The sequence below is a fragment of the Lagenorhynchus albirostris genome, chromosome 9, assembly GCF_949774975.1.
Source record: "Lagenorhynchus albirostris chromosome 9, mLagAlb1.1, whole genome shotgun sequence".
Lineage (NCBI taxonomy): Eukaryota > Metazoa > Chordata > Mammalia > Artiodactyla > Delphinidae > Lagenorhynchus > Lagenorhynchus albirostris.
This window is the reverse complement of record NC_083103.1, coordinates 9,665,158-9,787,236: the sequence shown is the minus strand read 5'-3', so window position 1 is coordinate 9,787,236 and position 122,079 is coordinate 9,665,158. Positions and strand designations below refer to the sequence as shown.

General features: G+C 57.4%; 1 protein-coding gene across 11 annotated transcripts; it reads left to right on the top strand.

Annotated features, from left to right (window-relative positions):
• The first annotated feature begins 58,174 nt into the window (after positions 1-58,174).
• DAGLA (diacylglycerol lipase alpha) lies at positions 58,175-120,129 on the top strand. Of its 11 annotated transcripts, none has more exons than XM_060158990.1 (22): positions 87,229-87,367; positions 88,124-88,275; positions 89,024-92,610; positions 93,714-93,852; positions 94,258-94,469; positions 95,842-95,943; positions 97,057-97,195; positions 101,007-101,094; positions 102,990-103,124; positions 103,726-103,803; positions 105,641-105,765; positions 109,410-109,563; positions 110,150-110,233; positions 110,348-110,425; positions 110,899-110,979; positions 111,828-111,970; positions 112,291-112,359; positions 112,694-112,766; positions 113,975-114,171; positions 114,986-115,115; positions 115,630-115,817; positions 117,254-120,129. In XM_060158990.1, the coding sequence occupies exons 4-22, from the start codon at positions 93,758-93,760 to the stop codon at positions 118,203-118,205; spliced, it is 3,123 nt and encodes a 1,040-aa protein (XP_060014973.1). In that variant the 5' UTR covers positions 87,229-87,367; positions 88,124-88,275; positions 89,024-92,610; positions 93,714-93,757; the 3' UTR covers positions 118,206-120,129. The 11 variants fall into 11 exon arrangements, with proteins under 11 accessions (XP_060014977.1, XP_060014971.1, XP_060014979.1 ...); XM_060158993.1 differs by having other exon boundaries at positions 88,124-89,199; positions 91,494-92,610; XM_060158991.1 differs by having other exon boundaries at positions 88,124-89,199; positions 91,068-92,610.
• The last annotated feature ends 1,950 nt before the right edge of the window (positions 120,130-122,079 follow it).

Here is a 122,079-nt window from a genome sequence, read left to right as displayed (position 1 = left end):
CAACTGAGGCTCAGAGCGGAAAAGTGACTGGCAGATCAGGGGGCATGTGGCAAATGGTCAGCCTCTTGGGAGTCCTCCGTCTGTTCAGGCAGGGATAGGAATTTGGGAAACTCATCCAATGGGAGAGAATGATCTCCCTTTCTTTATTAGAGGAGTGGGAAAGAGCCAGATAATCGGGGGGCTAGCCCGACTACTGAGAGTTTCCAGAATAAACCATGCCTCCTTTACACTCCAGACTCTGTCTGGGATGTTCCCTCTTCCTGGAACCCTTCCCTCCACCTGGCTAACTCCTACTGATCCTTTGAGTCATAGTTTAGATGTTGCCTCCTCCAGGGAGCCTTCCCTGGTTTTCCTAGGATCGAGTAGCCCTGATATGTGCTCCCGCTTCTCCCTGGGCTCTTCTCCACTAGAGCTCTAATCACCTGCTATGTAGTTGTGTTTCTCCTCAGCGGACTAAGCGTCAGGCTGTGCCTTATTAGCCTCTAATATCCATATCCCATTACCCAGCATGGAGCAGGCTCCACAGTTTGCCCCAAGAGCTCTCTGTTGAATAACTGAATGACTGAATGAACATCTGTAGAGATCAACCATGTCCCAGGCCTGTGCAAGGTGTCCAGGTGTTGATAAGACCCAACCCCAGCCCCATGGCATGGAGCACCCACCTGCACAGTGGTCCAGGACACTGTCCAGAGTGAGCCTGGACAGGGCATGCTGGCGGCTCAGAAAAGGGAAGGGCAGCATTGGAGAAGGGATCCTAGGAGGCTCTGCCTGGAAGAGATGCAAGGGTCCCGGAATGACAAATAGTTTGGGTCGGGGGTTATGGCTGAGAGTGGGGAGCTGGCTTAGGGACCCAAGAGTAGGTGGCTTTGTCCCAAGCTTGGGACCGCACCCAGGAGTGGCCCGGTGAAAAGGCTGCTGGACAGAGAAGCCGGGTCACATTATGGAAAGCCATTTCCAGACCAGAAAGGGCAAGCCTTGTGCTCAAGGTAACACAGCTGGGCAGTGGCCCCCAGCCAGGGTTCTGCACCATCTACCACCCTGCCCCCCGACCTCCTGGCTCTGGGCAAACAAGCCGCCCCAGGTCCCGGGGATGCAGCACCAGAGGGAGGTGACAACAAAAGCTTATCAAACAGCATGTAGGAGGCAGCCGCAGATTTCAGCAGCTAAGTAAGCTGTGTCTAATGTTCACTTAGCAGAGCGCGAGCCTCTGAAATGTCAGTGCTCGCGGTCTGACCCTACAGCAGCCAAGACTGTTGAAGCTGGGGAAATGGAGTCACTCAGCGTTCCTAGAGCTCCGGGCCCGGGCTGCAGTGGAGGTAGCAGAGTTTTCAGACGCCAGACCGTCCTGGCAGCCTTAGCTGGCTGCTCCCCGGGGAGTGAAGAAGCATCTTTCTCGGTCCTGGGGAAGCCCTTCAGGAGCACGGAGTCAGAGCTGCCGTTTACAGATGGGCAGATGGAGGAGGCTGGTGGGAACACACCGCGGAGTGACTTCAGAGACTGGTTTCACCCAGGAGCCTCTGCTGCTGCTGAGTGCCCTGGGGCCCCTCCCGCAAGGGGCGGAGGAGAGAGGTCCTGGGCTCTTCCAGCCCCCACCCCCCAGGACCATAGAAATGAGGCCGTGCATGGACCACATCGGGGTCAACCTCACCTCTGAGCCCACACACAGGGTCTTGGGGTCTGCCTCTGGCCCGTCTTCCTGGGCAATCTCAGGCAAATCCCTAGCCTTCCTGGGCCTCAGTTTCCACATCTGTCAAGGGACTGGAAAACACTCCCCAAGATTTCGTTTTTCTACAGTATCTTTCAAATGATGAGCAAGGCGGCCACCCCACATCCTCCCTTACCCTGCTCTGCTTTTCCTGTTCCCCAAAGCCTGGGGCCTTGTTTCGTTCACTACAATATTCCCAGCGCTGCAGCTATACCTGTCACATAGTAGGTGCTCAAAAAATTTAACTTCCCAGCAGGCATGTCCCTTCCTGATTACCTGCCCCCTCCCAGCCCCCAGGTTCTGTTTAATCCCCTCCTGGGTGGGGCTGCTTTGCAGACCACTGTGCACAGGTTGATATGCAAATCTGGAGGCCTCCCCTGTTTCTATTCCACCCTCTCCTTTCCATAGTGGGTGCGTGGGTGCCAGCCATGGCTTCTTTTAGATCCCCCCGGCAAGGCTAGGACGGGTGCCAGGGCCCGGGTGGTACAGCCAGTGCTCTGTGGAGTTGTTTACAGTCTGCCCATGACTCACCCACAACAGCCCATAGAGGCTCTGCCCGGGCTGGGCCCAGGCTTGGCGAAGTGAGGCAGACGTGGTCCGAAAAGCCCGCTGGGATCCTGGAACCAGGGAGCAGTGCGCAAAAGGACTCCTGGAATAGCCGCGGCCAGGAGAGTTGGCACGGGGACTAGAGGGGCCAAGGAGGGGCCAGGCTGGACCAGGACTGAGAACCTGTTCTGACTCAAGCCCGCCGATTCTCCAATGCCAGTCCTTTATCAGGGCCTCGCTCTGGGTGCCCTGGGCTGGGAATGGGGGCCTGGAGATGAATCACCCAGGTCTTGGCCTTCGGGAACTTGCAGGGTGATCTAGAAGGTAGTAGGCATTACTGGCTGTAACGGAGGTAGCGTGCGGGGGTGACGTGGAGATGCCAATGAGGTTGTCATTCATTTGGTGGGCTGAGGCCACACCGAGGAAGGGCTTTCCTGGCAAAAGGACCAGCACTTGCAAAGACACAGAGACGGAGCTCAAATGACAGAGAGCGGTTAGAAGCTGGCCCTGTCCTCCTGTACTGTGACCTTGAGCCACTCCCTTCCCTCTTGGGTTGTTTCATCTGTCAAAGTGGAGGAGGTGTTGCTTGGGTAGGCACTTAGGGGTTGTCCTAAGAGTGTTCCATGGGCCTCTCCTGCTCTGGCGGGGACTCTGTGGGAGCAAGAGGGGGTTGAGTCGCTGATAGAGCAGGGATCTGGGCGACAGTGTGGTCCTGGTGGCTGGGCAGACAGGACAAACAGGGCTGTGTGTTTAGACAAGGAGGGGAGCTGGGAGTAGGACACTGCCAGCCAATTAGACTGTCTCTCTAGGCCCAGTGTTTGCTGATGGAATAAGGGAGACGGGTGTGTCAACAGTGGGGAATGAAGCGGCCCTGAACTACACACACACATGGGCTGTCACTGGACAGGGTACCACCCAGGGCGGCGGCTGGTGGGAGCCCGGGAAGCCTGATACACCCACGGAGCCCTTTAGGCCCGTTAGTGGAGGTGCTCAGAGAATGGGGCGCAGGCTGGGTCTCCAGCCCTCTTCTCTGGCTCAGCCCGAGAAAGGGGCCGGGGAGCGGGGAGCGAGGCCATCACCCTCTGGGAGGCGAGAGAGCCCTGAGTCTCCTTCTCACTCCGCTGGGGAAGTCCCACCACCTGGGTCTAGTATTGACTCTGCCTCCAATATGATGGGTGACTCCGGTCAGTCCCTCCCTTCTCTCAACTTCAGTTTTATTCTCCGAAAAGGAGAGGCAGGGAGAGAAGTACATATTCAATTTTCCGACGGGAGCCTATCTTTGCTTCGGTCAGAGCAGTTCTGCTTTAAGCAGTTTGCTGAGGATTCCCTCCTATACCGAACAGTTGCCGTGCGTCCCCTCAAGTGCCAGGCGGGTATGAAGTCTAATGGGACAGCCTCACTGAGTTCCCACTTGAGAAGGGGAGCCCCTGCTCCCGGAGCCTGCGCTGGACCACGTGTGGCTCTATGGCTCGGTGAGGGGGCTCCAGGGTCACACAAGTCGTGGTTCACACCCCAGAGCTGCCACGTGCTAGCTGTGTGAACTTCTGGGGCCCTTTGCGCCTCAGGCCCCTCACCTGTGGATGAGAGCACCCCACCTGTGAGAGCACCCGGTGTAAAGCCTTCAAAGGGTTCAGGGTGGGCGCTCCACAAGCCTCAGTTGCTGTTGTTACTCCTGAGGGTCCTGATGGCTCCTCCCAATTCTGGGAAGGGGCCGCTGTGGAGAACAAGTCGTGGGATCCAGGCAGGAGGGCACTGAGGGGGTTGAGGACCCCAAAGTTGGGGAGCAGCCTGGGGTTGGGCGGAGCTAACAGGTGCCTCTGCCCTCCTCTGTCTCCACTGCACCCCATCCACACCCCAAAGGAGTCAGCAGTTCAGTATCCTCTACTGGACCCCAACACACACAGGAGCCCCAGGAAAAACATGTCAGGAAAGCTCCTTCACACAGTGGGTCCAGTTGGCTGGAGAAGCCGGGAGGGAGCTGGACAGCCATTCCATCGTGCAGATGGAGACCCTGAGGTTCACGTGTCAGGGAAACGAGTCATTGAATGTCCATCAGGGGCCACAGACAGACCCCAGCCTCCTGAGCCCCCAGCCTGGACCCCTGGCCCATTTGTGGGGAACAGAGTGAGGCTCAGAGGCCCCAGCACCAGGCCAGGAGAACCTGCGCTCCACCCTGCCTTTCCAGGGCACAGGCACCTGGCACGCCCTCTGCGGAGCCTACTCCCCAGGGGGACGGATGGTGCTGGGCCTGCTGAGAACGGGCTGTCTCGGAGCCCAGCTGTTGCACACGTGTGAGGGGTAGAGGAAGGGTGGAAGGGGGGTTAGGGAGGCAGGGACCCTTGGCAGCCGGGGAGAGGTAAGGAGCGGCTTAGAGTTACTGCAGCCGGAGGACACGGAGCGTGCTTGCTCATCCCAGCAGCCGCCGGCGAAGGGCTGATGACCGCGACTGCCGCAGCTACGCCAGGCCCACCTCGCGTGCCCTCCCATCACCCTGACCCCGAGGCAGCCTCTGTGGCCTTCACACGCCTCATTAGAGCCTCCTGGGCGGGCCTGCCGGCCCTCTGCGCAGACATCACCCTCCCCCCATTTCTCTAGCCTTGCAGGGGGGACACTGGAGCCTGCCTTGGACACTGGTAGGTGGGCACAGGATCCCTGTCCAGGAAGCTGGTATAAAGTCCCCCCAAACACTTGGAACCGGGGCAAGGACAGGGTGTGGCAGGGCCAGTCCTCGCCTGTCTGCTCACCTTAACCAGGCATATGAAAACTGGGGGCCACGTAGATCTGGGTCAGGGACACGGCGGTCTGCAGTGAGGGCAGCTCCTCCTTTCCCACTGGGCTTCATGCCTTCCCATCTGCTTCCCCCCAGAGCAAGAAGAGAGAACCGACATGTCACGTAGCTCAGGGCTGAGTACCAGGGTGACAGTAATAACAAATAACAACTGAGACTCAGGGCTTACTGTGCTCTAGCAGGCCCTGCTCTGAGTGCTGGACATGTTTTAAGTCACTTTGTCTTCACAACAGCCCTAGGAGGTGTGTTACCACCATCCCCATTTTATAGATGAGATGACTTAGGCCCAGAGGGGCTAAGTAACTGACCCAAGGTCACACAGCTGGTGAGCAGTACAACTGGGCCTCAGTCCAAGGATTCTCTCTTTCAACTCCCATGTCCTGCTTGTCACTGCACCTGCCCCAGGGCCTCTCTTCCTGAGTTGGTGCCCCACTGGTGGCCTGATCGCCTCCTCTAGGAATCATCTTCTAGAAAGACACTTCTCATCGTGCCTGTCCCCCAGTCAGAAACCTCCCCTGGTGCCCCAATGCTTCTCTCCTGGCTTTCGAACTCCATCCTTCTTGACTAGCCTCCCAGCCTCCCTCCATTCCCCATGTTCATCCTCCTCACTGTCGAGACCAAGCTCACACCCCACACTTCGCGTCCACTTTCTGAACGGTCCCACCTCTAGATACTTTCGAGTGGGCTGTGCCCTCTTCCCGGAGTGCTCATTCCTGTAGGTTCTACCCGGCTCCAATGCCCCTGGCCTGTGCATCTGAGCTGACCCAGGACGTACAAGCCCCTCCAGAGGCATGACGGGAAGAGACAGTAATGGGGAGGCAGAAAAGAGATCAGGGGCTTTGGGGGCAGGTAAGTCACCATCTCTCTGAGCCTCAGTTTCTGCAAAATGGGAATATTCATCCCAGCTTTTCATGAGGTTTAATCACGATGTAGGTGAAAGTCCCGACACAGTAGGTCTATAACCACCTGTTGAGATAAGTGTACGGCAGTCCCTCCTCCATTTGTGGAGTCCAGCGAAGACCCTCTGGTGTTGGCGATGCTGGAAAAGCCATCACCTGAGGCCTTTGTCCCTAGGGAGCCACCTACCCTCAGTCCCTCTCTGCTCTGGTCCCACCACTAACAGACTGGGAAGGGGCTTCTCCGTACACAAGGCAGCCCCCAGTGACCAGTCCTGGTGGAGGGCCCACCCCCGATCTCTGAGAGCCCAGCACCAACCATCCCCCGCTCTGGGAGTGGGTGGGCGGCACCCTCCCTCCTCCACATTGCTGCCGCCTCAGAGTCAGAATCCAGGGAGACGGTCTCCTGGCAGCACAGCTTCTGCTGCTCGTCCTGCCTGGGTGTCTGTGATGCTGTCACGCCCGGGGGCCACAGGTGCTTGGGCATCAGGGCTGACTAGACCCTGGGAGTGGGCCAGGGGTCTGGGCAGGGGGGCTGGGGACAGGGCCAGCCCCAGGTGTGCACTTGCCAGGGGGCAGCTGACAGCGTGGCACAGCCCGCAGGGAGCGTGGGCAGGTGAGACAGCGGTCCTGGCTGCCCGGGGCCTGTTCCATGACGAGCGAAAGCACCTGGCACAGGGACACGGCAGGTGCTCGGTGAGGGAGAGGAGCCTTCCCTGATGGGATTCTGAACACTTCGGGCGCCAGCAGGGCCAGAATCCCCAGGGGAGGGTGTGAGCTTTTGATAATGGCTGTTGGGAAGATGTGGCATGTTCATTGTTTCTGCACGTGAGGGGCAGTAGCGGTGACCTCAACCCCAGGACCCTCTCGTACCTATCCCATCCACCCACTCGTACCTATCCCATCCACCCACTCCCCCCTCAGCACGCCCGCTCTGTACCAGCCTCAGCCAGATGTGGGCGGAATGTAATGAGGGCCGACCTGTCCTCTAGGGCTTTACACCAACTTTGGGGCCATGGCTGAGCAGGTGCCAACGTAGCTCCTTGGTCCCAACATTTTCCTGCCTTTGGGGTGGACTTGAGGTCACAGGCCTGGCCCACCCAACTCCTGGGGGTCCCACCTCACTGCCCAGACCCCTGGGCCCAGCTTCTGAGGTTCCCACCCCTGGAAACATGGAGCCAAAAGCACACCTAAGGCTCAGTCTCAGCAAGGAGAGTCTAATTTTTAAAGCGGATATCTAAAAAAAGACTACCAAAAAATTTTAAAAAATAATTTACCTTTGTATTTTGAATAGGTAATACATTCCCATGATTCAAAATTCAAAAGGACATACAGCTGATTTACTTCTTTGTACAGCAGAAACTAACACAACGTTGTAAAGCAACTACACCCTGATTAAAAAAAAATTCAAAAGGGACGTACAGCGGAAGGTCATTCCTCGACTCCGGCCCGGCCACCCAGGTCCCCTCTCCAGAAAGGAGCACTGTTGCCAGCTCCCGTGTGTTCTTCCAGAGATATTCTATTCCATGTATCAACCATCACCTTCATACCTGTTCTCATGTGCTCTGCTTTTAAAATGCATACACATCCTGCTCTGTACCTGGCTAACTTCCCTTAAAGCTATCTCTTGGTTATTGTCGTATGTCAGTTGGAAAACCGTTCCCCACTCTTGCTTTATGACTGCACATTACCTCATTGTATGGAGGGGCCACAAATTATTTCACTGATCTCCTACGGATGCACGTTTAGCTTGTTTCCAGTGTTGGGTAATTACATTAAATATTGTAATAAATAACCGTGTACGTACGCCACCTCAAATGTGTGCTAGTGAACCTACAGAGAAATTCCGAGTGGAACAGCTGAGTGGGACGTGGCTACGAGCAGCCATAAAGGAAAGGAGGGAGTGAAAGTCGCCCTCACCGGGGCTGCGTCAGGCTACCCTCCAGCCAGCCGTGTCTGCATTTGCCTGTTCTCCCATAGTTTTGCCAGCACAGTGTTTTATCAAACTCTGTGAGCTTTGCCAATCAGATATTTGAATAACGGTACGTCACTGTGGTTAGAAATTTTAAAACAGCGATTATGGGACTTCTCTGGTGGCGCAGTGGTTGAGAAACCGCCTGCCAGTGCAGGGGACACAGGTTCGAGCCCCGGTCTGGGAAGATCCCACGTGCTGAGGAGCAACTAAGCCTGTGTGCCACAACTACTGAGCCTGTGCCCTAGAGCCCACGAGCCACAACTACTGAGCCCCTGTGCCGCAACTACTGAAGCCCATGCGCCTAGAGCCTGTGTTCCACAGCAAGAGAAGCCACCGCGATAAGCCCGTGCACCGCAACGAAGAGCAGCCCCCACTCACCGCAACTAGAGGAAGCCCGCGCGCAGCAACGAAGACCCAGCGCGGCCAAAAATAAATTAATTAATTTATATAAATAAATAAATAAATAGAACAGCAAATATATCGGTGGCTGTTTACTGAGCAGGAAGGCACCGTGCCAAGCACGTGTTGCATGTGATGTTATGTTCATTTCTCACAAAGCACCGTTGGAAGCAGATAGCAGTTGTCCCATTTTATACAGGAGAAAACGGAAGCCCAGAGAGGTTAGGTATTTCCCTAAGGTCCCACAGCCTTGAAGAGGCAGAGGAGAGATTTGAACTCACATTGTCTGCCTGGAGCCCATGCTCCTTCCTCATTTCTGGCTGCCATCCAGTGCTGGGCTGCTGAAGATTCCCCAGGGTGAGGGCCACCCCCGCTCCTTGCCCTCCCCAGCCCCACTTGGGCTCTGGGCCCACCCGTGGATGTTCCTCCCCAGGAGTAGGTGATGGACAAGACCTGGTTCCCCACAGCCCTGGCTGGGGTGGGGCCTCCCTGAGAAGGACTCCCAGAGCCCCAGCGCTGCCCTCGAGGGCAGAGGCTCAGCAGGAGGTGGGCTCCGCTGGTCCTCAGCTCCAGGCAGGTCAGCATCCCCGGAGGGCAGAGCCAGTACCAGCTCCCGTGGCACCCACGGGGGTATGTTTCGCAGCAGCAACTTCTGCGGGCGGCTCCCCCAGGCCTCTGTCTTTCCAGAACCCTCCCCTCCTCCCCTCCCCAGGCAACCCACAGCCTCAGCGGCCTGTGCTCATTTGGCCCTGGGTCCCTCAGGCCTGGCTCCTCTGCTCCCTGAGTCCACGCCCTCTCTCTGGTACAACCGACAACCAGCTGGTGAATGTTTCTTGATCCTCCCCAGCAGGCCCAGAGGTGGGGGAGGGAAGGCACTGAGCCAGGGGTCAGGAGTCCACCTCACTGTGTGGCCGCCTCCCGGCCTCACCTCACCCACACCTCCTACAAGCAAGCGTCAAGTGCCTCCCTCACCTGCCCCCTCTTCCAGGCTGGCCTCAGTCCCAAGAAGGCTGAGGAGACTCCAGCTGCCCAGGAGGGGCGGTTCCCCTTATACCACCCAACAGGCGGCTCTGGGGAGACTGTGAGGCCTTCACTACTAAGGTCTTTTTCTCCTGCTCCCCCCTTTCAAGCCCCAAAGGCCCAAGAACAGCTCTGAACTCTGGGCCGACCCGTCCAGCACGGTGGGGCAGTGTCAATAGCATTAGAGGCTCTGATGGTCCAGTGGCTGAGTGTGATGTGACGTGACATGATGGACGGTGGAGAAGGGCTCCCTGGGGCAAGGGTGTGCATGTGTGTGTGCATGTGCGTATGTGCGTGAGGGCTGGGGAGAGAGAGACAAAGAGAAAGAGGGAGAGAGAAAGAGAGGGAGAATGAGTAAGTTTGCAAACGAAGATTGAGCCCTGAGAAGTGTTCTGCCTGGAAGCCTTCCGAGGAGGCTGTGGACAGCCTCCCAGGGGACTCAGAGTGACGGGTGTGTCATTCAGGCAAGGATGAGCTGTATCAAGCACCCACGGGGTGTCAAGCTCTGCACTGGTTGCGGCTGGGGCGGGTGGGAGCTGAAAGAGCAAAGAGAGAAGAAGGTCGCTTCAGCCCTTGGGGGTTCCAGACACACGGAGGAGTGGGCAGGGGGCCGACTTAGAAAGATCTCTGACCATCGCCCTTGGGTCACTGCCGAGTCCGAGGCTCAGAGAGGCTAGGTGAAGTTCTCGAGGTCACTCAGCAAGCCCGGCGCAGATCGGGTCCTGAACATAGGACTCCTGGCCCGGTGCTCACTGCAGAGCACTGCGTACCGCACAGCTGAGTGTGACACACGCACAGACTCTCGGTGCCTGGTGCAGGGTGAGGAGGACATCTTTTCAGGTCTTCTGGGCTAAGTGGCCAGGACTGGTGGGGCCGAGCAAAGCGTAGGAACCTGCTCCCTGCATGTCGGAGATGATGGAGACCCGGGTCTGAGTCCCAGCCCCACAATTCCGTGCGTGTGTGATCTCGCCAAGGGACTTTCTTCTCTGAACCTCAGTTTCCTCTCCTGGGACAGCAGGATGATAATCACAGGATATTAGCGAGTCTAAAGGAAAGGCCCTGGCCTGCAGCAAGGCTCAACGATGGTGCCCGGAAAGGTCAGTAAAGTCTCATGGAAGGGAACTGGCCCTGGACAGAATCTGAGGGAAGCCAGAGAAGCAGAAAGGAGGGCTGGTTGGGGTCCAGTTGCTCTTGTCTGGCCCCTAGGACCTCTCAGCTGTGGAGCCAGTAGAACTGGTGGTGGAAATCCCAGGCAGACAGCCAGGGTCCAGCAGGATGCGCCCCACCCCAGTAGCCAGAGCAGCCCTGCCCGGGCCCTGCTGAGGCCCCTCCCCTCCCCATACCCCAGGGCCCTCCTTGGGGAGGTGTCCTCAGCAGTGGGGAATCCCAGAGCTACCCGGTTCTGGGCACTGCCCAGGACATCTGCTGTGCCCGTGCTGCCCAGGCTGCTGGCTGGCATACAGACAGGCCGGCAGGCCGGCCAGCGGGCACTCGGGAGTGTAAATTCCACATTTGCATCGTGGATATTCCTGGCCCCAAGGGCTGACCTTTACAGCCGCTGCCTCGGTCCTCCTTCCCCTTCCAGGCCTCTGGGCTCAGCCTGGCTGGCTGTCCCTTGGATGCTGGAGTCTTATAGAACAGCGGGAGGGTCAGGGGGCAAGGGGGCCAGGGGCTGCTGGGCAGGGGGCCTGAGAGGTGGGCCTTGCCTCTTCACCCAAGCAGGGGGAGCCCCCTGTCCCCCGACTCAGCATCAGTTACCCAGTTACTCAACCCAGTCACCACCTGACTCACGGGCAGCTTGAGCCCCCAGATTAGCAGCGTCACTGAGACATCATTCGCCCCCAACTGGCATCTCCCCGAGGATTACCCCGTCTGTGCTGATTGACAGCAGTGCTGAGCACACTGTCAGCTTTTCTGGGCTCAGCAGTCAGGCCTGCCCTTCTGAGGGGCAGAAACCCTTCCCGGGCCCACCCCTACCCCTCCTGGCCCCAGAAGACTGTTGTCACGGGTGGCTCGGTCACCCAGCCGTCTGGGAAAATTCCCCAAGAAGCATGTAAATTAAAATCCATCTAAGGCCCTCCAGGAAGGTTCCTCTGCCCCGGCTCCTAGGAACATGGAGATGGGGATGCTGAGTCCTACCCCTGGGGGCTCGCGACCAAGAGACCCCATTTATTCATTTTTATTGTCCATCCCACTTACCTCTCTAGGACCAGGTGCTGGGGAGCTTTGATGAGTGTTATGGGTTGAACTGTGTCCCTGCAGAGGATACTTTGAAGTCCTTAACCCCCAGGACTTCAGAATATGACCTTATTTGGAAATAGGGTCATTGCACATGTAATCAAGTTAAGAGGAGGTAACACTGATGTAGGGTGGCCCTTAATTCAATATGACTGTTGGTGTCTTTATAAGAAGAGGGAAGATGGCCATGTGAAGACAGACACATGTGACAACAGAGGCAGGGATTGGAGAGATGCATCTGCATGCATAGGGACACCAGTATTGCTGGTAACACTGGAAGCTAGGAAAAGGCAAGAGGGGATTCCCCCCAACAGATTTCAAGGGCACCAGGGCCCTGCTGACACCTTGACTCCAGACTTCCGGCCTCCAGAACTGTGAGACAATACATTATTGTGGTTGTAAGGCACCCAGTTTGTGGTACTTTGTTACAGCAGCTCTGGGAAATGAATAAAAGTGTGACAGGGTCCTAAGCTACTGGAACTTACAGTATAGCAAGGGGAGTCGGGACTCATTAACAAACAGGTGTAGAATCAGACAGCATGCTCAACTAACAGTCGCTGACCTTTATGGAGTGTTAGCTACCTGCCTGGCATTGTTAAAAGACTTTTTAGATAACAATTTAAATCTCTGCACCAAAACTATGAAGTAGGTACTCTTAGGATGCCCATTTTACGGATGAAGAAACTGAGGGACAGAAAGTTTGGATAGCTTGCCTGAGGTCACACGGTTGGCATATTACAGAGAGAGGATTTGAACCCAGGCAGTCTGGCTCTGGATCCCGTGCACTTAACCCCCGCTCTCCATCTCCATGTAGGAAACAGGAGGAAAATCAAGAATATGGACTTTGGGGGTGGCGTTTAGAAAGACAAGCAAGGATCCTCTTAAATACAGATGGGACCATATCAGCTTCCTCTCGCTCAGACCTTCAATGGCTCCCCGTTCTCAAAGTCCGGGCTCTGCTATTAGCCCCTCATCCTCCCTTCCAGCTGCAGGCAGCCGAGCCATGTGGAGGCTAAGAGCACAGACTCAGGAGGGAGGCAGAGCTGAGCTTGAATCTCTGTTCTGCCGCTGACTAGCTGTGTGACGTCTGAGCCTCAGCCCCTTCACCTGTGAAATGGGAGCGCAAAGAGGACCCCATGGTGGTTGGCGGGTTTCACCCCCTCGCAGCAGCTACTGCATAAGTTGTCCCCACCCCCACCATGTGCCTCTATCTGCCCCTCACTGGGAGTTGCAGCAAAACGGACCCTGACAGGCTGGCGGTCCCGCATGCCTTTGTTCATACCGCCCCCTCTGCCTGGGATGCCTTTCATGCCCTCCTTTGCTTCCTCCAACTTGAAGCATCCTCTGCCCTGCCCTCTGCCCCCATTTGGGGTGGGGTGGCCCCCATTAGGGCCTCCCAGGGACGTCTCCCAAGGAACCTGGAGACCCAGCCACAAGAGAAGTACAGCACGTTAGCTCACTCTATCCCTGGGGCAGGGGTGTAACCTCGGTCTTGCCTCAGTTTACCCATCCTGACAGTGCTGTGGCGCCTGGCATCCTTGCTCTGCCCCTAGCCCCACTGTCTTCTCTCACATGTCTATCTGCCTACCAGCTGGCCCCCCATCACCGCCTCCCTCACTGGCTGCCCTGCTACCCCCTGCCTGCCAAGTGTCAACCTCAGCAGGGGGTGGAGGGGGGGGCCCTCTCTCCAGCTGACAGGCAGATTATATGGCTGTCTTACCCAGAAAACAGTGGGTGACAAGGGTAATTAACTGCCTGTCGGCTAGCCACCCCGAGCAGCCAGCCCTGCCTCTTGGGGATGGGGACAGTAGGGAAGGCCTCCTTCATCTCCCACTAGGGTCCATGTCTCTCCCCCTCCAGAACGATTCTGGGTGCCAGAGCCTTGGGGTCACCAGCTCCTGAGTCCTCTAATGGGGGCTTGTCAGTGAAGTCATATCATGTTGGCCGGGGGGACAGTGGAAAGAGCTCTGCCTGTGCACTTTGAGGGCCTGGGTTTCAGTACTCCCTTGCTTTGCTGTGTGACCTTTGGCAACTCACTTCCCCCTGTAAATCCTGGTGCCCTAATATACACATGGGGAAGGATGAGCTTCAAGCCCCCTCCATCATGTGACTTGTGGCAAACGCTGCTGACTGCCCACGTAATACCCATCCCCCCCGCCTTGCTAACCACACTCCAGTTTTTTTCGGGGTTGCCTTGTCCCCTATCCTCATGGATGGATCAGGGATTATCTGAGCTAATCATGTTCCCCGATTTCCCAGCTTCCCCTGAGTCTATGGCTGACCAATGAGGCATAAACAGAAGTTGATTGTGGGAATTTCAGGAGAGTATTTGTTTTTTTTTTTTAATAAGAGGCAGACTGGGCTGGTAGGGTTCCTTTTGATTCCAACCTCCCTTTTTCTTTTTCTGATATAAATAAATTTATTTATTTATTTATTTATGGCTGCATTGGGTCTTCGTTGCTGCGTGCAGGCTTTCTCTAGTTGTGGCAAGCAGGGGCTACTCTTAGTCGCAGTGCGCAGGATTCTCATCCCGGTGGCTTCTCTTGTGGAGCACGGGCTCTAGGCACGCGGACTTCAGTAGTTGTGGTTCACGGGCTCTAAAGCACAGGCTCAGTAGTTGTGGCGCACAGGCTTACTTGCTCTGCAGCGTGTGGGATCTTCCCGGACCAGGGCTCAAACCAGTGTCGCCTGCATTGGCAGGTGGTTTCTTAACTACTGCCACCAGGGATGTCCCAACCTCCCTTTTTCTTGCAAGGAACCTAGACATGATGCCTGGAGGTATGGCAGCCACTGTGGCACCATGAGTTTGAAAACCAACATCTAAGGATGGTAGAAGACATCATGAGGCCAGCCCTGGGCAGCTTACGTCTAGATTCCTTGTTATGTGAGAAGAGGAAGCCCTGAAATGTTTAAGCCACAGTTTTCAGGTTTTCTTTGACTTGTGCCCAAATGTGTTTCTCACAGATGCAGACTTAAATCTGTCTGTGGACGTCTCCACTGCTGTAGGCCACTGTAGGATATTTGGACCCTGTGCCTGGTGGCACTATTACATGCCTGTTGACTGACTGAGTGAATAGTAAGGATCAAGGTTATATAAGTTTATGATAATAATAATAATAATTGTCATATCATCATCATCATTACAATCCCACATACTGAGGACTTGCTATACCCTCTATATGAAGCATTATCTCATTTAATCCTTACAGCAACACTATGAAGTAGAACTGTAACTGTTCCCATTTTATAGATGAGGAAAACTGAGGTCAGAATGGGTCACACAGCTGGCAGGTGGTGAGGCTGGAGTTTGCCCTGGGTCTGTGAGCTCCAGTGCATGCTTTCTGTTCTCCTCACCTCACACCTTCAGGTTGAGGGAACCAGCTTGATCATTTTGTCTTTTGGCCAAAGAACAGTACGGGGAGAGAGGGTGGTCTTGCTAGACAGGGTGGCCTGGAGTTTCCCTGAATCTCAGCTGTCATGTGCAGTTGTGCTGAGCTTGGGGGGCTGAAGGCTGGAAGTCAGGGGAGCCTGAAAGAGGGGACCTGGGAGGGAGGGAGTCAGAGAGCTCACAGTGGACCAGGCAATGAGGAGTCTGTCCCCAGGGCCTCTGGCCTCAGCGACCCAGATCATGAGGGGACCACGAGGTGCCGCCCACCTGGCCCCAGGCCCCTCTGGGAGGAAACCACTTGTTCTCAGAGATATCACCACAGAGGAAGAGGCTATGGAGGAAACCGGGCCCTGCACCTCTCCTAGCACTTTAGGGTTGCGCTTCCTTGCTCAGCCAACTTGGCCAAGGCGCTGTTCTGGGAGGGAACCCTGAGCCAGGCAGCAGGTTCCTGCCCTCTAAGGGCTTATCCTCTAGGTAAGAGGAGCGGGGCCAGGGGAACGTGAGAGCCACTGCCAGAGAAGAGAGAGGAGAAGGAGTATTCCCGGGAGTGGGACCCGCATGGCAGAGGCCTGCTGGCTGGGCAGCGAGGGGCTTTCAGAACAGTAGCATGAGGGGCAGAGGAGAGAGAGGAGCCTGGGGGATAAGCAAGGGCCGGCCCTGGGCCTTGAAAAGCCACACTGTGCCACAAGGAGGTGTGGGGTGTGGAAGGGTGAGGGACAAGCCGGAAGGAGCAGGCATTGGGCTAGAATTTGAAGCATCCCTCAGGTCTCTATTGGCTTAGAGGTTCTGTGTCTCTGAGGCCATAGTTTAAAAAACCATGCAGAATGGGTACCAGCCGCATGGAAACATTCTTGAGAATGAACCCGCAGGAATGGGAGACCTAGGGAAGGTCTGCAATTTCCCTCAGTCCCACCCTCAGACTAGGGGTCGAGAGTCATTTTCTGGTTCTTCTTCATGTACTAACTCTGGGTTCCAGCAGTTCTTGTGAATTAATGCAATATCTACAACGATGCCCGTGGTGGCCAAGGAACATTTATCTTGTAATGTTTAAACAATTTCTATTACTCCTAAATCTATACATATAAATTTAGATGTAATGTGCATGGAGTGTGATACCATTTCTTTCCATTACCAGCTAGATGGGCATTGAACACTAGAATTGCTAAGAACATTATTTTTTCAAAAATGTTTCATAACATTTAATTAAGATTTCAAGAGATTAATAAAAATTCAGATTTGATTTATATGTTTTCTTAATTAGAATTTGTATTCTGCCTTTTGATTTCAATAAATACCTTTTTTGAAAAATATTGTTAAAATTTTACATTTACTATAATTTATCATTTTCGTGAGAACATATTTTATTTCTTTAGTCTTTTCAGATCACTCCTTTTAGTAGAAAGCAAGTTAGTATTTTTGGTGAAATGAAGGCATGAACATTTTTGTGGAATAAACCTATAATAATTTATGAATTATGTATGTCTTTATTTTATCACTTGTTCGAACAGAGCTGTTCTAGCAACAGAATACCCAAACATGCCAGCTTTCAAACATATATGAAACTTAGCTTTAACTTTTTTTTTTTTTTTTTTTTTTGCGGTACGCGGGTCTCTCACTGTTGTGGCCTCTCCCGTTGCAGAGCACAGGCTCCAGACGCGCAGGCTCAGCGGCCATGGCTCATGGGCCCAGCCGCTCTGCGGCATGTGGGATCTTCCCGGACCGGGGCACGAACCCGTATCCCCTGCATCGGCAGGCGGACTCTCAACCACTGCGCCACCAGGGAAGCCCTGAAACTTAGCTTTATACATAGTCTTCAATTTTGCCACTATGGAGGTATATTTGTCAAGGTGAGAGAAGGGAACATATTTTATTCGATAGCTTGTTTGCTTGATTTTTAAACATTCAGGCATATGGCATGTGTATCTCCATCTATGCTCTTGCAAATATTAGCGACAGATCTGGGTTGTTTTGTCGATATGTAATTCACATACCATCAAGTCCAACCTTTTCAAGTGTACAATTCAGTAGTTTTTAGTATATTCATAAAGCTGTTCATCTACAACCACCATCTTATTCTAGAACATCACCCCCCAAAGAAACCCTGCCCCCTTAGCAGTCACTTCCTATCCTCGCCTGACCCCGAGCCCCTGGAAATCACTCATCTACTTTCTGTTTCTATAAATTTGCCTATTCTGGGTTTTTCATATAAACGGAATCACGTGTGTGGGCTTTGTGTCTGGATCTTTCACTTGGTATAATGTCTTCAAGGATCATTCCTGTTGTACCGTGTGCCGGAATTTCACCCTTTTTAAAGGTTGAATAACATTCCATCACATGGATACACCATGCTGATATCCATTTATCGGCTGATAGGCACTTGGATTGTTTGCTCTTTTTTGTCTCTTATGAATAATGCAGCTGTGAACATTCGTGTACAATTTTTTTGTGGACATATGTTTTCAGTTCTCTTGGGTATGTACCTGTGAGTGGAATTGCAGGGTCCTATGGTAATCCATATTTAACTCTTCGAGGAATTGCCAAACCGTTTTCCGAAGAGCCTGCGTCATGTTTTTTCATTCCCACCAGCAGTGCACAGGGGTTCCGATTTCTTCGCATCCTCAGCAGCATTTGTTATTGTCTGACTTTTTGACTCTAGCCATCCTAGAGGGTGTGAAGTGGATCTCATTGTGGTTTCACTTTGCATTTCCGTGACGACGAATGGTGTCGAAAATCTTCCGTGTGCTTGTTAGCCATTTGCCGATCTTCTTTGGAGAAATGCTTCTTCAATTCCTTTGCCTGCTTTTGAACTGGGTGATTCAGGTCTGGTTTTAATAGTTGTAAAGATACAGCAACAATTATTGCCGACCCAACACAGAAGTCTGTGCTTCCTTCCTCACCAGCCTGTGCACGTCGGGGTGCACAGACTGCCTTTTTTTTTTTTTTCTTTTTTTTCTTTTTTGTGGCTGCCCACATAGCTTGCAGGATCTTAGTTCCCCGACCAGGGATTGAACCCGGGCTCTCAGCAGTGAAAACGTGGAGTCCTAACCACTGGACCACCAGGGAACTCCCCAGACTGCCTTTTAGTCTTTGCAGAGTCAGTTCCTACTGCCTAGAATTCCTTCCCTTCTTACCTTCTCAGCAAAGCCTTCTTTTTTTTTTTTTCGGTACGCGGGCCTCTAACTGTTGTGGCCTCTCCCGTTGCGGAGCACAGGCTCCGGACGCGCAGGCTCAGTGGCCGTGGCTCACGGGCCCAGCCACTCCACGGCATGTGGGATCTTCCCGGACCGGGGCACGAACCCGTGTCCCCTGCATCGGCAGGCGGACTCCCAACCACTGCGCCACCAGAGAAGCCCAGCAAAGCCTTCTTGGTAATCCTCTGCTTCACAGAGTGATAACTGACCACACTGTAGTGGACCAGCGTGGCCTGTAGCCCATGGCTAAGAGCTCAGGCTCTGGAGCCAGCCTGCCTGGTTCATACCTGGACCCCCAACTCTCAGCTGTGCAAACCTGGGCAGCTAACTTCTCAGTGTCCTCCTCTGGGAGATGAGATTGCAATGCCTTCCTTATGGCCCTGTCGGAAGGACTTGCCGAGAACATACACGGAAATGCTGCTGCATGTTGTGTGTGATCAGGACTTGGTGGATGTCCCCCTGGGCAGAGCACTGCCAACGACAAGAGGGTCACCACTACCAGGGCAGGACTTGCCGTCTACGGATGATATGAACCGGAGGAAGCCGTTGGGGTATCTGGCTGAAAATCTCCTGCCTGTGATCCCCCCCTGCAGGGTCCTGGGGCAGCAGCCCCAGCTTCCTGAGCCCTCGAGTCTGGAGCGAAGGCTGTGGGTCCCCCCACCTCTTCTGGCCCCAACCGTCCATCCACTCCTCCCCTCTGTGTCACCCACACCTCCTCCCTCCTTCCCGAGTGGCGTGTGAATGCTCAGGGGATGGGAGGGGCAGCTGGAAATCAACACAACGTCCCTATTCACCCTTGTTCCTTCTATATCCCAGCACCCAAATTCAGCCAGCAGAGCCTGGGCACTGGGGACCCGGCTCCTCCCCACCAAGCCCCCCACCCTCGGCAGAGGCAGGAAAATGAGCCCCAGGACAGGGTTTCTTACCCAGCACCTGCTCTCACCGCCCTGGGGGTGGGTCAGGGACGTTGCTAAGAGGCTGGCTGGGGGCACTGGGCTCCTAGAGGGATCCTTCCTGCCACAGCTGCCAGCTGGGCCCCCAAGTCATGACAGAGCAGAGTGCCACTTGCCCACCCCCTGCCCTTCTTAATGATGGGGATGCCTGGGAGGGAGGGTCGGAGACAGCGGCTGGAGTGTTAGGGACACAGGTTTGGAGATTAGACAGCCCTGGGTTCTCAGCTTCTACTCTCCACCTGACCACTGTGTGACATTGGGCAAGTCAGCAAACCTCTCTGGGCGTGTTTCCTCATCTGAGAAATGGGGACAATCATAGGATCTCCCAAGTAATGTAGTTGTGAAATTGAAATGAGATGATGCAAATAAAGCATGTAGCACCAAGTGGGTGCCCAACAGCCTGTTTCAAAGCCCACCCCCTCCAGGAAGCCTTCTCAGCTGGCTCCACCCCAGGTCCCCCCATGTTCCCCAGGGGCAGAGTGTGTCTGCTGCAGACCACGATCCCCTCCCAGGCTCCAAGACAAGTTCCACAACGGGAGGGCTTACTTGTCGCTTCTGTGAGCCGTGAAGGTTGCAGGACAGAGTTTCTGTGAACTACAAGTCACTGCTCTTTGGAAGAAATAGGCAAGGGGGAGCCAGCAGGTGGGACTATAAAAGTGAGTTGGGGTAGAAGGTTGGAGCTGGAGGGAGAGAGTCAGCCGAGGAAGGTGTGCCTGGCCCACTCTGTACCCCAGGGAGGTGACAGTGGCTTCACCCCGGAGCCGGGAGGCTGGGATGTCCTGGTCGGGGTGGCGGCCTCCAGGGTCGGTCAAGGCTGGGATCGACACCCCGTTTCTGGGTCTCTGGGCCTCAGTTCCTCATCTGCAGAATGGGACAGTAAACGCCAGCCTCCTAGAGGTGGGGAGAGGATGAAGTGGGGCAGGCGACTAGGCACCCACCCTGTGCCCCACATGGCTGGGCCCCCCAGCGGGGTGGGAAATCTGGATGGAACCTGAATCTCCTGTTTCACCTGAGGCAGGTGTGGCCCCTCTGGGCAGCTTCCCTGAGTACAGCTCTTTCTCTCTCACACACACACACGCATGCACGCACACACACACGCACACACAAACACTGCTTCTTGGCCACGCTGGAGCTCCTGAGCACCCTTCCTCAGGGGCACAGAGGGAGGCGTTGGGGCAGCCACCCCCCTACTGCCCTGGCTCCTGGTCTCCCCACATCGCCAGCGCCGGCTGTTATCCCAGCTCATGCGGTACTTATTGTCTCACTGATTCATTATCCTGTGTCAGCGGTGAGGAAACGGGGGCACAGAGGGGTTAAGGAATGTTCTGGAAGGACAGAACTTAGGTTCAGACCCAGGCAGTCTGGCCTCAGAGTCTGTGCTAGAAACTACTACACTCCTCCACCTCCCTGGATGGATGAGACCTTCTCCTCTGCTGGGATGGAATAATTAGACGGCTTTACAAAGTGAGAGGTGTCCTTTCAAGGTGTGTGCTAAGGTAGCACCTCAGGAGTTAAATTCTTCACCGGCAGTTCCCTTCACTGAGGAGTCTCATTGAGTTTGAGCTTCTCTCTTGCAATATATAATAGCAATAATCATAATAATAAACTAGCAGCTAATATTCTTCCAGCCCGTTTTATACACTGTGCGCCCATCCTAAAACTTGACAAGTGTGTTAACTCATTCAATCCTCATGACGGCCCAAAGAGGAAGGTATTGTGAATTTCCTCATTGTCTAGATGAGGAAACTGAGGCTCAGAGAGGATGAATCACTGGGCGAATCCCAGAGCTGCTGGTGGAGCCGGGATCAAACCCAGGTATTCCTTCATCCCAGCCCCTCTTAATCTCAGCCTCCTGCCTTCTCCTGCCATAGCTGGTGCAAAGAACCTCTCCCTTTCCCCCTGTCCGCCCCCGTGTTGGGACGCTGCATCCCGGCCACCAGGAGGGACCTTCCCCCAGCAGCCAGGATAACGAGGAATGGCCCAGGCAGTCCCCACCCACACCCCCGCGTGGGGAGGCAGGGTAGGCCTGGCCCTAGTGACAGCCCCAGGTCGTCCTGGCAGAGCCCCTGCTGGCCCACCCCGGCCTCCCGCTGCAGGCGTGGCCTGGCTGAAAGCTCTGGGAGCCTCACAAGCCACTACCGAGCGCAAACATAAGTCTCAGAGACAGAACAGCCTGAGCCGCGTGGCGAGGAGGAAAACATGATCTTCCCAGCTGCTTCCCTTTCTCAACAGGGCTCCTGCCTGGATCCAGTAAGCGGCATGACCATAAGAGCAGCGCCCAGGCCCTTAACAACTGCTGCCTCACTCACGTAAGGAGGCTATTCCCGTAAAGGGCTCCATTAACTCCTTAGCCGAGGGCTGTATTCTCCATCTCAGCTGAGGGGGAGAGGCCGCTGGGCCAGTCATCTCAGACGGAGCTGAATGCTAGAGGGGCTTCATTAAGTGGCAACTTACTATCATCATTATTCATCATTATCATTTCATCATGACAGAGATAAGACCACACAACCGTGTCTAGTGGGAAAGGGGTTAAAAGGACCCACCCAAGCATGCCCAGGGGGCTATAAGTAAAGTTTCTCTCATGTATTTACTCCTCCAACCGCGAGTGGCTCACGCCTCTGGTGCCTCTCTGAGCGTGTGACTCTCAGGCCAGAGGACGGGGTCCCTGAGTCACAGCATCCAGAAGAACAGGTAGTCTGGCTTTTTCTCGGGCTGTTGTAACTTATCTGCAATAAAAGCAGAGCGTTTCCAAGCGTCTTATTGGAACTACAGGGAAGGGAGACTCTGGAAAGGGTCCAGTGGATGAGGGTTGATACCTGGAATGGAATTGTACCGTGCCTGTTGTTACTGCTTAACAGCTATAAAAACCCCTGGGGTTTTCCTTTTTCGTTTTGTTTTGTTTACGGATTGATTGCAGTGGTAGAACAATTGGGTATAAGGGTTCTCAAGGTCCACTTCTGACCTGTGCGTTGTTTAGAATTACGTTCTGCCGAATGAGACAGAAAAGCTCAAAGAAACAGAGCGTCAAACAATTTAGAAGTCTCTTTTCTCCCAAGTAAACAACATTTGGACATATCTAGTCTAGGACTGATGTGGCGGCTTCACGAACATCAGAACCCAGACCACTTCCTTCTGGTTGCTTGTTGGGTCATCCTTAACACATGGTGTCTACCTCGTGATCCAAGGTGGCTGCTTCAGCTCCAGCAATCATATGAATATTCCAGCCAGTGGAAAGAAGAAAAGAGGCAGAAAGGGTGCAAACCTCTGTCTTTAAATAACATTTCTTACACCCCAGTGGTAGAGCTTATTCACGTGACCATAGCTAGCTATAAGGGAGGCTGGGAAATGTCTTTATCTCAAATGGTTATATGCGTAGCTAAAAATCAGGAGGACTATGGCAAAGAAGACAGGAGCACAGATTGGGGGGAGTAGTTAGCGGTCTCTAGCACACCATAACGTTCTTCCATTCCACTGGGGAAGGATGGCCATGTACTTTCCGGCACTGTGTTCCAGGCAGCCTGGGCTTGCCCTCAGCTTGTTCTCATGTGTTATTCTTGACTCCCCATCACAAAACCAGAGCTACTCTGAGAGCAAGATGCAGCTCCCAGAACATAGCCCTCACCCTAGCATCCAAGGCCCTTGGGCATTGGGTTTCCTCACCCGCCACAACCCCCTGCAGCCTTCGCCCAGCGACTCTGAGCCCCCAGCGGCTCCATTTTTTGCTTAACCAGATTGTTGCTTGAATTCCTCCTCCCAGGCCTCCTCTGCCAGGGCGACTCCTATTCAACCCCGAAGACTCACCACGGAAATGTTGCCTTGTCATTGCAGCCTCACTGGGCCCCTCTGGGGAGAATCAGAATCCCTCTCTCCTGCCCTCCCTTGGGCTTCCGGAGCCTTCCGTCATCCTCTATTTATAGCCTGTTCAAGTCAGGTGCCCCTGGACATGTTGCCGGGACGGAGGGAGGGGCCCCAGGCTGGGAGAGCAGGTTCTGTGACCTGCCTGGGGAAGGGCTGGGTGTTTCCAGGATGGCTCTTCTGGCCTGACAGCCCCCCTCATTCATCTGTCTATGGGGGAGACGGAGCTCCCACACCTGGAGCAGCCCCATCATGGTGCATGTGGGTGGTCGCGTGTCTCCCCAGCTTTGCCGCTTGTCCTGGGGGCTAGGCTGTGCTCATCTTCATCCCCCGGGGCCAGAGCCCAGCCCTGGGCCTGACACTGCCTCCACCACTGCTGCCCTGAGTAACGGGATGGGCATAGATGTCTCCATGCTGGGGAGGGGGCTGACTCAGGCCTGCTCTGGGGGAGGGTCCTGGCTGGGATGCCCTGACTGGGTGAGAGGGCAGGAGCTGGCTGTAACCTTGGGGAGGCTAGGAGGCTCTCTCCCCAGACACTCGGCTTCCTTCCTGCTTTTCCTGGCTGATACAGGCCACCCGCCCTGGGTGGTAGAGAAGCAACCACGCTTCAGAAAGCCAAACAGGGAGAGAAGGGCCCCGCAGCCCCACACTCTGCCACTGTCACCTCCCCTCACCCAGCCTAGCCCCTCCTGTCAGCTCTGCACCAGCTGACACTGGGTCCGTTGCTCAACACCCCTCCCCAGATGACCGACTTCTCAGCCCATCTCCGAAGGCCTCTCCCCACCCCAGTTCCCCAGTCAGCAGCGTCCTCGTTACTCCCATACGCTGACGAACCTGAATTCTAAGCCAGAGTGACCTGGGGCTCCTGAGCCCGACGCATTCTCCCTCCGCTCCCACCTCCCACTTGCACATCCACTTTCCGTTAAAGATGTCGACACCAGTGCCAAGGATATCCGCCAGCTGCCAGCTGAGTGCCTCCCCTGCCCTTTCACCAGCCTCCATGCCCGCCCCTGACTGCCCGGACCGAGGGACATTTTGGGGAAGGCTCAGCCCTTTTGTCACCACCAGGGCTCACAGGCCCAGCCGACAAGGACCTTCCTACCTGCCCTGGGACACCTGAAGGGCTGAGTCCAGTGCACGTGCCCAGAGCCTCCCCTGAACCAGGACTGGGCTCCGGCATTTAGAGCCAGACGAACCTGGCTGTATGGCCTCAAGCAAGTTACTAACCCTCTGAGCCTCTGACACTTGTAGCTGACCCCAATCTGGCGCATGGGGCTCCCAAGGGACCCAAGGAAGGAACCAATGGGCCCTGTGGGTTTGAGACCCCTCTCTTTTCTCCCTCAGCCTTGGAAGGAGCCTGCTCCGTAGGGGTTGGGTTGGGAGACGGAGGACCAGTGTGCCTTCTGACCTTGCCCCAGGAGCTGGCAGCCCAGCCCCCCCAGCTCAGAGCGCACCCATTGGGCAGGGTGGGTGAGGGGGGAGACCACACGAGCTGAAGAAGAAGGGGCTGGTGCCAAGCAGGAGGAGTGGTCTGGGGCGCCTCCTAGTGGACACCAAGGGAATGTCTACCTGGGCAGAGAACACTCACCGGGCTTCTAGTCCAGTGGGGTAATGAACGGCTCTCAGCTTGGAGTCGGGGTCCAGTACTGACCCATCACTGCCAGCTCTGGCAAAGGTCACCTCTCCTCAGGGAACCTCAACTTCTTCATCCCTCAAACGGAGCTGACGATAACGATATGACTCCTGGGACCACAGCGAGGCTTCAGCCGGGTGGCCCGGCCACTCCTCCTTGCACACAGCGATGTTTCTCAAGGTCCAGAGAGAGAGGAGCTTGACCGAGAGCCACAGCAAGCCGGTGGCCAAGCCGGGGTGAGGAGCTGGGGGCTCAGACTCCTGGTCCAGTGCTCTCTCCACTCCTGGGTGCTGTTCAATGTGACCTTGGACTCTCCAGGCCTGTTAATTCCTCCGTGTGGCTCTGGGCGTTTTCAGATGTTTTAGTGCTATTAGCATGGCTGTCCCAGGAACAAGCTTACGACCGTGTCCAATTAACCTTCCTGCCAACCATTATGGGATGTGATATCTTTTCCAGCGCTGGGAGGGATATCTCTGTTCCCATCTCCTTCCCAAAAGACGGAAGCCTCACGTGAGCCCGGAGGCAGCTGTCATGTCCCTCCAGCTGGTGCCGTGAGACCCCTGCTCAGCCAGGCCCCGGGGTGAGCCCTTGCTTCTGCTGCAGGAGAGAAACTGCATGTGTCTGTTGTGGGGTCAGAGGAGAGAGGCCTCCGCAGGGGGAGAAGGGAGATGTGGAAGGGGAGCCCCAGCCCCAGCCCCGGAGGACCAGTTTATTTGGTCTCTCATGAAAAGGGCCCTTCCTGAAACACACGCTCCTGAGCTCCTCTACGGTGGGGCTCGGGGTGACCCTGGGGCCACGGAGGGAACCGGAGGGGACCTGAGCCCAGCCTGACGCTGTGCTTGCACGGCAGGCTCCCTTTTTTTACTTGGGCTGTGTGCTTATCTGGGGTCGGCTGGAGACTCCCCACAGCCCACCCCCAGCTCCCTCATGCCGGCTCCATAATTCTGGGCCCCCAGAATCCCCTTTCATCCTGGGAAGGCCCTGGGTCCTCACTGAGAATCTGAAGGGGTTACGTTCATACACCTGTACGCGCTGTGGCACACCCAGCTTTTAAGAAACACCCACAGGTGGGGCTTCCCTGGTGGCGCAGTGGTTGAGAATCCGCCTGCCAATGCAGGGGACACGGGTTCGAGCCCTGGCCCGGGAAGGTCCCACATGCCGCGGAGCAACTAAGCCCGTGCGCCACAACTACTGAAGCCCACGCGCCTAGAGCCCGTGCTCCACAACGAGAGAAGCCACCGCAGTGAGAAGCCCGTGCACCGCAACGAAGAGTAGCCCCGGCTCGCGGCAACTAGAAAGCCCCCGTGCAGCAATGAAGACCCAACACAGCCAAAAATAAATTTATTAAAAAAAAAAAAAAAAAAACACCCACAGGTACACAGATGCACAGACAGGCAAAGACAGAGACTGCATGATCACATGACCCTGAAAAGACACACACACACACACACACACACACACACACACACACACAGCGTCCAAAGGATAGGGTCAGCCCCTTGGGAAGTGAACTGAGCTAGGGGTGTTAGTGGATGGTTGGGGCGCCGTGGCAGTTCCAAGCAAACAGAGCTGCGCCCCCTCCCAGGCAGAGCACCTTGCAGAGGGAGGCCGCCACGAGCGTGTGGAGCAGTGAGGACTCACTTAGGCCTGAGGCTGGTAAACGGATCCACGCTGGGCGTCTGACGGCTCCAGGAGGCCAGGTTGGAGCCAGCCCTGGAAGCTCTCCCCCACCGGGTCCCAGCTGAACGGACTTTCACCTTCTCCCTGCTCAGCCCCTCACAGACCTCTTCCCCCCTCATCTTTCACTGTTCTCCCAGCTCCCCCCTCCCCAATCCCCTTCCCTCAGGTCCTTCCCCTCCTGGCTTTTGTCTAGCTGGCCCTTTACCCCGGTCCTTGACAGACGCCAGCTTACCCTCCAAGGCCCAGCGCCGTGCCTCCTTCTCAGAAACTTTCCTGCCACCCCCTCCCTGAAGCAGGATTAATCCCTGCCTCCTGGTGCCCCAGGGCCCTTGCACAAACCTCTGCCATAGCTCCAAAAGCTTCCTGGTGTGATGCGCCATGAACACACCTGACTCCTTGACTCTGCTGAGAGGGCTGCACTTTTTTTGTATTTTGTACTAAGGGCAGCAGGAGGCCGTGCGACGGTTTTAACGGAGCTGTGTAGGATCGGATTTGTGATTTGGAAAGGTCACGGGGCAGCTCCCTGGCAGAAGGAGGCCGGGAGAGAAGGCCAAGGGGACTTCTCCTCATCATGGTGGGTGGCCGAGGCGGGGGCGGTGGGCAGATTCGGGGGACATTCAGGGTATAGCTTCCCTGCCACCAGGGGTCCCAAAGCCTGGCTGTGCACCCGATCCCTGGGGGAGAGTTTTAAAAATAGATTGCTAAGCTCTACCTCAGCTCTACCCAAATAGGGTCTCAGGAGTCAGGGACAGAATCAGTAATTTTTTTTTTTAATTGTGGTATAAAGCAAGCTACATAAATTTACCATCTTGGCCGTTTCTCAGGGTACCATTCGTTGTGTTAAGTAAATTCACGTTGTAGTGAAACAGATCTCCAGAACTTTTTTTATCTTACAGATCTGAAACTCAACATGCATTAAACAGCTCACACACACCACCACCACCCCGCCAGCCCCTGGTGACCACCATTCCTCTTTCTGTTTCTTTGAATTTGACTACGTTAGACGCCTCGTATAAGTAGAATCATGCAGTATTTGTCTTTTCGTGTCTCAGACTCTGTATTTTTTCGAATCCCCAAGTAGCTCTGATCCAGGTGGCGTGCAGCCCAGAGTTTGGAAACCCCTGCCCACGTTAACCAAGCTGAAAGGGGCCCTCTCCCTGTCTCTTTGCTCTTAGGAGCAAATTCAGATGCTCGTGACCTCTGACCTTCACGGGGTGTTCCCCTTGACCTCTGGGGAGAATTGTCTCTCAGACAGGGCCCTGTGGTCTACTAAAGTCAGACCAGATAGTAACTCAGTGACCCACATTATTATTAATTTTCATGACCTATGTTTATATAATGTTTTGGATCCTGGCTCCTCGAGTCTGGTCCCAAACCAGCAGTGACGGCATGCTTGGGGGCCGGTGAGAAATACAGGGTCTCAGGCCCAGCTTTAGGGTGTACAGAGTGGGTCGGCTGGGGGCTGGGGGAGGGAGGGGTAGTCGAGAGTCTGGGGAGGTGGCCCAGGCTGAAGTGGGCTTGGTTTGTCTCTCCCACCCCACGGCCACAGTCTTGAACTTGAATAAGTTCCCCACACCAGGCTTAGCCCCTCAGTCACCTGCCTCACGGTCAGCTCTCCAGGGCCTCGGCTACAAATTCCCGGGGCTTGGCCTCCGTGTGGGACATAATCTGTCTCCTTTGCAGCCCAGCTGTGGAATGATGCCCTGGGCCTCTTCCTTCCCCGGGCTGGCCTGACACTGACTCTTCCAGCAGGCCACCAGCTCTTGCGACCTCCCAGCAATCCCATCTGGTCTTCACAATGACCCTGAGAGGTCATGGTCGTAATAATGGCTTACTGAACACTTATTAAGCCCCAGACACTGGGAAAAGGGCTCAGGCCTCCCAGGACTCCATGAGGTTGCCACAGGGATTATCTCTACTTGGCAGACAAGGGAACCGAGGCTCAGAAAGGTGAAGTGACTTGTGCAAATTCCCATCACTCAGAACTGCTAGAGGTGGGGTTTGAATTCCCATCAGTGTGTCACGTCTGAGTTCTTAACAGGGATGTCTCTGTTCTTTCTGTCTTTTTACAGAAGGGGACTCTGAAATTCACTTCTGTAACTTGCCCAAGGTCATGTGGCTGGTAAGTGCCGGATCTGGGACTTGAACTCAGGACCGTGTACGCCCACACCCTGAATTCTTCACTGATGGGCCTGCTTTCTTCACCCCAGTAGCATCTCCGAGTGCTGGTATGTCCACCCCATTTCCAGCCGCATCAGACCCTTCCGCTTGGGTTGTCATGTCAATGATAACTGGCACTGGCGGACCAGGGTCCCTGGAGTCACAGCTGCAGCCCAGAATGCACGGGAGCTCAGCACTGCGAGGAGAAATGGAAAGTGACACTTCCTGGCCTCACGGCTCTGTGCCTGGGCGGGGGAGCAGATCGCGCACCTGGGCACAGGAGGTGGCAGAGCACAGCAGCTGTCAGAGAATCAGGAGGCGGAGGGAATGGAAACTGACAGCTCACCCCCCCCCCGGGCACCGCTGGGCACTCACCACAGCTGGGATGGAAGCTGGCGGGGCCGGGGCTGCAGAGCTCCTGCGATGGCCCCTGGCTACCCAGGCAGGAAGGGACAGGGGCTTTCAGCAGGCTCCCCATAAAAATGGCAGCAGGGCTAGGGGCTACAAGCATGGATTCGAACAGCAGGTGACCCCTCACAACTAGCTCTGCAACTGCAGGCAAGTTGCTTATCCTCTCAGTGCCTCATGTATCAAACGTGGGCGGTAATAGTGCCTGTGGCACCGCTAACAGCCTTAGGAGTATCAGCATATATAATATGCCTAGCAACCAGTGAACATCATGATCCAGGCCGACCAGGTAGAAGAGAGGCACTTTACACCTGGGTGCTGTGCGGGACAGATGAATTACAAATAGCAGAAGCAAGCAGTACCTGGCATACAGCAAGCTTTTTATCAGTAATAGGTATTATTATTAGGAGCAGGGCAGGCTACATAATTCGCAGAACCCAGTGCAAATGAACATGCGGGGCCTCTGTTAAAAAATGATTAAGAATTTCAGGATGGGTCTTCCCTGGTGGCGCAGTGGTTGAGAGTCCGCCTGCCGATGCAGGGGACATGAGTTCGTGCCCCGGTCCGGGAAGATCCCACATGCCGCGGAGCGGCTGGGCCCGTGAGCCATGGCCGCTGGGCCTGCGCGTCCGGAGCCTGTGCTCCGCAGCGGGAGAGGCCACGACAGTGAGAGGCCCGCGTACCGCAAAAAGAAAAGAAAAAAAAAAAAAAAGAATTTCAAGATGGTGACAGCAGACCATTAAACCAAGCTTGGGGCCCTGAGCCACTGCACAGGTTAGACACCCGTGAAGCTGGCCCTGATCAGGAGATAGGACACCCAGGTCCTTACAGTGGCTCAGCGGTCTTTCTTCGGGAAGGTCGTCCATCTGCTCAATGCTGGAGCTGGATGGGGGCTTCCCTGACTCTGCCTTCCATGGTCTTCGGATTATTCCAGGAGACCCCCTTGTGACCGGGAGCTCCTGACGGCCCCCCCTCATTTAGCCCAGGCCCAGATTCATTTGTCCTGCATGAGAGGAGGGCCTTGGGGCTGCCCTGGACTTTGAACCCTTCCTGACAGCCCCAGAGTCTTTGAGTGTTAGGGCCCTCTGAGATCATCCCTGTGCCCACCCCAAGACAGGCAGGCACCTGCCCAAGGACACACAGGGCCCAGTGGCAGGATGAGGACACGGCCTCTGACTGTCAGCCTGGGAGTTCTTTCTTGGGGAATCAGCTCAGATACAACGGGGGGTCCCAGGGCTGTGGTGGGAAAAGGGGGTGCCAGGGAAGGACATTCTTCCGTGGGGGAGGGGGCAGTTTCAGGATGGGGGAGTTTCTGTTCTCTTGGCTTCTCTGCAATGGCACAAACTCCTTTTGTAATACCAGGAAAAAAATAAAACATAAGTGAACTTGCAGATAAAGAAAAGCACAGCGTTCTCATAGGAACCAAGAAGACAAGCCCTTGATGCAAAGTATATTCAGAGGGAAGAAAATTAAAAAAAGAAAATAGAGAGACGGTTAGATTAGAGCAACTGATCTTCTTGTAACAGATCCTCAACGCTCACCCCCTCTGGTGTGAGGGGCTAAGATCTTGGCCAGTCTCTGAGATTCCAGATGGGGGCCCGTGGGGTGTGTGTGTGTGTGTGTGTGTGTGTGTGTGTGTGTGTGTGTGTGTGTGTGACTGTGAGTATATAGTGTGCTGTGTGTGTGAGTGACTGAGTGTGTGAGGTGAGGGACAGTCGGTCCCTCCAGAAGCCAGGCGTGAGGTGCAGGGGAGCTGAGGGAGGCAGATGGTCCCGGAAAGCACACAGGCTCTGGAGCCAGGCCTGGTAGAGCCAGAATCCAGACCCATCAATGACTCTGCCACTTCATTTCTCTGAGCTGCAGTTTCCTCATTTATAAAATGGGGAAAATGGCGTCCGCTTCACAGGCTGGCAGCTGTGGGGATGAAAGAAAACGAGGTGGCACAAAGAGTTAGCGCATAGTAGGTGTTCAACCACCATGAACAGCCCCCCCTCCCAACAGTGACCCCCCCTCTTACACTGACCTTGTGCTGGACAGTTTCAGAAGCTGATCCTCACCGTCATCTGTGATCTGACCCCAGGAGGGATCAAGGGGTACGGGTGGCATCCTGGAGGCCAGGGCATGGCAGCCCAAGCGGGTCGCCATCTAGCCTGGGCTCAGCGGGGCGGACCCTTCTCCCAAGTTAGCCAAGGCCAGCGGAACCCTTGGAGGGACCCTAGAGGAGCCATTGTGCGGAGCGTGGAGACCCCTAGTGGCCTCATGGGGGATTGCAGTCTCCTTGTGAAACCCACCAGGAATGTGGCAGCTCTGTCCAGGAGCTATCCTCTGTGGCAATATTTCTTGAGTCCCTATTAAGTGTCAAGGCTTGTGCTAGGTGCTGTGGAAGCAAAGAGGAGAGAAGCTCACCACCCCAGAGAAGCCCACCACCAGGAGAGCTGCAGAGGCTGCCTCCCCGCCTTGCACTCCCACATTCATCCACAAAGAAGAGAACGCGGGGGTCAGTCGGAGACCTGGGGCAAGACACCCCCTCTCCCACAAAGCACCTGGAATGAGCAATATTTTTAAATTATTATGATTATTAAACGTATAAAAGGGCAAATGCATTGGGTTAGGGGTTATGCTCCCTTGCTTTTCTCAGAGCACGCTGGAAACTTCTAGATACTTTCATAAAACAAGTGCTTACGCATGTGACATCCATCTGATCCCTGAGGAACAGATACTAGTAGCCTGTGGATGAGAAAACCGGCACTCAGGGAGGTTTAGGTAATTAAGCAAGAGTTGGGATTTGAACCCAGGTCTCCCTGGCTCCAGAGCCCATGCCCTTATGCAAGAGGTAATATGTCTGCCAAGTGAGGAAGCCTGTGACTTGTCAAGAAAATTGACTCACCTCTCTGGGTATCAGAGCCCTTCTCGGACAGGCCAGATGTTTCACTTTGTTTGTTCTGTTGTTGTTTTTCAAGCTCCCGTGGGCACCTGTTCCGAGTCCCGGCTGTACATGGGATTCACTGGATTTCCTTGGTCTCGGTGCTTCCAGGGCGTTGGGATTATAAAGCTTCCCAGGTGATTCTAAGGTGCAAGGAGGACTGGGGAGAGCCTTGCTGGCCACGACACAGAGACTAAACTTTATTCTGCTCGGTATTAAGCCTGTGCGTCTCCCTCCAGCTCCCTGTGCCCAGTTCTACTCAATTGCCTTTTATTATTTATTTATTAGAGAAAATTCCTCCTTCTAAAGTGTACAGTTCACTGGGTTTGAGTATGTTCACAAGGTTGTGCAAGCATTCCACATCAGATTGCAGGAAGTTTTCATCACTCGAAAGAGAAACCCTGTACCTATCAGCCATCCCTCCCCATCCGCTCTCCGTGGCAATCACTAATCTACCTTCTGTCTCTACAGATTTGCCTCTTCTGGACATTTGATGTAAATGGAATCATACAGTACGTGGCTTTATGTATTCAGCTTCTTTCATTTACCTTTATAGCTTCAAGGTTCATCCTCGTTGTAATGTGTACCAGTTCCTTTTTATTGCTGAATAACACTCTATCGTATGGCTAGATCACATTTTAAAAATCCATTCATCAGTTAAGAGATGGTTTTAGGCTCTGATGTTCTCTTGGCCAGGACAGGTGACTTGATTTACCCAGGTGGAGGGGCCAAGAGAGGAAAAAGGGAGCCAGGACACTGCCTCTCATGCCTGCATGAAGGAACACCCAGAGGGGCAGAGACGTGAAAATCAACCCTCAGAAGCTCCAAAGGGGGCACAGTGGGACAAAACCTGAGCAGCCGTGAGAGGTGGGTCATACCTGGTCCCCCACTTCCTTCCACAAAGATAACCAAGGACCCAGGCAAAGCTGTATCCACAAAGCTGCATCATTGCCACATAGCTGAACAGTGAAAAACAGAAATCACCTGGGTGTCCAACAATAGGGAACTTGTTCAGTAAGCGGTGCTACTTCTATCCAAGGGGATACCATGCAGTCAAAAATGATGCAGTTATCAACTCACTTTTATTATAGTGCCAAACCCTCCTTGTGCATTTCACATGTGCTGACCCACTCAGTCCTCAGGGCAACCCCATAAGGTAGGTGCTCTTAGGATCCCTGTTTTAAATGAGGAGATGGAAGTAGAGAACAGTTAGGTAACTTGCCCAATGCTGTGGAGCTAGAAAGCGGTAGGGCTAAGATTTGAACCAGGGTCCACTTGCTTAATATCTCAGCTCTACCACCTCTCCGAGGGTAGAAAAAAATATTTACCAACAAGAGAAACTGTTTACAAAATATTGGTTCAGTGAATAAATCAGATTATGGAATAGGATGCAGGATACGAAGCAAGACTTGAAGGAAATATACCAGACTGTGGATAGGAGTGATCTCTGCACAGCTGGAGCAAATATAATTTTTGCTTTCTGCTTTGTGTTTGTATTTTCCCAGTTGCACACAAGGAGCATGTTTTCGTTTTTAGGAAGAAAAGTATTTTATTTGATTCACTTAAAAAAATAAACAACTTTCATATATTCCTGGTGGGAATTCAATATGGCGCATTCCCTACGAAAGGCAACTTTGTAGCATTTATCAAAGTTGCAAATGCATTTGCCCTTTGACTCAGCAATCCTGAATCTGCAAATTATCCTATAGGTAGAGCTGTTCATGGATGACGTATGAGGCTACTCCCTACACCATTGCTTATTATATAGCAAAAGATTGGAAACAAATTAAACATGCACTGTATAGGGGATTGGTTAAGTAATCTTTGAAAGGAATACTATACAGCTGTAAAAAAGAATGAGGATGCTTTCTATACTGCTAGGGAAAGGGCACTGGGATATTTTTTACTGAAAAGGGCAACATTCAGAACAGTGTATTCATAACTTCTGTGTGAAAGGAAGGAAGGGAGAAAATATATTTTGTGTCCACTTGTACTTTATCATAATGATGCTGAAAGGCAAGGTGACAACGAGAATATTTACAGCTAGTACACAACAGATTACAGCTGGCCTTATAACCACTGCAGAAGGGGAACCCAAGAAACTAAAGAAGTAGCTGCCCTTAGAGACGGGAAAGTGGGGTGCACAGGACAGGGGTGGGGACAAGCCTGACTTCTCAGACTCTGCCCTTTTATACTGTTTTAATTTTTGAACCGTGGAACTGTATTACCTGGTCAAAAAATAATAATTTCAAAAACACCACACACAAAATAGTGGCTTTCAGTCCCTGTTACCCCCACCCCTGGGACATGAGGAAGGGGAGAGGGCTCGTTGGATTGCATGAGCAATGTCTATCAGGACATCCCCTGTTGTACTGGCCCAGGCACGTAGAGGACGGCATACGTAAGGGTCAGGGGTGTTGCTCCTGTCCTCAAAGACCTCCACAGGCTTCCTGGTGGGAGCAAAGGCCTTGGGGCTTTCTCGGCTGCCTCAGCCTGGCACAGTGCCTGGCACACAGTAGGCTCTTAGTAAGCATACGTCTAATTAATTGCTCCGCCGCTGGCCGGATTATTTCACCCTTTGGGTGTAGGTAAGCCTCTTACCTACACAGATCTGCCCCCGTGGCTTAAGCCATGGAGTTGCTGGTACGCGGGGCCATATTACTTTAATCAGATAATCAGATTACTCTTTCCCCTTGCATCCGGCAGAGACCAGGGCATTACTGAACGGGAAATGAAAGCATAAAGCGTCCATCCCATTGGGCAGATGTTTATCAAGTACCTGCCATGCACGGGCCCCAGGCCTAGGATCTGCAATACAACATGCCCTTGGACTTCCTCTCCCAGGGCAGCCGTTCTCTGTGCACCCCCTTGCAGCTAATGTCTATGCAGCACTCACACACAGCATCTCTCTTGGTCCTCCCCCTAGCCCTGCATGAGAAGCGCTTTCATTATTCAGTGCCTGCAGGTGCAAGTGACACAAACCAGACTCGAACTCACTTAAGCAAGAAGAGATTCTTTTTTTAAAATAAATTTATTTATTTTATTTTTGGCTGTGTTGGGTCTTCGTTGCTGCGCATGGGCTTTCTGTAGTTGCAGTGAGCGGGGGCTACTCTTCGTTGCGGTGTGAGGGCTTCTCATTGCAGTGGCTTCTCTTGTTGCGGAGCACAGGCTCTAGGCGCACGGGCTTCAGTAGTTGTGGCTCGCAGGCTCTAGAGAGCAGGCTCAGTAGTTGTAGCGCACAGGCTTAGTTGCTCCGTGGCATGTGGGCTCTTCCTGGACCAGGGCTCGAACCCGTGTCCCCTGCATTGGCAGGTGGATTCTTAACTACTGCACCACCAGGGAAGCCCAAGAGGAGATTCTTATTGGCTTGTACAACTGAAGGTTGTACAAGGTTTCAGGTATGGTGAGATCAAGGCTCTGGCTGTTTCTGTTTTCTTCTTCTGTATCCCCTTTGTCCTGAGGCCGGCTTCCCTCATAGCAGCGAGATGTCATTGGTAGCAGGGGGCGGTATGTTTCCCTGTTCATGTTCATCAGAAGAGAGCTCTCTCTCAAGAATAAGGAAGATTCTTTCCCCAAAGCCTTGAGTAAACCTAACCTCACATCTCATTAGCACACATTGGCTTAGACTTTCCCACCCCATAATCCCGTGGTTCTCAACCCTGGGGCTGCACATCACAATTACACAGGGAGTTTTTGAAAAAATATCTGGTGCCCAAGCCCTTCTACCCTGGTCCTATCCAACCAGAAATTTTGTAGGTGGGGCCCAGGCATCAGCATTTTACGAAAGCTCCCCAGGTGTTTCTTTTCTTTCTTTTTTAAAAAAATATTTATTGGGCTTCCCTGGTGGCGCAGTGGTTAAGAGTCCGCCTGCCGATGCAAGGGACACAGGTTCATGCCCCGGTCCGGGAAGATCCCACATGCCGCGGAGCGGCTGGGCCCATGAGCCATGGCCGCTGAGCCTGCGCGTCCGGAGGCTATGCTCCGCAACGGGAGAGGCCACAACAGTGAGAGGCCCGCGTACCACAAAAAAAACAAAAACAAAACAAAACAAAAAAAATATTTATTTAGGCTGTGCCAGGTCTTCGTTGCGGCATGGAGGATCTTTAGTTGAGGCCTGCAGACTGTCAGTTGCGGCATGCATGTGAGATCTAGTTCCCCGACCAGGGATCGAACCCGGGCCCCCTGCATGGGGAGCACAGAGTCTTACCCACTGGATCAGCAGGGAAGTCCCTTCCTAGGTGTTTCTAATGCACAATGAGGGCCTCAGGATTAGGCTTGGGGAATTGTCTCCCAAGGAAGTCATCTGTCCAGTGACAGAGAGCCTGGCCTGACTGAATCAGAAAACTTCACACCTGTGGCCCATTGCTGGCCCCCGCCGCCTGTCATACCAGCGATTAATAATTTTAATAAATCCTATAATTTTCTTGTGAATAGCGTAATTATATTGCTTAGCAATTTGTGTGTGTACTAAAAGCATTAATTTGTTCAATGTAAACATCTAAAGTGTGCCACGATTATCGTAAGCCCTGTTAGCATGTCTTGGTTTTTTAATAAGCTGGGAGCTTCCAGAACTGGATGTAGCCCAGGCCTCTACGCTTCTGGGAGATTCCCAGCCTGATGTCGGCCCCAGGCTGAGTCACACAGCCCCAAACCCTTCCCTTTTTTGCGAGTTTAAAATTTTGATCCCAATTCTTCATTGCTCTGTAGTGGTTTTGGCAATACCCCTTCACAGGGGCCTTGTGGTGGGTGAGGTGCCCTCCCCGCTCTTGACCGTGAGCTCGATCACGTGACTTGCTTTGACTGGTGGGGGATGGGGTGAACCGAGGCTTGAAACGTGCTTTCCTGGCCGAGCTTGCTCCCTACCCTTGCACATCTGTCAGAGCCCCTGGAAAACCACATCCCAGATGCGTGGCCCCTTCAGTCTGGGCTGTGGATGAGACATGCATCTGAGCTGAGCTGGACCTGCTGCCTGGAGCAGAGCCACATAGCCAAGCCCAACCCTGCTGCAGACCCATGAGTGTGAGAAGTCACGATTGTCCTTTTAAGCCACTGAGTCTGGGCGTGTCTTGTTATACATCACGATTGCCGCATTCATCGCCTGATACAGCTTCTCAGACTGTGCAGTGGACAGACATATCAGCCCCAAGCCCTTTTGGCCCCAGAGGACATTAGGGACCAAGCATGGTGACAAGGAGAGTCTGAACAGAAAGCATTTCTCTTCTGCGTCCCAGTGATAGCATCCAATGCTTATGAAGGTTGTGGCCAAGGCTTAGTCTAAGTGTAGTGATTACAAGCATAGGTTAATTTGGAGCCAGTTTGCCTGGGTTTAAAGCCCAGCTCCACCACTTACATGCTGTGTGACCTTGAACAGGTCACTTAGCTTCTCTGGGCCTCAGGTACCTCATCTGTCAAATGAGGATGTTAATAAGAATACCTACCTCTGCTGTGAAGATTAAACAAATTAATTTGTGTAAGATGCGTAAAGCAGCGCCTGACACATAGTAAACAGTAAACAGTGTGAGCTCCTATCACTAAGCGCTCTCCGTGCGTGCGTTTAATTCCCTCCACAAAACAACCAGAGGATCTTATCACTGTTTTGTGGATAAAGGAACTGAGGTTAAGAGAGGTCAAATAACTTGTCCAAGGTTATATAACATGTGAGTCACTGAGCCAAGGTATGAAAACAATTCCATCTGATTCCAAAACATTTTTTTATCTCTGTATCCCCACACTTAGTGCGAACTTGGTGCCTGTCAGGAAACGATGCACGTTGATGAATGAATGAACAGCCATGGCTGGTGGGCAGCAGGCTGGACTGTGACCGGAGCTCCTTATCCAGTGCTCTCTTTACTTCTCCCAGTTTTTAACTGGGCTGGGCCTCGTTGATGAGTGGGAACCTCCCTCCAGGATGGAGGTGGGGGATGGGATGCCATGGAAGCTGCCCCAAGTTGGGAGGCCAGGTTCCACATTCCAGTCCTGGCTCTGCCCAGTCCAGCTGTGTGTCCCAAGGCCAGAGGCTTTGCAGACTCTCTGAGACTCGGTTTACTCTCCGCTTAAAGCAGGATCCTGCGGGAAGGAGAGCCAGGGAGCAGCAGGGCAGCCAACGCCAAGGCCTCCGCTCTGTCCTCTGCTGCCTGCAGAAAGGCTCTGTCCTCCGAGGGAAACCCGAGCCCTGCTGGGCTGGCACGTTGTGGGGTCCAGACGGCTGTGTCCCCTTTACCCGCAGCCCAGAGTGAAGGCCTGCGCCTCCAAAAAGCAAGGACAGGCATGGGCCCTTCTCAGGGTAGCAACGTGCCCTGGGCTGGACCCATAGGCTGAGCCCAGAGGGCTCAAGGGCCAGATACACCGAGGTGTGTCCTAATGGAAAAGGGCAGGCCGAGTCCTGTGTCCTGGTGTAGGGGAGAGAAAGGACCCGGAGGCAGAGCCCGGGGCTCATGTCCCAGCTCTGGTCTCTTAGCCACATGGAGCCTCAGTCTCCTCGGAATGGGAATCATAATTCCTGCATCTCAGGGTTGTGCCGAAGCTACAAAGGGAGTTCCTGGAGGGAGAAGGCCCTCTGTAAACTGTAAGGGCATCTGCTCCAGGAGGCTGCTTTCTGGATCTCAGTTTCTATGTCTTAAATGAGAGCAGGGAGCTCAAAGGAGGCTTCTAGCTGGGAAGACCCTCGGCCCAGCCCTCTAAGATATGGCGACCATAAGTCAGCATCCCTTATGAGATATTAGGCGGCTTCCGGTGTGATGCATTGCAAAGGAGACCATCACCAACCACCCTCCAGGCGTCCTCATCCAAAACGTCTCATAACTGGAGTCCAACAATTTTCCTGACAGTACAGGAGACAAAGGGATGAACTTAACAAGGCAAGAGGGAAACAGGGAAACAAATCCTGAAGGTGGAGCATTTGGCAAGACAACCGGTCTAGTCCTCACAAATCATTGTCATAAGAAAAGGACCTGCCAAACCCAAAGAGACCTAAGTGCAGCCAACCAGAGGGTCCTGGTAGCACCCTAGTTTACACAAATCAGCTTAAAGGACGTTTGGAGGACAATGCGGGAATTTGAATATGTGCTGTGCCCTAGACAAGATAAAAATGTATTGGTGGAGAGGTCGAGATTGTTAATTTAAAAAAAAAGCAGATTACAATGCAGCGAGGACATTTTGAGCTTGTCTTAATAAAAATATAGGGACTGCCCTGGTGGGGCAGTGGTTAAGAATCCGCCTGCCAATGCAGGGGACACGGGTTCGAGCCCTGGTCCGGGAAGATCCCACATGCCACGGAGCTACTAAGCTAAGCCCGTGTGCCATAAACAACTGAGCCTGCGCTCTAGAGCCTGCGAGCCACAACTACTGAAGCCTGCGCACCTGTAGCCCGTGCTCCGCAACAAGAGAAGCCACCGCAATGAAGAGTAGCCCCTGCTCGCCGAAACTAGAGAAAGCCACACACAGCAACGAAGAACCAATGCAGCCAAAAATAAATAAATAAAATTTAAAAATATATATGTATATATGTTCATAAAAAGAGATCTGGGAAGACAGACAAGAAGGTGTTTACAGCGATCCTTCCCAGATGGTAGGAATGGAGTGGTTTGTTTTATTTTTGCTTATCTGCATGTTCCAACTTTCTACAATGCACATATACAGCTTTGATGATAATCAGAGGTTATTTTCTTTTATTTATTTATTTGCCGAGTCGTGCAGCATGTGGGATCTTAGTTCCCCAACCAGGGATCAAACCCAAGCCCCCTGCACTGGAAGCATGAAGTCTTAACCACTGGACCACCAGGGAAGTCCCTCAAAGGTTATTTTAAATTAGAGAAGTTCTCTACACAGTCCCCTCTGGCCTCAGCCTCCTCTCCGAGCTCCTGCCCCGTCTGGGACCTGCTATCCACATCAATCAGGCACTGGTGTCTCCCTCCCTCCCTCCCATCGTGTTTCCCCCATGGAGGAGTGTCCGTTGAATTACAGTAACATTCCAGCCTCTCCCATGAAGCTCACTCCCTCTTTCTCCCCTGCAGAGAAGTGACTTATCTGATGGTCAAGTTTCAGAGGAGCTCTTGGGCACACCCAGCCCAGCCCCTTCTCTTTTGGAGCCTTTACTGCATCCCCACTTGGGCCAGGGACTGGGTAGTTTTGGCGGGTGAATGTCAAATTCAAGGGTGGGATTGTAGGAAGCCCCCTTGGTCACCGATCTGAAGTCTCAGCCAGAGGGAAATATTTTGATCTCTGTCTGGGTGGCTGCTGTGTGTTTCTCTCAGTGGGTTCCAGGCTTGGATGGGAAAGAGGAGAGTTCTTTGCTGAATTCTCTAAAACCCGCATCTTGCTCTCCGTCCCCCAGTGGCCACTGCGCCCCTTCTCAACTCCAGGCCTCAGAGGAAACCCATCTTCTACCAGTGGAACTTCAGGACTGAGTTTCTATCGAAGAGGAGAATAAGGCATCCCTGGGTGTGAAACCGTGCACCTCAGATTGGGACCAGAACCCACGTGTCGGGCCCCTAACCCAGCCTAAACCCAGATTGGGACTCGAACCCAAGCAGCCAGGACTCGAACCTGGCCCAAACCCATGGTCTTCCAACTGAGATCACAGGCCTGCTTTCAGGACTTAATGAAGCTCAGGTTCTTGATGGCAGGAAGAATTCAGTGAGAGAAAGTGATAGGGAAGAAGTGGATTTATTTAGAGAGAAACACACTCCACAGACAGAGTGGGCCATCTCAGAAGGTGGGAGTGGCCCCAGGGTATGGGGTGGTCAGTTTTTAATAGGGCTGGGTAATTTCCTAGGCTAATGAGTGGGAGGAGTATTCCAGCTATTTGGGGAAGGGGCGGGGATTTCCGGGGATTGGGCCACCGCCCACTTTTTTTTTTCTTTTTTTTTTTGGCGCTACGCGGGCCTCTCACTGTTGTGGCCTCTGCCGTTGTGGAGCACAGGCTCCGGACACGCAGGCTCAGCGGCCACGGCTCACGGGCCCAGCCGCTCCGCGGCATGTGGGATCTTCCCGGACCGGGGCATGAACCCGCGTCCCCTGCATCGGCAGGCGGACTCTCAACCACTGCGCCACCAGGGAAGCCCCACCGCCCACTTTTTGATCCTTACTGTCTGCCTTGGAACTGTCATGGCGCCTGTGGGTATGTCATTCAGCTTGCTGACATGCTACAATGAGTGTAGACTGAAGTTCAAGGTCTAGTCGACTTGTCCGCCATCTTGGACCCATTTGGTTCTAATCCGTTTATGTCCTGTCCTCAGGCTATGTCACTTTTTCAAAGCTTGTGCCCTCCCCCCTTCCCTCCTGTTTCCAATCAGAGTTTTGATGGGTTTGGGTCCCGGCTGCGTGGGTTTGAGTCCCAATGTGAGTTGCACGGTTTCAGGTGGATGGAGCTGAGAGTGGTGGTGAGGCTCCGGCATCCAGACGGAGGAAGCAGCCTGGGCCCAGGTACCAAGGCTGGATGGCAAGGTGGGAGGGAGGAGTGAGCAGAGAGGAGGCCGTGCCCTGTGCCCAGGCTCAGCGGGCACCCTGCGGGCCAGGCTGAGGGAGTCGAATGTGGGGCCACAGACCGGTTTTAGGTCCAGATGTGGCACAGTCACCTTCAGATATTGGGACCATCCATTGGGGCCACTTTGTGAGCACAGACCAAGGAGGAAGTGGCCTAGGAGTGACGGGACCAGCAGTGGGATAGTTAACCCAGAACATTTACAGGGAAGGAAAAAAAAAAAAAAGAACATTTACAGGGAGAGGAAAAAGAGCTGTTTAAAAGAATAAATGACGGCAGCAGCCTCCACATTCAAGTGAGCTGAGAACTTCATTCCAGAAACAAATCACTCCTGGTTGGCAAGAGCTCAGGCGTGGGCTCTTAATTATGCAAAGGTGGGCCCTTGAGCAGTGGCTGGCAACCCCAGCAGACCCAAGGCCCCTTTGGATGACAAATATTTTGTAACTACCCCCGTTACCAAGCTGAAATGAAATTCCTAAGTAAACACACGTGCCCTCATAAGTGCTTTTTAAAAAAAAATCAGTGTAAAATCCTAACTATAATATGAAGGAGAAATTAAAGGAAAGTAATTTATAGTAAAATCATTTCAGGGACTTCCCTGGTGGCGCGGTGATTAAGAATCCACCTGCCAATGCAGGGGACACGGGTTCAAGCCCTGGTCCGGGAAGATCCCACATGCCATGGAGCAGCTAAGCCTGTGCGCCACAACTACTGAGCCTGCGCTCTAGAGCCTGCGAGCCACAGCTACTGAGCCTGCGTGCCACAACTACTGAAGTCCACGTGCCTAGAGCCCGTGCTCCGCAACAAGAGAAGCCACCGCAATGAGAAACCTGCACACTGCAACGAAGAGTAACCCCCGCTTGCTGCAACTAGAGGAAGCCCACGCACAGCAACAAAGACCCAATGCAGCCAAAAGTAATTAAATAAAATAAAAAATAAATTTATTAAAAAAACCCAGCATTTCAGGGTGAAAACGCACAAGCCGACTGCAGAGGAGATGGGATGACGTGGCCCTGACACTTGATCCTAGTGGGACCACTGGGAATACGACAGCCACAGAGGCAGACGGACCCAGGTGGTCCTGATGGTGACTCAGACACCACGAGCCATGCTGTGACTGGTGATGGGAAATGGGCAACAAGTCTTGGCAAAATTCCGAACAAAACAAAGGACAGTCTTTTCCTTCCGTGTACGTAATAGTCGTGTTACTGGAAAATTCTGTGTGTATTAGAAGCATGCAGAATTACTTTGTGTTTAATAACTGGTTACACACACATTGTGACAAAGAAAAATGCCCTTACAGATTTCCCTGACCCCTCCTAACAGGGCTGTCGGGGTCTCACTGAGCATCATTGTCTTAGAGCCTGTTCTACAACGACAGCAACAGAAGCCAAAATGTAGATGCCCTGAAAACTCAACTTTGCGTCTTCTGGTGGCTGAGAAGGGGGCAGAAGCCTATGGAAGTGGGAGGAGGGTATGGAAAACAGGATGGTGAACAAGCCCCAAGAAATGGCATCAGATCTGGGCCAGAGGAGGCAGCGGACTGGTGAGACACTTCCTGAGATGGGCATGGACAAGAGATGCTAAACGTGGTGAGGTCCGTGGCTCAGCTGTAAACTGTTCTGATGCTGCACTGTAATCCCCCTCCTCTGTCCCCAGACCTTCCATAAAATCAGTTATAAATAGTAATACTCAGTGGGGGATAAATAAAAATGATGGCTCATGCCCTGTAACTTCCAGACACTGGAGGCTTTGCCCACATCAACTCATGTACCCTTCAGCCAGCCCAAAGAGGAGGGGCCACACTTGCCCCTATTTTACAATGAAAAACTCAAAGCCCAGGGCTTCCCTGGTGGCGCAGTGGTTGAGAGTCCGCCTGCTGATGCAGGGGACACGGGTTCGTGCCCCGGTCCGGGAAGATTCCACATGCCGCGGAGCGGCTGCGCCTGTGAGCCATGGCCGCTGAGCCTGCGCGTTCGGTGCCTGTGCTCCGCAACAGGAGAGGCCACAGCACTGAGAGGCCCGCGTACCACAAAAAAAAAAAAAAAAAAAAAAAAAAACCTCAAAGCCCAGAGGGACAGAGAACCTTGTCCAAGGTCAGGCAGCTGTCTGTCAATAGCAGAGCTGGGCCTTGAACCTGGACAGTCTTGCCCTTGTGGTCCCGCTTGATCACGCCATCAGCAAGGGCCAGGCCTGTGCTTGGGAGAAGCACCATGGAGAGAAATCGCTGCAGGGGGGGCCTGAGAGAAGGTTGCAGAAATCTGGACTAGGAGAAACCAGGAGAGTGACCGTGAGCATCTACTGGGGATTCTCAGAGACGCAGAGAAGGATGCCAGACTTCCCCAGTACAAAGAAGAGGGACTCGAGCCGCTCCAGCTGGATCTTTTGGGGAAGGGTGACTCGAGGGAGGTGGAAGACTTGAAACATTCCATCTCCTCCCACATTTTGGTTACCCCCAAATGGTCCTACTGGCTGATATCCGGGGCCATCTGATCGCTTTTGTTTTCTGAACTCCTACATTTCAGTGTCACCTATTCCCACCCCATTTACCAACAGTTGTATTTTTGTGAATTCACTAAGAAAATATAGCACAAAGATGACTGCGAATACTGAAAAGCTTTCAGTAAACTTGAATGTCGTTAATCACAATGGGATCCACATACATTGAAAAACATTACATACGCAGAAGACGATTGCTTTCCAGCTACAACGCTTGAGGATCTACAGACGATGCTGGGTTAAGGGCACAGGTGGGAACCAGAGGCGTAGTAGGGGCAGGCGATGCATCCGTCACGCAGTTCTCCCGGGCCCCAGATCACCCCATGGTCGGGGGGCGCGTAGGGTCACCACAACAGCATTGATCCATATCATTGGCTCCCTGCTGGTACTATACGTCCTGAGGAAGGGCTTTGACTGGGTGGTCCTAATGCCACACTTTTTGAGATTCCTGGACCCAATTCCAATGTGTGTGGGGGGCTTCCCTGCACCAACAAGCAATTCTGCCGCACCATCAGAGCGTCTGAGAATTCAGCTCAGTCTTGACACCATCTACCCAGATAGCATCAGTTTCCACAGGTTAAGGGCTCAGTCCCACAGGACTACCGGTCACAAGCCCAGGTGGTTACCTGTGCTTCTGGCCGACCAGCTATAAATCGAAAGTTCCTCCTTGGGTTCAGTTAATTTGCTAGAGCGGCTCACAGAACTCAGGAAGCCCGTTTACTCACCAGATTACAGCTTTATCACCAAGGATATTAAAGGACGCGAGTCAACAGCCAGATGAAGAGGATGAGGCCCCAAACAAAGGAGCTTCTGTCCTCGGGGAGTCTGGGGCCGGGCCTGGCGGCACGTGGAAGCATCCTGGTTCCCCAACCTGGAAGCTCTTCCAAACCCCATCCCTTTTGTTTTTTTAATGGAGACGTTATTACTTAGGCATGATCGATTCACTCATTGCCATTGTGACTGATTCAACCTCCAGCCCTTCTCCCCAACCTGGGAATCAGCCCCACCTCTCCCTCTGTTCATGGTGGTTCCCCTGACAACCAGCTGCCATTAGGCACTTTGCAGAAGTCACCTCATTAACATAAACCCAGTTGTGGTGGAAAGGGGTTGGTTATGAAAAAACAAAACACCCATTTCACCGTTATGTATGTGGAGAGGTTTCAGGCACTGAGGACCAGAGACCAAATATTATTATGATGATTTTTAATCTATTTATTTATTTATTTTTGGCTGCGTTGGGTCTTCGTTGCTGCACGCGGGCTTTCTCCGGTTGTGGTGCCCAGGCTTGTCATTGCGGCGACTTCTCTTTTTGCGGAGCACAGGCTCTAGGTGCGTGGGCTTCAGGAGTTGCGGCACGTGGGCTCAGTAGTTGTGGCTCGTGGGCTCTAGAGTGGAGGCTCAGTAGTTGTGGCATACGGGCTTAGTTGCTCTGAGGCACGTGGGATCTTCCCGGATCAGGGCTCGAACCCGTGTCCCCTGCATTGGCAGGCGGATTCTTAACCACTGCACCACCAGGGAAGTCCCAAATATTATTTTAAAAGATGCTCCCATTGGTCTTACTGCAAAGGAAATTCCAAGGGTTTTGGGAGCTGCGAGCCAGGAACCATGGACAAAAGCCAAATATATGAGAAATATATGTTTGGCCATCTGAATAACCAAATATATATATATATATATTTTTTTTTTTTTTTTTTGCTCAGCGACCATGCCTCACGGGCCCAGCCGCTCTGCGGCATGTGGGATCTTCCCGGACTGGGGCCCAGACCCGTGTCCCCTGCATCGGCAGGTGGACTCTCAACCACTGCGCCACCAGGGAAGCCCTATATATTTCTTATGTATCTGTCACAGCATCAAATACTCATTATAGTGTGACTCCATGGGGTGGAGCTTAGATCAACCCCCACCAGGGGGTTAACTGACCTTCTGTCTAGTCCGTATAGAGGTGCCTTCAGACCAGGGGCCAGCCCAGGGCAATCAGCTCTGACCAATGGAGTCACTGCAGGGAGTGGGAAGTGGAACAAGTTGGGTCACATTAGCTGGAAAGTTGGCTAAAACTGAAAGGAGAGACCCTACCAAATGTTGGCAAGGATGTGGAGCAACTGGAACTCTCATACATGGTTGGTAGGTGTGTAAATCAGTAAAACCACTTTGTGAAACTGGAAGAATTGACCAAACCTAACGTACATATATCCTATGACCCAGCAAATCTACCCCTTGGAATATACTCAACAGAAATGGGTGCAAGCATATGCTCACTAAGACGTATAAACAAATGCTCATAGCGGCAAATATCTGTCAACTATAGAGTGGGTAAATGTTAGATTGAACCTTATGAAATGGTCTTTTATATTGTAGATTAAGAGGCTGAAGATTTGCAATTTCATATGATTAATCCTAATAGATTGTTGTATAGCCATGCAATGGAATACTACACAGCAATGAAAAAGAATGAGCTACTACTGTATGCAATGATATGAATGAATCTCAGAGATATAACAAAGAGTGAAAGAAGCTAATAACAAAAATAAACACACTCTGTAATTCCATTTATTGGAAGTTCTACAACAGGTAACATTATCCATGGTGATATACGTCAGAATGGTAGTTTCCTTCTTGGAATACTGACTGGGGGGGAGCCTCAAGGACTCTTCTGGGATGCTGGAATGTTCTAAATTTTGATATTTATGATGGTTACCCAGTTGTTTAATAAATTAGTCAAGCTGCACACACTGAAGAATTGTATGTAACTTATGCCTCAATAAGAATAAAAAAGAAAAAAAACCTACTTAGAAATGGCCAATAAGCACATGAAAAGATGCCCAAAATCACAAATCAAAATCACAGTGAGAGGGACTTCCCTGGAGGTGCAGTGGTTAAGAATCCGCCCGCTAATGCAGGGAACACGGTTCGAGCCCTGGTCGGGGAAGATCCCACATGCTGGGAAGATCCCACATGCCGCAGAGCAACTAAGCCCATGCACCACAAGTACTGAGCCTGCTCTCTAGAGCCCATGAGCCACAACTACTGAGCCCGCGTGCTACAACTACTGAAGCCAGCGCGCCTAGAGTCTGTGCTCCGAAACAAGAGAAGCCACGGCAATGAGAAGCCCGCGCACCTCAACAAAGAGTAGCCCCCGCTCGCCGCAACTAGAGAAAGCCCACGGGCAGCAAAGAAGACCCAACGCAGCCACAAATAAATAAAGAAGGAAATTTTAAAAATCACAGTGAGACACCACTTCACATCCATTAGGATGGCTATGATAAAAAATAAACAAACAGGGAATTCCCTGGCGTGCCAGTGGTTAGGACTCCATGCTCTCACTGCCAAGGGCCCAGGTTCAATCCCTGGGTGGGGAACTAAGATCCCACATGCCATGCCATGTGGCCAAAAAATAAACAAAAACAAACAGAAAATAAGTGTTGGCGTGGATGTGGAGAAATTGGAACACTTGGGCATTACTGGTGGGAATGTAAAATGTGTAGCTGCTCTGGTAAACAGTATGGTGGTTCCTCAAAATATTAAACGTAAAATTACCATATGATCCAGCAATTCCACTTCTGGGTGTTAAAAACAAGAGAACAGGTCCAAAATAAAGTTGCTTAAACCCCATGTCACCAAACTGAGACTGAATTAGTTCTGGCTTTCCCAGAAATGGAATCTTAAACCAGTCAATCAGGAATCGCTGACCAGTATTAGTTAGGTCCTCTTCCTGATAGACCCCTAGCAACCCCTTAAGGAAAGTAGTTTTGCAATAACCAACCTGCTTTTTTGCCTAGTGTAATTTGCTTGTTCCCATTCCCTTCTGCCTATAAAAGTCTTTCCCTCTGTTCAGCTCCTCAGAGCTCCTTTCTATCTGCTAGATTGGATGCTGCCTGATACGAATCAATTTTTGTTCAAATTATTAAAATTTTTAATCTGCCTCAGTTTATCTTTTGACATAGGTATATACCCAACAGAATTGAAAGCAGGGGCTTGGTCAGATATTAGTACATCCATGTTCACAGCACTATTATTGTTATAATTACCAAAAGGTAGAAATAACCCAGACGCCCATTGATGGATGAAATGTAGTCTATACACACAATGGTATATTATTTGGCCTTAGAAAGGATGGAGATTCTGTCGCATCCTATAACATGGATGAGGCTTGAAGACATTATGACCAAGTGAAAAAAGCCAGACGCAGAAGGAAAAATATCGTGTGATGCCACTTATAGGAGGTACCTAGTGTAGTCAAATTCATCCAGACAGAAAGTAGAACAGTGGTTATAAGGGGCTGAGGAGAGAGAGAAATGGCGAGTTCTTGTTTAATGACACAGAGTTTCTGGATGGGGTGATGAAGAAGTTCCGGAAACGGTTGCACAGCACTGTGAATGTACTTAATGCCACTGAAGCATACACTTAAAAATGGTTAATTTTAGATCATGTGTATTTCACCGTACACACACACACACACACACACACACACACACACAATTTTTTTAAACTGCTAAGAAAACGGTGTCTGAGAGCAAAGGCCAGTCCTGAGGTTTCCTGAGTTCATCCTGCCCACTGCAGTCCATCAGGTTCTGTCCCCTCTGATATCTGTCCTCCCAAGAAGACCCATCACAAACCTGCCTCCAGTACCTGCAGTACAAATGCTGGCTTACCCTTCTTGACGTGGCTTCGAAAGGCAAGGAAAACAACAGGGTCCTACTGTATAGCACAGGGAACTATATTCAATATCCTGTGATAAACCATAATGGCAAAGAATATGAAAAAGAGTGTATATATATGAATAATTGAATCACTTTGCTGTACAGTAGAAACTAACACAACATTGTAAATCAATCATACTTCAATAAAACAAATTTTTTTTTTAAAAGGCAGGGAAGGGAATTCCCTGGATGTCCAATGGTTAGGACTCTGAGCTTCCAATGCCGGGGGCCCGGGGTTCAATCCCTGGTCGGGGAACTAAGATCCCACAAGCCACTCCTTGTGGCCAAAAAAATAAAAAAGTTAAGAAAAAAAGGCAGGGAAGTCTCTGAAAGGTGCTGCATCCCCTTAGAGCCCATTGGGAACCCATTTTCTTTCATGAAATTACCACCTTCTGACTCACAGCTCAGGATGAGGATGGATGACATCGGTTTGTCCAATCAGGGGATCAGCCTTGAGTTCCTGCTAACTGTGCTCATGTCCAGCCTAGACTGTCGCTGAGACCCCAGGGCAAAGGCTCCGGGAAAGCACCTTGGTTGAGCACCTCATGGGGTGCCCAGCGCCATACACGGCATCCTCACCACCCCCAGGCCGGGCAATGTTATTAGACTCATCTTCCTGAATAGGAAACTGAGCCTCATTGAGGGTTTTACAGCCAGGAAAACAGGGGTGGGGGTTGTTTAGCTGGCTCCACTTGGCTCCAAACCCTGCTTGCGGACTCTCCAGCTTGGGACTGCCCTGGGGAGAAGCAGGCTCCCTGAGCTCGGGGCCAGCTCAGTCCTTCCTCCGGGGTGAGAGGAGGTGGGAGGGGGAGGGCAAGGTCCATCCTGTGAAGCTCGTCCACATAGATTTCCCTCCACACCTTGCAAGTCTGTTTGGTAGAGGAGGCTTCAAGCTAGAGGAACTTCTGGTGTTTTCTACAGAATATATGTCTCCTCCCCCCTTTGCCTGTCTCCTCACCCACTGCGAGGGTCACCCTGACCCTTCCCAGAAGGGAAGCCTTTGAAGAGGATGGAGAGAGAGAGAGAGAGAGAGAGAGTGTGTGTGTGTGTGTGTGTCTGTAGGGGGAGAGCTTGAAAGGAGGAAGAGCGGATGACTCAGAACAGGGCTGGGAGGGGTGGGGAGGGCGGGAGTAGAGGTGGGGCACTCCTAAGTTGTACTGAGTGGAAAGAGGCCTGGAACAGGAATCAAAGTCTTGAGGTTTAGTCCTAACTCAGCCTCCACCATGCTGTGCAACCTGGGGCAGGTCCCTTCCCTCTCTGTGCTTCTGTTTCCTTATCTGTACAAGGACAGGGTGAGAGTTCATAATTGCTAAGGGTTCATCCACTAGTTACACAAATATTCATTGAGCCCCTGCCCCAGCCACCAGCCAAGGTCCGGGAACACAGAATACAGACCCGTGCCCTGCCCTCCTGAAGCCGAGTCTAATGGGGAAGACAAACATGGCGTGACGAGGAAATATAAGCAACTGCGTGCTCCGGGGGAGAAGTGTGAGGGTGCTACAGCCGGCAGATCCAGCCCAGACACAAGGATTGGGCTCAAAGAACAACCTCTTTCTGCCTGGCCTTGACCCTGGATCCCCAAGAGGCTCCCCGGGTACGCCAGATTCCAGCAGGGGCACAAGGATCCCAGACGGGGGGCTCCCACCCCTGTTTTCCTAATGAGCCTGGGGGTAACGAGAACTGTCCTCCTCTGAAACAGGAACTCTTCAGAGTCAACCAGAAAAGGCTGAGAGGAGCTGAGAGCAGAAGGGCCTACAGCAGAGTGGTTTGCAAAGGGAAGCAGCTGAGACTGCGGGGTTTCCCGAGGCTCTTCCAGGAGACAAAGTTGGAACTATCGTGCCCTTAGCAGCCAAGAAGCGACTTCTGTTGCACAGTGGTTCTCAACCTCAGCTGCCTGCTGGAATCGCCAGGGGAGCTTTGAAAACTCCTGATGCCTGAGTCCAACCCCCAGGGATTCTGCTGTAATTGGCCCGCGGTGCAGTCTGGGCAGATAATTCTAAGGTTTTTTTTTTTTTCTTTGCGGTACGCGGGCCTCTCACTGTTGTGGCCTCTCCCTTTGCGGAGCACAGGCTCCGGACGCGCAGGCTCAGCGGCCATGGCTCAGGGGCCCAGCCGCTCCGCGGCGTGTGGGATCTTCCCGGACCGGGGCACGAACCCGTGTCCCCTGCATTGGCAGGTGGACTCTCAACCACTGCGCCACCAGGGAAGCCCTTCTAAGGTTTTAAGTTGAGAACCAGTGTCCTGGCAGGAGGCTGGGGTCTGCTCAGAGGCTGAAGACCGTGCGTCAAGGAGGTCAAAGAGGTCAGAGGGTGGCCAGCTCTGTCCAGGGGACCAACAGGCCGTGTGTCCTAGAGAGCATGAGGACGCAGGTCCCCAGACAGGCCTGCTTAGTAGTGAAGCAAGGATTAACCCTCACCCCACTCCTGCAGCCCCATTGCCACATAAAATATAGGATGCCCAGTTAAATTTGAATTTCAGATGAATGACAGTAATTATTTAGTATAAGTATGTCCCATATAATACTTGGGACATACTTATACTAAAAAATTATTTGTTGTTCATCTGAAATTCTAACTGAATTGGGCATCCTGTTTTTTAATTTGCTAAATCTGTCATCCCTACCCTACCCCACTACTGAGCTAGGAGTCAAGAGCCCCGGTCTCAGGTCCCAGCTCTGATTCTAACATATTGGGGAGCCTTGGGAAACCCACTGCCTCTCTTGGAGTCTTGGTCATCTCCAGACTCATATATCACACCTCTCCTGCCTCAGGGGCCAGGCTGACTGTTTCCAAGGCAGAAAGTATGAGTCACAGGTCCCTGCAAAGGCATCAATCTGTCTGTGAAGGAATACAGGGCCTTTCTCGCTAAGAGATCAACATTTCACTCCTGAGGGTTTGGTTTGATTCACATGAATGGTTTTCAAGAGTCTTCTTGCCCTGGGGATGCTGGTGAAATGAGACTGAAACTGAGGGCAGAATCTGGGCCTTGGTGGTCTCCAGGGTACGTGTTTCTGTGTTTCCTCCTGTCTCCTTTCTTCCTCGTCCTTCCTCTTCTCCTCACTTCCTCTGACATCATCACTGTACCCAGACGTCTCCCCCTCCCTAACAAACAGATGTTCATTCATTCAATAGGGAGGAGGCAGCTGCGGTGGGCCTACGATGTGCCAGGCTCTGGGGCTGTGTGCTAAGGACATGGGGGTGACCCAGTCCCTACCCACATGGAGCTTCTAGTCTGAGGATGGGGTCTTGGGGAGGAGATGGGGGGCAAACTCAACCACCTCAATGAATATGTCACGGCAAACCTTGACAAGTGGCCTGGAGGAAAAGAAAAGAGTGCTTGGATAGCACATCAGTAACTGGGAACCTGACCTTCTTTCCCTGAGGAAGCATCCTGGGAACTGACAGCTAAAGAGTGGGGGAGGGGAGAGCCTTCCCAGCAGAGGGAGCAGCACACGTAAAGGGCACCTCTGAGGAACGTCACGGCTGGCTTGCCTGATGTGGCTGGAGGGCGGAGAGAAGAGCCGAGAGTGGCCCAGGATGGGGGTGGACACGTTGGCAGGGCCAGACATGCTGGGTGGTGGAGATCACAAGAAGAATTTGAGTCTTTTGTCCATCCTACGACCCAGCAATTCCACTCCTAAGCATCTACCTGTATCGGTTTCCTAGTGCAGCTGTCTTAAATTGCCACAGACTTGGTAGCTTAAAACAAATCTATATCTTAGTGTTCTGAAGGTCAGAGGTCCAGAATGGGTCTCACCGGGCTAAGATCAAGGTGTCGGCCGGGTTGTATTCCTTCCGGAGGCTCTCTGGTTCTCTCACCTAGCTTCCCTCTCCCAGTTATAAGGACGCTTGTGGTTACGCTGAGCCCACCCAGATAAGCCAGGATAATCTCCCATCTCAAGGTCAACTGATTAGCAACCTTAATTCCACCTGCAATCTGAATTCCCCTTTTTCATGTACTCGAACATATTTACAGGTTCTGGGGATTAGGACGTGGACATCACTGGGGGACCATTATTCTGCCCACCACCCAACCTAAGAGAAATAAGTGCAATGTCCACCAAAAGACTTGTACAAGAATGTTCATAGCAGCCTTATTCATTAAAGCCCCAAGCTGGAAAAAGCCATATATCCGTCAACAGCAGAATAGACAGACAAATCATGGTATATTTATCTAATGAAATATCACACAACAATAAAAAGAATGAACTGTTGATACACATAATAACCTGGATGAATCTCACAGACGTAATGTTGTGCAAAAGAAGCCAGAAACAGAAGAGTATGTCCTCTAGGATTCCATTTGTAGGAAGTTCAGGAATAGACAAACCTATGGCATAGAAGTCAAATAGTGTTTACTTCTGGGGGGTGGCTATTGACCATTAAGGACACAAAGAACAGGAGGTATTCTGTATCTTTGTCTGGGTCTGGTCACAGGTAGAAATTCATTATCTGTACACTTTACTGTATACCCACCAAAAATTGGGGTCTGTATTTTAAGAGCGATAAGAAACCAGAGCAGGGTTTTAAGCAGTGACATGATATAATCTGAAGTTCATTTATAGAAGGTCACTCTACCTGTTTGGTGCAAAATCGATGAGAAGTAAGAGCAGTTAGGAGACTATGGCAGTGGCCCTGAAGAGACAAGTGTGTCCTGGACTTGGGTGGTACTGGTAGAAATGGACAGAAGTGGGTAGTTGCAAAGATATTTAGGAGGAAAAATCAACTGGACATGATTTAGGACATAGTTGGGTAGATGGATGGGTGGATGGATGGATGGATGGAAAGATAGGTGGATGGATGGGTGGGTTGATGGATATGTGGATGAGTAGATGGGCGGGTAGGTGGATGGAGGAGTGAGTGGATGGGTAGGTAAGTGGGCAATGGACAGACTGGGTAGAAGAATGGGTGAGTGGGTGAATGGGTGGGTGGATGGATGGGTGGGTGAAGATGCAGGTGGGAGAATGAGTTGTTGGGTGAATGGGTGGATGGATGGATGGACACCCTCAAGAGTACCCTCTACTCTTGTTATTATTGTCCAGAAAGTGCAGATGAATCCCACTAGTCCGTAAGCAGGCAATCTTTCCCGTGAGACATCTGTGTTTACATTCCATAGCTCCCTAGTGCCCCAAGGAGAAAAACTAGTTACTACAATGCTCATTAGGGAGCAGACACACACAAATAGGCTGGTTTAATGAGATGCAAGGATCCCCCAATCCTCTGGGCATTACAGTGAAAGTGCTGGTGATACCCAAGTGAATGGAGGATGAAGTGGGAATGGAAAAACCCCTTGGAAGCCATCAGTCCTCTTTCCCCTCCCTCTCATCACCACCACCTAGACTACCATCTCTCTCACCTCCTCCAGCATCTCCACCATTATCACTCCATCACCACAGAGATTTGTCGAGACCCTGACGGCAAACTATGCTTACTCGGGTAAAAGGTATGGGCTGTAGGCGCCCCTCTGGTGGGAGGGGACAGCTTACTTCTCGTGCAGGACCTCAGCACATCCCAGTGGGGGCTGATCTTTTCCTTCCTGGCTGGTCCAGCCCCTACTTCCAGGCTATTTGCCCCCACGACACATACCTGTACCTCACAGCAGCAGCAACAAGGAGGCAGGAAAGAATCTGTATTCAGAGGGAAGGAGGATTGAAATCCTGCCATGAGATAGCCAGGACGATCCCGAGCTGGGTCCAGGTGTCCCAAACCCCAATTCTTATGCATTGTCTAGACCTCTGCAACTGGCTAACTTCTCTCCCTGTGGGAGTCTGACAGCTCAGCCTCCAGAGCTTTTCTCTCGCCTCTCCAGGCAGGCTGAGTGTGTGCTATGTGCGTAAACAACATTCCCCTTGGTTGTCAGATGCAAACATTTACCTGGTGGTGGGACTGAGTGATTCCTTCCCATCCACCCCATCATGGGTACCAGGATTCTGGGTGAGAGCCAGCACTGTACAACACTCAGAGATGGGGGACCGAGCAACTGGGAGCGGGCAATGATCTCACACTGACTACTGGGAAAGTCACGTTCACTATTTCACTCAGGGGCCTCCCTGGATTTTTGCATTTGGGAACAAGCCAGGCTAAAGTCGCCATGCACAGAACTATGATTTCATCCATTATCCGATACCCTGCATCCAAGCCAAAATGTAGTCATTGGATCTCCCGTGGCCATAAGCAGATACTATATACTTCAAAACACTGCATGCTTTGAATTCCCCCAGCCTTAAGCCAGTATGCCACATTGGCTTTCCCTCCCTCGGGCTGTGAGGAAAGGCAGTCCGTCGCTGGGACCACGGGGCAATGCAGTCAGGGGGTTGGTACCCAGCTCAGGAATTCTGCAGTTGTCTTTCTGCAGGCAGCTCTAACCTGATGCAATCACTAGCCAAACCATCCCATCCTGCAGCTGCTGGGGCCGAGAGTCTGGGGCAGGGCACAGCTGTACCAGCTGTCGGAGGCAGATTACTCTACGAAGCCGGGCCTTGACTCATGTTCCGGTACAGGGGAAATGAGCAAAAGTTAGACACCGACTTCGGGGCTGCCAAAAGTCACCTTGGTTTTGCCTTGCAAGACGTTCAGCTTGCAGAGCGTGGGGCAGACGGAGGAAGGGGCTGGGGAGGAGGCGAGGGGAGCAGATCTGTCTCCAGTCTACTCTGCCTGTCACACGCCCCCCATTACTCTAATAACAACGCTCAGCATTTAATCAGCCCCTTTGTGGAAGCAGACGGTGTCACACTCATTAATTAGTTAATCCACACAGCACCCCTGGGAGGAGGAGACATGTTATTATCCCCACTGGGACCTAGAGAGATACTGAGGCCAGAGCGGGAATTTGGCACCGAGCTGAGGGAACACAGCCTGGCAGCTGGACCGGGACCAATCGGTAGCTTGTGGCCCATTCTGGAACCCCCACTCTTGTCTTCCTCCCCTGCTCCACTCTGCTCACAACGCTCGTAGCTGTCTCCAAAGACACCTGGTCAAACTCTGTCAGAATGGGGCTGAGGGCATTCAGAGGGGAGGACAAACGAGATATTGGCGTAGAGGGCGAGCAGCCTGGTGGCTGGACCAGGTAAGGCCCCCAGTGGATGTGTGCTCTGAACCAGACATCTGTTATGGTATGTTTCCTCCAAAGGGTCTGGGAACTAGGGGTGGAGGCGGTGATGTGAGTTTCACCATTGTCAAAATGCCTGTCGTCTGCCTCCTGTTCAGGCAGTTCTGAGTTTTGATTGTCTGGTGGTCTTAGAACTGAAGGGAGGAACATTTCCACCAGGAGGCACAATAACGGTTCCACTGAATTGGACACTGGGACTGCCACCTGGCCACTGGGGGATCGGCATCTCACACACACACACACACACACACACACACACACACACACACACACACACACACACACACACACACACGAGGGATATGGGTGGCGCGCAGGGTCCCCGTGCAGTACCTCCTACACCGTCACGCCCAGTGGTAAAGGCAGACGGAATTCTGCTGTGGTGCTTTACAGCCAGGATCACCGACGGCTCAGGCCCTCAAGGATGGAGACTCGGAACGGTCCACCAGGAAAATGAGAGGCAGGCAGGAGGCAAGTGAACCAAGGAATAAAGAATCAGAGGAAGAAAGTCATAAACACCTTTTAGGAGTTTGCAACCGGTTGCAAAAATAAAGACTGTGGCCGCTACCTTGTTGGTTACTGGAGTCGGTTATTTCCTTGTTGGTTACTGGAGTTGCTGAAGATTAAATAACTCACCCTCCCCCTTTTCTTTTTAAACAGCAGTGATCACCATTGAAAAGCATTTTTCATACATTGCCTTTTCCTTTCCATCCATATTTATAATAGCAGTGCTTCTCCAACTGTAGTGTGCATACAAACCACCGGGGATCTTTTCAATCTGCTGAGATGTGGGGGCCTGAGATTCTGCATTTCTCACAAGCTCCTCGATGGTGCTAATGCCACCCTTTGAGCAGCGAGAATTCAAAGGACATGTTTGTGGTAGTTAAATGCACCCTTCAATTCAGTTGTTAGATGCCCAGATGGGATCACCATAAACCTTGAGGAAAAAGAGACATGGACATCACCTTGAAGAGCTTGAACTTTGATCTTGATCATGACAGCAAGTCTGGAGGTGGCCGACCAGGGAATATTGGAACACAATATCGTTTGGTGAAGATGACTTTGGATGAATGGGAGGAAGACGTGTGTGTGTATGTGTGTGTGTGTGTGTGTGTGTGTGTACATGTGTGAATCTGTGTGCACTGGGCAGCTAAGGGGGTAGAATGTAGCTGCTATGATTGACCATGGCTCAAGCTGGACCAACAAGATTCTTTCTTTTGGGAATCTAGAACTTTGAACCAAGGGACATTACATTTGGCAGTTTTGATTCTGATTAATTACAGTGATCTAGACAGAAGGCTCCCAAACTGCTATGTTACAGTCAGTCCTTAAAGCCTCCCTGATACCCGGCCCTTCCTGAGGCTGGGAGGGCCCAACTCTTTCTTGAATCCCCTGAGGTATCCCACCCAGTATTTGCTCTCCCCACCCCCATTTTTCTTTTTTTTTAAAATAAGCCGGAGTTTGCCTTCAAAATAACCACGGGTAATACAGAACTCCTTCCAGAAGTAGGTCCCACCTGCTTCAGCAGAGGGGAAGGCTGCCCTGGACTCAGAGTCTCACCTTAAACCCAAAAGTCCGGATAGTTTTCAGGCGGCTACTGCACCACAGGCCCTGCACACGTAGCTCTTTACACTCCCACTTGAACTAAACTGCTGTGTATCACCCTGTTTTCTTGGGATGACCACAGGGCCCAGAGAACATTTTAGAGGCACTCCCCCTGCTGAAACATGCGACTCCCCTTTTTGCCTCTGAATTCTACTCCACCTTTGAGACCCAGCTGGGTCATCTCAGCCTCCAGACCCAACTCCCTCCCCCACGGCTTGCTTAAGTGCCCCTCAGAGCGCTCCACCCGCCCTCTCTGCTGAGCTCCTACACCACAAGCACCCTGTACACCATCACACCTGTAGGTGTGATGGTCTAGTACCCCCTGGACTGAACTGAAGGGCAGGGCCTGGGCTCTGCTTGCCTTTGTGCTCACTCACTCCCCGAGCTCAGCACAAGGCACTGGACAGCGCTGCTCCGGCTCAAGGCTGGCTCTCAGGGAAGGTGTGTTAAGTGAATGAATGGATGCGTGCGAAGCAGAATAGGAAGGGCAATTTTCTTTATTTTCCAGGAATTCAAAGTTGACCAAGCGCCCTTTTGGATGCCAGGCACGAGGCTGGGCCCTGCAGGGGTAGAGGGTGAGGGGAGGACACAGATGATCATGATGTGCTCTGACCACCCCGCCCCCCAAGGAGCGCTCAGCACCCCGAGGAGGTGGAACCCATCTCTCTCTTTCCTCCCCGCAAATGCACCAGTTCTCCAGTGATCCTACATGCTTTTTTGCCTCTCTCCCACGCTAAACCCGGTCACGCGGGGCCTGAAGGAGGGGGACCCAGGCGGCTCCCTTCCCCGCATGCAGCGCGGCCGGTCCTGCCCCTCCCGGCCGCCCACAAAGCTGCAGCGGCGGCTGGAGTCCTGCGCCCACCGCCCCCACGCGTGGAGCCCCGCGGAAGACTCCGCTCACTCCTGCCTCGGCGCCGCTCCCCTCCCTGGCACCAGGGGGCGCTGCCGCCCCGCGGTCGTCGCCATGGTCACCGCTGGCGGCGGAGTGGGGTTTACGTAAAGGACGCAGCGTCCCCCGGGGGGCGGAGGCGGCCTTCGCGCCGGCGCCGGCGCCCTGCGGAAGCGGCGTTAGTGAATTGGGGCCTTGGGGCGCCCAGGATGGAGGTGGCGGTCGCGGTGGCGGCGGCGGGCCGAGCCCTGCGGCTGGCTGGAGGTAAGGGGGGCCGCGGGCGCGGCGGGCCGGGCCCCGGACTCGGGCGCGGTGTGAGCGGTGCGGCAGCTGGGCAGTGTCCAGGGCGCGCGGTGTGGCAGGTGTGAGATCCGTGGAGCCCCTGGCGCCAGTGTGGGAATGGTGACACCCGTGGCACGGGCGTGGGCAGCGTGGGTCTGGCACAAGCAGCGTGGTTTTCCCGGCACGGGTGTCAGAAGACTCACCCCCACCTTGTGCGGTGGTGGCTGCCCAGGTGTGAGGCGGGCGCAGCCCTCAGTGCAGACTGATGACGGGCACAACACTTGGACTGGTTCTGGAGTGGCGGTGGGCAGCCTGTGGGCGCATGGTGGTGCCCCTGGCAGGGGTGTGAGGAAGTGCTCTCATTACTAAGGTGTCGGATGGTTCTGGCCTTGACATGGTCTGGAGTGATGGTACCCGGGGCTTGAAGAATTTGTGTCCTCAGCATGGCAGGAGTTCCTAGCGTGACTGTAAGAAATGGCCTTGGCACAGCGTGGTGCCGGGGCAGCCTGGCCCTGCGAGGGGAGAATCCATAGCCCTCAGACCCTGGTGGATGGGAAGGGTAAATGCCCATCCTCCCACTGTGGTGATGATGAGGGGCATTGCCTCGGGCACTGCGGGCCCACCTTTAATATCTGTTGGGTACACTGGACTGAGGAAGGCAGACAGCTGAGAGAAGGTTGGTGTCCTTTATAATGGACGTGAAAGAGCGATGCCTGGAGATGCTTCAACCCTGAGGACGCTGTTGGTGACCCAGATGGAGACCTGTCCTAGCATTGTCCTGGGCTCATGAATTCATCCAGCTTTGGGGAGGAGAGGAGAGGTGGACAGTTCTCAGCTCTTCTCACTCTCCCTGAACATGCGTCCCGAGGAATGTGCAGGGCTGAGAGGTGGGCCACGTTGGTGGGCGGGGGGAGGTGTGTTGCTGCATCCATCCGTAGTTCCCGGGCCCTGCCTTTTCCTTCGCTCCTGGGTGTCTGGGAGTTGCCTCTCTTCTATGACGCTTGGAAGCCTTTGGGTCCAGAGGCTCATTTGGGTGATGTTTGAAAGACGAGTCTGCAGCCACCAGGAGTGTGCTAGGATTGCGTCTGCCCTCACCAGTCCTTTGAGAAGCAATGGGCGAGGGTCACAGTCAGCGTCACCTGTGTTCTACTTCACAGAAGGGCAATTTACGACCCCCAGAGAAGTCTTAGGATGTGGGGGACTTTGTTAGGTCTTTGTGGCTCTCTTGGGGATAGAATAATAAATGAGGCCGGGCCTGGAGAAGACCTTTAGGAGTCCAGAAAGACCAAGTTGAGGGTATGGGAGACTAGGGTGGGGGTGGCAGCTCACTTGCCAAAGTGGGTGCTTGGAGATGCTGCTGAGGTTCCTCAAAGCTAGAGGTTGTCCAGTGCGTACGGAGCCAGAAAACTTGAATTCCAGCCTTGCCTGTGTGACCTTGAGCAGGTGACTTTATCTCTCAGAGACACATCAGAAGGTGGTCGCAGAGGATGAAAGATGGTGCCCATGGAAACCCTTTGTGAAAGGCTGTCCAAAGGTCAGGGATTATCATCAGGTAAAGAGACCAAGGCAGGAGGCAGAGGAAATGGAGGCATGGAATGTGATTGGGGAGGAAAGCAGCCGGAAGGTCGAGGGCCTGTCATAGGGAATTAGAGGCCCTGAGCGTAAGGGCTCCTGGTGGGGAAAGTGGGATCTGTTGACACTGTGAGTCAGCTGCCGAGCAGGAACCAGGCCCCAGGGCTCCCGAGGACTGTCCGAGCATGGCTGCAGCAACTGTAGCATCCTGCAGGAGTGGCCAGAGCAAGAGGGAGCGCTTCGCCGGGGCTTGCAGACGTGCCCGTGGCCGCGCAGGGCTGGGAGGTGTCCTTGGCTGACAGATCTGGGGTACCTGGGTGGGAGCGAGACTTGGAAGTGTGCACTTTCTCTTGAGAATTTCCTTTAGCTCTGGGTTCAGAGGATGGGGGTGGGGAGAAGCTGCATCAGAGTTTTGGGGGCTGTGGCCTGGAGAGAGCCCAGTGGGTCAGAGTCACCAGAGGGATGCAGGGCTGGGTGGTCCTGTGAGCGAGGTTGAGGCTGGTTGGCAGGAGGCTGGGGCCCATGGGGGACGCCCTCGGATACACGGGGCAAGGAGAAGGGGTGATGGGCACCCTCATAGGGGGTCTCTGAGGGCAGACAGGTGTAGCAGGAATTCCCCAGGACACGGGCCCACTTCTGCCTGAAGGGCCTTCCCAGGTGGAGAAGCTGAGGGTGGCTGCCAGTTGCTTTACTTTCTGCCACTGGGGCCTAGTTCCTGATAATGGGCTGCAGAGCCTGGATTACATACCCCACGGCTAGAAGGCTTTGCACTGGAAGGCCCGATTCCGTGAACCCAGGCCCGGTTTCTCCAGCATTCCATGTGAGTGTCTGCCTTAGACAGCAACCCATTTCACGAGCTTGGTCCCGAGGCAGAAAGTTTTTGTCCTGTGTCCATGCTGCAGTGTCAAGCCACAAAGGGAGAAAGAGGACACGGCCCCCCAGGCCCCTGCCCAGGGGTTGCCGCCTGGACACTGCCTGGCGCTGCAAGCGCCTCCTCGGCTACTCGTTCCCGGGTCATCCGTGGGGCTTCCGAGGCCTGTCCCACGTGCTCCTGGGCCCCTTTGGCTGCCTCCCCAGGAGTTGCCAGCACTTGAGCTCCTGCTTGGAAAGCTCTCCTAGTGCAAGTCCATTAAGAGGAAGCCTCCGGCCTCCCTGATGTGAATATCCCGCATTCACATCCCCTCAGCTCACCCACCACACCTCCGCCTGTTTGTTCTGACTTGTGGCTCAGCCTCCTGGTTTGGGGACCCAGGAGCCACCCCTTTGCAGCCACCCCTTGCCATCTGCTTGGGATGCTGGGACCCTGCACAGCAGAGCTGGGTGGCAGGCAGGGCAGCTCGGAGACGTTGACAGGAGGAATTGGCCTCTGTTTCCCAAAAGTAGAGCAGGGCTTTCTTCCGAGTCCTCAGGGTTTGAGGCCACAGGGAGCCCAGCCAGGTCACCACCACCCCTCGTCGTGCTGCACAGCTGCTGACTTTGAGCAGATGCCAGCGGGGGCAGGGGGCTGGTAACACAGGAGTGGCCATCGAGGGCAAGTGGCTGTCTGGAGCTGAGATTGTTTTCAACTCTGGTCCTCAGTCCTATTCCTATTTCTTTGTCCGTGTTTCTCCAAAAGTTGCTTAACTCAGCTCCTGGCAACCTTTCCTTCCTCAGCCACCTCACACATCATGGTGCCCAGCAGCTCAGCTTCAGGGGTGCCAGGGAATCGGGCATCTTTGGACAGAGGCTTCCTGGGCCACAGCTGAAGGCCCGGACCCTCCCCGCAGTCCCTCTCTCCGGGACCAGAAAGGGATCCCCCCTTAGGGTTTAATCGCCTGTTGGCCCACGTTCCATCTGAGTTCAGTTTCTCCCTGGAATAGCTTTACATTACACTCTAGTGGACCGGGTGAGTGGCGCTGGGGAAATATCAACGAGCGTGCGGTCAGAGGACGATAAATCTTTTAGAGCCGTGGAGCCCAGGACATTGTGGGATGTGGTTACATCTCAGTGGGTAGGGCTAAAGACTGTTAATCTTGATTTTCCTTTTTCCTTTCTGCTACTGACTTTGGCTGGACTGGATCTCCCTGGGTGGACAGGACACTGGGTGTGTAGGCGAGGAGGATCCAGGAAAGCCCCTTCCCTGTGGGGTCCTCCTGGCTGCTGAGGGGTTCCAGGGAGGTGATGTGGAGGGGAGTGGTTTGGCCACAGGTGAGGGCGGTGGGCAGGAGTGCCCAAGTCCTCTGCAGGATCACGGTGGAGACGGGCAGGGGTGGGGCTGTCGTCACTGCACGGCTGCCGGGCGATTGCACATGTGCAAAGCCGCGTGTGCCCGTAAGCAAGCGTTTCTGTGGGAAGTGAGGGCTGAGGGGGTGTGGAGCGCCTGGTGGCGGGGGAGCTTGTGGGCTCCTGTGTCTGGCTGGCCTGGTGTCAGTGGGTGTGTGCAGTGGGGTGTTGCTGGGCCCCACGAAGCAGGAGAGAACTGTGGGAGTCAGGGGGAGGTCTCCTTCCAGCTCCAGGAGGGTGAGTTTAACGTCTCCATGTGATTCTTACGAGAGCAACCTTTCTGCTTTCTCAGTATTCCTTAGAAGGACGCCCAGGCTGGGGGTGTGGCTCTGTGACGCCCATATGTACTCACACACGCCTGCTTCCACCTCCTCCCCAAGCCCACTGGGAAGTCAGCCGGAGACAGTCCGCCTGGGTGTCAGAAGAGAGCACTGTAGCCCAGAGGCCTTACGACTTGGGACTCTGAAGTCAGACTCGAGTTTGAATCCTGCTATCTCTTTACACCTCAGTTTCCCCATCTGTAAGATGGGGACAGTAAAACCTCCCCCAGGGGTGGTTGTAAGAATCCCATGCCTGACGAGTGGAGAGATCATGATGGAGGCAAGCATGTTCGGTTTATGTTTTTGCTCCTGCAGGCAGGATCTTTTCCACAGAAAAGCAGTTACATCATCATCTGCATACATTAGCAGCAGGGGAGATATCATAGGTCATGTCCCTTTTCTCGATAAAGAGAAATTAGCTCCACCCTACCCTTGGCATGGATGGAATCTGGCCTATCTGTTAATAGAATCACATCCAAGATAATGTGTTGGCCCCTGGGGAATGGTTCCACTCCGACTGAGTCAATAGTTATTTCTTGAGCACCCACCGAGGGTTGGGGTCAGTGAGGGCCATGAAGATGAAGTGGACACACTAGTGCCTCTACGGTATAGATTTGGGCATTCACAATCTATTGAGAAGATATGAGATGGACACAGAGGTCTACGCTGTAACGTCAAGAGGCGGGTGCTACCGGCGGTCAAAGGAGATCAGGGGAGACTTAAGTGGTGGTGACCTTTAACCTGGGCCAGCCAGGTGATTGTAGAGGAAACGGCAGCAACAGGGGATATGGCTGGGAAAGCGAGGGGCTGACCGTTTGTGGTCTGGCTTGACTATGGGCGCCGGAAACGGAAGTGAGGAAAGGTTGAAATCGTGAGCTGGGGCCAGCTGGGTCCCCAAGAGCCACGACAGCGAGGCTGAAGGTTTGGCCCGTGAACGTGGGCAGTCACTGAAGTGTTCTGAGCGAGAGCCTGGCAGCCGGTGCCGGCGGGACCCGGGGGCAGGAGTGGGGAGGCAGCTGGTGTCTCGGGCGGGTGCCGGGTTTGGAGGGCTTGAACTGGGGCAGGGGCTGCCCTGGGGAGGGCGGGGAGAGGCCACCCTTACTGATTTGCGGAGGGGAGGCGGGCCCAAGGTCTGTCGCTGTGGTCAGTAGAGGCGGGGCCTGGACAGGGCCTCTTCCCTGCCTCTGATGCAGCTCTCCCACACTTGACTTTCAGCTGCTTTGACTCCGGTGGGTTCCAGGCCCAGAGTGGGAGTGAGAGGCTGTTGGGATCCCCTGAAGGAGGCTGTTCTCGTCCCTGAGGACCCACTGAGGGGGCTCCAGTATTCTTAGCACTTATTTCCAGGCGTTTGGTCATTTTCTCACCAAATTACCCCTTGAAATTTCTCCTGCCTGAGTTCAGCCCAGGAGGTTACTATTCTAGGAAGTTTCATCAAAATTCCTCTGGGCATTTGAGAGCTCTCTGAGCCTGGGGGGTGGCGGGGGGGAGGGGAGAGAGGGTGGGGAGGGGGAGGGGTGGGGGAGGGGAGAGGGTGGGGAGGGGAGAGGGGTGGGGAGGGGAGAGAGGGTGGGGAGGGGGAGGGTGGGGGAGGGGAGAGGGTGGGGAGGGGATCGGAGAGACCGGGGCTTATCTTCACCTGTGTTTTGGGAGCTGCTCCTGGGAACCAGTTCCTCCACCTGGAGATGCTCCTGGCCACAGAGCCTGCAGGCCGGGGCCAGAGAGGGTGGGCTGTGCCGTGTAACGTGAGGCAGGATGCCGCCTCTAATTGATCTTGTCCTCGCGTCTCCTGGAGCCATTTAATTAATTTATGATTGATGTTCCTGGACTTACTTGAGGTTAATTTATTATTGATGTCTCTTCATTATAGACAGTCTACCCTGCACCTCCCAACACATGGCTGCCCCTGCTGGGCAGGCCTCACGGTGGGGTGAGCTTGGGTGGGGCTGCTCCTCTGGCCCCCACCCCCACCCCCACCCCAGGGACAGCACCCTGTACTTGGCTTTTGCCAAACCCTCTCAGGTTTGGGGGTCGGGAGGCCTCAGGGCATCTGTCTCCAGGAGCCTTTGCCCAGCCACAAAATAACAGTAATGATAGCAGTCGTTTCCATTTTGTGAATTCGGGGAACTCAGCCTGGCACAACATACACTATAGACGAGATCCCATTTACTCCTTGTAATAGGTATCCCTCTACTCCCCCCATCCTTCTACCCCTGTCTTACAGGAGGCTCAGACAGGGTGAGTTACCTGCCCAAGGACACACAGCAAGTAGGTGGGAAGCCAGAGTTTGAAACCAGGACCCCTCCCTCTGCTCTGTGAGCCCTGCCTCTCCTTCAGGCCCACACAGCCCCCCCCTCCCGTGACGCCTTTCTTCCCTCCCCACTGCACCCCGGGACTGTCCTACCTGACGTGATCAGGGGGCAGAGCGCCAGCGCCCCTCTGAGCGTGTGTTGTTAAATGTTCGTGGCTTGTTCCCCTCGCTAATCCATGTCCTCATTGAAGGCTAACAGTGATGGCAAATAGCACTTACTGAGCGCACACGCCAGGCGCCATGCTAAGCACTTTACATGCGTTCGCTCATTTAATCCCCGTGACCACGCGAGAGGCAGGTGGTATTAACCCATTTCATAGGTGAGGTTTAGAGATGTGCTCTAGGCACTCAGCTAGTAGAGGGCAGGGCCTGCTGGACTCCAGCGGCCTTGAGATGCAGGGTGCTGTCTCGTTCGTCCTGTAGTTCTCACCTCTCTCCATCTGCTCCGGCCTGTGTATCAGATATCTGTATGTTTATCCAACGCCTCAAACCTTTTGCCTGTCTGGCCTGATGTGTCGGGCGCCATCCTTTGCCATGCGGACCAGGAGTATCTACTCCTGGGATCCCAGGATGGGTGATTTTAGGGAGACAGCAAGGCAAGTGGAGGGTGCTGGGCCTGGATTCTGCCCCTGGCTCTGCTGGGCAACTTCAGATGAGTCACTCAGCCTTTCTGAGCCTCGGTCGCCCTGTTTGTATAAGAGCAACAATGATACTCTCTTCTCCTTCATGGGCTGTCCCCATGCTCAGAGGTGATGCTGGATGGGAAAGACACTGTACTGATCAAGGGTTAGAATTGCTTGTGTGTGAGATGCAGAGCTTCAGGAGCTGGCGTGAAGGCCAGGAGCGCTTAAGCCGGGGCATAGTCCCAGGCCGGGGCATCTGCACCCACCCTCTGAGTTGCCCGGATGGGCTAGTGAATTCCATGGTTTGCCAGCTGCAAGGCCTTGCTCAAGGACCCTGTTGGGCCAAGAGCTGGGCAGGAGGTCCCTAGAGTGGGGGCCAGACCGCAGTCTGGTGTCCCGGTTGGCTGACCAGTGCCTGGGCCCTTGGAGGCCGCCCCACCTGTGCTGGGGCCTTGGGTTGTGTGGAAGTGCGTGGGGCCCACCTGGGGTTCTGGGCCTCACCACCCCTCTGGTCTCCCACACGCCTGGGCAGCCTGACCAGGCCGCTTCAGGCAGGGTTTGGTGAGGAAGGAGGATAGTTCACCACGCAGCCGCCGGGACCTCTCCTCACCCCTCAAAATATGCGGAAAGCCTGGTGAAGAGGTGAGCCTGCGTCTGTTCCGGAAAGCGGTGAGACTGTCAGCCTCTCGATGGCAGGCTTCCCAGGGCGTTGGCTAGAAACCCTCTGCTTTCTCATCAGCTTTACTCCGAGCACGTTTCAGCGCCGAGCTGGGCATGGGGAGCGCAGCGTGTGCTTTCAGGGCTCCCCCGGGCCCCGGAGAGGAGGGCAGAGGCCCCAGACTGTGGGTAGGGGCGAGGCCTGCCTGGCATGACTGTTGGAAATCTGTGGCCGGGCTGCAGTGAGGTGACAGCTGGTTTCACTTCCCAAGTTTCCACCCTCTGCAGGCGGGGATTACATCAGGCTCCACTTCATCCACGCTCCTGCACTGCCCTGGGACAGCTGCCCTGCTGCAGCTTCAGGCCGGCTGCAGGACCTCCCGGCAGCCCTGGGCCCAGCAGCCGAGGACACTGTCCTGGCCTTTGCAGTCTCGCTGGATGCACTACCTCCCAGTTGGCACTGCCCACCTGGCCCACTCGGGACTGCCGAGTCTCCAAGACGATGCTGCCCTTTCATTCCTCCCATCACCCACCTCTGATTCATTTTCTTTCTCTTTAAATTCAGTGTAACATAGGCCTGCAAACATGGACTTTAGCATAAAGCTCTATTCAAGTCCACTACTACTTGGGCAAGTCACTTAACCTCTCAGAGCCTCGGTTTCCTCCTCATCTCTAAAATGGGGGATCTAGCGGGATGTGGCACGCCGGGCAGCCGTCGGGATCAAATGAGACGCTACCTCTTTGGAAGTTCCACCCAATGCCAAGAGCACTGTCAGTGTTACCTGCTGTCCACTCTTCTGTCCCGCAGGCAGTGCTAAACTGAGAGGACCCTCCCCTTCCTGAGGCTGCGCCCTGCAGCCAGGCAACCCTTGCACCACCCCTAGCACTTCTCAGAGCTGGCAGCGTCTCTCCGTCCCTCTGGCACTGACCCTGTTCCCGCCCCAGCACTCTCTGAGGCTGCCCGTCCTTCTCTGGTCCCTCTCCTAGTTTGGTTTCCTTCCCTTTGGCGCCTCTTCCATCCAGCTGCCTTTTTTTTTTGGTCCACCTTTTCCTCCCTTGAGGCCTTTGGGGGAAGCCAGGTCTTTCCTTAGACACTCTCTGGCCCCCCTGTGCCAAGTGGCAGCCCCCCAGCCCCTCCCGCTCCCCTCAGCTGTGGGTGAGCTTGTGCGTCCCGAGCATGGCAGTCATGACTTGGCCTCACAGCCAAGAACACCGGCAGCCTTGACAAGTCCAGAGTCCCGTCCGGTCCGTTCCAGCCCTGGGAGCCGGTCAGTTGGGGCAGTGACTGGAGAAGGAGGCCAGCCTGCAGGGCCGCAAAGCCCCACCTGGGGCTGGAGGTTCCCGTGACAGCAAACCCTCCCTGTCCTCCTCGGTTCCAGAGACGTGTGGAAGGAGAAGGCCAGAGTCAACCCCAGTGTCCCGGAGCCAGAAAAACCAGCCGCATCTGGAGTCTCTTTCCTCCTGGGAAGCCAAGGAATTTTTCTCAAGAGGTGGTTTCAGCCTCATACCTTTGAGAGAACTTGGTCTTCCGCCGACACCGTCCCTGGGACTGGGGCCAGATTGCGGAGCAGGGAATAGTCCCTGCCACTTGTAAACTCCCGTCCACCCGTTCTCAGGGACACTTGTCCAGCAGCTACTGCACGCTTAACTCTGTGCCTGGAGCTGGGAATAAGAAAAGTTACCACCGCTTCCTCAGAGAGTTCCCAGGTCAAGGACTGACACATAAACAGACAAATGGAACAACAGCAACAATAGCAAAGCGAGTCCTCTCTGCCAGGCACCTTCCTAAGTGCTCTATGTGCCGTAACTCAGTTAATGCGAAGGATAGCGACCGCTCTCGTGCGGTGGGCGCTCACCGTGCTCTGTGCTGGGGCACTGCCCTGGGAGGGAGGCACGTGTGTTTGACAGCTGAGGGACAGGTTGAGGATCTCAGCTTCCCTGGAGAACTGAAGGGACCTGCTAGAGGCCGTGTACCTGCAGCTGGCCGGCTGGGCCTCGGACCCCCGTTTGTATGGCCCCTGCTCTCAGGGTGTTCCTTCTTGCTCCCCCATCTCGCATCAGGTTCGGGGACCCCGTGAACCACAGGAAGGACAGACAGGTTCCTACAAGAGGAAGACCCCCTATGGCCACCCTGTTGCTGAAAAGACAAGCCTGCCCACTCCTTCGCCATTGCCCGTGTGTGGGCCCGTCTGTGGCTCAGACCCTGCACCTCGCCGCCCTGGCAGGCCCCGGCAGGCAGCGCAGGAGGCTTCCTCTCACCCCCATGCCCCCTGCCAGCGGTGCTGAGCTGCTGGAGATTGTTCTCCTTGCTGCACTCTACCGTGCAGTTTAATAAACGGCTAACAGAGGGCCCCCGTGCTCTGGGGCCGCCTTCTCCATTTCTTGGGCCCTTCAGAGAGCCTGACCCCCACCCCCACCCCAGGTGAACCCCATTCAGCAGGCTTCCGGTGGCGGTAACTAAGCCGGGCGCCCAGCCCACCACCTGCTCAGTACTTTAACCTTAATGGTGTAACGAGCGCCCATCATAAAGCAGCTGCAGCAGTGCATCCTGGGACGTATAAATTATAGGAGCCCTCTGGAGTTGTACTTGGAAATGGCGCAAGTGGAAGGTTGAAAGGGGCCGGCCTCGCTGGGCTGAGCACGGCTATTCTCTGCTGCCTTTCAAAAGGCCCACGGAGCTGAGTCTGGCTGAGAAGAAAGAATGTCCTCAGACCAAGCTGAACTCCTGGTTGCTCCGCCCCGGTTCCCACTTCCTGGCCCCGGCTGTGTCCGCAGAGCCTGCGGGCTTAGGAGGCGGAACCCCTACCCCGGCCTGGGCCGCAGAGCGAGTGGGCCGGGAGGGAAGAACACAGGCGTAGACGCAGCAGACAGGGAGGCCCCCCCACCCCCCGGCCCGCCGTTTCCCGGGGAGCGGTTGGTCCGACTTCCCCCCCCGCCCCCCCACCCCCGCCGTCTCCGAGGTCTCATCTGTAAAGTGCAGAGTCGGAGGCAACCTCTCACAGTGGTTGTGGGGCTTGAACAGGAATCCGCAGGGGGTGTCGTGATTTGGGGTGAGGGGCTCTGGAGCTGGACCGTACCGCTTCTAGTTGCAGCTTCTGCGGGCAGCACTTGTGAGACCTTAACCAAGTCAGTTAACCTCGCAGCTGCAGAATCTCAGCTGGAAAATCAGGGGAATAATTGACCTGCGTCTGAGGAGTGTTAGGATGGGGTTAAGGTCTCAGCAAAGTGCTGCTTTAGGGACTCCCCCGGCGGTCCAGTGGTTAGGACTCTGAGCCTCCACTTCAGGGGGCATGGGTTCGATCCCTGGTCAGGGAACTAAGATCCTGCAAGCCTCGAGGCGCTGCCAAAAAAAATTAAAAAGTGCTGTTTTAATGGGCACACAGATCCCGAGCTTGCCAATGCAGCTTCCCGTGGAGGCTGGATGGGACCCCAGATCTGCTCCTCAGGACGTGGCTTGCGGAGCACACCTTGAGCAGCCAGGGCACAGCGTTCGACCCCTAGGAAGTGCTTGCTACGTGCCACCTGTGATCGCCCCTCCAGGCACAGTGCCCGTCGCCGGCACCCACCCGGGGCACCCACACAGGCTTAGCTGAGCGCTCCTGAGTGTGGCCCATGAGCCAGCCGCAGCCCCTGGAAACAGGTTAGGAAAGCAGAATCTCAGGGCGCCCCTCTCTCCCTGCACTGAATCCGCATCTCTGGAGTGGGGCCCAGGACTCTGCAGTTTAACCAGCTCCGAGGTGCTGCCTCTGCTTGCTCAGCTAGGAGGAGCATTGGTGGGCTTCATCCTCGAGAGCAGGGCTTCTCTGAGTGCAGGGAGGTTCAGAATCTCCTGGGGTTGGCCGTGACGGGGCTTGCTCAACCACAGGCTCCTGGGCCCTACCTTGGACCAACAGCTTCAGAATGTCTGGTAGGGCCTGGAAACCTGCATTTCCCATCTCCTCCCTGCCGGTTCAAGTTTGAGAGTCACTGGAAATCACTGACTGTCTGAGAGCTGTGGAGAAGGGCAGGACCCCCATCCCTACCCCTCTCCCCACGATCTGCACAAGGCCCCGCCTCTGCTGGGGGAGAATGAACCCTAGAGAGAGCCAGGAGCCCCGGGCTCCAGCACCACCCCATGGGGGCCTGGAGCCACTCATCCTGGGGCCCAGCTGTGGGGCTTTTCTCACAGGGAGAAGAGGGAAACAGCCTAAGGGCCACCAGTAGGGAACTGGTTGAATAAACTCATATACTCCATGTGCATGGACTGCTCCACAATAATGAGGGAAGGCAGGGCTGGAAAAATGTTAAATGAGGAGAAATGTTCACCTTCTCTAGCTCAGTGAAAAGCGGTAGGTACGGAATGATCCCATATTTGAACAGGGAAAAAAAAACTAGACAGATGTTAATAGTTAATAATTTTCCTAGAGGGATCATGGATGATTTCTATTTTCTTTCCCTTTCTCTTTCTCTTTTTTTGGTTTCTGTTTTCTGTGGAGAACATGTACTTTGTGATAAGAAGGAAAAAGTAGGCATAGATAAGCATGTCTGGTCCAGGGTCCTCAGGACACAGGTGCCAGTGGCAGCCCCAGACTCCCAGGACAGTGTTTCTCTTGCTCGACTTACCCCCGCTGGGGTATCCTTCACCTTGGTCCCTCCTTTCCAGGCTGTGCCCAGTGTTCCACAGTCCTTCCTGCTGTTTCTCCCACTTTCTCACTTCCTCTCTGCTTTGAGTCTTCCCTGGTGATGGCGGGGCACGTCCTCCTCTTTACACAAGAGGAACGAGTGGGGAGGGGAGAGCCGAGGGATGGGAGGCCCCCCCCGGCTTGCAAGCCTCTGGGGCAGAGTTCAGTTTTCATCAGGGCATCGCCTAGGAGCCTAAGCCTAAGTTCCAGAATCTAGGCACATAGAATGTGCTTGAGAAGTAATGGTTGAAGGAATGACGCTTGGAATGCAGCCAACAAGAGGACACGGACCCATAGCTGTGTGACCTTGGGCACATCAGCGCACCTCTCTGGGCTTAAGAGTCTTCATCGCTAAGAGTCAGGGAGTCTTGAACTCTGATTTCCCCGGGCCCTTCCAGCTCTCCTCTCTGGTGGGTCACATACCTTCCCACTCCTGCTCCTTTGCCTGATTTTCTAAGCAATTTGTGTTGTCCAGGAAGACCCCACCTGTCCGTTCCAGCTGCCCAGTAAGAGTGTGTGCAAAAGCAGCTGCTCAGGGCAGGGCCCTCAAGGCAAGAGACAAAGGGAGGAGCAGGAAGAAGGGAGACCCATGGTGCTGAGAAAGCCACCAATAGTAGAGGGCTTGAGGGCATCTGAGCGTTCCTGGATCTGATATAGTGGCCTCCCGTGTGTCATTTTTCATCTTCTCCTGACCGAAGCTGCCTTTATCCCAGTGCCTCTTGCCTGGCTTTGCAGCTGAGACCCAGTTTCCATCAGGCCCCAGCAACCCCGAGTGTGGCCCTTTGAGCTGCTGTTTTCCAATGAGTGGCTCAGTGGAGAGAAGGGGTGGGAGAAATCCATTCAAGCCATTTGTTTTAAAGACATTTCAGTAAACTCATGGGATTTGTGGTTACATCTTTTCAATGTTCTTTCAAAGAAATGGGTGGGTTTCTGGGTCTCTCCAACCACCAACTCCCCTGCCTGGCAGCAACCTAGAGGCAGGAGTTGGGAGCTAACGGCGGTGCTCAGCACAGAGCGCTTCCAGGGCAGAGGAGAGGGAGACAGGCTCTGTGCTGGCTGGGGCCCAGCCCCTGCACAAGGTGCATTGGCCCCCGGGGTTTCTGGGAGGCTTCTGTGTGCGGGGGGGCAGGGGGAGGTGGCGGAAAGAATGAGCCTGGTCTCGCTCCTCTTTCTGCCTGGTGGTGAACTCCTGCTCAGCTGTGAGCACCCTCCTGGAAGCCTTCTCTGTCTGCCTTGGGCTAAGCAGCTGACCTTGCTGTGGGGTCCCTGGCATCAGAGCCTTGTACTCACTGACCTGTGTGTGGATTTCCTCCTCATTCTGCACTGTGAGTGCCTCAAGGTTGGGGCTTGTCATCTTCATGTTCATAGCCCCAGAGGCTCCTTCTTTTTTTTTTTTTTTTTTTTTTAATTTTATTTTTGGCTGCATTGGGTCTTCGTTGCTGCGCACGGGCTTTCTCTAGTTGCAGTGAGCGGGGGCTACTTTTCATTGTGGTGGCTTCTCTTGTTGTGGAGCACGGGCTCTAGGCGCATGGGCTTCAGTAGTTGTGGCACATGGGCTCAGTAGTTGTGGCTCACGGGCTCAGTAGTTGTGGCTCACGGGCTCTGGAGCGCAGGCTCAGTAATTGTGGTGCACGGGCTTAGTTGCTCCGCGGCGTGTGGGATCTTCCTGGACCAGGGCTCGAATCCACGTCCCCTGCGTTGGCAGGCAGATTCTTAACCACTGCACCACCAGGGAAGTCCCCAGAGGCTCCTCCTTAAGATCCTGTTGAGCGCATCTGAAGCCTCGGCTGGGCGGGTCTGCTTCCCCACCCTGGTCTCGGAGCCCACCTGAGGCAGTGGGTGGGGCGGACTCAGAACATCACCCTCCCCTTACCTATGCCCAGAAGGTGGTCCTACCTGGGCAGGTGTCAGGCTGGAAGGGATGGGAGTAATGGAGTAGGTGGCATTCAACAGTGAGGCACCGGCCCGGCAGGACCTTGCCCACCAGGCCCCCTGCACACTCAGGCAGCCGGAAGCAGTGAGGTGACCGCTAATGCCAGTCGCCAACCGGTCTGGCGGGTTTGTGGGGACCTGGCTGGGTTTCTTGAGGGATGGGGTGTCCTGCTGGGAGCAGGCTTTGTGCCTGTCCTCTCTGTCTTTACCCTTTCAGGCTGCTCCTCTCCTGGCCTTGCTCTCCTCTCGGCCCCGCCTCCCTCCTCTTGGGCAGAGCCTTGACCCTGCCCTTTCTGGGTTCAGGGCAGCCTTTAGTGGAGGTGCCCAGGCAGGAGACTAGCCAGGGCCCCACAGGAACGAGGTGGGCCCGTGAAGGCCTAGAGGCACTGAGACCCTGGGAGGCAGGATGCCCAGTGGCTGGGGAGACGACAGGCACGGGGCCGGAGCTGGCGGTGGCCTTGGCGACCGTGCTCCCACCCCCTTCCCCACTGCTGCGTCAAGCATAAGGGACCAGAGCCCCGAAGAGGCCACAGGGCAAGGCCTAGGGCCTGAGCCCTCACTTGTAGGGCTCCTCTGAGCCCTGACTCCTCCCTGCCCCGCAGCCAGGCTCCCCTCTCAGGGAGCAGGAAATGGGGGCGTTCTCTCGCCCTCTGCTGGGAGGGGCTGGGCACCCCGCCCCGGAGGTGTCAGCGGCACTGTCACCCAGTGGTGAGTGCGGGTGCCGGGATTTCCCTGGCTGACTCACTCACCCCGGCCTGGCTGTGCGTCTGCCCAGGCAGGAGCTGTTTGTGAAGGTGTCTGGGTAGCGAGAGCGGCTCACACAAAGGGAGTCCCGGGACCCGGGGGGGTGGGGGCCGGGGGGAGGGGGGCAGTTCCCTCCACGGAGCCCTCAGGCCTCCCTCCTACCCCACGGCACGCCCCCCGCCCCTCCCCACCTAACCCCACACCTCCATCGTGCATAGTGGCCCCACTTCCCAACACAGGAGGAGCCGTGAGGGATGGAGGGTCCTGAGCCCAGAGAGCGGGCCTGGCCGCTCCCTGCCTCCCTGAAAGAGTCCCCCAAGGGTGATGAAACGCCTTCCCGCCAAAGAACAGAGAAGCCATTGATTCCCTTGATCCCCAGGCGTTTCACAGACAGGGCGGCCCGCTGGGGGGACTGAGAGGCAGGAAGTGGGGCCAGCACAGTGACCCAGCCCAGGGGCCAAGGACCCTTGGAGAAAGGGTGAAAATTGTCGGCTCCCCTCCAGAAGAATTCACACAGGCCTGTGCGCAATTTCCGGGCCCACAGATGCCCCGGAGCACAGCCTCGGCCCCCCGGGCTGCCAGCGGCCTGTGCCGCCCTCCAGAGAGCAGGCCGCGGGACGAAGGTGTCGCAGTTACGGCGTGTGGGGGCCTGGGGAGGACCGAGCAGACAGAATGTGGAGCGCGCGGCTGGAGAGCGGGCCTGTGGGGGCGGCAGCAGCAGGGCCGCGTGGGGCAAGCCGGGCTGGGGGTGGGATGGGATGCACCGTTCTGGGTGATTGCCCCAGAGCGCCTGCCTTCCACTTGCCGAAGCGAGGGGGAGTCGCCCCCTGACCTCTCCAGGCTGGAATGGCAAGGGCCGGCAGCCCCCCACCGCCCTGGGGGCCAGGCTGCCAGGGCTGAGGTCCCTGGGCGACATCCAGGACCCTGGCACAGTTCAGTCTAGGTGGGCAGCCTTCTCAGCCCCCTACCCACCCTCCTGGTCTGGTGAGAGATGCAGCGGTTTTTGTTGGCTGGGTGCCGGCGGGGAGCTCCAGTGTCTCTGATGAGCGGGCTGCCTAGCCCCCTGGCCTGCATGTCCAGCCTTGTTGGCCACACTAGTCCCTCTGTGAGCAGGCTGAGGGCAGGGTGGCCCGGGGAACGAATGGGGTTCGCGGGCCCAGCCTCCAGAGCAGTGGGGCTGCAGACACAGCCACGAGGGCAGGGCTCTCCCTCCCCGCTCTCAGCTCAGCCCCCTGCTGCTGTCGGGCATGGAGGCTGCTTCCAGGCAGGGCACGGGGGAGGCCTGGCCTGAACTGGGTTGGTCCCTCGAGACAGGGCCAGCACACCTCAGCCCTCCAAGGGCAACCCTGCACAGGAGGCTGCGGAGGCCCCGGGAGCTGGGTTGCAGGCCAGGGGTCATGTTCTGCCCCCGACCTGCTGCTGACCTTGGTGTGGCCTGGGGCAGGTCTCTGCATCCTTAGCCCTCACTCTCCTCCCTGAAATGAGCATGTGTGACTCAGTGGCCCAGAAGGTTCCTTCCCACCCAGATGTTCTCCTGTTGTTCACTGAGCCCCCAGCTTAGAGACTGAGGGAGGGCCTGAGGACCTTCTCCTGATGTGCCTAGGTGGCCAGGTGCGCCCGCACCGTGGAGCAGGGCAAAGGTCCTCTCTTGGACTCTCCATGTCTCCTCCCTCCTCCCTGGGGTGATGGGCTAAAGTGAGATAATGGCCACAAGCTTCCAGTACAAGACCTCTGACGGGTCGTTGGGCTCTCGCTAAACAGTAGTTGGTATTGTCACCCTTATTATCATTACGTTTGAGATGTTATTATTGTGGTGGAGTTGGCTCCCCAGAGCCTGCAAGGGGCTCCCTGGAAGGGATGGTGTGGCCCATGCCCTGGGCTGGCATCCAGGCCCCCAGTCTGCTTGAGAAGCAGGAGGGCAGACGGGGGCAGCTGGAGGGTCTGGGCGGGCGGGAGGGGTCCTGTCCCCAGTTCAGGCGTGGCTGAGCCACCGACTCCCATCTGCAGAGGGGCGGCCCGCCCTCCGCGACTTGGCTGGGAGACCTCAGAGCTGAGGAGTGCGTGTTCTCCAAACATCTTGTTCACAGCAGATGGCAGCCACAACTCCCTCTCTCCCTGCAGTTCCGGCTGCACTTCCCTTCCCTGCGCTCACCCTCCTGTTAACTCTGCTTTCTGCTTTTGGAGGTGGAGAGGCAGCCTGCAGCCCCCGAAGCCGCCTCTGACTGTGGTGAAGCTTGGTGCTCAGAGCGTGGACAGTGTCCAAGGGAGGGGAAACCTCGAGCCCCCATCTGCCTCGTCAGGGAAGCCGTCTTGCCCAGGTTCCCACACTCCGTCTTAAGTCTCTTTGGCCAAACAGGCCAGCAGCGTGATCTCAGAAGAACAAGGGCCTGGGCCTGGTTTGACTTTTCTTGAGCAGCTGCTAGGCACCAGGCACTGTCTGGGTGCCACGGACACAGGCAGAAGATGCAGCCCCGCCCTCTAGGAGCTCCCAGCCTGGTGGGGAACCAGGGTACCTGGGGCGGGAATGGAGGGGCGCTGATCAGGTCTGCCTCGGGGTTGGCAGGCTTCCATGGGCTTCACTGAGGAGGTGGTGTTTAGGCTAAGCCCTGACGGGCTGAGGAGTTCCCAGGAGAATAGGATTAGAAAAGGCATCCTGTGCAGCGAGAAGGGCCTGTGCAAAGGCACGGAGGCATGAAGAGCTCAGACCCTGCAGAGCGCTCGACTGTGGCGAGTGGTAGAGCAGATAAAGGCCGAGCTACTTCATCAGCGTGAGCCGTTCAACCCCAGGGTGGGGTCTGCAAGGAGGGGCAGACAGTGCCCCTCTGGCTGCTTGTGGGGCAGGGCCAGCCTGAAGCAGGAGCCCTGCATGGGGGCCAGTGGGGCCCTAAGCAGCTGGAGGGAGTTCTGGGATCTGACTTATGGCTGCCCTGAGTTTGGGACCAGCAGGAGCATCCCCTGCTGGTGGAGCATCCCCTACTGGTGAAGCAGCACCTGCTGGTTGAGCCGTAGGTTAGAAGTCTCCCCCAGGGGCTGAGGCCAGGAGGCGATGAACGAGCATGCCCTCGGAGGGTGTGGTGCAGACTTCCACGGTGCTGCCCCTCGTTCTGTGACCTGTCCCAGCTTCACCCCACATCCATGTGGCACTGGACAGAGCCCCCATGAATCGAGACCCTAGTCTATGCCAAACTGCACTAAGTGCTCCCACGCGGGCCTCCTCCCCTTTAACCCTCACGAGAGCGGTGCACGTGGGCATCACCCCAAGGTCCTGAGACTTGTTCAGAGTCACCCAGCCAGGATGTGGCCAAGCTCCAGGCCCAGGTCAGCCTGACCCTCCCCTTGCACGCCTCCTGCGGGGTTACGTACGTACCCTGTCCCCTAGAGAAGTCTCGGTGTGCAGGGTTGGGTGGGGGTGACCCACAGTATTTGCTTTTCCCAGCCCTGCTTTTGCTGCGCCGCCAGCACCTGGCTGACTGTTTGCCCAAGGGTTCGTCCTCCAGGAAGATGGGTGGGGCTGGATGGGGGTGGCAGGCAAGTGGTCCGCTGCTTCTGGGCTTCCACCCTTTTTGCATAACTGAGAAGGGCTGCACTGCCCATAAGCGCCACACCCTGCAGTCCGCGATGCTGCCCCAGCAGTGCCTGGCCTCGCCCACGCAGAGCATGTGACTTTGCAGTGCTGGGCCTGGCATGCCTGGCGTGCCAGGGCAGCAGTCGCAGCGGCAGCTGGACAGTCAGCAAGGAGCAAGAGAGGTCCCCAGAGCCCTTGTGTCAGGCAGGGCACCAGTGTGGAGGCGAGGGGTGGCATCAATGGGACTTTTGTGTGGCCAGGGTCAGAGGAGCACATGGCCCAAGCCAGGAGCGTTCCACCAGACCCTTCTGCCCCTTCCTTTCCTGGGGCTGCTGCGCCTGTCCACGGCCCCTGCCCTTCCTCCCAGCGAGGAGAGCCTGCCTGGATTCAACCAATCCCTGGCCTGCCCTCACCCCCTTTCAGAAGAATCAGCCCCAGGAACTTCCCTGGCCCTGGGCCCTCCCCTCCGCCTGCCCTCCTGAGAGTGGCTTTCACTGACCCCGAATGTGCTGGTGGCTCCCTGAGGCCAGGGGCCTGGTCCTCGGGGCCAAGGGAAACAGATCAGGTAAACAGAGGCTGGGAGGGCCTGGTGTCCCAGGGGAGAGGGAGCCCTTTCTTCCCCGGAGCTGGGACCCCAGGGAGACGCCTGCATTAGCTGGGCAGGGAGCCGCCACCTCCCTCCCTGCAGTCTTGCCTGTGGCTCCGGTCCTGGGAGAATGAGGAATCTCGCCTCACTGCAGGGTGCCCACCTTGCTTTGCACTGTGGCCTTTAGCAAGCCCACTGCTGTGGCCTGTGGTCACTCCACCACTTGGTAGCTGTCAGACAGGCGGTGAGGAAGAGCAGGCTGTCGCCAAGAGGCTGTACTGCACCCAGCATGGGCAAAGAGCTCCGTACGCAGAGGGGAGCCAGGAGAGCGTCCTCGCTCAGGCTTGGGGACAGCCTTCGCAGGTGGGCGCAGCTGCAAGTCACCCATGCTGGCCCTTGGGGGGCCGGCTGTGTGCTGGGGCTGGGGAGGCAGCCTGGTCCCTCCACCACCACCTCTTACCTGGGGAGCAAGGCTGACATGGAAGAGGGGAGTCTCCTTCTAAGTCACAGTGGCCGCCAGGCCCTGCCCAGCCCTCTCTCCTGCTGCTGGTCAGGGATGGGTGCCCGCTTGGGGACAGACACAGAGTCTGCAAGCTCGGGAGGCATGTTAAACAGCCCCATCATCAGGCCTTTCATCCAGAAGGAGGTTCCTTAACGTACCTGTGCTCGAGCCCCTCTTACAGGAAGCGGGGCTCCGAGAGGTTGCACCTGGCCCACAGTTCGTAGCAGCCGAGCCCATACCAAGCCTGGATTCTCTGACAGCGAGCCCCATGCGTCCCCCCCTCTGCCCCCGACTGAAACCAAAGTGCTAATAAATGAGCACATCGATACATAATTCATCCCACCTGGGATCCCTCTGGCCTTTTTTCTCTGAGGAACTCTGAGCCCTTCCCAGACGTGATCTCATGTGTCCTCCCAAGGCCCAGAAGAGTTGAGAGGAGGCCAGGCGCTGAGGGTGGTGGAAGGGCCGCACAGAGCGGGCCACGGGGCCTAGAAACCAGCCTGCCCGCTGTCCAGGCCCCCTTTAGCCCCCTGCCTCTGGTAGGGGAGATGCTGGGGCGGGGACGTGTCTCCCGGTGGGCCTGTGCTCTGCCTCTGGTCTCCCGATTGTGCAGGTGTGAGCCAGGAGGAGAAGGGACGCTGGGAGAATCCTGATGGGGCCCCACGGGGGGATGTGGGGGGGGGATGTCGAAGCCCAGGGCTCTGTCTTAAGGGGAAGTAATCTCGTTGTGAGGCTTTTTATAGTGCTTTCCTTCTAAGAAGCCTCCGCTCTGTCTTGTTTGTTCTCCTCACATTCCTAGGAAGTTGGCAGAGAGCAGATGAGGGTCACGGGGAGGAGGCAGAATGAGGATCTGCAGGGCAGGCCCTTCACCAAGTCGTCTCCTGTCCCCCAGCGGCCCAGGAGGCAGCCACTGTTCCCGTCTCCATTGTCTGGAGAGGAGCGAGGCTTAGAGGCCTTAGAGGGTCACAGGCAAGTCACTGACGGCCTAGGTTTGGGCCTTGGTTCGGATTGATTTAGAACACTGTGCCTAGAGTGGTCCTTCCTGGCCCCTCTCCCTCCCAGGGCAGCCGTTCAGTGGCATCGGTATTTCAGCATCTTCCCTGGGATTGTGTCCCCCAGGCAGAGGCCGAGGGCCTTGGCACTTGAGCGTTCAGGGGAATTAAAAAGCGAGTCCTGGGGAAACGGGAGATCGCTGAGGCTCTAAGAGGGGAGTCATTCCCCAGGCGCTCCCTTTCCTCCTCGCTGACAGCGGGCCCCAGGATCCCGGGGAGCCCCCCTGGCCACCCGGCCTGCAGGCACATGGGTCCCTCAGGGACCCTGCCTCTGGGAGGGGACTCGAGTGCCCACTGCGTCCCGAGAGCACGGCCCGCAGTGCCCTCCCCGCTGATGTGCGCCCGCCCCCCAGTGGCAGGTGGGCACTACAAGCCACCCCCCCACGGACAGGCCAGCTCATCAGTGCGGTGGAGCCCCTCAGTGGGGTGTGGGGCTGGGGTGGTGGTTGACCAGCAGACAGAGACACCCTCTTCCCGAGCCTGTTTCCCCTCCTGTAGGGGGTTCCCATCAACTCTGAGGTCTCCTCTGCCTGAGTTACGCCCCCCCCCACCCCGCGTGGCCGTATCCGTGGTCAGAGCCAGTGGCCAGAAGAGTAAGGAGTTGAACATTGAAGGAGAAATGCCTCCAACCTCAAGCTCATTGTGGCGAGCCCTCAGGTGTGGGAGCAGAGCCCAGGGACCACCCCTGAATGGGTGCCTGCTGGACCGACACCCTGGCCTGTGGCACGCCCGAGGGCAGGACTGGGCCGAGCTGAAGCTCTGGGGAGTGCGTTCCCCCAGGAGCAGGGGAAGCAGGGCGTGGTCCATCCTTCCCGGACTGCAGGAAGCGCTCCAGAGCCCACCGGCCCGGTGTCTCAGGGCTCCGAGGGCTGCTGCAGTGCCGGCCCCTCCGCCTGTCCAGCTGCACGGCAGTCAGGCTGGGGCATCCTCGGCAGCGCCCGTCCCGTCGGTCACCACTGTCTGCTAAAGCTCATTCTGAGCCCTGCTCCTCTCCCCACACCCGTCGTGCCCGCCTTGGCCCGGAGTTTCCCACTGCTCCCAGGATGAAGCCTGGCTCACGAGACCCCAGGAGCGTCTCCAGCTTGGCCCTCCCGTCTGGCCAGTCTGGTCTTTAATCCGCGTCCTCCAGGCTCTGCACACGGGCCTCTTCCATGTGTTCCCCCGCTACTCTCTCTCTGTGGCCGCCTTACTCCGTCTTATCCTTCAGGTCTCAGCTCCGGCTCCCAGCTCTTAAGACAGCTGCCCCTCACCTCCCTGCTCAGGCTCTGACACGACCCCTCTTCTGAGCACAGGTCGTAGAATTTTTCACCGTTGTGTGTGAAGATTAGCTTGAAACCTCTTTCCTTCTAGCCTGTCAGCTCCGGGAGGGCTGGACCCACCTGGGCCTTTATTTACTGCCGTGGCCCCTGGCATGTAGCGGGCACTCCGTGCGGTGGAGGGTGGAGGGTGGCTGCATGCGTGAACTTAATTTTTACTAGGCTTCACCTGTGTTCACACCCCCAGGCCCCACCTGGGGAGCTGTTCCCAGCCTCTTCTCGCCTCACATCCTGGCGCCACCCTGAGCCCGGGAGTCTGAAACCAAACTCTGGCCACATGTGAGGGCTAGGGTCCTCACCGCTGCCGGGCCCGGGGCCGCCTCATATCCTGTGCTCCTGGGTCAGCCCAGCCTGGGGTTTGGGGCCCGGGTCCGCCTGGGGTCTCTGGAGGAGGGAAGGGCTCACTCAGACGCCTGCCACCGATTAGAAGAAGGACAGTCACAGTCGAGTGCATCCAGGGAGGCTTCTGGGGAGATGGCAAGTTTGGAAGCAGGTGGGGTTGCCGAGGAGCCGTGGACTGAGGAGGGGGCCGGGGGCCCGGGGTCAAGGGGCCTTGGAGCCTTCGGGCTTGAGGATGGAGGCTGTGGTGGGTGGTTACGGGCCTCGCCTCCTGTCTCCTCTGTGGGTCGGCCAGGCCTTCGCTTTCTGGGGACCCAGTGTCCCGGGCGCTTGCCGCCAAGGTGGTAGAAAGGTTGTGGGAGACTCGGGGCTGGGAAGCCGCAGCCGTCCCCTCAGCCCTGGCGGGGACCCCGCTCAAGGTGGGGATGGGCTGTCGGGCTGCAGGGACGTTCTGGTCGGGCTGCTCCATCTGACGCTGGCAGGGAGGGGCACCCAGGAGGCCCCTGAGCCCACGATTCTAGGTCACCTCCTGCACCATCCAGCGGCAGGAGTGGTATTTATAGCAGCCAGCAGCCGCCGAGGGTGGGGCAGTCAGCAGGAGCCGTGACGCAGGCCGCCCCCCTCCGGTCCCCTAGCTCTCGCCGACTCCCTCACCCCCGCTCCGCCCCACTCCAGAGCCTTCCTGGGCAAGCGGCAAAGGGCTGGGCCTGCCGAGGGAACAGGCATTGCCTCACTCCCCGCCGAGCCCCAGAGGAGACAAGGTGCCACCTTCTGCCTGGCAGGAGCCTCGGCCTCAGCCCATCTGGCCAGGACGCTGTCTGTCTCCTGAACCCCAGGCGGGCATCCCGTTAGCACTCAGTGCACGGCCCTGCTGGTCTCTCTCGACGGCGCCGTCAGCTCTTGTTGAAAGGTTCGTCCCCTGGAGTCACCAGCAGCTTTGCCGACCTCCCCAGGGCCGGCAGGTGCAGTGAAAGGCCTGTCTCATCCCTACTGGTAGTGGGCAGTTAATGGGGCCATGGGCACCTGCCCCAGGTTGACTGGGAGAGGCCCCGCCAAATGCCCATTAGCTCCCTGCCGTGACCTTGTTAAGTGGTTATGGAGTGCCACGCAGGGCTGGAAGGACGGGCAGCAGTCCAGCCCTCGGTCACCAGGGCTGTGCCGGGCAAGTGGCCGCGGCTCCACCTCCTGCCACACCCAGGGAGGAGGCCAGGAAGCAGAGGCCACAGAAGTGACAGTGTGACGAGGCTGGGGCCCCAGGCCCTGAGGGTGAGTCCTCTGGGAAGGAAAGTGACACCCAGCTCCGGAGCCGGAGGTCGGGCCCTGCTCTCTCCGAGCCTTCACCTGCCCAGATACAGGGCAGGACCGAAGGGCGTGAGGAGGCAGAAGGCTGACCTTTGTCAGGTGCCTGATGGGGTGGCCCCCACTGTGGAGGCCAGTGCTCCCCCCATTTCCAGTCTATGTGGCCCCGAGCCTCTGGGCGCATCCCCCAGGCCAGGAGAGAAGCAGGGGGAGGCCAAGGTTTCCTCCTTGGGGGCCTCCAGTGTAGCGGAGAAGGTGAGGCGGGAGCACCCGGAGCCTGCGGGAAGGTGGGCTGCCACTTCGCTGGTTAGCCACAGGCTGACCAACCAGGGCTGGGGCTTAAGGCCAGCTGGACAGGCCCTGAGCTTCACCGGGGAGGAGCCCCTGGAGTGAGCGGGCGTCTGGAGAGCAGGAAGCACTGGGCAGGGTCCGCTCCGTTGATGAGCAGGAGATGGACATGGGAGCAGGAAGCAGGCTTGCCCAGTGGCAGGGCCGGAGGGGGCTGTTGGTGGAGAGCTCTGTAGCTAATGCTTGGGAGTTGTAATCTTATTTAAAGGGCAGTCGGGAGCCCTAATGCACTTTTGAGGAGGGGGTTGATTTAACTAAAACTGTAAACGTGTGTGCGCCTAGCTAATGCTACCAAGCCCCCGCTCTGTGCCGGACCCGGCTTTCAGCACTTCACAGCTTTGAACTCACTTTGTCCTCTTCCACGAGGGAGGCGCTGTCATCACCATCCTGTTTTACCGAGGAGGAGGAAGCAGTGGTGGATTCGTCTTGGGAAGTGACTCCGTGCCGTACCGTACTTTGAAGGTCACGGCTCAGTGCACGTCTGAGTGGACAAAAGCCGGGTCCAGCCCTGTCCTCCATCCAGTGGCCTTCGAGCCCGCACCGCTTCCCGGAGGCCTGTGGTCACGTGCTTGGGTCTGGCTTTGTCGTGCCTGGGGAGGTGCGAGGGGATGAGGGGCCTGTAGGAGTCTCTGAGCACCTGGCTCAGTGTTTCCTTTGGCCCTGTGTGGCTCAGGCCAGGCAGACACGTGTGATGGTCGAATTAGCTTGGGCTCCTGGGTGGAGCCGTCCTGCACCAAAATAGCAAGTAGAACTCTAGAAGTCAAGGCCAGAGTGGACCTGACAGGTCATCCTGTCCAGGGCCTCTCAAACGTTTTTAAGCACTGAGACCGTTTAGCTCAAACACAGTGTTACCAGCAGCCCCAATACGGAAAAGCCGCTCTGGCCACGTAGCCTGCAAACCCTCGCCTGCTGTGACCGTCTCCCCTCCTCTGGGGGTGTCTGAGGTTTCCAGAAACCCACTTGGGAGAGCACTGCCATCCGCTCACTGGGCACAGGAGGGGAGGGCCACAGAGGGGCAGGGCCTGGGCTGAGGCCCGAGGGCCGTTGGAAGCAGCACCTACCACCTCCAGCGATGCTCTGTGGCGGGACAGGACGCCGGCCCTCCAGTCACACGCGGGAACTCTGCAGACCTCCTCCCCCGGGAAAGAGCTTGTGTTACGCAGTCACTCGATCCCTGCCTGCTTCTGCGATGCCCAGGGAATGGTTGAAGTGAAACTCAATAGCCTGAGTGCGGGCCTGTGCCCTAGATGGCCATGCCGCCCAGGCAGGTGGCCCCTCCGCCGATCCTCCGTGGCCCGTGCAGCCTCCCGGAGTCTGGAGAGCATTTCCCCCAGTGCAGGCAGAGGAGGCAGGCGCGATAGGACCGTGATGGCACAGGGTATGCTGGGCGTGGGGGTGGGTTCCCAGAGGGGAGGTGTCAGGCTAGGTGTGCCCACTTAACATCCTCATTAGCAGCCTCGCTAGGGGGTCCCTCCTGAAGTGGAGGGTGCTAATTCCTCTCAGAGGTGTTGCCGCACCTGGAACGGGGAGTCTCTTCTCGGAAGCTCTTGGGAAGCCGGCCAGAGCATTGCAGATGAACTGCCTTCTGGGGGCCCCCCAGGCACTGGCTCGCAGGAGAGCAGAGGCCCTGGGGGAGGTGAGGGGCGAGAGGGCCTGGCGGGGACTGCCGGTAGGATGCAGAACTGGGCATCCAGCCCTCAGGGCATCCGGCCACTGAGCCACTGAGCTGGGAACACAGACAGACAGGGGCATTCCGCAGGAGCACAGGTGTGGCCTTGGGCCGGAGCTCCCCAGTCCCAGCTGAGCCGTGGGATGGTGATTCCCATCTCAGTGGCTCTTCGTGGATTAAGGAGGCAGAGCCAGCGAAGCCTCAGCCTGGCAGGTGGGGCTCCTAGGAGAAGCTGCCATCCCTGCCTGAGAAGGTAGGTCAGGGCATTGTGTAGGCTGGCACGGGTGAGGGCAGGCATGGGTCAGCCTGGTGCCAGGGGTTGGGAGCAGGGCCTTTCCGTGTGGGAGGCTTGACTTCCCTCACGGAGATCAGCGGCCCTGCCACAACTCGGGCAGTGAGGACGAGGTCTGAGCGCTCTCAGGAGAGGTGATGGATAAATAATACTGATATCAACTAATACTTCCCGAGAGCTGAGCGCTTCATATGCCTTATTTCACTTACTCCTTACGACTCCCTGTGAGGCGGGGACCTCCATTGTCCTCTTTTGCAGATGAGGAAACGGAGGCTCCGAGAAATGAAGGTCACAGGCAACTAGAAGTGACAGAACCAAGATTCAGACTCGGGGCTGTCCCACTCCAGGGCCGGAGGGAAGGCAGCGGCAGGCTCCTTCGATGAGCCGTCACCCTCCAGGTGCACGCATTTGAGAGGGTGGGTTCCAGGGGAGGCGGGGTAAAGACATTTAGCACGTGAGGGACCCTGAGAAGACCACAGGGGCAGCACAGAAAGGACTCCGCCTGGACAGAAACAAACCTGGGCTGGGTGCCTGCATCCGTCCACAGACAGACGGGAGGAACTGGCCAGGGGCTGGGAAACCCAGGTGCCGCGAGTGCCCAGCAGGAGGCCAGCAGAGCCTGCCTCTTCCCCGGGCACCAGAATGAGTGTGGGACAAAGGCCATTCCTAGTTTCAGGAAAATAAACAGTCTCCAAGGAAGAATTCAGAAATGAAACCTGGCCTGGCCAGAGGGGAACCTCTTCCACGATGGGAAACAGGTCCATTCCGGCCCAGAACTAAGTAAGCCCCGGTGTAACCGCACCCCCCGCCCCCAAGGAGAGCACGGGGAGGGCTGCGGAGTAGCCACGGGAGGGTCCTGCTGCCTCCCGGGCCCTCCGTCCTCGTCCCGCAGCAGCCAGCCACTCTCCCAGAACAGCTAGTTGATTCCCGGGGAGCTGGCTGGTGTCAGTGACAGGGCCCGTGGCAGATGGTAAATTCTGTTTGTTGTAGATGAGTGGAAAATAATTAGCGTGAGAACGAGAAGCTGGAGCCTCTGTGATGAAGGGAGCCCTGAGGAGGGCTCGGGAGGGGCTGAGAGCACAGCCTGGAGCCTCGCGGCCTGGCCCTCGCCGGCTGAGTGACCTTGGGCACGTTTCTTAGCTTCTCTGGGCCTGTTTCCTCATCTGTAAAGTGGGTTAACAATAGCACTCACCTCGTAGGGCTGCTGCAAGGACGCCACTGAAGTAGGTAATATCTGTGAGTGGCTTGCTCCTACGGTACCTGGCGTGTAGTAGATGACATAAGAATTTTTTTTGAATAACTGGTGATAGAATAATGGTTGGAGCTATTTCCGGGTCCAGCCCAGCATGACCGTAGCCGTGGCCCCCAGTAGCTGGGGCCCCTCCTTTTCATCCTCTTCCCTGAACTCTGTGCCCAGCTCCCAGATTGCTCTTTCGTGGGGAGGGGCTGTGGCCAGCAAGCACGTGGATGTGGAGAGAACTCAGCAGGGAGGCCTGGCTTCGAAGCCTGACTTGGCCTCCCACTCCCTGGGTTATTTAACCTTGGAGCCTCGGTTTCCCTATCTGTGACATGAGAACAGCTATACCCACCCATGGGCTCGTGGTGAGGGGCACAGGAGGTGCTTCCCCTGGTCCTTCCAGCCTGCCCTGGTGGGGAGGGCCAGGAAGGGGCTTGCGAGTCTGAGACTCTGCGGGGGGAGGGGAGCAGAGGCGGCAGCATCCCCCCCCCGCCCCCACCGTTTCAGTCCCAGGGCCTGGGCGTGTGAGGACCCACCTCTTGCCGAAATCCGGCCTCAGCCCCGGGCTGGCTCGCCTCTACCTTCTGCTTCGGCACAGCTGACGTGTGAAAAGCAGCAGCTTTCCGGCCCCTAACTTGGGTTGCACACACCCAGGCCCAGGCTGGCTGTGCATGTGGCCCCCGGCCCACGCGCGCTCCTTCTCTGTCGCCTCCTTCGCTGCCCTCCCCCTCCCTCCTCCGTGCCTCCCAGAGCCCAGCTTCTGTGTGGGACCCCACACCTGGGAGGGAGAGGGACTCGAAGGGCCGAAGGAACATGTGGGAATAAGGAATCGCACTGAGGGGCAGAGAGTTTTCCTTTTAAGTAACTCAAGGAGGCTACTTTGAAATCCCAGCCCTGCCTCGTCTTTGTCATGGGATCTTCGGGCAAGCCATTGCCCCTCTGTGACCTCGGTTTCTCCATCTGTAAAGCTGGGGCGGTACCCCTACTGTCTGACGAGGCTGGAATAAGAGGACACATAAAGTTTCTAGCTCTGGGCCCACCACCCACGCACCTCCAGGCAGCCCGTGGGCCCACCCCCGACCCCCGGGCTCAGTTTTCCTTATCTGCAGAGTGGGGCCAATGCCCACGGTCTCCCCGTGGTGGTGTGACCAGGAGCCTGGAGCCACAGGAGGACCCGGAGAGCTCTTTGTGGTCCCCGAGGCCATGGCCCCCACTCCGTGGGGGACACGGGACGCCTGCTCCTGGGTTCAGAAACAGGCCTTTAGCTGAACTCTGCTCCTCAGAAGCAGCAGTTAAAACATGGGCTCTGGAACTAGGCTGTGTGACCTGGAGCAAGTCACTTCATCTCATCTGTAAAACGGGGTAATAGCAGTGCCTACCTCACAGTTACTATGAGGATTAAGTGAGTTATGTTTGCAAAGGGCTTAGACAAGACCCAAGACATGGTAGGCAACTGACAAATGCTGGAGGGAGCAGAACACCTGGGTCCCCAACTTCAGGTGGGCTGAGCTCTCCTCCATCGCCCTGGAACTCTGCAGCCTCGTGAAATGATTCTAGTTAATACGTGCGGATCCCCTCTCTCTGCAGGTGCTCCCTCATGTAAGCCTCACAAGCCAGCAGAGAGATGAACTAGCTCTCTTAACTAGCCACACAGCTGAGAAGTGGAGGTGCTGGGATTTGACCATCCCTGGAGCCCGTGCTCTGGACACGGCTAAAGAGTGCAGGAGCCGTCTGCCAGCCCACGTAGGCCAGAGGGCAGCCCCTGGTGAGCCCGCCCCAGCTGGGACAGAACCTCTGGGGGCCACCACTTGCCCTGCAGGCTGCCCGGGGTCCAGTCTCCCTGCAGTCAGATGCGCCCCTCAAGACTAGACAAGCTCCAGCGCCCGACACAGCCCCAGAGGGCTTAGCAGGCAGCAGGTACCTGCCCCTTTCACTGTTTCTGGAGCATCTTCTCATTTCAAAGCCCTGTCACGTGGGGCATCCCATTCATTATGGGAATGGGAGTCCTGGGCCCGCCCCTCAGGGCCCCAAGGATTGCAACACCTTACTAAAAGCTAGAAGAGTCCTTACCCAATTTCCCTTTTAACTTTGGCCACCAGGAAGCGTGGGGTCTAATGATAGTTCTACATGTAGCTCCTGTGAGGGCCTTTATGCCTTACACACGTACAACAATTTCCCCAACCTTCTATTTTCATCTACTTACTTTTTGTTCTGAGGTTTGTTTCTACATTTATATTCCACCTTTTCATTGTTTGTGGTTCCTGTATAGGCACATGCAGCCTTAGCTGTGGATGTAAATAAATATTAACAAATACAAAAATACAAGCCTCCCCTTAGTCCAGGCTCATTATTCTTCAGAAGAGGTAACTGAGGTCTGGAGGGGTGGTGACTTTCTGGCCTGGGGGTGCTGCCCTTGGTCTGGGACTGGCAGCTCTGGCCCAGTCACCAGGCCTCAGCAGGTAGGGCTAAACGGGGTCTAGGGAAGGTGGGCTTGAGGCTGAGATGTCCTCTTCTTCACCAGCTGAGCTGCAGAGTGATGGGGACCCCACCCGCCGAGAAGGTGGAGAGCTAGCCACTGATGACTCTGCGTGAATCCGTACAAATGATTGATGCCTTCTTTCGGGTTGATCTCCAGCGAGGGAGCTCGTGTGGATTTTGCCGGCTTCCAAGAGAGTTATGTATCAAGAGTGCAAAAGAGAGGATCTCAGCCCAGGCTCCCTGGGGTGACACTGCTAATGGGAGTGCCTCTCGGGGAGTTCGAGAAGGGCGTGCTGTGAGGAAGGGGAAGGGATGGGCCACCTTGGGGACCCTGACTGTGTGTTCAGCACCAGGTGGGAAAGCTGGGAGCCTCTGGGGCCTCTCTGAGCCTTGGTTTACTCACCCGTAAAAGGGGGCCCCAGGACTGTTTCCAAGGCCCCTTCTAACCCTGACGTTCCTGCAGTGGGTGTGGGCTTTGGACGGCAGAAGGAAGGACCCGTGTCCCTTGCCTGCTCAGCCTGTTGCTCCTCTGAAGGTGTGGGGCAGAGTCTCTGAGCCTCAGCCTCCTCGTTCTTCAGTAGAAATATTTAGCGGAAGAGCCAGATGCACTGAGCACCTAGTCTGTGACGGGTGCTGGCCTAAGTGTATGACTCACTTAACCCTTGTGACAATTCTGAGGCAGCTACTGTTCTTAGCCCCACTTTAGAAATAAGGAACCATGGCACAGAGAGGTTAAGTAACTTGTCCAAGGTCACACAGCCAGTAAGTGCAGAGCCAGGACTCAGACACAGCCTGTTTTTAGAGCATGTGGAGTGAGAGCGAGGCTGTCACCCTGCATCACTGCTGTGAGGATGGCAGGTGATTAGTCCAGGACATGGGAGGTGCTCAGCTGATGTCAGATGTATCCCGGTGGCCTGGACCTGGCTGTCATCCCTTCCTTCAGGCTCAACTTCTAGCCCATTTTCGGCCCGGATGCCTGAAACCACCTCTGCCAGGTGGGAAATCTCATGGGCTGACCTAGAGGCTGCTGGTGACACTGGACGGGCCTCCTACAGCATCATCCTGTCCTCTGTGGTTCACACTGACTCTGGTGTCCTGGCCCACCTGCAGGCAAACGAGGTGAACTCCCACGTCCCACCCGCCCCGAGCTGGTACTCTCTGTCCCGGGGGCAGCCTGTGCCCTCCTCCCTTCCCTGGGAGCTCTCAGCACCCCACCAGCTGGGACCCACCGCCAAGGGGCATTCTCCCTGAAACCTGCTCCCTGGACCAAGCCCAAGGGGACCTTAGGATCAGGGGTGAGGCCCAGCCCAGGGCACTTGAAATAGCAGCGCCCCTGCTCAAGGCCCCTGTCAGGGCTCGTATGTGCTCAGTCTGGCCCTTGCTGGTCAGCTGGAGCCAATCATGGGCATCCGCAGCACCTGCCCAAACCCCAGCACCTGTCGCAGATCACCGTGCCACGAAGTCCCCAGAAGCCCCTCAGGAGCCCTGTTGATGTGATGCCCCCCACCCACCCACTGTGAATGGAGCCCTGGGCTCCGCCGGGACCTATGCAGACCTCTGTGACCTCGTCCCAGCCAGCTTTCGCTGCAGCCTTCCATGGGGGTGCCGTTGTCCCCGTTTTGCAGCTGAAGAAACCAAAGCCCTAGCACAGTTAAGACAGCCAGAGGAGAGGATGGTCAGGGAGAGCGCTGGGGAGCGACATTTCCCCAAAACTGAAGGATTTGAGCGAAGACGGAAGGAGCCATGCCCCCAGCGCTTACGACAGCTGCTTCAGGGGGATGGAGCGGTGGTTTAGAGGGGCCAGGGCTGCCCAGGGGGAGAGGGGGTGTGAAGGAGAGCAATGCAGCAAGGCCCCCGCCCTCCGGGAGTCTCGGGTGAGCTGGGACAGGGACGGGCAGCAAGGAATCAGCAGGTGGCCAGGGCTACGCTGGGATGAGGGATCCCATAGGGTGCAGCCTGTTCTGCATGAGAGGAGTGCGGGGTGCTGCCAGGGAGGGTTTCAAGGGGGGCCGACTTTTGGTCGGCCCGAGAAAGATGAGTAGGATTTTGCCCGGCCGAGGAACTGGGGTAAAGAAAGCACAGATTCCAGTGAGGTGTTTTTAGGGAGCAGCAAGTTTGGGGGGTCTGGAAAGGAGGGTGAGGCAGTGTGAGAAGGGGCTGGAGTGCCTCCCCAGCCAGAAGGCGGCCCTGTGCCTGTCTATGCCTGGGATCCTTAGGGCTTGGGGAGTATCTTCCTGCTCCAGGATTCAGAGAGGGCAAGGCACCTGCCCAAGGTTGCACAGCCTGCCTGCCAGTTACTGAGGCCATTAGCTGCTGCCTGAGAGGCTTGGACTTTATCCTGCAGACCACTGGAGCCATGGAAGGTTTTTAAAGTAGGGATCAGCGTGTGCATCTTAGAAAACAGTTTTGCATTTTTAGAGAGAGGAACTCTGAGAATGGTTAATACTTAACTCGGGGGCCTGAACCTCCATCAAGGAAATTGGGCTTTGTGGGTGGAGGAAGAAGGGGGCCTCGGAGTGCCACTCAAGTCCTTCCATCCACGTGTGGGGTTGTCCTGGTGCCTCCCCTCACACCTGCCTCTGTTGGGGGGGTGCCCAGCCAGGGGCATGGGAGGCGCCCAGCAGTGCCCCTGTTCTCCCCCGCCCACCGGCGGGGGCGCCACACCTCCCCTGGAAGTGCCCCTGGTCTGGGTAAGGAAGGGAGGCTGGGCGCTGCCCCCACGGAGGTTTCTGAAGGGCACGGACCCTGTGCCCTAGGGGAGGAGAGCCAGAGGTGGTGCTTTGTGGCAGCCCCGGACCAGGAAGTAGCCTCTGCCCTCCCCCATCCTGAGACATTTCCTCCGGATGAACTCACATCCCCAGCAGGGGAACAGGCCCCCATTGTGAAGGGCCGGGGTCTCGAGAGAAAGGGTGTCTTTCAGGCCCTTAAAAATAGCAGCCCTGGGATGTATGAATCTGCATGGAGTCGAGTGGCCCATCCTCCCCCAGCAGCAGCACAGGCGCTGTCACCCCCCAGCCCACACCGTGACCTGGTGGTGACCAGCTGGAGAATCCACTAGCCCAGGCCGCTGGTCCACCGGCTTCACGCACTCTCCCTCTGCTTCGCCCGCCTGAGCTAAGACCGTCGCTGGCTTTGTCCAGCACTGCTGGGCCCTCTCGTATGGTCCGCACTAGACCCTTAGCAGGTGGGGATAATCGACACTTTACAGATGAGGAAACTGAGGCACAACTAGTAAGTCATACCTTTAGCGGGTGATGGAGCCCAGGTCGGAAGCCAGGCAGCGCTGGGCCTAGGATTCTGCCCAGCTGGGGGCTGGGCCCGGGTGCAGGCTGGAGGGCGCGGGGTGTGGTCCCCAGGCCTGTAATGGGGCACCCGGTGGGGTCAGCCCGCAGCAGCCCTGCCACGTGACCTAGGGGGGACTGGCACTGACCACAGCTGGCGGCTGGGCACTCCCTGAGCCGGGGGACAGAGGCTGCCACTGGCCGTATCACTCCAGGGTCTTGACAGATCTTCGGCCACTTCTGCAGGGGAGCCAGGCTCACCCCACCCCTCCCGCCTGAGAGCAGGTAGGGCGGGGCCGCGTGCGCCCGAGGTTGTTAAGTGAATGATACGTGTGAGTTGAGGGAGTTCTAGCCATTCTAGACTCCAAGAGGTGAAGGGCGGGGGTGAGAGCAGGCGATTGGGAAGGGTTCACCCTGCATCCCTGAGCACGAGATGTTCTAGGCTCCTGGCAGGGCAGCCCTCACCCGCCAGCCCCTCTGGGACAGCCCTCCCCCTCCTCTGCCGGGGTCTGGCCTGATTAGAGCGGTGCTGCAGCACCTGCTGGGACCTCTCAGTCACTTCATTTGTGTGAGGGGCCCCTGAGCCCAACCCCACGCTCCAGCTCACCCTCCGTGGGCCACCTGGAATCAGGGAAGGGCTGTAGAGAGCTGGCGGCTGAAATACCAGCTGTTGGCAGCTCTGCCCTTCCCAGCCCTGCTGCCACCCATGGAGTCCCAGCCCCTCCCATCCCGTCCGTCCTTTCAAACCGGAGCCGTTGCGGTCAGCCGCTTGTCACAGACACAGGACTGGAGCCCCAGCCTCCTGCAGTCCCAGACCCCCACCCCCCGGACACCCCACCACGCAGCTCCGTGCTCTCCATCCTTCTCCTGCTTCCCAGAATCCGTGCTCCGACTCCTCCTTGGAGAGAGTGAGATGATGTCACTTCCTGAGGGTGGGGGGAGGAGTAGGCACGACCCCAGCAGGCTAGCCCGCCAGCCTGCCCGCCAGGCCGCCACCTCTCTGGGAGCAGCCGGGCAGCGGCTGGATGAAGCGGCTGCACCAGGGAGAGGGCGACCGAGACGGGCTGGGCTGGACGTGCTGGCCGGCCACCTGGCTGCACACCCCGTCGCCCACCCTGAGGGCCGCGCCCACCGGCCGGGGAGACTTGGCCACTTCCCGAGTGATGCCGGTCTCCGCAGACACTCTTTTTCCCTGGAGCCGTCACCGGGGAGAGGAGGACTTGCCGCCCACCTCTGGACCAGGTGCCATGTAAGCCTCTGCCAGCCTGGGGGCAGCTGCCCACCAGCACCCAGCCTCCCGCAGCAGGGGTTCCTCCGCACAGCTGAGCGCAGGGCTGCCCCGGAGCCCCTCACCCGTGTCTCCCGGGCCCCCCCCCCCCCGTGGGGAGCCAACCAGCCGGCGCCCCTGCCCTGGTTCCTAGGGCTCTAGGGAGGTGGGGAGGCCCGGATTCCTGGGCCCTCCTCCCTGAGCTTGCCTGTGGCTAACTTGAATTCAGCTACTTCAGAGAGTTGAGATCTGGGCGGTAAAGGCTGCATGGCCCAGGGTGGGTGTGGGAGCGGTGGTCGCCAGGAGGATGGGATACCCGCAGGGCTTGCCCACTGCCCTTCCGGCAGAGGGGCTGGGCACCCCAGCTACACTCCTGACCCCCTGTCTCAACCATGTCCTTCCCTGCCAAGAGGCTTAGCTGTGATTGGGAATTCTGTCTGACGGGTGCAAAATCAAGTCATGGAGCGTGCTCCCAGCATTCCAGCAAAGCACGAAACGGAAGACATCATTCCGCAGATATTTACCGAACACCTACTATGTGCTGGGCGCTCCCATCCTCCACGTGTGCCAGCCACGTGCATGCCCTCGCCCCCACCTTCCCCAAGGCCTTCAGCCTTCCACCTGCCCGGCTCGGCGCCTGCCGGGAGACAGGCTCCGGCTTGGCCTGGGAAGCCCTCACCCAACCCCAGGGACAGAAGGAACTGGGCGGCAGGTGGTGGGTGAGGGGGCTCCCTGATCCCATGGAAAGGGAGGCAGGGGTGAGCCCAGGTCTTTAGGGAGCTGAGCAGTTCCTGTTGGGGTGACCCCAGGCAGAGCTGATCCCAAGGGGTCTGTGCTAGTCTTGCGGGGAGGAGAGTCGTCACGGGTAAGACTGAAGCCAGTGTCTGGCTGCTACAGTTTTAGATATCGGCTCCAGGGGGTGGATACTGTGGGAGGTGGATCCTGCCCAGGGATGGGCCTGAAAGCCCTGGGGCTGTAGGGCCTGGGAGAGATGCCTCTGCTGCTGGGCACACCTGACCAGGAGCGTGGTGGCCCTGGGTGCCGCAGCAGCCCGGGCAGCCTCAGGGTCCTCTGCTCTGTTTCAGGAGGTGAGCGCCAGGCCCGCTGAGCCTCTGCAGAGCTGCCAGCCATGCCCGGGATCGTGGTGTTCCGGCGGCGCTGGTCTGTGGGCAGCGATGACCTCGTCCTGCCAGCCATCTTCCTCTTCCTCCTCCACACCACCTGGTGAGTCTCGGGGCCACGCCACGGGCCTGGAAGGAGGCCTGCTGGCCATCTGTCCCAACCCTGTTGTGTTCCCAGCTCCCCGGAGTTGGTGCTGAAACGGCTACGCCTTTAGGGCAATACCCCCGTGGAGCCCAGAGACCCCGCCTGGCCACCGCCGGACCTGACCCCAGCACTGGGCGGAGCCGCTGTGCTGTCTGCCCACGGCTGGTGGCTGGGCTCCCTGCTCTCGCTCCCCTGTCCCTGGATGCCCGTGTCCTCAGAGGGACTTGCTGCCAGGTAGACAGGGGTCCTGCTCCCGGAGCAGTGAAGCCCTCCACCCCGCGTCCAGGCTGCGTGCGGCTGCCCGCCGGAGGCCGTGGGAGGTGCGTGGGCCGCCCGGCCCCTCTCACGTGCACGTTCCCCCAGGTTTGTGATCCTGTCCGTGGTGCTCTTCGGCCTGGTCTACAACCCGAACGAGGCCTGCTCCCTGAACCTGGTGGACCACGGCCGCGGTTACCTGGGCATTTTGCTGAGCTGCATGATCGCTGAGATGGCCATCATCTGGCTGAGCATGCGCGGCGGCATCCTCTACACGGAGCCCCGCGAATCCATGCAGTACGTGCTCTACGTGCGCCTGGGTAAGGGCCCCCTGCCGTGGGTGAGGGGGCCGCTCCGGCCCACCCCCCCCCCCCTCCTGGGCCCAGCGTTCTTTCGGCCACACGCGATGGGCTGGGCCCTGTGGCAGCACCAGGGCCAGCAGCGAACAGGCAGAGTTACTGGGCCCGGTTCTGGACCGGGCGTGGGCAGGCTGCGGCCTGAGGGCCAAGCGCAGCCCGCCGTCTGTTTTTTAAATAAAGTTTTATTGGAACCCAGCCACACTCATTCATTTAGTACTTATTGCCTCTGGCTGCTTTTGCATGACCACAGCAGAGCCGAGAAGTTGTGACGGATGTTATGACCCACAACATCTAAAAATATTATTTACTCTGTGGCCCTTTACAGAAGAAGGTTGCCGACCGCTGCTCCGTCTAGGCTGTGCATATCCTTCAGCTGCTTTGTGACCCTTCCCCGAACAGCCCCCCACCCTCCCGGGGAAGCCCCTCAGGGGCCTGGACCAGCTCCCGGAGGACCCGCCTGTCTCCTCTTCCTTGGGCTCGGGACCCAGCCGCCTCTCCCAGTCACTCCTGGTGGATACTCTTGTGCTCCTGTGGCCTCTGCTAAGTCCTCTTCCCGTGTTAACTCAGGGAGGAGCCATTGTTGGCCTCATTTTGCAGATGAGGAATCTGGGGCCCAGGGAGGTTACTTTGCTTGCTTAAGGTCACATGCCTAGTAAGCATATGAGTGTCAGAGCTGAGATTTGAACCCAAGTTGTCTGGCTCTAAAGCCTGGGCTCTCGGCTGCCACACTGGGATGGCTGTAGAGCTGGGGCTTCCAATGCTGCCCCCTGGGGGGCCGTCAATTCTCCCACCTGCCCCCCTAACCCCATCTCAGCCCTGGGCCCACTGCTCTGGTCTGGGCAGGGCACCTTGGGCAGCTGGCTGCTGGGGCCCTTTCCCTCTCCTGCCTCAAGTGCCAGAGGCCTCCTCCTGGGAATAGCAGTTTCCATGAAATGAACACCCCGTCACCCAGTTCTCACAGCCCTGTACCATGGACCTTGTCACCCCCATTTTACAGACGAGGAAACGGAGGCTCAGAGAGATTAGGTAGCTTGCCTAAGATGCGTCTGATCCCAGAGTTCATGGGTATAGTTCTCATTCCTGAACGAACAGAGAAACGCCTCTTCGTCATGCACCTTTGCGGTCACCTTCTCAGGGGGACGTCGGGGCCTGAGGGCACATGAGTAGAACCGGTGGTGGGACAGCCACACCCCCGGGCCCTCTGCGCCACGAGGCCTGTGTGGCAGGGGCGGCGGGCAGTCTACTGTGCTGGCCAGGCATCCTGTGACAGGGGGAGCCGGGCCCAGGTTCCAGGGCCTCCCGTCCTTCAGCTGGGGCCCTCCTCTCCTTGCAGCCATCCTGGTGATCGAGTTCATCTACGCCATCGTGGGCATCGTCTGGCTCACCCAGTACTACACCTCCTGCAATGACCTCACTGCCAAAAACGTCACGCTCGGTACGTTGGTCGGCCCGGGGGTGGAGGGGCCGGGGCCAGCCCTGACCCTAACCCTAACCCTAACCCTGGCATGGAGGGCACAGGACCAGGTTAGACAGGGCAGCCCCGGGATGGAGGGGCCGGGGCCAGCCCTAACCCTAACCCTAACCCTCACCCTGGCATGGAGGGCACAGGACCAGGTTAGACAGGGCAGCCCCGGGATGGAGGGGCCGGGGCCAGCCCTAACCCTAACCCTAACCCTCACCCTGGCATGGAGGGCACAGGGCCAGGTTAGACAGGGCAGCCCCGGGATGGAGGGGCCGGGGCCAGCCCTAACCCTAACCCTAACCCTAACCCTAACCCTGGCATGGAGGGCACAGGGCCAGGTTAGACAGGGCAGCCCCGGGATGGAGGGGCCGGGGCCAGCCCTAACCCTAACCCTAACCCTAACCCTAACCCTGGCATGGAGGGCACAGGGCCAGGTTAGACAGGGCAGCCCCGGGATGGAGGGGCCGGGGCCAGCCCTAACCCTAACCCTAACCCTGGCATGGAGGGCACAGGGCCAGGTTAGACAGGGCAGCCCCGGGATGGAGGGGCCGGGGCCAGCCCTAACCCTAACCCTAACCCTAACCCTGGCATGGAGGGCACAGGGCCAGGTTAGACAGGGCAGCCCTGGGGTGGAGGGGCCGGGGCCAGCCCTAACCCTAACCCTAACCCTGGCATGGAGGGCACAGGGCCAGGTTAGACAGGGCAGCCCTGGGGTGGAGGGAACAGGTCAGGTTAGAGAATAGGAAGCTCAGGCGCTGTGAGAGGGAAACAGTCTCCATGAGGACGCCAGGCAGTCTGCCATACCCCCTTGGGGAGCCCTGGGTTTCGGGGGCAGCAGCGGGCACAGCACTGCCCAGGGCTCCGGAAACCCACACAGCTGTCTGCTCGTGCCAAGGATGGGCCTTGGGGTCACGGCTCAGCCCGGGGGGACGGCTGTGTGGCCAGAGGCTAGGGCCAGGGCCTTTGGAGCCTTGCTCTTGGGCCCCAGAAGCAGTTGGGGGTAGGGAGGCTGCAGCGCCCCTTCTTCAGAGCCAGAGCGGTGTCCCCAGCACCATGACCCTTGGCTTCCCACGGCCGCCTCCACAGGGATGGTTGTCTGCAACTGGGTGGTCATCCTGAGCGTCTGTATCACCGTCCTCTGCGTCTTCGACCCCACGGGCCGCACCTTTGTCAAGCTGAGGGCCACCAAGAGGAGGCAGCGCAACCTGCGGACCTACAACCTGCGGTCAGTGGGCCGGGCGGGCGGGCGGGTGTCCCCCGCGGGGTTTGCTGACGGTGGACAGAGGCCGGCCCCACGCCTCTCTCCCGACGTCTAAACCTGTGTGAGCCCTGGGCGCCGGCCAAAGGCTTACCTCAGGTTCCTGGTCTGTAAAGTGGGAACCGCAGTAATTCCTGCCTCGTGCTCCGCTGTGAGGTTTAACGGAGTGATTAACACCGTGCTCATGGGAGGTTCGTGCTCAGTAAATGGTAGCCACTGTCATCATCTTCAGCACTAACAACACGAGAGTAATGGTAGGAAGCGCTCGGACGGCGAGCCAAGCATTGCATGTATTAACTTACAGTAGCTCGCCGAGGTAGCTGTTAGCATCATCCCCATAACATAGAGGAAGAAACAGAGGCACAGAGAGCTTATGTGAGTTGTCTGAGGTGACACAGCTGGTAAATGGTGAGGCTGGGGTCAAGCCTAGGCAGCCTGGCTTTAGAGCCCTTGCTCTTAAGCACTCGGTGAGGCTGCCTCTAGGATTAAGGGGGCTGGAGGAGGTTAACCAAGGAAGGCTTCCTGGAGGGGAGATGTTCTGCACAGTGTTTTGGAGAAGCGGGGGAGGCCGTGCCATGGCAGAGAAAATGCGGGAGGACGTCCAGGCACATTCACAGGGTTCCTGTTTATTGAAAGAAAAAGAGAGGGGGTGCTTCCAGGGTGGGTCACAGTGACTCCTATATATTGAGCTTCTGTTCTGCATCAGGCCCTGCACTGAGCCCCTTCCGCCATCCGTCTGTGTAATCCTTTTGCCAACCCTGGTGCGGTTGTGACACCCATTCTACAGATGAGGGGTCCAAGTCCCAGAGCGGGCAGGTCACTTGCCCCAGGTCAGGCTGGTGGGGAGTGGAACTGGCACTCCATCCCCAGCCCAGGGCAGCAGGGTCAGGAGCCCTCAGCCAGGGGAGTGTGCTGCCCAGGCCCCCACCCCACCCTCGCGCACCTCTGTGTCCCAGCTCCCCTGGGCCCTCCGCGTCAGCTCGGCACTGTAGCCAGAGCCTTACCCGTGCCTGGGCTGGCCACCTCCCAGCCCCAAATGCCAGGTTTTGGAGCCAAGGCCCCGGAGCCTGTCGTTCCTCCGGGTGCAGCTGGCCATGACCACCAGTACCATTCTGCTCATTCCAATCACATGCCCCCACCTGGCCTGGTTTCTGGGCTCCTGGGGCCCTGGGGAAAAAACTCTCCCCTCCCCAACTCTGGGTAATTGCCTTTGGGGCCCAGGGCAGCCAACGCCTTTGCACTTGGGAGTTGTCGGTGGCTGTCATCTGAATTAGAACGTTTTCCAGCGGTGCAGGGCCCTGTGCGGGTAGTGAGGGTCCTCGAGCTCACAGGTCCCCACCTGTTGTGGTTTGTCCAGCTCTCGAGCGGGCTTGGGAGGGCAGCCCAGGCCACAGCTGGGTGGCTGTGACCACCTCTCAGGCTCTTCCCCACTCGCCCTCCCTCTGCTCTGAAACCAACAGACAGTTTTTCTAACAGGGCCGTTTTCAAGCCTGCTGACCCTTCATCCGCTTCCAGGTTTGGGGCTGTGCACAAGCCCTACTGCCTCACACCAACGGATTATTTTAGTCTCTGGGAGTCAGGGAGCTGTTTAAGTCCTTTGCTCTTTCTCCTTCCAGTGAAATCTGCTGGGGTTTGGGGTGGGTTCTTCCCACCACTACTTCCTGGAAGCCTGACCTTGGATCTTTGCGGAAGGAGTGTCTGCCCTCCCTTCGCTTTAGTGAGCCCCAGGGTGGGGGATGCTGGATCCATGAACTTTCTGTCCAGACTTTATTTATTTATTTTTGGCTGCGTTGGGTCTTCGTTGCTGCGCGCGGGCTTTCTGTATTTGCAGTGAGTGGGGGCTACTCTTCATTGCGGTGCACAGGCTTCTCATTGCGGTGGCTTCTCGTTGCAGAGCACGGGCTCTAGGTGCGCAGGCTTCAATAGTTGTGGCATGCGGGCTCAGTGGTTGTGGTTCACGGGTCCTAGAGCACAGACTCAGTAGTTGTGGTTCACGGGTCCTAGAGCACGGGCTCAGTAGTTGTGGCGCACGGGCTTAGTTGCTCCACAGCATGTGGGATCTTCCCGGACCAGGGTTCGAACCCGTGTGCCCTGCATTGGCAGGCGGATTCTTAACCACTGTGCCACCAGAGAAGCCCACTTTCTGTGCAGATTGAGTGTGTCTCTCCCTGTCTTGGTCTATGTAGCCTAACTGATGCTTTATGCCAAATGTGTCATTGGCTCCATCTGCCCCCTGGTGGGCATAAAGGGTACTGCAGTAGAGTATACAGCACTTACCATCTGCCGGAGGGAAGGGAGGAAATTCTCTTCGAATGTTTAAAAGCCAATTTGGTTAGAAAGGGTTAAAGAACGTGATGCTCTGGGAACTCAGCTTGGCCAGCATGCTGTCCTTTCATCAAGTCCCCAGTAGGGGGGACGTTGGCTTAGGATATGAGGCTGCCCAAGTCCCTTAGGGCTGGCAGGTCCCAGAAATAGCAAATCCCTTGCACCGTTTCCTAACCCCCTCCTGTAGCCCTGGAAGGCTCTGTGGCTCTCCCTGTCCTTGTGGCCCATGGCCTGTGGAACCAGGGTTGGGAGCAGGAAGCGGCCCTTAGTTGCAAAGAGGAGCCGAGAGGCAGGGGAGGGGGGACCCGGTCTGTCACTCCTGATGGATGCTAAGTGCCTTGCAGGCACCCAGGGCCACCCGTGTCTGCCCGTCCTGACCACCCAGCGCCAGGCTCTGAAGGAGCTGAGGGCAGGGCACATGTCACGACAGCAAGCCAGCCCCTCGTGCTCAGTCTGGAAATTTACTTTTTTTTTTTTTTTTTCTGGTACGTGGGCCTCTCACCATTGCAGCCCCTCCCGTTGCGGAGCACAGGCTCCGGACGCGCAGGCCCAGCAGCCATGGCTCACGGGCCCAGCCGCTCCGCGGCATGTGGGATCTTCCCGGACTGGGGCACGAACCTGCGTCCCCTGCACCGGCGGGCAGACTCCCAACCACTGTGCCACCAGGGAAGCCCTGGAAATTTACATTTTTATATTGGATCTGTTATCTTCATGCTCAAAACACACCGACTTCTGGGCACCCAGCATTGGAAGGGTCTCCGTGGATAATCGGCCAATTGCTCTCCCTTTGGGTGCAGACTCCTGGGTACCCTGACTCCCCATCAGAGCAGCCAGACCCATTGGGGCTGGGGTTGAGGGTGGAACAGACAGGGGCCAGCCATGCAGATGAAAGGCAGGGGCCCTCTCCCCTCTAATGCAACAGTTCCAAGGAGTTGAAGAATGCGGAGCCTCATTCAGCCCCTTAAACTTCCTCAAGTACAGACAATGTGAGAAATCCTTTCTGAGAGGGGAAACAGGTCTCTCCGGCAGGTCTGCTCCAGGCCAGGAAACAAGTCGGCAGAGAGGCCAGCACCCTGCCACCATCTCCCAGGGCTCTTGATTTGAGCTTTTGGAGTGGACCGCAGGGCAGCCCCCAGTTCGGGCTGCCAGCTCTGAAGCCCCCAGAGTGTGCTGTTGTCAGTCTGCCAGAAGTTGGGAGCGTAGGCCCTGGCCTCGGCCAACAGTGCACCATCTCAGGCCATCAGGAGCCCCCCAGGGAGAGCCCTGCTGGCTGATAGCCAGGTCACTGGCGGGCCAGCCTTGGCCGGACCCAGGCCTATTCTCCCCTAGACCCTCCTACTGGGGAGCCCTTTGCTGGGGTCCTGGGAACAGGCTGTCCTGTTTCTGTAATGCGGGCCCAGCTCTTCTGGCCGGGCCCCCTGACCTCACACATACCAACTCTCCCCCACTGCAGGCACCGCTTAGAAGAGGGTCAGGCCACCAGCTGGTCGCGCCGGCTCAAAGTGTTCCTCTGCTGTACTCGGACGAAGGACTCCCAGTCAGTAAGTACTGGGAAGTCGCCGTCCTGGGGCTCACATCCTGCTGTCGGCGACTCAGGAGGCTTCCCTCCGCAGCCCTGCCGGGTGGGGCAGGAGTGAGCTGACAGCCTGCTCCTAAGAGGACCTGTTACTATTCACTGAAGGACTCCCTCCAGCATGTGAGACAGCCAACCCCTTGCTTTGTCAAGGAGACAGAAACATGTGAAGACCTTTTATCCACCCCCTTGGAACTCAAGAGTTTAGTTTAGGAGAAGAGATACTCAAATATCAGGGCAACCCGAAGACAGAAAAGCAGCATCTCAGCAGCTGCAGGTCCCTCTGGAAGATCCGTCCCTCGACGCGCACTGTTAGCCTTCCGCACCCGCCAGGGCGCTGTGGGTCAGTGGTGGGTGGCCCCCGGGTTGGGGAGGGGAGGCAGGGCCCTTAGGGGTCATCTAGTCCCACCCTTCGTTTTGCAGATCAGGCCGCTGAGGCCCAGAGAGGTGGAGTGACTTACTCAGCATTGCACAGCTAGTTAGTGGCAGAGCAAGTGAGGTCAGGAGACCACTCCTCCCCAAGCCAGACAGCAGGTGCCCTGCATGGCAGCCCCCGGAAGCCTTGAGTGGCTCCTACCCACTAGCAGCCCCTGGTGAGCCGTGGAGTGAGTAATCAAGCGTAAGAAAGTCCCTCCCACCCCCAGAGGTTCCCTGGTGGGTGGGAAGCACCCCCCCCCAACCCCGGGGCTCTCGGGGGAGTCTGAGGGGTCTCAGCTCAGGGCGTGCAGAGGACACACCCACCCCTCCTGGCAGACAGCTTCAGGGCTGGCGTTGGAGCCTGGGGAAAAAGCAGAACGTCTTTTCTCAAAAAGGCCGGGGCTCCCCGGAACCTAGGTCCCATCAAACACTGACGGCCTGGGGGTCAGGTCAGGTCAGGTCCAGCCCAGAGAACGTTTTGATCACCTCATGCTGTGTTGCTTAAAAATTTGAATTGGTGGCCAACATGTAAAAATCAGGAGAGTGTAGGGAAAGTTCAGTCTTTCTAGATTTGCCCGAGGTGGGCCTCTCACAGCAGTAGCAGGCTCTGTTTGGCCCCGTTAGGCTTTTGCGTTTGCAGCCCTTGATTCTTCCTCTCTTGCATGTGCCACACACTCAAGGGTGAAACCCAGTGAGAGGAAACCAGTTGCCATGAGTTTCTTCCCATCGCAGCCTCTCCTGACCAGTCAGGGAAGGGGTCCCAGACTCAGCTTGTCGTGGGGCAGGGCAGACGGCACTCTGCCGCAAGGGCTGCGTCTGTCTGCCTTGCCTCCCGCTCCCAGGCCCCAAGCATGGCTGTCCTGAGAACACAGCTGGCAGGACAGCCAGGGGGGCCAGTGGCCCCAGGTCACATGCCCCTTCTGCAGGCACGTGGTGGGGGTCCCTGAGCCTACAACTGTGGACAGGTCGGGGAGGGGGCCTGAGACCCAGCGCTCCGTACAGCCCTTAGCAGGGCATTCAAGGTCACAGCTGGTGGGAGGTGGGAAGAAACTCAGTGTGGGGAAAGCAGCCAGGAGCTTAGTTTTGGCTCCTCTGCTAGAGAGAAAGGCTGAAGGAGAAACAGGCCAGGCCCAGGCCTTGATTCCTAGTCCTGGGGAAAGAACAGGAAACGGCTCCCGGGGGCATCTGTGCGGGGTAGACGGTGCCCGGTGAGCGCCGAAGGAGAAGGGTCAGCCGTGTCTGGGACAGCCTCTGCCCGGTCTACAGGGGCCCGGAGCCCAGGACAGGGCCCTCAGGGTCACGGCTGCAGAGGGCCGCATGTGGGGGGCTGGGGGGAACTTGCACAGGGGACCCCGAGCAGACACCCAGCCCCGGACATTCACGCCCCGTGTCTCGTCCTCTCTCCTGCTCCCCTGCCGCCGCCTCCTGCCTCCCTGGACCTCGTAGGACGCCTACTCGGAAATCGCCTACCTCTTTGCCGAGTTTTTCCGAGACCTGGACATCGTGCCCTCCGACATCATCGCTGGCCTGGTGTTGCTCCGGCAGCGGCAGCGGGCCAAGCGCAACGCCGTGCTGGACGAGGTGAGCACGCGGCCATGCTCAGGCCACCTCCCCGCACCGCCCTCCTCCCGGGCCCTCCCTGCCACCCCTGCTGCCCCCCGGGTTCCGCCCACCCTCTTGGCCCAGGAGGCCACCCTTTGACGTTCCCTCCCCTCCCTTCCCCAGCTCACCCTTCACCACTCATGGCTCTTGCTTGAGTGGCTTCCCTCTGCGGGGCCGCAAGGCTGCCTCCAGGGCCCCAGGGGACGTCTAGTCACAGGGGCCCAATGAAGCATCCAGCCCCACGTTCCAGCCTCTGCGCCTGCCTCTCCGCCCTACCCCAGCCAACACCCCAGTCCTAGCTGGGGTCTCCCGGCATCCCATGCAAAATACGTTTTCTCCCGGCCTGGGCTAGCGACGTCCCAGGGGATTGATGCTTTGGGTGGAAGGGGAGCAACTGGAGATATGAGGAGACCTCAGATCTTGGAAAACTGGCCAGGTCACGGAAGAGCTAGAAACCACATGCCCCTTTGGGCTCTCAGGCCCTGGGGAGGCAGGCAGGGTGCAGAGCTGGGGGCCTAGACCCCTTTCTCAGCCGTGCAGCTGGGCCCGGGGCAGTCACCCTAACGCGCCTGTCTTCCAGGCCAACAATGACATCCTGGCCTTCCTGTCTGGGATGCCGGTGACCAGAAACACCAAGTACCTCGACCTCAAGAACTCGGTGAGTCCGAGCCACCCGCCTCCACCCCGTGCCGGCTCCTCTCCCTCTGCCGGGACGACCCGAGCAGACCACCTGCCCTGGCAGCATTGGGCACACCTGCTCTGCGCGGGTCCCCCCTCAGCCCTCCAGGCGGCCCCCCTTCTCAGTTCACGCCCCCTTCCTCCTGAGTCCCCCCCCCAGCGGCCCCACCCCCACCCCTGCGTCACGCTGGTTCTGCATAAAAGGCCCCTGAATCGGCCTCTCGGTGCTCAGAATGCTTGGTCCTGGCCTCCTGAGATGATAAAGCGCTTCAGGAGGGTGAGCTGTTACTATTATTGCCATGGTTGTTACGGTTACAAAAGGCAGCAGGACACAGCACTTTGCTTTCCAAGCTTTTTTGAGTAGCAGAACCTCTTAAGCGCCTTTAGGAGAAATCCGGTGTGTGTGTCCCAGTAAAGGAGCGCCTCGCCCAGGGCTGAAGCTGCAGCCGGAGGGCCGGCCCTGCCCCAGAAGCAAACCGATCTAGTGTAGCCGTGACCCCTCTGAGTCTGTTCCTGCAGCAGCATAGACGGTGCTGGGCCTGCCTTTCACCCAGAGCCCCGGTGGGGAGGGGATGAGCCATCCTGAGCCCTGTTCCCTGCACGGCGCCAGTGGTGCCAGTCGGGACAGCGTTAGAAAGGATTCATCCTTCACAATCTGAATCCCCTGGAAAAGCCTGTTCTCCATTTGCCCCCGCTCCCCAAAATGGGCATTTGTATCCTTTCTTAAAATAGCCTGTCCTCCCTGGTGGCGCAGTGGCTGAGAGTCCGCCTGCCGATGCAGGGGGACGCGGGTTCGTGCCCCGGTCCGGGAGGATCCCACGTGCCGCGGAGCGGCTGGGCCCGTGAGCCATGGCCGCTGAGCCTGCGCGTCGGAGCCTGTGCTCCGCAGCGGGAGAGGCCACAGCAGTGAGAGGCCCGCGTACCGCAAAAAAAAAAAAAAAGAGCCTGTCCGTAGCATGTGCCCAGAGCAGCCTCCCGGGGCTGCCCAGGCCCGCTCTCACCACGCCCTCTCTCGCCTGTGGGGGGCAGGGGAGGGGCAGCTGAGCCTCCAGGTGCTTTCCTGGAGAGCAGACACCTCGGGGCCCTGATGAAGGTGCTGTTTATCTCACTTCACAAGATGACTAATCACCCTTTTCACCTTTTACAAGGTGACTAATTCCCTCTAAGTGCAGGAGTCCCCAGTGCCTGGGGCACCCGGGACACCGGAAGCCGCTTTGCTGGGATACCTGGGCCTCCTTACCTTCCTGCAGCCGGTCAGGCTGATAACCGCCACCGGCCTCAGACACCAGCTTTCAAACGGGCGCCTTTCTCAGAGATCCCAATCTGCCCAGACGCCCTGACGGTGGGCCACTGGTCTGGTCCCCAGTCCATGTCTCCAGGGCCCGCCCTGCTGCTCTGTGGCCTGGGCAGCCCCCTCTGGAGGGTCCGGACCTCTCAGGGTTAAATCACCCTTCCCGGGGGCCTGATTGCCGAGGTGGGCGATTGTCGCGGTAACCTCCCCCTCTCTTCCCTTTTCGGGAAAACGGGCGAGGAAATCGATCCAGTGCTCTGAGTGCTTTTCTGTCCCCAAATCATTAATTTCTGAGATTGGTGCAATGGGACAGGTCTTAGGAGGATTCGTGCCCTGGTTGCATGGAGATAATTAGGGAAATGCAATTATCTGGAGGAGCTGGTCCTCCAAGGTGGGGGTGGGGGTGGTCTGCAGCCCATTGGGAGGGCAGCTCCTGCCTCCATCATCCATCGAGGGGAGCCCATGGGCCCTGAGGCTACAGGCAGGAAGGGCAGGAGGTGACCGCCCTCTGCCTCTTCTCTTCCAGCAAGAGATGCTCCGCTACAAAGAGGTCTGCTACTACATGCTCTTTGCCCTGGCTGCCTACGGGTGGCCCATGTACCTGATGCGGAAGCCGGCCTGTGGCCTCTGCCAGCTGGCCCGGTCCTGCTCGTGAGTATACCGGCCCGTCCCCCTAGCTAGCGGCATGTGCAGAGGGGCTGTGGTCACGATGCCGGGCCTGCCCATGGGGGGCTCTCCCTAAACGGACTGTACCTGCTACCCCGCCCGCCGCGGCCCGCGTTGCTTCTGTTCCTCACCATCTCTGGGCCTCAGCCTTTCTAGTTCGGTGTTATCCCTGGTTGGGGAAGGGCGTGGGCTTTGGAATCACACGGTATCAGGTTTGAATCCACGCTTTGTCACTGGCAGCCTTGGGCGAGTCAGTCTACCCCTGCAAGCCTCAGTTTCCTTATCTGTAAAATGGGGATGTTTGAGAGGACGAAATGAGACGTTGCCCAGCATCTGGCTGTGCAGCTTACCCCTGTCCCATCTCTCTCCCTGCCCCCTTGACTACTCCCCTCTGCCCGCATCTTCCCTTCTCCCGGCTCCCTTCCTGTGCTCTGCCTTTCTGGAAGAAAGGCCTTTCCCGGTTGAGCCCCAATCCATAGAAGCCTCTGGAAGGGCAGCCAGAAGGCCCTTTGTGAAAGGCTCCAGCCCTCTTCACAGTTGGAGTTGGCAAGGCCTCAGCCGGGTGCCGCCCTTAGCCCACCGCCGGGGGCCGGGGTGGGCTCTGCTTTCCTAAGTGGGCCAGAGGAGGGCTCGGCTCCACGAGGGCCCCTCCCCTTCTTTGGTGTCTCCATGCTCTGCCCGGGCCGGGCAGAAGGAGGACAGCTCCCTGGGCTCCCTGTTCCGGAAAGGCTGGACGCTGGGCGGGCAGCTTCTGTTCCACGACACCACCGCCCTTGGGGCACAAGTAGCCACGCCCTCCTTCAGCGTCCTTTTCGCAGAAAGCTGGACGGCTCTCAGGCCTGTCCTCACCATCCCCCAGCGACTGGCACAGCTGACCAGGGCATCCCCACGCCCCTCCCCGTCTTTGCCAGCCCGCACACTGCTTCTCCCCCAGCATCCTTGGGCGCCCCTGCAGCGGCTGAGAGGCTTCTCCCAATGAGCACTGGGCCAGGAGTCCTGAGACCTGGGCTCCGACAGCCCTGCTCCATTTCTCACTGGCAGAGTGGGGACGTCATTTGTACAGGCAGTGTTCGTCCTGCCCACCTGTGGGGTATTTCAGGAGCCGGGGAGTCACTGGCAGCCTGGGCACTGGAGGGGCTCTGCAGACAGGAGCGAGGCTGCACTTGCAGCAGCTGCTCAATACTGCGGGGAGAGGAAGCAGAAGGACCTCAGACCCCGTGAGGGCTCCGTGAGAGCCCGGTGCCCTGGGGGGCGGAGAAGAGGCAGGCCTGGAGTCCCGGCCTACAGCCAAGGGTGTCAGGATGGAGGCCAGAGGGCCGGGCTCCCTTTTCTGAGTCCCAGCCTGTCCACAGCAGCCCAGAGACCCAGCACTGGCTGGAGGAAGGAGGGCAGCCCACCTGCCTCAGGCCCAGGCCCTTCACCTGGAGTGGTCCTGCCGTCCCACACAGAGCATGGCAGGCCATGCCTGTCTACGGCCCCGCCACCCTGGGGACACCCCACTCGGCTCCAGCCCTGCCCTGGACGTGTGGTCAGTCTCCATGGGCCAAGCGGGTCCTCAGGCTCCCGGGACCTTTGAGCCCCTCAGCGCCCCAGCCTCCTCTAGGCGGGAGTGCTGGCCTCGACGGCGCCGCAGGCCCCTCCCTTCCGGGCTGCTGGCCCCGCTGCTCTCATCGGTTCCCCTGGCTCTCAGGTCACTGACTCAGGGGCAGCCTTCTCCCTGGAGAGAGGTTGGGTCCCTATTGTACGCCAGGTGCTTCCTGCATCTTGGGCCTCTGATCCCACCCCAGCCTTGTAGAGTAGCTATCAGCACCTGCCCACCAGGCCCTCGCGGTCAGGAAGGGCCACCAGAGCAAGGATTCACGCCCGGGTCTCTGTCTCCGAAGACGGCGTACACTTCGGCAGCCACCTGCTCGGTGCTAGAGGGCGGGGCTGAGGTTGGAGAGGGGCCACAGCTGCCTGGAGACGGGAGCCTGGCCCACAGGCCCAGCCCTGTCCCCACTTGGCCCAGCAGTGGCGGGCGAGGGGCGTGGGGGTCTCCCAGAGTCAATGGAGATGGTCGCCCACCCCAAGCCCGGTTGCTTCCGAGACTTGGCTCGACCCTGGGTTTTCTCAGTGAGGCCTCTTCCCATTGAGGGGTGTGTATCAGTCCCTCAGGCGCTGCTCGAGTGAAGACAAACCTCTGTGCATCACCAAGATCTAGGATTCTTAGTATCAATAAAATCTCAGCCGTCAAGCCAAGAAAGCAGGTGGACACAGGTCACATGCTCTCGGGGCTCCAGGGCCCCATCCGTTGGTTGCCGGCCCCCTCTGGTGGCCCGAGGAGCCGCTGCACTCGAGCTGGGTGCCCAGCTCAGCCGCTCAGCCGTTCACTTTGGGGAATCCTGCTATGCCCCTGGTGCTGGGGACGTAACTGTGAACCAGGCAGAGCCAACCCTGCCCCGTGGAGCCCACCGCCTGGTGGCAAGGCACAGACAAGGAAATGCAGCCCATTGGAGCACGTCAGCGCTTTGGAGAAAAATGAGGCTGTCTGTGCTGTCAGGCTAGGCAGGGGCAAGCTATGTCAGATGAGGTGGCCCAGGCGGCGGACCTCCCATAGCATAACATTTGAGCAGAGGCCTGAAGGACTGAGGGATCTGGCCACACACAAACCACGAGAAGAATGTTCCAGGCAGAGGGAACCACGGTGCAAAGAGGCTGAGGCAGGAATATGGCCAACGCCTCCGAGGGGAGTCGGAGGCAACAGGCCAGAGGACCAGGGCCGGATGGGGCAGGGCCCTCGGCCCTTGCAAGGACTCTGGCCTTTATACTGGACAGGAAGGGCAGCATTGGAGGGTGTTGAGAGCAGTGACGTGGCTTGACGTATATCTTAAAGGGTCACTCTGGCAGCCATGTTGAGAACGTAAGGGGCGAGTATAAATGAGGGAGACCAGTCAGGAGGCCCCTGTGACACTCCAAGGCAGGGATAAGGTGGCTTGGAGCAGGGTAGGGGGTGGCGGCGAGGGCAAGCGTTCTGAGTCCAGATCTGAATTTGAAGGCAGAGCCAGCGGACGTGCTGACGGACTGGTGTGGGATGTGAGGTGGGGTGAGGACCCGATGGCGATGGTGCCGAGCGTGGGGCTGAGCTGCGGAACACAGGGGGCGGGGCCTCGGGGACTGGGGCCTGGAAAGGTTGCAATCCTGTGGGACATCTGGGAGGAGGTGTTGCACAGGCAGTTGAATGTGAGCAGGTCTCTGGGGCTTAGTGGCGCGTAGGTGGTATTTAAAGCCCAAGACTGGATGAGGCCCCAGGAGCGAGTGTTGCTGGAGAGAAGAGGAGCTCCAGGGCTGACCTCTGGGTCCTCAGTGAGAGGACGGGTGCAAGGAGGCTGCCCCGAGGGAGAAGCAGCCCAGGAGAGAGGGTGCCTCCAGCCGAACGGGGAGAGCGTTTCAAGGGGGAGGGCGAGTCCCACTGGGTCTTGTGCTGCCGAGAAGCCGAGTAAGATGAGGGCTGGGCCCGGCCCGGGCCGGTGGAGCTTTGCAGGGGAGGCCTTGGAGAGGGCGTACGGCTGCAAGAACCAGTTCCAGAGAGGATGGGGGAGACCGCTGCTCCGTCGGGGTCCCTGGCTCTGAGCCCTCTGCCACCCGCCCAGGTGCTGCTTGTGTCCCACACGGCCCCGGTTTGCCCCTGGAGTGACCATCGAGGAAGACAACTGCTGCGGCTGCAACGCCATCGCCATCCGGCGCCACTTCCTGGACGAGAACATGACCGCGGTGGACATCGTCTACACCTCCTGCCATGATGCGGTGAGGGACTGGGGCGGGCTTGCCAGGCTGGTGCAGTGTCCCGCCAGCCTCGGTCCTCCACAGGCCACAGGAGGCAGGCAGCGCTGCGGCCTGGAGAGTGTACGCCGTCCCCCTCAGCCGCAGGAGCCCTGGGCTTGGCTGGCACGGCTGGCCGAAGCCTCCAGGCCTCCCCTCGCTGGGCAGACCAGAGATGGGCCGCCCCCTTCTCCCCACGTCCTGGCCTGCATCCACTCCGGGGCTAGGAAGTGGACCCCAACCCCGCACCCGGCACTGGGGCTTCCTGGCCCCAGCCTTTGGGGGAAGGAATTGAGAGGGAAGAAGCCGGAGGCACTGGGGAGGGAGCAGCCCCTCAGGACTGAGCAGGCAGGACGGCAGCACTCAGGGCACCCGGGTCAGTGGAAGTAGGAAGGCCGGGTAGGCTGTGTGCCGGGTTGGGAGGGACCTACTGTGGCCCTTGCAGGCGTCAGGGGCCCAGTGGCCAGTGGAGCCAGATTCCCGGGCCCTGAAGGAGACCGGCTTCAGTCACTTGCCCAAATCTGCCTCCACCCTGGGGGCCGTTCAGGCTCATGCGCCGCCCTTCTCCTAGGTCTATGAAACCCCCTTCTACGTGGCGGTGGACCACGACAAGAAGAAGGTGGTGATCAGCATCCGGGGAACCCTGTCCCCCAAGGTACGCTGCCCAGTGACCCAGCCCACCCTGTGGACCCCCTCACAGCCCCCGAGGGTGCCCGCCTCCTTTTTCCCGTTCTCAGTCCCACCCCTCACCGTCCTCTCTCCCCACAAGGACGCCCTGACAGACCTGACCGGTGACGCCGAGCGCCTCCCTGTGGAGGGGCACCATGGCACCTGGCTGGGACACAAGGTACCCCTCCCCGTGGGCTCCCCCGGCGGCCCCTGGCCTTCTCCTCTCCGCTGCCAGCACGCAGGCCTGTCCTGTTGGGGTGGGGGCTCCTCCGGGGTCACTGGGCTCACCAGGAGAGACTGGTCAGAGAGGTGCGGATTCGTCTGGAAAGTCCACTGCCCCCCACTTGCCAGGACCCCCACAGCCCTGCCCGGCGCAGATCCTGTCCCACAAGAGCTCAAGGAGGCAACTGGGAAGAGATCTCCCTGGTTCCTATTAGGCACACCATCCCCGTGAGCCTCAGTTTTCTCATCTGTGAAATGGAAATGATGTGATTTACGTGTCCACCAGCGCCCCCAGCCAGCTTGTCGTGAGGACCAAAGGGGGAGATGGGAGGGACAGGGTTAGTGAGCTTCACATCCCTGTGGTTTTGCTGGTCCCTGACAGGCCTCCCTCCCTCCCTGTGACGCCCACCTCTGTTCCTCCTCACCCAGGGAATGGTCCTCTCCGCTGAGTACATCAAAAAGAAGCTGGAGCAGGAGATGGTCCTGTCCCAGGCCTTCGGGCGAGACCTGGTGAGGCGTTTTCCATGCCATGAGCCCTTGCCACACCCAGCGCGCCCTCCCCCAGGGCAACAGACTGGGGACAGGACAGGTGAATGATGGAGCCTTCCCTGCAGGCCAGGCTCCTACACTCTCCTTCCATCCCTGGCTCCCAGCCCCCTCCTCACTTGCTCAGTCCCTCCCACCCCCTCTGGCCCTTTCTTCTTTTGTACCAGCTCCTCTTGAACACCCCTGCTCAGCCCCACGCAGTTGTGAGCACCCGCTCGGTGCCAGGCACTGGAGGCTAAAGATGGCTCAGTTCTGGGGCTTCCAAAATGTTGAGCAGAATGAACATAGAACATAATTGCAGAACAGATAGAAGGGGTGCTGCTCTGGTTGAGGGCGATCTGGGCCTGCCCACTGCCCATTCCTCCCTGTGCAGGCAGGCAGCTCCTGAGGTGCTCCTAACTGCCCTTCCCAAAGCCAAGCAGTCCCTGGCCTCAGGAGACCCCAGTCTAGTGGTTGGGGCACAGGGATGGGAGCAGGTGACCAAAGGATTATAATAGAGTGTAATCATTATAGTTAAAGGTCTATCCCAGGTGCAGATGCAGTATCTAGGAGGGAGCAAGCCTCTCCTGGAAAATCAGGAAGGGCTTCTCCAAGGAGGTAACCTCTGTGCAAGGTTTTGAAGGATGAATAGGAGTTTGTTATATAGTCTCCCCAAGAAGTTGGTCTGTGGGGGCCTAGCTTGGCCCTTCCTCTGCCCCAGCAGCCACACAGCACAGACATGATCCCAGGACTCTGGGAAGCCCCCTCTGCCTCCCTGGTGTCACCTTGGCAGGCAGCGGGGCAGGACTCTCAGGGCTTTTCTCGGTCCCCAGGGCCGCGGAACCAAACACTACGGCCTGATAGTGGTGGGCCACTCCCTGGGCGCAGGCACCGCTGCCATCCTCTCCTTCCTCCTGCGACCCCAGTACCCGACCCTCAAGTGCTTTGCCTACTCCCCGCCAGGGGGCCTGCTGAGGTGAGCAGTCTGGGGCCTCAGACTTGGCTGGGGGCAACTGGTGGACAGCGCTGGGAGCTGGCTTGGTCAGGGGGCTAGACTGGGCAGTCTGGGTTCCAATCATAAGGGAACCCGGGAACGGCCTGGAGAGTGGAGGCGGGGGTTCTGGCAAAAGCCAGGTGGACCCTGGGATCTAGCCCCAGCAAAGCCTTGCCGACGGGATAGGCGGGCAGGGAGCAGGCAGCCCCGCTCCCCAGAGGGTCTTGGAGTGCTGGAGCTGAGCCCGCTCGGGAACACCGCGCCCCTCCCCTGCCCTGGCACCCCCTCGGCTTCCCTTGCAGCGAGGACGCCATGGAGTATTCCAAGGAGTTTGTGACAGCTGTGGTCCTGGGCAAAGACCTTGTCCCCAGGCAAGTCGCTCCCTCGCTCCACCTGCCTGGCCTGGGCTGTTCTGCCACTCGGGGCCTCACCCAGGTGCCCCGTCTCTCTCACTCAAATTCCCACCTCCTCGAGGGACCCCCAGAATCCCCCCAACTCAGGTGTCCAGGGTGAGAGGGCAAGGTCGGCCCACCCTGCCTGGCCTCCCCTTCCTGGCTGGGCCCTGCCGAGCTGCAGGCTCCTCACCCGCCCCGTGACCCTGATGGCCTGGTCTCCTTGTTCCCGGGAGCCCTGCTGCCCCTCACCCCGCTCGTCTCCCCGTCCTGGGCCAGCTCAGGCTGACGGCCCGACGGCTTCCTTCTCCAGGATCGGCCTCTCCCAGCTGGAAGGCTTCCGCAGACAGCTCCTGGACGTCCTGCAGCGAAGCACGAAGCCCAAAGTGAGCTCACTCCCCTCCCTGCCGCCGGGGCGCCCTGGGCTCTGGGCTCCCCGTTGGTCTTCTGCCCCACCTGCCCCTCGGCCCCCTCGCCACGTGAGGCCAGGCTGGAGTACGGTTGATGTCCTGGGGACCTCAAGCCATCAGGCCCTCAGCACCTCCGAGCTCACGCCATCCGCCCCCTACCTGTCCTTGTGCAGATGGGAGAACGGAGGCCCGGGGTGGGCAAGGGACTTGCTTTTGCTCACACAGCAAGTCGTAACGCAGTCAGGACTGGAACCGAGGGCTCCTAAGTCCTGACTCCTGCGGCACAGAGCTGCCTGCAGTCGGGACAGAGCAGTCCCGAGGTCAGTGCTCCGAGTGTGACGGGAAGGCCTCCTCCAAAGCCCACCGCGATCCCCAGGCTCAGGGAGGCTGGAGGTCGCCGGGGGAGGGGCTCTGGGGGCAGTTGGTTCCGGTTTTCCCTGCGGCTGAGAGGAGAGGACCAGCCCTCCCTAACCCCTCCTCAGGCCTGCAGAGGACACTGGGGGCTCTTCCTGTAACGTGGCCTTCAGCGTTCCAGGCTGGGGGTGGGCACGCTGCAACCAGGCGCCCTGAGGCGGGCAGGGGGTGGCCGGCCAGGCCCAGCAGGGCCTCTGTGCCCCCAGGCCCGCCCCCACCCCATTCACCCTCTCGGCCCAGTTGGGACTGTTCCCAGCCTCGGTGCCCGTGACCGTCTGGCAGGCAGGGCACCAGGTGCCGGGGTGAGCGGGCAACGAAGGCACAGGAGGAGCCTAAGGACATGGGACTGCTCCACTCAGACCCAGTCCTGGGTGCCTGGGTGCTTGTCAGGCCCAGGAGGCAAGTGGCGGGGAGCCGCCCCCATGTGGCCGGGCCCGGTGGGTGCAGCTGGACTGAGCTTCAGGGTCTGTTCTGCCTCTGACTTATGAGACGACCTAGAGCAAGGGGCCTGTTTCCCCTCTGCTAGATGAGCGGCTGACTGGTGTTGCAGCCCTGAAGTTCAGCCCTTCCACGTCATCTGTCCTCGGCACCTTTTTGGCCATCGTGGCCGCTGGACACCTCAGCCCCCGCCTCTCCACTGGGCGCTGCCCTTCCCTCTGCCCCGCGGCCATCCCAGCTCCCCACCGTCACCTGTGAGCTCTCCTGAGCACCCCCTGCCCACCCGGGCAGCGCCACTCAGCTCCATCCCCCTCTTCTCCCTGTCCCCACAGTGGCGAATCATTGTAGGGGCCACAAAATGCATCCCCAAGTCGGAGCTGCCCGAGGAGCTGGAGGTGACCACCCTGGCCAGCACGCGGCTCTGGACACACCCCAGTGACCTGACCATCGCCCTGTCCGCCAGCACCCCTCTCTACCCCCCCGGCCGTATCATCCACGTGGTCCACAACCACCCAGCGGAACAGTGCTGGTAGGTGCTGCCCACGCCCTGGTCAGCTGGGACGTGGCGGCATCCAGGGCAGGGGAGTGGAGGGTGGGGCCGGCCTTCATTCTGTCACCCTTGGGGCGTAGGTGCAGAGGCTGGTGACGGTGGCCCAGGGCGCCCACAGCAGGGTTGCCCCAGCCTCGGGCCCTGGAAGTGCAACGACAGGCCAGTCCAGAGCAGGACTCCAGGCTCCTCTCTTGACGGTCCCGGTCTTCGTCCCCAGTGTCACCCTTCCCTAGTGTCCCCCAGGACAGCTGTCCCCACTCGCATCCGTTTAAAAGCGGACGCCCTGGAGGGTCACCCTAAAGCCCTGGCCAAGCTCACGCCTCAGTTGTCACTTGGCATCGCGGCTGGGATGAGCTGGTAGACAGCTGGCAGGGGCAGGAGAGAGACCAGGAGAGGGCGGGTACAGCGACCTCTCCCACCTCACCCCCCCCCACCCCTTCCCACACTCTCAGAGGGTTGGGCTGCCTCCTCGACAAACAAACGGCTTGCGCCGGGACCCTCCCTGGGGTGGAGCAGGTGTGGCCCAGGCCACAGGCAGGTGACAGCTCAAGGTCAGGCTTTCCAGCTCCACGTGGCATAAACGTTCCTGGCTGCGGAGGGCTGGTGGCGAGGGCTGAGGTGAGGCAGAAGCAAGGAGCCCGGGGACACAGCCCTGCTGGTCCAGCCGGGCAGGGCGTCTCCAAGGCCCCCCCACCCCCACCAAGCCAGGGCAGAGAGCAGGGCCAGGGGCCTGCGGGCCAAGGCCAGGCTGCCCCCCACCCGCCAGCTTCCCTCTGGCCCCTGTGCCCCTCAGCTGCTGCGAGCAAGAGGAGCCCACGTACTTTGCCATCTGGGGCGACAACAAGGCCTTCAACGAGGTGATCATCTCGCCGGCCATGCTGCACGAGCACCTCCCCTACGTGGTCATGGAGGGGCTCAACAAGGTGAGCCCCACGGCGCCTGGCTGGCTGGGTCTCTGTCCCCGTGTTACTCACAAGGGTGCGACGCTCCCTGGACACTCAGTGGGCCAGGGAGCCCACTCGTTTCCTGGGCTCCACACCCGCCTCTGTCCACACCACCGTGTGGTCCCATGGTGGGTAGGGGCTAGGAGACACCCAGGAACCTGTCCCTGAGGCAGGCTGAGCTCAAACCCTGAAGGCCACCTGGCACTTGGCGGACGCGTGGCCAAGCAGGGGCAGCCTTGGCCATTGCCCGGCCATGGAAGGGCCGACCACAGGGTAGGAAAAGTCCAACCTGTCCCATCTGTGCGGTGGGTGAGGCACGATCACAGGGCCTGGCCTCGACCTTCCCGGAGGAGCCGGGCCCCGTGTGGGGAGGAGAGCAGGCCCGGCTGACCCCATGAAGCTCTGCTGGGCCTGAGAGGCCTGGCCTGCTGCCCTGCCTCCACACGTGATTGTCACCCCTCCGCCGCCACCAGCTTCCCCGTCCCGTTCCCAGGTGCTGGAGAACTACAACAAGGGGAAGACGGCCCTGCTCTCTGCTGCGAAGGTCATGGTGAGCCCCACGGAGGTGGACCTGACTCCGGAGCTCATCTTCCAGCAGCAGCCGCTGCCCACGGGACCACCTGTGCCCGCCGGGCTGGCCCTGGAGCTGCCCGCCGCAGACCACCGAAACAGCAGTGTCAGGTGAGCGCCGTCGCCCCGCAGCCCCGCCCCAGAGGGTGTGTGCGGTGGCCACGCGCGTGCTTTCAGCGCGCGAATGCCTGTGCACGTGTGCATTCTGTGTACGCGCCGGGCCCTCGTGTGTTCACGCCACTCTGCACACGTGCACGGGAGGGATTGAACTTGCCTCCACTGCTCGGGGTCTCTCCTGCTCTGCCCCCACTGTCCCCCAGCCCGCCACCACTGAAGCCCATGTGGGCTAGTAGCCATCTAGGGACCACAAACACACAGATTCACTCCTAGCTGTTTAGACCCAAACAGATGGACATCCAGGCACTTACGCGCACGCACGTATTAAAGCTGACACGTGTATATACGTGTGTTCACAAATAGTAGCTCTAAGTGCACAGAGCCCCATACAGACAGACTCACGTATAGAACACACACCAAGACAGAGGCCAAGACGCTTGGACACAAGGACACGCTTGTGTGGGCAGCCATGTGTGTAAATGGTGGATGCACCTGTACCCAGACCCAGCCTCTCAAATACATGGGCCGACTGACGTACAGACGCCTAACATGCAGGCTGCACGCAGAAACACAGGCGTGTACACGCTTCCAGACGCAAACATACCCCACATTCACACGCACTCCTTTGGGGGTTGGGCTCTGAGGCCGTGGCTCCTGGGGTGGGTGGGGATCCTCCTGCCTCTCTGGGACCCTTCCCGCCCAGGTCCTGGGTCCAGGTTACAGATCTGGCCTAGAGGCCGCTAAAGAAGGCGGTGGCTGCTTCTTGGCCCTTGGTGGGGACACCTGGACTTCTCTCCCTATCTCACAAGCATTTCCCATAGCGGCTGCATGACCAGATGGGGGAGCCAGTGTCCGTTCGCAGCTGCAGTGACTGCTGCGTCCCCCACCCTGGCCCTTCACTCACTCCCTGCAGGCCGGTGTGCGGAGACAAGGGGCTCCAGGGCCCCATCCAGCAGAGGGCTACACCCCATGGGAGAGGTGGGAGGAACCCCCGGGTGAGGAGGGAAGTGATAGGAGCTCAGGAAGGGGCCCAGGGGTGTGCTGGCCCGGGGGTGGGGTTGAACCCAGCGGGGGCGGCTCTGGGCCATGCTCTCTCCCTCCCTACCTTCCCTCCTTCCCTCTCTACCCTTCCACCTCTGCCTCCAGTGACCTGGGGCAGCCAATCTCTCTGGGCCTCAGTCTCCAGGTGGGTACAGCGACGTCGGTGCAGTGATGGGCACCAGTGCAGGCCCCCGGCCCCCTCTCCCCAGCTCAGCTCTGCATCGACTCTCTTGTCTTCTATCTTGGGGTCTGGTTTTTAAAAAGGAGGGCTCCCTGTCCCCAGACTGTTCAACCACTTTCCCCTCCTCCCCCTCCCCAAGCTCCCTCCCACTGGGGAACTAGGGGTGGGCCCCCACCCCGCTGAGTCTCACCCCTCCCTACCCCCTCAGGAGCAAGTCCCAGTCTGAGATGAGCCTGGAGGGCTTCTCGGAGGGGCAGCTGCTGTCCCCTGTGGCCGCGGCAACCCGCCAGGACCCAGTGGAGCTGCTGCTGCTGTCCACCCAGGAGCGGCTGGCGGCCGAGCTGCAGGCGCGGCGGGCGCCGCTGGCCACCATGGAGAGCCTCTCGGACACGGAGTCGCTGTACAGCTTCGACTCGCGCCGCTCCTCCGGCTTCCGCAGCATCCGCGGCTCGCCCAGCCTCCACGCCGTGCTGGAGCGCGACGAGGGCCACCTCTTCTACATCGACCCCGCCATCCCCGAGGAGAACCCATCCCTGAGCTCGCGCACCGAGCTGCTGGCGGCCGACAGCCTGTCCAAGCACTCGCAGGACACGCAGCCCCTGGAGGCCACCCTGGGCAGCGGGGGCATCACCCCCGAGCGGCCCCCCAGCGCAGCCGCCCACGACGAGCTGGAAGAAGGGGGTGGCGGCGGGGCAGCCCCCCGCAGCGGGGAGCTGGCGCTGCACGACGGGCGCCTGGGGGACTCGCCCAGCCCTCAGGTGCTGGAGTTCGCCGAGTTCATCGACAGCCTCTTCAACCTGGACAGCAAGAGCAGCTCTTTCCAGGACCTCTACTGCATGGTGGTGCCCGAGAGCCCCACCAGCGACTACGCCGAGGGCCCAAAGTCCCCCAGCCAGCAAGAGATCCTGCTCCGCGCCCAGTTCGAGCCCAACCTGGTGCCCAAGCCCCCAAGGCTCTTCGCTGGCTCGGCCGACCCTTCCTCGGGCATCTCGTTGTCGCCCTCCTTCCCACTCAGCTCCTCGGGCGAGCTCATGGACCTGACGCCCACGGGCCTCAGCAGCCAGGAGTGTCTGGCAGTGGACAAGATCCGGACTTCCACCCCCACCGGCCACGGGGCCAGCCCCGCCAAGCAGGATGACCTGGTCATCTCGGCACGCTAGCACCCCAGGAGTTGCTGCCCGCTGAGGCCCGGGCCAGAGCAGGCGGCTCCTCAGGCTTCTGGTGGCTGCCCCCCAGGCCGGGCAGCTTTGAGGAGAGGCCCCCACGGGGCCAGTGTAGCCTCAGGCATTGGGCATTGCTGCTGAGCTGGGGGTCCGCATCCCTACCTCAGCTTTGGAACCCCCAGAGCCAAGGCAGCTGGGATCTGGGCCCTCCAGATAGGGAATGACGGGGAGGGGCGTGGAGCAGGGAGAAGCCTGGGGCAGCCTGCCAGGTGGACAGGGCAACACTCCGCCCTCTCAGCCTGAGTGCCCCCCACAGGGCCATCCTGGTACCTCCCATTCCGGGACAGGCCATGAGTACGCTGACTCCCCGTCACTGCCCTCTGGCTGCTCTCCCAGGATGGAAATGGAGAGCGGCCCCCTCCCCACGTATTCTCATCTGTGGTCCAGGCTGGCATCTGCCCTGGCCACCCCCAGATCTGGTGCCTGCTGGCCAGCCCCCTGGGGTGACCCCCCCACCAAGGTGGCCCGCAGTGCTGTGTATGTTTACAGAAGCTGCTGGGCTGGGCTCAGGATGTGTCCTGGGCTTGCAGGCCCCCGACCCCCGCTGCAATCACGTGTTTAGTAGCCCTCTTCTGGGCAGGCAGGCACCAGCCTCCACAGGGCCCAAGGCAGCCATGGGGCCTGGAGGGGCCTCCAGGAGGGTGTGGTCAGGGCCGTCCCTTCTCTGCCTGATATCCCTCATGCTGATCCCTCTGTCGATGGGTCCTGGGTGCCCAGGCGCGCCCCGTTACTTCCTGGCCTGCCTTCTACCCCCGGGGATCCTGGCCACTCAAAGGGTGGAGGGCACAGGTGTGACCACCCCTGCCTGCAGAGTCAGTGCCCTGGAGGGAAGGAGGGCCCCACCAAACCCCCTTTTAATCACCTCCCCCCAGGCCTAGGCACGCCAGGCCCTGGGCTCTGCAGCCAAACACGCCTCCACTCTGCACAGCTGCCCCTCCCCGCTGGCCTGGGCTCTCTGCTGGGAGCGGGCCTCTCTTCCCTCCCACCCACAATGTCCTGTTGGCACTAAGTAGAGCCTGGCGTGGGGTATTGTGGGAGCCGGCTAGAGACCCAGGAGGGCCAGGGGCCCTGGGGCCATCCCAGTTTAGCCTGAGGCCTCCACAGCCCACACTTGGGAGGGTTCCTTCCCTGCTGGCTTGGAGAAGCAGCGGGGAAGTGGAGCCCCTGCCTGTCGGCAGAGGCAGAGCGGGGAGGGGGCGCATGCCAGCGCGGGGCGTGTGTGTGCATGTGCATGAGTGTGTGCCGAGGAAGGGGCTGCTGGGGCACCCTCCCCGCCCCGCCCGCTCTGCCTGCCTGCTGCCCCTCCCAGCCTGCCAAGAAAACAGGCAGCAAACATGACGGGCACCGCGCGGCGGGGGCCGTGGGACGAGCTCGGCTTCGGACACGGCCCGTCCCCCTCGTCTCGCCGGCTGCTCTGACCCCTGGTTTGGAAACCTGGTGTGTGCCGAGGCGTTGACCGCCCGCTTGTGCCTTCATTTCCTTGGAGGCAAGGTCCCACGACTCTGGGCCCGCCCATGGCCTCCCTGGGTTGGCTAGGCTCCCCTGACCAAGACCCCCGTCTCGTGATCACTGGTACCTGGGACCCCTGCCCACCCTGACACATGGGGACAGAGACCTGGGAGCTGGGCCTCCCTCACCCTCTGCGACTCCCAAACTTCATCAGCCCCATCAGGCTTCTGCCCCTGCTGGGCCCACCCACTTTTCCCGCAGAATCAAGACGGAATCAGTGTCTCTTAAAGTTTAAAAAAAAAAGACAAATCATAAATCAGAGTAAAGTTCCAACAAGCACCCCAGCCCGTAGCAGGGAGACTTGGGGTCTGGCCTTTTTTTTTTTTTTTTTTTTTTTTTTTTTTTTGCGGTACGCGGGCCTCTCACTGCTGTGGTCCCTCCCGTTGCGGAGCACAGGCTCCGGACGCGCAGGCTCAGCGGCCATGGCTCACGGGCCCAGCCGCTCCGTGGCATGTGGGATCTTCCCGGACCGGGGCACGAACCCGTGTCCCCTGCACCGGCAGGTGGACTCTCAACCACTGCGCCACCAGAGAAGCCCAGGGGTCTGGCCTTTTAACTCCTCCTCCACCAGGGTGGGCCTGGGATCTCTGAGGGGGCGTGGTGCCCACCCATGCCCAGGGCTGAGCCATCAGGGACAGACCCCCCACCCCCAGGGCTGCAGCCGCACAGGGTTACAGGCTTGGGGCTGGGGCAGGCTCGGACTCAGCCCTGGATGCTCCAGGGTCGGCCCACATCTCACCCGCCCCCTCCCCGCCTCTCCCCTGCAGGGTGGGCCTGCTGCGTCTCTCTCCCTTCCTCTGCACACCACACTTGGGGGGTCTGAGCCACCCCCCTCAGCCCAGCTCGGCTCAGACCGACCCCCACTCTGTCCCCCAGACCTGCAGCACAAGGTTTCCCGGCCGTACGCTGGCCTATCCTCCCAGGGGCCCGGGCGACCTCCATATGCAATCGGTAGTGAGCCCCTGGGCCCCGCAGACACTCATGCACTGTACGTGCCATTCTCCCATGACTTTTTTTGTACTTAATGTATGAAAGATGCAAACTAATATTGCTGTAAAAAGGAGAGACAAATTAATATAGCTTATTCTATAAATATATCTGTATATAAAAGTTTTCTGTATATTGTATAGAGCTGTGTATAAACTGGATGGAGAAGCACACTGGCCGCCTTGAGTGACCTCTCTTCCCCGCAGGTGGGGTGGAGGCTGGGTCTGAGTGGCAGAGTGGCGGGAGGGGACCTCTGAGGTTGGCTGTCACCGCTGTCGATGCCCTGGTCCAGGACCACACTCTGAGTCACAGTGAGAGACCAGAAGACCCTCAGAGCCCCATTTGAATGGGGGGCAGCTCCTTGTTGAGCCCTACCTGCATGAGGTACGTGCCAGGGGCTCCATCTGGCCTCATTAGGGCCTTGAAAGGCGGGGCTTCTTAGCCCCTTCTCCCTGAGGGGTCTGGGGCTCCGAGAGGGTAAGTAAACTGCCCAAGACCACAGAGGTAGTGATGGGGTACCAGGCAGGTCTGACAGTGCCCACCCCTTCCCCCCAGTGCTGAGAGCCAGGGTGGGGTGAGGGCACTAAAACTCCCTGGCTGGGTCGCAGTGGAATGCAGAGCCCACTGGAAGTCTTTGCTGAGGGCTTCTCTAGGAGGGTGCGAAAGACCTGGCCAGGCCCAGGGCACCCCAGGGACACCCTCCCAGCCTGGCCCCGGGACAGGGAGGCCTGGGGAGTGGCTGCAAGGCCACGGTGGGCAGGCAGCTGGGCCTCCAGCCAGCCCCATGCCCAGGCCTGCCCCCTCCTCGCAGCAGATGGCGTTGTTCCTCTAGCCAGTCCCGACGGGACCTGCAGCGTGCAGCCCAGGCACTGACCCAGCCAAGTTGTGACCGGACCTTGACCTTCCCCTCCCCACACTGCCCACCCTCCCAGCCCTGAGTCCAGAGTGGGGAGTTGGAGGGGATGATAGAACAGTTCTGTCTTCACCTAGGCCTCTTTGAATGGAAGAAACGGAGGCTACATAAGGGTGGAAACTTGCTCAAGGTCACTCAAGCCTGGGGACAGAGCTAGGACAAGAATCCAGGCCTCCAGGCCAGGACTCCGGCCTCCACCCTCGCCTCATGGTTTTCAGAGGTTCTTCACACCCTGTAGTCTCATTTGGTGTGCATATCATCCTATCTAATTAGTGGAGCAGAAGAAGCTGAGGACCAGAGAGGTTCTGTGACTTGCCTAAGGTCACACAGCCAGAGCGAGGAATGGGAAGGGCCCCTCGTGAGGAGCAATTCCAGGAAGGGCTGGAGCAGCGCTCTGCCTCC

Bases quoted from the DNA above. Each gene is read 5' to 3' on its own strand.
- DAGLA (XM_060158994.1), top strand. From the start codon at position 93,758: ATGCCCGGGATCGTGGTGTTCCGGCGGCGCTGGTCTGTGGGCAGCGAT. The intron at 94,470-95,841 runs GTAAGGGCCCCC...CTCTCCTTGCAG, and splicing joins CGTGCTCTACGTGCGCCTGG to CCATCCTGGTGATCGAGTTC. The intron at 111,971-112,290 runs GTGAGCAGTCTG...CTTCCCTTGCAG, and splicing joins CCGCCAGGGGGCCTGCTGAG to CGAGGACGCCATGGAGTATT.